The sequence below is a fragment of the Heterocephalus glaber genome, unplaced genomic scaffold (genome assembly GCF_053883595.1).
Source record: "Heterocephalus glaber isolate CG9 unplaced genomic scaffold, H.glaber_assembly_v1.0 deba00000768, whole genome shotgun sequence".
Lineage (NCBI taxonomy): Eukaryota > Metazoa > Chordata > Mammalia > Rodentia > Bathyergidae > Heterocephalus > Heterocephalus glaber.
In genome coordinates this window covers 9,328,418-9,472,596 of record NW_028258162.1, presented here as the reverse complement: position 1 = coordinate 9,472,596, position 144,179 = coordinate 9,328,418, and the positions used below count along the sequence as shown (strand labels likewise).

The 144,179-nt window shown below is 40.8% G+C and overlaps 1 protein-coding gene, 1 long non-coding RNA gene and 1 pseudogene across 3 annotated transcripts; 2 read left to right on the top strand and 1 right to left on the bottom strand.

Annotated features, from left to right (window-relative positions):
* Positions 1 to 33,841: 33,841 nt before the first annotated feature.
* LOC110344928 (uncharacterized) lies at positions 33,842 to 80,366 on the bottom strand. Of its 2 annotated transcripts, XR_002387891.2 has the most exons (4): positions 79,948 to 80,366; positions 75,219 to 75,418; positions 47,434 to 47,537; positions 33,842 to 34,942 (listed from the first exon to the last, which is right to left on the bottom strand). It is a non-coding gene; the product is annotated as an uncharacterized LOC110344928 (long non-coding RNA). The 2 variants fall into 2 exon arrangements; XR_015449678.1 differs by lacking the exons at positions 33,842 to 34,942; positions 47,434 to 47,537 and adding an exon at positions 52,709 to 54,302 and having other exon boundaries at positions 79,948 to 80,360.
* Positions 68,479 to 69,473, top strand: LOC101704047 (immunoglobulin-binding protein 1 pseudogene; annotated as a pseudogene).
* Positions 80,367 to 121,107: 40,741 nt separating the features above from the next.
* On the top strand, positions 121,108 to 129,317 carry LOC147829085 (uncharacterized). Its single transcript, XM_087207243.1, has 2 exons — positions 121,108 to 121,514; positions 127,401 to 129,317. The coding sequence occupies exon 2, from the start codon at positions 127,442 to 127,444 to the stop codon at positions 128,651 to 128,653; it is 1,212 nt and encodes a 403-aa protein (XP_087063369.1). The 5' UTR covers positions 121,108 to 121,514; positions 127,401 to 127,441; the 3' UTR covers positions 128,654 to 129,317.
* Positions 129,318 to 144,179: the final 14,862 nt, after the last annotated feature.

Sequence of the window (144,179 nt, the reverse complement as noted above, 5' to 3'; positions counted from 1 at the left end):
AAAAAGTCAAATAAAAACTCAAAAGCCACAATAACATCCAGAAGACAGAATTTCAAGGCTTATAAAGTTGAAGAATTAGTATACACAGAGACTAATAAAGATAAAAATAAGAAATTATGAACAAAACTTCCTAGAAATCTGGGACATGGCTAAAAGACCAAACTTATGTTTTTGTTTTGGTGTAGAAAAGGTACAGAGTACAAGAGTACAGACCAAGGTATAGAGCAATGGTATAGAAAGTTAATTTAATGAAATAATAAAATTTCCCAAATCATGGAAGAGATGCAGAATAGGAGTAGAGGACATATTTAGAACCCCAAACAGGCCCAACCAGGAAAGAACCTTCTTATGTCACATTTTAGTTAAAATGGCAAGAACATGGAACAAGAAGAGAATATTGAAAACTGTAAGGACAAACACCAAGTCACTTGTAGAGGCAAAACAATTAGAATAACTGCAGAATTTTCTGCAGAAACCATAAAGACCAAGAAAGCATGGAACAATGTGTTACAAGCCCTTGAAAGAATATATGCCAATCTAGATTACTATATTCATCAAAACTATCCTTTAACGCTGAAGGAGAAATAAACACTTTCAATTATAAGAATACACTAAAGGAATTTATGACTACTAAGACAGCATTGCAAAAGATACTTAAATGAATACTGAACACAGAAGAGAAAGCACAGATATGTTATGGAGAATTAGAAAGAGCCAAACATTAGAAAATCAACAAATGACAAGAATTAGTACTTACCATTCTATATTCACTCTGGATATAAATTATGTTAACTTTCCAATTAAAAGACATAGATTACCAGATTGGATTAAAAAACAAGATTCAACTCTTTGCTGCTTGCAAGAAACACATCTCACTAGAAAAGACAAACACACACCAAAAATAAAAGAATGAAAACAATATTCCATGCAAACACAAACCAAAAGAAATTAGGAGTAGCTATATTCATAGGCAGATTTCAGGGAAAATTAGCCAAGTCAAGGAAAGCCAATATATGTTGGAAAAGGGAAAAATCTACCAAGAAAATACAGTATAATAATTATGAATATATATACAATGAACATTTTTGCATCCAACTTCATAGAACAAACACTACTCAACATAAAATGATGCATACACTCCAATACAGTAATAGTGGATGACTTCAATATTCCACTCTCAGCAAGGTTACCCTGACCCCAAAGAGAGCAGGGGAACAGCAGAGCTAAATACATCATGGATCAAATGAACTTAACCCTCTGTAGAGCATCCTATCCAACAACTACAGAATACACCTTCTTCTCAGGAGCTCATGGAAAATTCTCCAAAATAGATCATATAGAAAACCTTAACAAAGACAAAAAATCTGAAATAATTTATTTCATCTTATCAGATCATAATGGAATGAAACTAGAAATCAACAGCAAGAGAAACCAAAGAAACTATACAAACACATAGAGATGGGATTGATCACTTTTGAAAGACCAGTGGGTCATTGGAAAAATCAGGGAGGAAATTTAAAAATTCCTAGAATCAAGTGAAAATGGAAATACAATATACCAGAATCTCTGGGATATAGCAAAGGCAATTGAGGGCAATATATAGCTATGAGTGGCTACATCAAAAATCAGAAAGATCTCAAATACCCTAATGACACATCTCAAGGTCTTAGCAAAACAAAAACAAATGAAAACAAACATAATGAAAGAAATAATAAACATCAGAGCTAAAACTAATGAGTTAGAGTTTCAAATCAGGACATGTCATGTTAGCAATATACTATGGTAAAATATTTTAAAAGGTTTATTTTCTAGCTATTTTTAGTATTTACCTTAATTATTTAAAAGCTTATCTTTAGGCACCAAGTAATGCTTCCTGTAAATTCCCTTTTGATTTTAAAGGTAAATAGACACCAATTCTTCTTGCAAACGATAACAAAATCTTCAAATCAGCTTTCCCCATTGGCTGCCCAATTGATATTTTGAGTTACCAATCCTTCTTGTAAAATCCTCCAAGTAGATTATGCATTTTTTAAAAGAGAATAGATATTAACTAAGACAAAGCTATGGTGAAAAATTTTATCAAGCACTTGACTTTAGTTGAGTAATTTGTCTACTTTTCACATCTAATGTGATAAATGTCAGTTTCTGATAGCTGGTTTCACAACCGAGTGACACTGGGTTGAAGTATGTGACACATCCAGCGGCCCAGGGCCTCCGGCTCAGGTTCAGCTCTATTCCTGTGTCCCTGGATGTCTGAGGTGCTGCAGCAGTGACAGCAGTCCGCCCTTGGAACTGTTCCTACCGCCATGTGAACAAATCTGCACCAGTGGAGACTCTGGAGCCATGGGGCCCCAGTACAAATACTCTTTCTGTCCCCAGTGCCCTGTGACCTCCGTACAGGTCACAGCTCCTGTGAAGATCAACTTCCTACTGGCAAAATGTGATTGCCAATATCGGCCTCTGAAGATTTAAGTAAAATACTGCCTGTGAGCTATCTGGAGAGTATAAAGCATATGATAAACAGAAATTACAGTTCCTACACATTTCCAAATTCTATGGGTGTCACTCTGAATTGTCTTTCAGCAGAGCAGAACTTATTAAAATCTCTTTAGAAACATTCATCCAGTTCGAGGTCAGCCTGGGCAACTGAGGAAGACCCTCTCTCAAAATTATAAAGAACAAAAAGGCTGGGATGTATCTCAGAGGTAGACTGCCCTTGGGTTCAATTCCCAGCACCACAAAAGCAAAAAAAAAAAAAAAAGAGAGAGAGAATACTAATTTTTATATAATTATATTTCCTAATATGTTCTGAACCAGTAAGTAATATTTAGTGAATGTCTACCTTGTACCAGGGACAGGGATAGGCGCTGAAAACAGGGAGGTGAGCAAAACAGATGGAAGCTGTGGTTCCTGGGTTTCAGAAAGAAGTGTAATAAACCCCACGAAAGCTCACAAAACTCCAAAGGCTGTACATCCCAAAACTCACAAAGCATATCAATTCTTTTAGAAAATAAAAGTCTGGATTTACTAAATGCTACCTAGAGTGAGTATTCATATATTAATTAAACTAAACCTCACAACAGCCTTATGATGCCAGTACTCATACTATTGCCATGTCGCAGGTGAGAAAACTGGGGCACCAAGACTTAAGCACTTTGCTCACATTGCAAGATGCAGGAGCAGAGCTCAGCTCCTGGGCCCCCCAGGCTAGGCAGAACCATTGCTCTCAGCCCCCAGTCCACATCGTTCCATATGGGTACAGTAAAGCCCAGGGGCACCATCCCCTTCTTGGCCCCTAGGACATGCTGCTTACAAAGGTATGGCCTGCTCAGTGCTGGGATGCAGTTTGGACAAGTGTCTGCAGGCTCCAGGCAGAAAAGGACTGGGACAAGTTATCGTTATCAATTGATTCTAGATCTAAAATTCTCCTGCAATGTGGGGGAGGTGGGAACAGGGTTATCCTTATGTTTCCGAAGCGAGGTTCAGCAGGCAAAGAGGACTCACTCACTCTGAGATGTTCCAGGTTGTCCCCAAAACTTTCATTAACTTCCTTGCAAGAAGGGCTTTAACTAATAAAGAGTGGGCTACATAAATGACTGCTTATTTACTTGGTACCTTAAAGAAAGCAGTAGCAGGGCCTCCCCACCGTAGGCCCAGTACATAAATTGCTGCTGTGCAGTCTAGGGGCTGAAGGTGGCTGGAATGGAAGACCACACAGGAAAGGAAGAACATACAGTCTTTAACCAACAACCCTAAAAACAGCCTGAAGAATAGCTATGAGGCGAAGGCCACTGCTGTGTCCTGAGCCATCCGAGGGCTCTGACTGTAAGCTCCACAGTAAGGACATTGCCAGCTCCACTGTAAGGACATTGCCAGCTCCACTGTGAGGACATGGATTCTAAGATGTGGTGCTGGTGCCTTGGCCATAGATGCCTGGGACAGGGTCAGACACAAAGCTACACAATGCTTCCCAGTCTGCTCAGCAGTTCCCCTGAGGACCTGGTGAGAAAGCTCTGTCTGGAAGAGGACTCCACGCAGAGCAGTCATTTGTGGGCCCCTACTGGTTCCTCTTCCTTAGGAAGTTGCGACACCTACAAAGGGATTCAGCACCAGAGTAGCCAAAGGGGGAGTAGAGTGACACACAGGGAAACCAAAGCATGGAGAGAAGTTAGCTATGAGCTAAGGAGCAGAAGAGGAGACAGACCGTGGCTGAGACCCCTCACCGTGGAGCACCCAAATCATGACCTCCAAGTGGGATTTGTGAGATGATCCACTGTAACGGAACTATTTACATGCATTTCTCTATCCTGTTGTTGTTCCATTGTTATTGCTTGGTACATTTAAAAATGCATATATGGGGGAGAGCATGTTCAAAGTCTTTCACTATTGGGTCAAAAACAGTTGGGATGATTTCAGAAATGTGCCCAAAGCAGAAGACCTCACATCTGAAGGGACAGCCACGAGAGTAGTGTTATATCTGAAAAACTCCCAAAGGTCAGGACCTGAGCCAATGCCCAGCCTTCGTTCCTCCTGCTTCCTTACATTAAAGCCCCTCCTCAATTATGTCTCCAGAAATAGCAGGAGCAATTTTGGTCTATCTTGGCACAAGCACAATGGCCTTCTGAGTCAGGAGGCTTAGAAGAAGTGAGGTCTTGGATAAACCTCAGAGGAAAACTCCGCAGGCCACAGGCAGACACAGGGTGGGAGCCCTCTGCAGACACTGTCAGGGAAGGGAGGAATTTGGAAACTACCATTCCACTGGACTGCATTAAAGACAAAGACGGGGTCTGCTCTGTGCTTTGGTTCTTGAATGTAAACCTCTGTGGTCATTAACTTGAGAATTTTAAATTGAACTTCTAGGCAGTTACACAACTGGACTCCCTAGGGTTCATTTATCATTAAACATTTAAGAAATTTCAAGAAGAGATTTCTAGAAGTAATCAAACTTTCATAGATATTTCTTAAATTTCCTACCTACTTTAGGGTAGCTGGAAAAATTTTCTGAAAAAGAAAAGGCTGTAATGAAGAAGTAACAAGAAATGCACTAAAAAACAAGAAGAGAGGAAATTTCCAGATGAAAACATTGAAAGGATTTTAATGATTGTATTCAACAGAACTACACAAAAAATGAAATAATTGCAAATATTAAGTAACAAATAGTATTTTATATCTGTTATGTTCTAAATTGCATAATTACTGCTGATGGTAGAATTATGAGCATGGTAGAAAAAAAATCAGTGGGTAATTACCCATCCTTTCTTTATGAAAGTTTTTGTGTGAAAACTTAGCTGTTTCTTCATAAGTGATTTTTTTTGCAAAAGGAGAAAGTATTTTCACAAGTAATTTCAGTGGCATTTTTTGGCGCGTGGATAACACTGCTGTTTGCAAATTCCATTTGTCCCACCCTATAATAACACCTTGTGATGTCAAAGCTATCTGTTAGCATGTTTTTGTTACTTTGGCTCCAAAGACCCCATCCAATCTCAAAAGGTTTGATCAGGTTGCTGCCAAATGCCTCTCAGTCCTGTTTACACGTCCAGTTGCACTAACTAAGGCTCTATGATCTAAGCAGAGTTCTTGGTGTTTGTGATGAACACAGAGTGCAATTAATCATGTTCTCCTGCTGAAGGCACTTGCACTCTAGCGAAGCAGACAGTACAAGCACAAAAGTAATTACAATACAAGACCAGACGTGCTATGGGCTGCCAAGGTGGCATAAACAAAATGCGAAAGGCTGTCAGAAAAGGTGTGCTCACTTCTAGCGAAGGCACCTGGGGATTTACAGAGAAAGACGCATTTGATCCAGGCATTAAAGGCTATGTGTGTCTTAAGGAGCCAAAAGAGAGTGAGGGGGAGAGGAAGCAGAAGCAAGGAGGGGCTTGGGGAGTATCTTTCCTTCCAAGACAGCAATGGGAAGCCTTGGTGTCTGGGTAGGGACAAGTGATTGACAGGCTAGAGTTCGAACACAAGGCCAATGTCAAGTTTTGTTGGCCCTCATCCCGCTCTAATGAACCCATAAGGTGCTGGCTTAGTTTGTCTTTTATCTGACTCACTCCTGGTCAAGATGCTCACCCATACCAAGGCTTATATCCTTTTTCTCTTTGTGGCCACAAAATCCAACACAGAGCTCAGCATGTAATTGTTTGTGGAATGAATGGATGCCAGGCTGTGGGGCCATCTCTGCAGAGTAGATGCCTGGTGTGTCCAGGATTTTACTGTTAGTGACCATATCTAAACACTGACAGAGGAGTAAAATAGCATGTGGCACAGCATGCAGACTCAGGTCACACTGAGCTGGGTCAGCATCTACCCCAACACTTACACAATCAGAGCAAGAGTTTACACAGGCTTACTGCTCACCATGCCTTTCCGTCACTTATGAACTGGTCACATCAATGCTTCCCTCATGAGGCTGCTGTGCGCTACAGCGTGCTGGATCCTGAGCACACTGCCTGGAACACAGTAACACTTCATTTGTATAAGTTCTATTATTATTTACCATTAAATAGAGCTTGTCAGTGACACCTAGAAGGCTGCTCAGGACGTCAACGTGACATTGGCTTTATGTAGAAAGCAGAGTCTGGATAACGATTCCCTGATTTATTTTGGAGCCTACTAAAATCATACCAACATGATCCTCTTTCTGGTGGATGTGTTTTTCATTTTTTAAAAAATTTGGACATAACACATGGGAAAATGCAAAAACATTCAAATATGCAGTGCAACCCATGATTATATAAGCAAATATGCTTGTAACTAATATCCAAGTCATAAAATGGAATATTGGTTGTTCCCTGAAGATTGCACTACTCTTTCTAATGGAAACCCTCTTTCTCGTCATAGAAAGAGAGTGCCCTGATCTTACTGTAGTCCTATTGAAGCTTTTTTAGATTTTCTATACAGTTGCATCACCTGTGAAGTATGGTTTCTCCTGTTTTTCAACATTATTTCAATTAGAAGTAAACTTCATGCATTATTTATACATACCTTATGTCTTGTTTCTTTTAATTCATATTGTGTTCATAAGAGTTTTCAAAAATACCCTAGTTCATCCTTTTTCATTGTAAGAATTTTAACATGCTATATTATATATAATTATATTATTATATAATAATGTTATGGCTTGTATCTAGACGTCCCCCCAAAGCCTCATGTGGTCATAGGTGGGGCTTTTCAGAAGTGGCTGGATCTAGCATGTGTGATCCTGGGATCTAGGATGTGATGCTGGAACTGACTCATGGTATGATGCTAGGATTAAGGGTGTGAGTGCTGGGGGTAGCCTGGAGAAAATATAAGAGACAGAAAGAGGGTCATTGTAGCTTACTGCTTTCTACCTTCCTGCCTTCTGCCTTCTGCCTGCCATGGACTGTTTCTCCTCTGTGATGCCACCCTGCCTTGGAGCCAGCCAAGTATGAACTAAAACCTCTCCAAACTGTGAGCCAAAATAAACCTTTCCTCCTTTAACTTTGGGTGTCAAGTATTTTGTCCCAGCAATGAGAGAAATAAGACAAATAATTACGTTCTATTTTATATTATATAATTACATTATCATTTAATGATATATTAGCATACATTAGGATATACATTATAATTTATTCATTCACTTAATGTTTATGATCATTTCATTGTTGATGAATAGTTCATCCATTTCCAGTTTAAGGCTATCATAAATATTCTGCTTAGAAAGTTCTTAAATATATCTCCTGATTCACAAATGCATCATTTGTCTAGGAATATATATACCCAGGAGGGGGATTCATGATTAGGTATGTGTAGCTTCAATTGTGTTGGATAATGTGAAATGTTTTCTAAAATGAATTACTAATTTCTACGCCCACCAACAGTGTATCAGAGATCTCATTAGTTAGACTTACTATCAGACTTTTTGTTTTGCCAACTTGATATATGCACTAAGATGTCAATATGATTTTAGCTTATTTTTCCTGATAACTACTGGCACTGAGCATCTTTGCTTATTCTTGGGTGTTCTTAGGTATGAAGTTTCTTTCAGCAGTCTTATACCTAGACGCAGAAGCCATACAAGTAGTTTGTTATTCACTTGCTAATTTTAAACTAAGTTCAATGAGCTAATATTGCAGAGTTCCTGCAGGAGTACCTTCCATTGAGATTGTCATCTTAGTGTATCTCCCCTAATGTTCTGGCTGTTTGCACAAGCCAGTTTTGAGGCTGATTTGGGAGGTCTCGTCCATACTGAACACACAGGATATATGAGAATATGCCTCTCACATAGATTTTTACAAATGAAAATGCTTTGATGCAATTCTTAGCTACCATTCTGTATTTTTTTTAATACACAGTAAAGAATCCAACTGACCAAAAACTCTAAGTAGCAGAATGACAGAAGAGATGTTTCAAGATACTTCATGCCTGACTCTAGGCTTCAAAACAATGCTGTTTTAGCATATCGATCTACCTGCCTCTTGAATTACTCAGAAGACACATACTGCATTGTAGCTGATTTTGAAGACAGACATCTGTGCAAGGTGAGCAGACATTAAATGCAGTTTGGGAATAATTGGCCTTCTTCCATTGTTCCATTCATAATAGCTGCAAAAGCACACACTGCTAAAATAGACCCAATTATGTAGAAAAATATTAAAGAAACAGCAAGCACTTCCTCATCTACTTCACCTTGCTTAAAAGTAAGCAAGGGTTCTCTTTTAGTTTATGACCATATAACTAAGGATTTAATAAAATACAGAAACCCTAAAATTAAAAATATAGAAGGAAACCATCATTTAGCACAAATTCACATAATAATGAAAAATACAAAAGTTAAAATACAACAGGATAATGTAAGGACATAAAAAGTAGGAGACACTATATGTAATTCAAAAACCTTGGCACAACGTTTCAGAAATTTTCTAAATTCTGTTTCAGAAAAATGTAGTAGACATTATATACATGTTTAGTACAAATACATAAAATTTAAAATAAAAATAGCAAATAAATAAAATTGGTGTATTTGATGTGTTTTATCATCAGAAGTGTATATTATCTGAGAAAAAAGCCCAGTAAATTCGAGCATTAACATATTTTGTGAGTTAATTGTTTCAAGGTGAAGCAAGTTCCTTTTTCCCTTTTTGATCAATTTCCACATCTCCTTTTTGAGCCCTTTTTCATTTCCCTCATCAATTATTGTATCCTCATTTGGGGAATTTTCTTATATTACTTCCACTATTTTTTTCCATGTCTCTTCAGCAGTAAGCCAGCCCCATCTTTCGATATTTAAAAAAATATATTTGTTAGAAAACTGGGAAGACAGTTTCTTACAGAAATTGTGCTGTCCATGGTCCTTAGGTCCTTAGGTCAGTTCATTCACACACACACACAATTTCTCAAAGATTGTTGCTGGAGTTTCTCTCTAACAGTCCTTGAAGGCCTGGGTACCATTTATCATAATGACATTACGGGGAATAGGGTTCTAGTTGAGATGTCACAAGTACGCATTCTTCCTGCTCTCGCTCCTCTTCGCACATCTGCCTTCTGAGCACCGTAACCAGAACTTCTCCAACACTGGACACTCCTGGTGGCTTCCGTGGGCTGCTGTGGGCTCCAGCAGGAAGGGTGACTGGGAAGAGTGGGAGCATTGAGGCAGTAAATTAAGTTCTGATGAAGTGGGGCAGAGTTTCACTGTCAAACTTCTGGGACAAGGCTTCCTTTGAATGCTACGACGCAGATCATCCTTGCACTTGCTCTGTCAGATGTTTTGCTTCTGATATGGTTCACAAATATTAGCCTATGAGTCTCTCTTCACTTTGCCTCCTCTACCTGTTGCCTGTTCCCGAGATGGCATTCCTCCCTGGCACAACATGAACGAGGCCAGTCTCCGGGTTTCCCCCCATTAGACCTCCAGTGAAGACACAGGATCCTGAGGGTCTCTGAGGGTCTTGACCGCTGGTGTTCATGGTGAAACACAGGGGTGGTACAGTCATTCCCTTCTTTCTAATTGTCCTCTACTTGCCCCACTCCCAGCACATTTGAAGGAAAATGAGATCTATACATATTTAGTAACCAAAGTCTCATACACAAAAGGGTTCTCACATCTCATGGGGTCTGGAGCAAAACCTCTGTGGGGTCTTTTTTCAACAAAGGATTTAATAATTGCTATCTTACAGAACTGTATGGAGGACAAATTAAGCTAATGTGTATTAAATCATTTCTTTCTCCCTTTAGGAGCCTTTCAAAGTTTGGTGAGATTAAAAGAAACAGCGACTTTCACAAAGCCAATAATCACAAGGCAAGTTTTATTTGAAAATTAACATACCAGTAGGTATTCTGCATATCCTGTTAACAAAGGTTGTCAAAAAGTGGGTCCGTGGAAGCAATTACACTTGATATCTTTAACAAGCATGCACAGGTGGCAATTTGTAGTCAATGTTAATCTCAGATCAAACAATGGTAGCATCAAAATTTGACTTATTATGAATTCATTTTCTCGGTTTGGGTTTGAGTCTGTGTAGGAATATTTGCTCATGAGTTATTTGAACACAAATAGATGCTATAAAGAGTCATCTTTGCAGTTAACAATACAACAAAACTAGCCTAATTTTTACCATAAAAGATATTGTCTTAGGGATGTAGTTCATAATATGAGAAAATTTATATTACAAATGATGTTGTCAAGTCATATTGTTCATGTTATTACTCTTTCTTTTATGTAATAACAGAAACAAAATGAAAACTAACAGTTTCAGAGAGATGTTCACATGGGAATTAAGAATTCTGGCTTGTATCACTTCTGAGTATATCAGTTTTTGTTGATTGGAAAAAGGAAAACTACCAGAGTTCTTCAAGGAAGTATTAAAAAAAAAAAAAAAAAAAGGATGGGAAGGGGGCGAGAGAGAACAAACCAAAATGAAACAAAGACATCAATACCAGGCCAACTTGGATTCGATTTCCACCTCACCACCCCCAAGCCATGATGCTGGGAAATCTAAACTCTCGAAACCTTAATTTCTGAATCTGTAAGAGGGGAGTAACACCTGCATGAGAGGGCTATTATGAGCACTAAGTAAAGCAGTTATATTTGCTTTAGTACAGTGCCTGGAACTCAGCAAGTGCTTAACAATGTAAATTCCTTCCTCATGTCTCTCAATCACCTCCTTTTCTCTGTACATAAAGATTGCACTCCATTTCAGTTTACATTTAATAAGAAAATGTTTATATGTTGCTTACTCGTTCTCAGGTACTAACCTACACACTTTATAAACATCACCTCGTTTAATCCTCATACCAACCCGTGAAGAGTGCTGTTAACACCTCTTTTTGCAGGTGAAGGAACCAAGGCACAAACAGTTCACCACTTCCCAGTGGACACAGTGGCAAAATTGTTGGCCAGGTTCAAACTCTGCACAGAAGTCCTATGTCCACTGTGTTTATTTTTTAAAGCTTCAGGAGGATTTTTTGTTCTCCAAATTTCATTACCAAGGAGGACACATAGCAAATATCCAAGGGATATTCATACACAAAAACTATTATTCAAAGTAAAATCATGCTAAATGTACTACTAGAAAATACTTTGCCTTAAGGAACTGATGGGGCAAAGGGAGTGAGGCAGGGCACGAGAGGAGAGGGCGTCACAGTGATGGGGGTGTGGGGTGGACCCCAGGATAAGAGCAGAGGGCTTCATGTTGAGAGAAGCTTGGGGTCATCGGGCAGCAGAGAAAGAATTCCACAGCCAAGTTGAGACATCATTTAACAAACTCCTCGCAATCAACACGGCCTTCCAACTCTGCAGGCAGGTAGAAGCTGTCATATCCACGCTGTCCTCAGCTTGCAGAAAACAGCACAACTGCCACAGGATGTCAGCCATTCCTTCTTCTCCAGAGTCACAAAGATTTCTTCCCAGGTGCAGCATTCTGCCCTGCTAAAGCTGTCTTCATAGGCTGGTTAGTTGGCTTACCCCTGTGTCAGGACCAACTGCAAGGCTTGTGGTGGACTGGTGGACACTCACTGCATGTCCTGATCCTCCTCTTCCTGGACAGGGGAGGAGCTGCTGGGTGTTCTGTTGCCAGAAAGCTCTCAGCTGTCAGAGCCCTTCAAGAGCAATCTCAGGTGAAGAGCCATGTCATCCGAGGTCTCTCCCCTTCCCCAGGACAGGCTGTTCCAGTGATGAGTTGCCACAGAGTTCTAATGACAGTCCGCTTTCTGCAGCTGGGACAGCCTTCTCGCTGCAGGACTATCCCAGCCTCAGAACTTCCAAGGCGTGAGCTGAAGACCATGGTCACTGTACCTCACCCCAATTTCTCTGCCTGCCTAATCAGCTGCTTCTCCTTCCCTTCTATGGTGTTGGTTCCCAAACCATAATAAGTGTCTTGCAAATGCAGGACCATCTCAGAGTCTGCTTTCCAGGAAACCCAGCCAGTAGCAAGTCCTGTCGTATGCTATCATGCATACATACACTGATTTGCTGGGAATTTCAAGTTCCAGTAATCATGACCTTGGGAAATTTCCAGGCTCTTCCATCTATGCAGGCCAAGTGCTCTTGAGGAGAATGACGAGGTTGGCCCTGTAGAAATGGCAGCAGAAGTAGGCTTAGGCTTGGGGACACTCTGCACTCCTCACTTATGAAAGTATGTATTTAATGAGTGTATCACAAGAATTTTCACTCAAGCGCCAGAGTTGTGAGTATCTGTGAGCTTGAGATTGCTTGAAAGCTAAGAAATCCTTAAAAAATACTTTCACTGGAGAGAAAATTAATAGCAAGTACAGGAATGGGCTTACGAAGAAATCTGTATTTTATCTAGTTAACTTGAGGGCTTTATTTGTTCACTTGATTTTTTATAGATGGACAAACATATCTGTTAGAGACCTTACAAATATTTCTGAAAGAAGACTGACCAACCTTCAGGCCTGCACATTTCTGTTGGTTCAGTGATGAAATAGAATACTGCTGTTTTAAAAAGTGATTAAGAGCAGCTATTTTTAGATCCAAAATTTAAAGGAGATTTTTCATTCTTTTGTCAATTGTTCTCTGACAAGCAAATTCATTTCCAAGTACCTTAGGCTGAATAAAATTCCAAGAGGCCCATAGATAACCTTCCAGGCTGCATCTCAACACGGGCAGCACTGCAGTCTTCCAGATTGGAAAGCCCACTGAGAGGTGGCATGGCCTGGCTGGAGGGCACTACTGAAAGCCAGGGCAAGTTCCTGAAAGGAAACTGACAGGATACCACCAACCAAGAATTCAAGCACGTGAAATCCTGATTTGTTTTCTGCCTCTTAGGACAGCTGAAAGACATTCAAATCCCTTAAAATTCAGGATGTCGATATGCTGACAAGTGAAGCCTCCCTAGCCTCTGCCTGCTCCCTTTTTCCATTTTTGCAGCTTGTTATATAAGCAAAAGCTCTAATGAAAACTGACACAGGCATCTTTCTTGTAATAGGTTTAGCCTTGTCCAAGATCCATGGTGTACTTGGAACAGTTCCTAAGAATGATATAACAATAGGATGTGGAAAAGATATAAGGACATGAAATGCAATATTCACATTCAAAAATATTAATGCAAATGGCTGTGACATGCAGAAAGTCCTTTCTTGTTCAATAGACCTAAAGAAATCAGTACATAGAAACTGAACTTAAGACTGACGAGGACATTCAAAGGTAGCATTCTGCCATTTAAAAAGAAAGTATATATGTGACTTATGACAAAATCCTAATGTACTAAATTTCTGATAAAAATAAGTAAGAAGGTGAATATTCAGTTTTTGTAGGGCTTTTGAATCTGGTGGGGGAAAGGATGATTGACTCAAAATCCCCTCTCCAACTGCCAAGAGTTCTTTGGTGGGGTAGGGGGGCTGAGGGGGCTAACCCAATTCACAGTGGCCACCACAGAAGATATATAGCTCTTAACCATGGGGGCTATGGTTCCAAGACCTCCCAGTGCATGCCTGAAATGGCAGACTGAGCCAAATCCTATAACTTTGGGCCTTTTCATCTTAACTCAGTACTTTCATGCACGGCAACTGTAACTTCACAGTTTGAAGTGTGACAGCAAAACTAGCATGGGTTTCTTTTTCCTTTTTCACAGTTTCACAGATAAGATTCATTCTCACCATAGATCTTAGCAACCTCTGTATATGATGTTTTTCCCTTAAGTAAAAATTTTTTCCTTTTCATTTAAAGTAAGGACTTTACAGCATCTCTTTGGCATATCTGAAATGCCCATGTCATTACTCTTACATTTTTGAGACCATTATCAATAAAATAAGGGTGATTTGAATACAAGCCTTAAACCAATAACCAAGACACCTACTAAGTGACTAATGGGCAGGTAGTGTATACAGTGTGGATACCCTGACAGAGGGATGATTCATGTCCCAAGTAGGACAGAACCTGTCAGTACAAGATTTCACCACACCACTCAGATCTGCACACATTTAAATCTTATTGTTTCTTTCTGATATTTTTCACATAACATTTTCAGACTTAAGATAACCAAATTTATGAAAAGTGAAAACGAAGAAAAGGAAGAACTTCTGTGTATGCCAGTCTGCTGGAAGGTCACCATATGAAAATCTGTACAAAGCAGCCTATGCTGAAAAATTAAGTTTTCATTTTATGGGTTTTCTCACCTGAAAAACTCCTGACCACACGGATTGGAGTTTTCAAGATCTCTCTGGCAGAAGACTCCACAATGGGAAAATTTAAGCTTTTCTCTTTTTATTTTAACTGTCCCACATTTCCGAAAGAACTGTCTATGAGGTGTTGCAAGATATTACCTGATACAATTTCCCATGGTCAGGTACACTTGAGAAACAGTGGGCCTAAGGGAAACACAGACTTTTAACAGCAAAGGGCCTCAGACTCGGTAACACAGTTACGTGGGCTGTGACTCTCCAAGTGACAAACACAGCGCATACTTCTACCATACTTCTCCATTGGCACTTTCACTTCTTCTTTTTTTTCCAGAGAAAAACCTGGAGGCTTAATATTCTAAGGAATATGTTTTTGGGAGATTTTATGACCATGTTTAAAAATCTTACTTTAAAAAAGAAATCTCATAATTGCTTTCTAGATTGCTCATGTTGCACCCGCATTTTTAAATTCTTGGTTCATACATTTCCTATATGCATTATTGTGTGTGACAGCGTTGTGGCAAATATTGTAAAAATTCAATTCATACACATTATGAACTAACTCAATATTTAGAAAAGTGGGCCGGGGATTTAGCTCAGTGGTTCCGCCGCCTGCCTCACAAGCTCAAGGACCCGAGTTCAATCCCTGGTACCAAAAACCAAAAAAAATTTAGAAAAGTACAGTTTTGTGTGCCCATGGGCAACACACTTTCAGGGTTTCTAGAAATTTTGACACAAGATTTCCAAGAGATGATAGAAGTCGTCACATAGTTTCAAGGCTCAGAGTCCAACACCCCTTCAAACAGCAGAGCAGCTAATTCTTGCTAACATCCCATCTCACTGTGATGGGAGGAATCCCCCTCACTGGTTCTCTGGGAGCCGGAGCACAGGATCTGATGAAGCATCCTGTGATATGGAGCCTCTGTAATGCCTATCAACCTCCAGTGGCAGCTGATGCCCTGCTGAAGGGAGGCCCAACCAGACTGAACTTGCAAAGGAGCAGAAACAATTACAAAATCGAATGAAATGCTACTGACATGGCAGGAAGACATGAACTATCAGGCATGTACATTAACCACCCCACAAAGCCAGCAGGACTCTCCTGAACTCACCAGATAAAACAGAAATACAATTTTAAACAGCTAGAGGCCAGCAATTACTTAACGAATGTCCAAGCCAGAGCTTTATAGTGCTTAGGATGAGAGTGATAGCTCTCAGCACTGAGCGGCCTTATTAGAAAAATTAAGGATGTTACACGTAAAGCACCTAGAATAGGGCTTGGCAGCGGGTGCTCAAAACACATTTTTATCATTAGGAGAATATTTTAAAAGGTATGTGGCAGATGTGCTGTTGAAATTCTAGTAATTTGCTAGAGTTGTCAATAATCTTAAGACTTCCCCGGGATGTTATTAGCCAGCAAATATTAGGAACCAGTCATCAAAAACCTGGACATCATTCAAAGGAGAAGAACAGAGGAAATAGGTTAAAGATAGAACTTTAATTTCATCTGCAAGAGAGTATTTTTTCTGAGAAGGACGCAAAGGTTTTGCTGTCAATTGAGCTGTTCTCATCAAGGCTGACAACTGCTGCTAAAGTTTCCTAAGAGACTGATTGTACAGTATGGGAATGTTTGTCCTTGGTCTGCAGATTGTAGAATGCAAATTGCTCCTGAAGAAATCAGTGAGACAACCCCAGCCCAGGGCACTGAGCAAACAATTCTGTTTACCTATGGCAAAGGGTGATGGCACAGAGATGAGCTCTGAGGGGTGCTTGCTGGTGACTTTGTCTTTGTTTTCTACGTACTCCTTACCTTAATCTACCATCTCCAGAAATAAGGCACCCGCTCTGTCTCCCACACAGACCATATTCAGCTATTTAAGGAGAAAACTCTGCCTAGCTCTGGCTGCCATGGAGCTTCTGATGTATTTTTCACCCTTAAGGAAGATGAAAAGATGGAGAAGTAGGGAATAAAGATTATCTGCTCGGCACTAAATTCCAATTCATAGCCCCAGGGTTTCTCTTTCTCCACAGAAGCATACGGGCTTTTCTAGTTTCAGATGAGGACCATTTTGCTTCTGTGAGATGTTTGTATTAATCCGTGGCTGTTCATGCGTCTTGCCATCTATGTGTTGGACAGCACATTCCTGTGCCTGTAGAACGCTCTGTCCCCTAGGGACAGCAGTTGTCTCCAGACTGGAAGTCTGACCTTCATTTCAGCAGGGAACTGGGAGGACTGTCATTTTCTTCGGTTCTGCTAAACAGTGTGACATCGTGTTCTGCCTGGGCCTCTGACTCCTCCAGCCCATCCCACACACCTTTAAATCACTCTCTGGAAGACATGGCCTTAGGGCTTTTCCTCTGCTTCCTAAAATCAGTGGTGGATAATGATGCTGGAATGTCGACACGTTCCTCCTAGAAATAACAGACTGGGTTTTGACCACTGAGAGGGGCTCAGTCCTGACCCAAAGACCCTTTAGGAGAAAGAAATGTCCCTCTGCAAAGCAAGCACCCCCTGCAGAATGACCGCACCTGCCTGGAAAGCAGCCACGTTGGCTCAGTCAGGAGTGAACTTGATAATGGGAGAACATAACTGAAGTTGACACACTCCCATTAGAGTGGCTGATACAAAAGCACATATGGATCTTTCCGAATCATTGCACACAGGCCGCTTGATGAATTATATTCTCATTTTCAGACCCGTAAACGGACTCGTGGGCCACAGGGAAGGAGCAGGAGGAGGTACCTGTTGGCTTCTCACAGCGTGTCTAGCTTAGCTACATGAATCCTGGCCTGGTGCCTCAAGGCACCAGGTGCTACTTCCAGAGCTGCTCTCCCTGAAAGAACAGGAATTCGACCACTGCTCAAAGCACTGGCAAGAGTGAAGTGACACGAATGAATCGAGCCCTCTCTCTGTCTCTCTCTCCCTCCTTCCCTCCCTCCCTCCTCCTCCTCCCCCTGGGGATTGAACCCAGGGCCTTCATGCTGAGCCCCACCCCCTGCTCTCATTCATTCACTCATTCATTCACTCTTCTGACTTGGGGTTTCCCTAAATTGCTAACCTCCCAGGCTGAGTTCAGACCTGAGAACCTCTTACCTCAGCCTCCCAGAGTGCAGAGATTACAGGCATGCGCCACGTGACTCTCTTTCTGATGTTCATGCCTCCTAGACTGCTCTCTGGAGCTGCTGGTGATTATGTCCTTCTCCCCTGGGGTTTGGTTGGACGAGATCTTGAGAGAAGCTGGGGGAACTGGGGCAGCTGGACTCAGACTTTTCTGTACACAAACAGCACAGTGCATGTGCCAGGGGCCCAAGTTCACATCCAGATCCCAGGGCCAAATCTCAGAAAGAGCCCAGGTGGGTCAGGGGTTGGAGTTGCCAGCAACAGAAACCTACTGAGAATGGCTGATGCAGAAAGCAAGCAATAAATACATGAAAAAATGTTCAGTGTCTTTGGCCACAAATCTAAACAACACTAAAATTTCATCTTGCTCCGGAAAAATAGCCATGATCAAAAACTCAAAAACAACAAATGCTGGCAACATTGTGGGAAAAAGGAAACACTTCTACATTGTGGAGGAAATGTAAACTACTACAGCCACTATGGAGATCAGAATGGAGAAAAACTAAAAACAGAAATTCCATTTGACTCAGCTATATCTCCTCTGAGTATCTTCTCAAAAGAGTTGAAGACGTATTTTTTTTAAAGTTACCTTATTATAGGGATACCATGTATATAGCAGCATAATTTATAATAGCTAAATTTTGAAAGCAGCCTGTATACCCACCAACAGATGAACGGGCAAAGGAAATGTGATATACACACACACACACACACACACACACACACACACACACACACACATATATACATACACAATGGAGAGCTACTCTGCCATAAAGAAGGGAAAATTCAAGTCATTTGCATGCATCTTCAGACCATAATGCTCACTGAAATAAATCAGACACAGGAGAAATCCAAAATATAAATAATTTAAAGAGCAAAATAAAAGAGACATGATAGGAAACAAGGAGGTAGACTTCATGGAGATGGGAAGTGAATCTGGGAATGGAAAAAGAAGGAAGAGCTGGAAGGGGAAGAGGAAATAAAAATGATTAAGATGTGATGTGTAACACACCGTTTTCCTGCAATTGATACCACAAACATGTACCAACAAACAAGAGCGGGCTGCAAGCACGCTGGGAGGCTCCCCGGAAACGTGGGGCACAGAACTGACCCACTGGCAGCAGCCCTGGCTGTGTTTCTCCCTTCTCATGCTCAGCCCTTCCCAGGACATGGCCTGGGTGAATCCGGGACATCCTCAAGCCAGGCGGGGGGTGGGACCGGTGCTTGGTGTCTTTCAGCCCTTAGGGGAGAAGCAGGTAAGTTCAGACAAAGAAAGGAAGAAGAGAGGGAGAGAAGATTCTGGCTAAATGTTCACCACAGAATCTCACAACTCGGGCAAAATGCATCAGAAGCCATTTCCACGGAAAAGGGGCCGCAGTCCCTCTGGGTCCCGTTTAGCTCCCTCAAACTCTGCTTTGCCCTTACTGGGCAGAGTTTGGAAAATAAAAGCAGAAACAGAAACATGGTAATTCTAAAACAGCGCAAACCTGCCCTAAAATATTATCCAGGTTTCTCTTCTATCTGGAACTTGTGTGTGGCCCTTTTTTTCTAAACTTGAGGTTATTTTAAATTTTTTTTAAAAGACTGAATTATTCAAAAAGAAGAAGAAAGAAAGGTTAAGGAGCTATCTGTGCCTTCTGAAGAGCAATAGGGAAAGCAACGTCACACTCCCAATTTTTCTCCCACATGAAAAAAAAAATCTCATTTCTCAAAACAGCTTTTAATTTTTGTTCCTCTCATGGGCATACTTTAATGGGAGCCCTACAGAAAAAGACAACAAAGCTAAAAAATCTTTTTAAGGATCATGACACAGAAAATTTTATGGTTTTTAAATAGCAGAATGGATGTCTGAAGCATTACAGTTATAGAATCTGTAGAAAGGGGAATAATTGTAGAAAAACAAGAACAGAAAATATCTCCTTGGTCTAATTTTAAGTATATGCCATTGCCAACCTGTGGGAAGTAGAATTCCTGCTGGTCTTGCTACCAGACAGGCCATAAACTACATGATCCCTGAAATTCCTTTCAAAGAGCCTCAGACAAGAGTCGTTAACTCACACAACACATGGCTAAGCATCCCCAAAGAAGGAAACAGAGACTGGGCAAATTTCAGAGGATTCATCATCGGCATCTTCTCATTCTAAATCCTTTCCCTTTTAATGACCATCAAAAGGAAGAAAACCAAAAGGAAGAGCTTTTGAATTGTTTGCAGCATGTCACCCATGAGGATGTATTGCGTTCTGTTTTTTTGGAGGGAGAATACAATCACGTGACATGGGTGTAATTAGGCACTGGTTTTAAAATGGCAGAAGTTACATAGTTGCATTGTCTTTGCAGTAGTCTCACCAGGGACTTTTATATGAGTTTCACGACTTGCTATGGACATGCTGCTTATTAAGGCTAAGAACACGAAATCTACTACATCTATTGCGAAGGAAGCACTCAGTTCTGGACAGGGTTACCCTTCCTTCGAAGCTGGTTTGTAAGCACTGTCCTCACCTCATCCACCTTTATTATAGCACCCAGGAGGGAATGACTAGTACTGGCCACGTTGACGTGGTTCAGAAGCTGCTCTTCATATTAACTGCAGAGAATCTGAAAATACATACAAACAAACGAATTTGGTTGAGACTAACTGAACGTAATTATTTTGCACAAATACAGACTGAAAATTACAATTCACATACAGTAAGAGTCAGTTTAGGTTTGGGGTTATCCACCCATCTGTTTTCTGTTAACGGAGACCTTAGCCAAGAAGAACAGCATGGACAGAGGGAACTCCTCACTGCACCCGCCTCATTTTCTACTCCTTCTTCTACATCTTCAATTTGCCTTCTTTGACCATGTGTTTCTTGTCAGGGAGTGCTGGCCTGGTGAGTTCCAGGCACCGTCACTAATGCGTCATCATGAAGAGTTCTGGCTCCTTATCTGTGATCGCCCAAAGTTTAACTCTCAAGCTGCAAGTTTTTGGCTTCAGAGTTCTTGCTATTACTAATAGCTATCAGAAGTGTTTTCAATGTAGAAATTGCAAAAGTAGCGACTTTTCTTGGGACTCTCTGGGAAGAGAGAGATACAGTGTCATATTGAAGAGACTTCTGTTTTCAACCAATTTTGACAGTTAGTGCCTGTGATCTTATGCAAGTTATATAATCTCTCAGAGCCTGGAGACTGTGAAGTCTGTTAGTGTGATTGGCACCCAATAAATATTCAAAACTAGTAACTGTTGCTATTACTTCTTCACAATATCCTTGCATCAAGCAGTGGAACAAGGTTGATGGCAATGCATAGGCTTAGGTGGAAAACAAATAACTGCCCAGTTGCGTTTCTGTGTAAAGAATATTGGCTATTACTTCAAATTATTTTTTTCTGAATGGGTTTCTATTTCTAACCTAAATATCTTCCCAGGCAAAGATATCATTTGCTCCCAGAAGTGAGGCTCAGTGGGTTGCCTAAGAATATATATTGTTTACTATTTATTTGTCACATAAACAATAGGAATTTGAAAATTAAAGCGTAATTAATTAGGAATTATGACTTCTATAGCATTTATTACCTGCAAGATTCTAGGTGATTCTTCATTGCCAGGTCACTCATGAATCAGTGCTATTCTTCCAACTAACCTACTTGGATGGCCAGGCTCTCATAGGTGAAAGCCTCCTGGAACCTACAAATGGGTGATGCTACATTTTAATCTTGCAATTTTGCAGGAGATAGCAAATTAGAGTGCTTCCAGACTAGAGCCTACTGAGAGGTCTGTTTCTAAGACATTGAACAAGCTGTTTGCTGAAGCAGGTAAAAGAGAGTGTCTGATAATAAAAAAAAGAGGATTATGTAACAATACTGGGTGAAATGAGGGTAAAGAACATAGTTAAAAGGCTGACATTGGTATCTAATCAGGGATAAGGAGTGGCATAGAGTGAGAGATGCATTTGTACCGAGCTTGGGTCAAGAAGGCTTGAGCTTGTAGTTATGGACAATAAATCTGTGATCAGTAAACATAATTAAAATGTGCTTTGCTGTGAAGAAGCTTTTAAATTTGATTTAATCCCATTTGCTGATTCTTGATATTTCTTGTGCAATTGGGGTTCTGTCCAGAAAGTCCTTGCCTATGCTTATGCCTTCAAGAGGTTTACCTATTTTATCTTCCAGCAAGTTAAGTATTTCTGTTTTAATATTGAGATCTTTGATACATTTTGATTTTAATTTAGTACATGGTGAGTGATATAGATCTAATTTCAATCTTCTGCATGTATACAGCCAGTTTTCCCAGCACCATTTGTTCCAGCATATTCTTCTGGTCCCTTTGTCAAAGGTTAGGTGGCTGAATGTGTCTGAGGTTTTTTTCTACAACCTGTATTCGGTTCCATTGAGATACATGTCTCTTTTTGTGCCAGTATCATGCTGTTTCTATCCCCATAGCTTTGGAATGTAACTTGAAATCCGAGACTGTGATTCCTCCTGCTTTGCTCTTGTTACCCAAGATTGCTTTTGCTCTTCTAGGTCTCTTCTGGTTCCATATGAATTTAGGATTGGTTTTTCTCCTTCTTTGAGGAGTGTTTTTGGTATTTTGATTGGTATTGCATTAAATCTGTATGCCAGTTTTGGGAGTATAGCCATTTTGACAATAGTCATTCTGCCTATCTAGGAACAGGGGATATCTTTCCATTATCTGATATCCTCTTCCATCTCCTTTTTCAGAGTTCTATAGTTTTAATTGTAGAGGTCTTTCACTTCCTTGATTAGGTTAATTCCTAGGTATTCATTTTTCTTAATGCTATTGTGAATGGTATTTTTTCTAATTTTTTTCCCAGTGAGGTCATCATTGATGTACAGGAACACTATTGATTTTTCCATGTTGATTTTGTATCCTGTTACATTGTTGAATTTGGTTATTAATTCTAGAAGTCTTTTGGTGGAACTTTTGGGTCTTCAATGTAGAGGAACATGTCATCTGCAAATAATAATTTGATTTCTTCCTTTCCTATACATACCTCTGATTCTTTCTCTTCCCTGATTGCTCTGGCTAATGATCCAAGTACTATATTGAACAGGAGTGGTGACAGTGGACATCCTTGTCTTGTTATTGATTTTAGAGGGAAAGCTTTCAATTTTTCTCCATTTAATATGATCTTGGCCATTGGTTAGTCAAAAATGGCTTTTATCAGATTGAGGTAAGTAAGGTCCCTCTATACTTGTTTTCTTCAGGGTTTTTATCATGCATGAATGTTGGATTTTGTCAAAAGCTTTTCTGCATCTGTTGATATGATTATGTAACTTTTGTCCTTGCTTCTGTTTATGTGGCATATTACATTTATTGATTTGTATATGTTGAACCATCCTTGCATACCTGGGATGAAACCTACTTGCTCATGCTGTATGATCCATTTGATGATTTGTTGTAATCTATTTACTAGTGTCTTATTGAGGATCTTTGTGTCTATGTTCATTACAGAGATTGGTCTGTAGTTTTCTATTTCAGTTGGGTTCTTGTCTGGCTTTGGAATCAACACTGGCTTCCAGAAATGAGTTTGGCAGTTACTCCTTCCCTTTCAATTTCACTAAAGAGCTTGAGGAGCACTGGTGTAATAACCTCCTTGAAGGTCTTGTAGACTAAAGCAGTGAATACATAAGGTTTCTTTTCTCAGTTGGTAGGATTTTTTATTATTGACTCAATTTCATTGCTTGTTTTTGCATTGTTCAAACTTTTTGTGTCTTGTTGCTTCAGTTTTGGTAATTCATATGTATCTAGGAATCTGCCCATTTCTTCAAGATTCTCCAATTTGTTAGAGTATAATTTTGCATAGAAATTGCTAATGATTTGGATTTTGGCAGATCTGTTGTAATTTTTGCCTTTTTTCATTTCTAATTGCATTGATGTGGAGTCTTTTACCTCCTTTTGGTAAGTTTAGCTAAGGGTTTTTCTATTTTTTTTTCTTTCAAAGACCCAGCTCTTGCATTCGTTATATATATATATTTTAGTTTCAATTTCATTAGTTTCCACTCTGATGTTTATGATTTTTCTCCTTAATATAAATTTGAGTTTGGGCTACTCTTGATTTTTCCAAGTTTCTTGAGGTGCCTCTTTAAGTTATTGACTTGAGCCCATTCTATTTTTCCAGTGTGAGCATTGACTGGCATAAACTTTGCTCATAGGACTGCTTTCATTGTGTCCCATAAGTTCTGGTATGTTGTACTGGCTTTGTGGTTTGATTCGAGGAATTGTTCATTTCTTCCTTGATATTTTCCATGGCCCATTGAGCATTCAGAAGTGTGTTATTTAATGTCCAGTTGCTTAAAACAATTCTGAGGTTTCTTTTGTGATTGATTTCTATCATATAAAGAATTCAAAAAAAATAGACCCCTCAAATAAAGGACCCACTCAAAAAATGGGCAACTGAAATGGACAGACATTTTTCGGAAGAAGAAATACAGATGACCCATAAGTACATGAAAAAATGTTCAGTATCACTGGCCATTAGAGAAATGCAAATTAAAACAACATTAAGATTTCAGCTTATTCCAGCAGAATAGCTATCAACATGAAATCAAAAAATAAAAAATGCCAGTGAGGCTGTGGTGAAAAAGGAACCCTCTTACATTGTTGGTCAGAATGTGAACTCGTACAACCACTATGAAGATCAGTACGGATATTCCTCAAAAAACTAAAAATAAAAATTCCATTCAACCCAGCTATTCTCCTACTAAGTAACTTGCCAAAAGAGTTAAATATATCATATTGCAATGATACATGCATACTCACATTTATAGCCCCACAATACATAAATCTTGGTATCAGCCTATATGCTCATCAATAGAATGAATAAAGAAAATGTGGGCTTTTATATACAATAGAATACTACTCTGGTATAAAGAAGGATAAATTTGAGTCATTTGTAGGAAAATAGGTGCACGTTGAAGCCATACCGTTAAGTGAAAGAAATCAGACACACAAGCTTAAATGCTTGTGTATTAATACTTGTGTATTAGTAGTCATTATATAATGAAAACATATACTAATAAATAATTTTTCAAAAAAGAAAAAATTGTTTAAATGCTCCTCTGGAGGAAGGTTAATGGCAAACTCTATATTGGAGATATTAAACCGATACTATCTGAGTGCACTGCTCAGTCTTAACATTACAAAACACATGGTACAATCAGTTATTAAACACCTGTGATAGAATCTTGACTAAAATAATTTAACTTAAATCTAACCCATTTTCTAGACATAAATTTCAGCCACAGGAAATATGGAGGAGAGGAAAAGAAGCCAGTTGACACCATGAGGAATCCACTGGCCAAGTTCAGAGCATGACACATTCTACAGATAAACCGCCTGGTTTATTTGACAAACTAATGGTGTGAAAAGCAGGGAGTGGGGGTAGGAGCACAGAAAGAACTAACACATTAAATGCAGCATGGGGACGTTATGTGAAGCTGATAAAAATTAACGAAACCAACTCCAAAAAAGACATTTTTGAGACAACCTGGGAGAAGTAAAAGTTGTCTGGGCTTATATTAATTATTGCTAATTTTATTACTTGTGGTAGTGCCATGGTAGTTATGTTTCCTTTTTGTAAAATCAGGAGAGGTCTTATTAATTATGCTGAAGTATTTGGTGAGAAGTAATATAATATCTGGGATTTGCTCTGAAATACTATAGCAAAAAATAAAGAAAATGGGGCCTAATTAGTAAAATATTGATAATTGATGAGGTCAAGTACATATAGATTTATAATACTATATTCTTTGCTTTAGACTACATGAAAATTTTCATAAGAAAAATTGTGAATTATTTCTCCAACTATCCAAATATTACAAAAAATTTTAAAGCTCTTAAAAAATTCTGCTTATTACAACATTTTGGTAACAAAATTTAAGCTAAAAAATACAGAAATTTTCCTCTAATTGTAGGATTCAGTAGCCTAACTTTGGAGATAGGAAAGATACCAAGATCTAGCAGCTCCTTGGGCATAACTGATACCATAGATTCTCAGCATCATGTGGAAAGAATATATACAACCAGCATGCCTTGAAATGTCAAAGTGGACCTTTATAATCTCATGATAAATGCACTTATTGTGTCCTGGAGACTTCATTAGAAGATGAAGAGGCCCTGGAAAAAAATGACTGGTTTTATTAGTAACTTGTTATGATAAATAGGAAGCACTGACTTACTCCGATACCACATGAAGAAAATATATCTTTGTAAAGGAATTCTTCCAAAACTACATGTCCCTGTACTAACCCTGAAGAGCAGTGAAAGATCAGGCTTGGCTACTGCACTGAGTTTAATATGCTAAAAAGCACATGAAACATCATGCAAAAATAATCCCCACTAAAAGATAGTAAAATCTGCACCATCTGTGCAGGGTACATAAAAAGGAGGGGCTACCCATGTCTCTAAATGAATATAATTAGGATGTGGAATTAGTTGAGTCCAGGGTATTGCATGTATTAGTCCATTTCCCATTATCCTAACAAAACACCTCAGGCTGGGTAACTTATAAAGAAAAAGGGTATGTTTAGGTCATGGTTTTAGAGACTCCAAGTCTAAACGGTATGGTGCAAGCTCTGTCACCCCAACTGTCACATCATGGCAGAGAACATCTTGGGGGCAACGTGTATGACCAATAGAGATCACACAGCGAGGCATGAGGCCAGAGAGAAGAGCAGCCGGCATTCTTTACAGCTCTCCAGGGTCCCAGAAGAGCTATGCTGATCCCTTGGCCTGAGAACTTCAGGACCTGCCACAAGGCCTTTGCTTCTAGAGGTGCCTCCACTTCTCAACACTACCATACTGGGGACGACGCTTCCAACACAGGCACCCATGGGAGACAGGCTCAAACCATGCCAGTGCAGGATGTGTTCTAACAGAGAGATGACTCTGTGAGGCCAAGAGGCCATGATGTGATGCCAACAGAGGAAGGGTCCCTCAGGTTTGTATGGGAAATGGATGTTGCATTGGACAGAGGTTAAAATAGTGTGCTGACATTTCCAAACAAAGCCTGTGGACACGGGAACCATGCATAGCCCTAGGCGGCCTCAGTGAGGACTTTAAACACACACTTTGGTCTGGATGTTGGTGATGAGGGACATAAATGGTCCCACGGGGTCTGCTGTTGCCCTACTCAGTCCAATAGTACTGCTTCGGCCAGTACTGCTCTGTTGCTGCAATTCTAGATCATTAAAACCAGTATTAGAACCTCCCAGCAACTGGAAGTCCATAGTTGGCAGACCCTAAATTTCAGTACAGAGAAAGGAAATGCCACTCTCTATAGCCTAAGTCAAGCCAGGAAATCCAAAAGTTATCACAGAGTGACTATGCACCACTTAGAATGTCTTGCCTAATATTTTATACCTACTAGAGACATAATGATTATTTTTAGGAAGAAAGAATAAATTTCCAAGTTTTCAATGAAAGTTTTGGTTGCTCCTGAAGGCATAGTCCAGGCTTGCTCACACTTCTCAGAGCAGTCACCTTAATTTTTGTCATTAGTTAGCCAAACAACTCCATAGAAAGCACTGAATTGTGATGATCATCATTTTCATTATCAAGGCTTCTGACTATCTATTACGTTCAAGCACTCTCTTATGTTCAGGAACATTTGGGTATGAAGAAGGATGAGATATATGTTTTTTATGCAAACTTTACAGTGCCTCTTCCCACAAATCTAAAAAGTATCACATCCTAGCAAATTGTACAAACTGTGATTGAAATATATGTTTAATGTTTACTTTGAATACTACAGTAAAAGACACATTGCTATTAATATGCTCAAAATATGCTGTTGTAGTCTGAGTTTGCAAGGGAAACAAATTTAACACAGGACACATAGTTTATAGGATTATGAACGAGGAGTGTAAGAGATCTAGCTGCACATTAGAGACCCAATGAATCCAGCCAAAGGCCTGGATCCCACAGTGATGTGCCCCACAAGTCCAGCTGAAGGCCTGGAGCCCAAGGCAGTGTCCTCTATGAGTCCAGCCAGTGGCCTAGAGCCCACGGCAGTGTCTCATGTTTGTCTATATGAGGATCTGCACCAGGAAGGCCCAAAGGCCAGTGGTGCAAGCCAGAAAGTCTGTGCCATGGGATGAAGGGTCTGCACCACCAGGCTAAGGGATCTGCACTGGAGCCAAGAGGCAATGTTCACAGTGAAGACCAGCGCTCCCCTGAGGAGAACAGCAGCCGCCCCCAGGGCAGCGAGGACCCAAGCTCCTCCAACCCTGAGAACAGCAGAGTTTGCATCAGGAAAACCACCTGCAGGGAGCTTCTCCAAGAAAATCAAGAGCCCTCAATCTTCCCCTCCAGTTCTCTTTTTATGGCTTTTGGCAACAATCCTCAGGTGGGTCTTCCTTGCCTAGACCACACTGATTCAGTTCAGCTGGGTGTCACAAGTCGACCATTAGTTCGTCCACCACATCTGCCCTCTCGCTTTGAGCACTCCATCCCGTCATTGTTCCTACTCTCTGAAGCCATTCTGGAGGTCCTCTGCATGTCTTTACTGGGTGTAACCAAAACTATGGTGAATGCTGCTGCTGCATGTGACCCAACAGAAAGGCAGGCTTGTGAAAATATCAGTGTCTCCTTACCCACCATACTCACCAGATCTGGTGCTGCGAAACTTCTGGGTCTTCACCAAATCAAAATGACCATGGAAGGTCCACACTTTGAATCAATTCAGAACGTTGAAGCAACTACGACAGCATAACTCAAGATTCTCATGAGAGAAGAGCGCCAGAATGCTTCAGAAAGTGGCCAGAATGATGCGCATGGTTAAAGTGAAGGGGATTAATGGCAATGAGTCTTTTACTGTAATTTTTTTAAATTCACTGTGTTTTTCAATCACACCCAGTAGGAGTTTTGGCCTTCCATTTAAATAGTTACCCTACAGTGATATATTTAGAACCACAACTTCATTAAACTGATGTGGACATTCATGGGTGACATCTGTCACTTGGAATTTTTCCCTTAATAAAATTTATTGTAAACAAGTAACAGAGGGCTATTGCTTCCAGACATCTGGCATATGAAAATATCCCCTTTGCAAAGAACTAATTTCACCCTACATAAGCTACATACAAGTTTTTCTGTAGTGAAAGAATTTTTCCTTCCATCTAAACAAAGTCAGGTTTATAGGGTTCACAGGTCACCAATGTTTCATGGGAGAATGAACAAATTACAGCTCTGAAGAGTTGTTGAATATTTATTTTGACATAGCTTCCATGGGACAACCAACAACCTCATTTGAAGTAGATTCTTTAGTCTGTTCCAATAAGAATAACTGTGTTGGAACATTGCACCTTGCTCTAAGGAGGGCGACTCCCTTTATTGCTGCAGAAGACTCTGGGATAGATCTAACCTATTTGTTTTGTGGGTTTGGCTGCTGCAGAGCAAGCCAATGATACTTCAAGTTGGTGCTGTTTTGGAAACAATTGGGCAGAGCTCTGTGAAATGCTTTTTTTCCTTAACAACTCAATCATGACTGCAAAAAACAGGATCAGTATCAGAGACATGGAGCAGTAACTCATCCTGACAGCACCGAACTAACGAACATCCATCATTAGACTGTTCACACATCTTGACAATTGCATATCTGATTTTAAAGGGAATTGCTATACAGTCCTCAGCATTTCACTAGCAATCATTTGTAGCAATCTGTAGTGTTTATCTGTAGTTTAAATGCAGAAGAAAAGAAAGATCACTCTGATGCTTCGTGCAAGGCTGCTTCTTTAGCAAAATTAATAATGGCTACAATTTCCAGAGTTTTTATCTCCTCCTGTATAGACTAAATCCAACTAATTTAATTTCTTTGTAGTAATGGCTTAAAATATCACAGAGAAAACATTCAAATCACTGTGAACATGGCTTCCTGACCTCCTTTAAAGAATGTCCACCCAGGTTATTTTTGGCTCAGTGTACATTTGCTTCTTCTCTCCATAAATCTAACACTGGTTTCCCACATTCATCCATTTTCATTTTTGGTGAATTCTAATTGGCTACCCTTGAGGCTTGACAGCCACCAAACTGATCATATGCCAGTTTAATTGACTCCGGGGATATTTAACAAATTGTTCACTATTTCACTGTGCACTGAAGGGTAGCTGTAACTATTCTTTTTTCCTGTCATAACTGCTAAGGCCATTATGACAACCCAGAACATGATTTATTTTCTGGCATAATTTTCTGTGCTAGAAAAATAATAATGCGGTGCCAACTCCATCTCCTCTACCACCAAAAATGTGATAAGATCAAAGACAGACTTGAGCTCACACATGAACACGAATGGTTGTTCCACTATCAATTTGCAGAGAAAATTGTGTTTCAGTTTCTTTGTGAACTGGACACTTAAAAAGATGTATCGCAATGAAATCATTGTGTAATAATTCATTCCATCCTCCTGAAATGAGTTTTTAATCAGCTTTAATAAAAGTAATAGACCTATTTATCAGATGTTTAATGGATGAGTTTTAAATAATACAGGATCACAGAAAACATCTTTGAAACATTTGAATACAATCTTTGTTTCTTTAAAAACAAATTCATTAGAGAAAAAATTCCACTTCATCGTATGGTTTATATGACTATAATGATTTAACTTCCTGGTAATAGTTTATAAAGCAATGACATGAAAATATGCAAATTTTCAGGAAGCATTCAATGTAAGAGGCTTTTCTTATTTAGAAATGCTATCTCTTTAATCCCTTTAATTCAATGAGTTGACACAGAACACGAAAGCCATCCTACGTCGCAGAGTAAAGCTGTGAATTATAGCTGTGAATTTGGGCAAATGCACAAACTGTCAGGACAGATGGGGGAGCAGCAGGCAGAGATCAGCAGAGCCCCCTCTTTAAATGAGAAGTAGCCAATGTTAGAGACAGGAGGACGTTTCTTCTGCTGACCATGGGGAACACAGAGTACTGTGACCACGACATTGTGGGTGGGCCCAAAGGCCAAATAGCAGGAGTTGCATAGAGTTGTTATAAATTTTATCACCTAATCTGCTTTCCTCAAATGAGAGTGGAGCATTATAATGTTACCTGGCCACACAGTTAGCACAAGAGGGCTGTTTAGGAGCCTCGTGTAACCATTCATTCATTCCTTTACTTTTGTTATCCTGTCAGCTCCTTCATCAGCTTTCCTACTGCAGCCAACATCCCACTGTCACCATGCTCGTGCTGCTGGAGACCTGGCTGGACCAGTCATCTGATGCGTTGCTGGAACTCATGAAGGTTGGAGCCAGCTGCTCCAACATTTGGTAAGATGGGGCCATCAGAATAGCCCTGGAGTCTCTGCAGTGCTTCTACTCCCCCAGCTGCATCACCATCTATAAAAACAACAGCTCACAGAACACCAACTGTGTGCCTAGCCCTGTTTGAGATACTGAAATGCATTAGGGAGCTACCAGAACTAAGTCTTGAGGAGTCTTGACTCTGAAACCAAATGTGATCTTTTAGGTCTCACCATGGCCAACTAGAAAGCCTTTGACTAGAGAGCCTCATAGGAGGGGTGCAGAGTAAGTGTTCCACACCAGTGAGACAGTTTCCCTCTCTGTTCCATCACCTAGTGCCTTTCCTGGAGAAGCTGGAACAGTGGGGAAGCCAACCCCTTCTTTCTCTCACTGGCCTCTCTCCTACACTAATACAATGCATGCATACAGACCAGACTGCTTGGCTCATTGCCCCAGCTGGCCAACTTGACACCTGGCAGTTTTCTAACAGGTCCCTGTCCTTTAAAAGCTTATATTCTGGATCACTCTTTGATTTGGGTTAAAAAAATCAAAGTTTAGCCAAAAGTAAATATAAAATATAAGTAGTACATTCATTCATTATCAATAACTTTTTAAATCTCAGGACTGGTAGTTAGGGAAGGTAAGAAATACAACTTGCTGCCAATGTTACAGGTTCATGTAACCATTTCCTAAAGGGCTTAACAGATGAGATGATGTGAGATGGTATCACACGTGCCAGGTTCCTTGTGCAGTGAGTTACCTTGAAAAGGGAGATAGATGGGTATCTGTTTTACTTTGGTTGATGTTTTATTTTTTGTCTATCCAGTATTTTTTTTCTTTCAGATTCTGCTTTTCTCTGTTGATAGGTATTGGGATTAAGCAAACTCAAGGTCAGAAACACAGTCCTCCAAACTGCCAATCTACCCAAAACTTCTGACACCAATTATAATGAGCTATCAAACTGCCCCATGAGCCTGGCCTCAACCCAGACATCAGCTGCAAGTCTGGGTGTCCACTGGACCGCTTTATTTCAACCCAGCCAGCTACAAATTCAGAGGTTTCTAGGATCATCTCTGTTATGGTTTGGGTCTAGATGTACCCGCAAAGGCTCATGCATAATAGGTGGCTGAATCTAGAGGGTGTGATGCTAAAATTAAAGGGTGTGATTACTAAACAACTACATGTGAAGGATTGGTTTGGCAGCCCCCTAATCCCAGTAGTCTGAATAAGATAAAAGGGGAGAAAGATGCTGTTAAAGTCCCTTGTTGTTTTTGTTACTGTGTGGGCACCATGAAGTGGTTCTCCTTGATGACGCCCCTCTGCCATGTGCCACCCTGCCTTGGAGGCAGCCGATTATGGACTGAAACCTCTACAAACTGTGAGCTAAATAAACCTCTCCTCCCTTAACTTGGGGGTGTTGGGTATTTTGTCTCAGCAATGAGAGAAAAGTAACTAAGACAACTCCAAGTTTGAAAATTAGCTAGAACAACCCAGGCAAACACTATACCTGTTATTATGGTTCTATTACAATAAAAAGGATGGAAGTGAGGACAAGAGATACATAGGTTAGGATCTGGGAGGGCTTCGGATATGAAAAATCCATCATCTTCAGCTCTCCCCACCAGTGTCAAAATACAACAATGTTCAGAGAGTATTGCCAACCAGGAAAGCTTGCTCAAGCTTTGGTGCCTAGAGTTTTTATTGGGGTTTCCTTATATGAGTACTGGCATGATTGACTGAATTACGGCTTACATGGTGGAACTCAATTTCCAGTGTCCTCTCTCCACCACCCTCCTTGGAGTCCTGGCTTATTTCTTGGGTCTTAAAGCCCCAGCTCCCTAATCACTCCAGCTGAGCTGTCAGATTTCCCCTAAGGATCTTCCACCATAACTATCAAGTAAACTTCCTTTTACACATTGGTGTTGGTGCTGTTGTCTGGTAGGAACTGTGTGTGTGCATGTGTGCGTGCGCACATGCACATGTCAGAGAAATCTAATAATATCAGTTGAGCTCTGAATTCAGCCATGTTGGAAGCCTCCTTCTAGACATTTTGTTTTAAGACCTAATAGAGTCTTCTTTGGGACTAATCTAGGCCAAGTCATGTTTCTGTTGTTTGCATCACAAGAGCTTTATCAGTACCTGAAGTATTTGGGGTAGGGTGGGGTCTGCAGAAATCAATATGAAGGATGGACACCAACTGCCTGCATCTCCTTCTTGAGGCTGTCCATAGTATCCCTGCTGTCAGACTCTGAAAGTCTTACATGGCATTTCCACCCCAAGGTAATCAAGGAATTAAAACTGATCTACCTCCCACAAGGAAGCCATGAAAATTGACTAATTGATCATTTGATATTTTTAGGATACTTTTGAGATAGTATGAAGTATTTCAAACCATGAAAGAATATTGATGACCACACTGTAGTCTCAAACTCCCCCTACTCACTATAACCCATCAGATTAATCCCATCACCAAGATTTATCTGGAGAAACATGGGAGAACCTGAACGGAAGGTAACTTTCATTCAAAGCCAGCTTTTAGAATTTGTATTTCTAAACCTTAGCATGGCGCCACCCCATACATGCGTGACAGAGAATGATGTATCTGTATGTTAAAAACTTCAGTGATAAAGTAGTAAAATTTACACATTATTTAATTTTTAAATAAGTGGTTATCACTTCACATTATGCATACTGTAAGTCACACTGGCTCTCATGCACTTTGGAGACATTTCTGAAGTGAGAGAAAGAAAGAAAGAAAGAAAGAAAGAAAGAAAGAAAGAAAGAAAGAAAGAAAGAAAGAAAGAAAGAAAGAGAGAGAGAGAGAGAGAGAGAGAGAGAGAGAGAGAGGGAGGGAGGGAGGGAGGGAGGGAGGGAGGGAGGGAAGGAGGGAGGGAGGAAGGAAGGAAGGAAGGAAGGAAGGAAGGAAGGAAGGAAGGAAGGAAGGAGAGACATGGGAGAGAAGTGGATGGAAATCTGGGCTCTGACAGCTGCACCCAGAGTCACTCGCTGTCTCTGATAGAGGCCCCACAGGTTGGGCAGTGAGCAGTTGAAAGGAGAGGCAGGGATCGGTTAGCAAACTTGATGGCTTAATTTCCCAGCAGTCATGCCGTTGTGTGTCTTAGCATGGGCATCTGGGCACATATGGGCATACACCAAGGTGGCCATGCACCAGCGAAGCAGCCTTGGCTATATAAGTTACTCACACTGGGGTAGCAGGAGAAGCACCTGCCCTGGAGTTGTACTGGAACGGAACCCACTGATCCCCTTCACCCCACAGCCTGAGCCCGAGCACTGCGATCCTGGGCTTTCTGGTTTCCCTACCCCACAGAGGGCCAGAAGGAAAGGTTCGTAAGGCTGGGAAGTGGAAGGGAGAGGCAGCTGTGCTGTAGCTGCTCATCCTGCCCACCACTGATTCACCACATTGGAGGATGCAGCAGCTGGGCCGGCAGCTGCTCTTCCCTTCGGTTTGTCTGACTCCTGGGCCAGACTACACTCTCCACAGGGACCACCCACAATGGGTGCAGCTTCACTTCATCCTCATGGGCTTCCAGACACCTTGGGTTCTTCCTTCGAAACTGACTCGCTGTGCATATCAAGCTCCTGCACTAGATTATGGAGACGGCTCCATGGAGATGGTTCAACCTGGCCCACAACTGCATGAGCCAACTCTGTGATGCTCCAGACCCACTGCACAGTCCCCTACCAGTTAAGAGCCTATCAGTTAAACTATAACTAATACACTGGGGTAGCCTTTGTTAACAGAAAGAGAAGGAGAGGGAGGAAAAAGAATGCTCCACTTTCCCCTTTTCCTGCTCCAGGGCACAGGCTCATTGCAGCCCGATCCAGGGAGGTCCCCAGTTCCACACCTCTGAGGGAATACCTGGGCTCTTCCTGTCCATGCAAAGCTCTGGCGAGATCATGATCAATGTTTCCCAGTGATTGATGTCTGTCTTTTTTCCAACTCTTTCGCCTCCTCATTGCTGCCCTGGGTATGAACATACCACATAAAGCATAAGTCTCCAATTCTTTTTTTATTAATGTTATTTTTATATTTTAGATATACATAATGATCACATTCATCAGAATTTTCACCTGTACTTGATATAACTTAATTATTTTTCCCCAATCCCCTCCCTTCAACCCATCTTCCCCTACTTATTTACAAAAGCTTTGTTTCTATTTGTTTTTCTATTATTTTTCCTTTTGTCCCTTTCACCCTCCTACCTCCCTGTGTCCATTCCCATTGAATATTTTCATCCTATGTCCCAATAACTATTATACATTTTGGTTCTTATTTACCCTTTCAGTTTCTCACACTAGAGAAACAATGCAATATTTAACATGTGCATCTGATTTCTTTAAGAGTATGGTCTCAAGATGCATCCGTTTACCTAGTTTATCCCTCTTTGTGGCAGAGTAGCACTTCATTGTATAAAAAAACCCCACACCTTCTTTATCCATTCTGTTGATGGGCATTTGGGCTATTTCCAACATTTAGCTATTATAAACTGTGTGGCTATAAACATGGGTGTGCATATGTGTCTGTGGTATGATGCCTTTATTTCTTTCTGGAAGATAACAAGAAGGGAAATAGCTCAGTTAAATGGAACCTCTAGTTTTAGTTTTTTGAGGAATTTCCACACTGATTTCCACAGTGGTTGCACCAGTCTGCACTCCCATAAACAGTGGAGAAGGGTTCCTTCTTCCCCATAGCCTCACCACCATTCGTTATTGGTTGGTTTCTTGATAGCAGCCATGCTTTCTGGGGTGAGGTGGAATCTCAGCATTGTTTTCACTTGCATCTCTTGAATAATCAGTGATGTTGAACATTTTTTCATATATTTATTTGCTGTTTCTACCTCTTCATCTGAGAAGTGTCTATTCATTTCAGATACCCCTTTTGGATTGGGTCTTTAAATTTGGGGCCCTGATTTTTTGGACTTCTTTACATATTCTAGATAGTAGTCCTTTGTCTGAGGAACAGATGTCAAAAAATTTTTGCCACTCTGTGTGTTGTCTCTTTGCTCTGTTGATGGTTTTTCTTGCTGTGCAAAAGCTTTTTTTTTTTTGGCAAAAGCTTTTCAATAATATGAGATCCTAGTTGTTGATTCTTTGTGATAGTTCCTGTGTGATCAGGGTTTTGTTTATAAAGTCTTTGCCTACACTTATGTCTTCAAGAGTTCTACTTACACTATCTTTCAGCAGATTTAGTGTTTTAATATTTATATCTTTGATCCATTTCAATTTTAGTTTAGTGCATGGTGAGAGATATGGGTCTAGTTTTATAACATGTGGAAACCCAGTTTTTCCAGAACTGTTAATTAAAGAGGCTTTGCTCCAGTGAAGGTGTTTGTCAAAGATAAGGTAGCTGAGTGTGTCTGGCATTGTTTCAGCATCTTCTGATCTGTTCTGCTGATCATCAGATGTATTTTTTGACAAGTACCATGCTGTTTTTATCATCATAGCTTTGTAGTATAATTTCAAGTCAGGAATTGTGACTCCCTCTGCTTTGCCTTTGTTCCCCAGAATTGTTCTTATTATTCTAGGTCTCTTCTGGTTCCAAATGAATTTTAGGATTGTTGCCTCTAATTCTGAGATATACTATTAGTATTTTGATTGGGATTGCATTAAATCTCTATAACAGTTTTGGAAGTATGGGCATTTTCACTGTATTAGTTGTTCCTACCCAAGAATAAGGGATATCTTTCCATTTCCTGATATTCTCTACCCATCTTCTTTTCCAGAGTACTCCATTTTCAGAGTTTTCAATGTAAAGGTCTTTTGTCTTTTACTTCCTTCATTAGATTGATTCCTAAATCTGTCTTTCTTTTTCTTTCTTTCTTTCTTTCTTTCTTTCTTTCTTTCTTTCTTTCTTTCTTTCTTTCTTTCTTTTTCTTTTTCCTTCCTTCCTTCCTTCCTTCCTTCCTTTGGAAGATACTGTGAAACCTGTGGTTACCCTAGTTTCTCTCTCAGTGAGTTTGTTATTTGTGTACAAGAATGTTATTTGAGTCTTGATTTTGTGTCCAGCTATGGTACTGAATTTGGCTATTAAATCTGGAAGTCTTTTGATGGAGTTTTTGGGGTCTTCTATGTAGAGTATCATACCATCTGCAAATAATAATAATTTAAATTCTTCCTTTCCTATCCTTATTCCATTTATTTCTTTCTCTTGTCTAATTGCTCTGGCTAGTGTTTCCAGAACTATACTGAATAATAGTGATGATAGTGGAAATCCTTGTCTTGTTCCTGATTTTAGAGTGAAAGCTTTTAGTTTTTGACAATTTAATATGATGTTGGCTGTTGGTTTGTCTAGATGGCTTTTATAAGATTGAGATAAAGGCCATCTATTCCAAGTCTCTGTAGGGTTTTTATGATGAATGGGTGTTGGACTTTATCAAATGCTTTTTCTCCATCTATTGAGAAGATCATGTGGTTTTTGTCCTTGGCTCTGTTAATTTGATATATTACATTTATTGATTTGCATATGTTGAACCATCCCTGGGATGAATCCTACTTGGTCATAGTGTATAATGTTCTTGATAATGTGCCGCATTCTGTTTGTCAGTTTCTTATTGAGGATTTTTGTGCCTGTGATCATGAAGGAGATTGGCCTATACTTCTCTTGTTGGTTGGATCCTTCTCTGGTTTTGCTATCAGGATAATGTGGGGGACTGCCCCATTGATTATGCCTAAAGCAGGCTGTAGGCAGTGCAGGCTGTAAAGACTTAACCTTGCAATTGGCTTCTTTTAAGAAATGAGTCTGATCAAACCATATGAAATAACACACAGCCAAGGTCAGAGTGACTCTTACCCAAATTCCATTCCCAGCCTAACACAAGAATGCTTTGTCTCTTATTCTACAAGCCTTGCCTGTGTCAGCAATGTATCATTAGCAACCACACATAGCCTCTCCATATAGCCCTCTTACTCCAACTTAACAATGACTGTGTCATCAATAGATATCAATGGTGCTGGCTATTCAGGGCCTTTGCTTGCTCAAACACTGGTCATCCCAGGTCCCTTTCTCTGCCTATTTAATTATGTCTTTACGTCTTTCTTCTCACCATGCATTGTAGCACCAAACAGGAGATCAGGATCCACTGCAGGGGTTCCAGATAGAGTGATGCTTGCTTCCAGGAATGAATCTGGGAGTGCTCCTTCCCCTTCAATTTCATTAAGGAGTTTGAGGAGCAGCAGCATTAGATCTTCTCTAAATTTCTTCTAGAATTCAGCAGTGAATCTGTCAGGATGTGGAATTTTCTTTGTTGGTAGGATTTTAATTACATCTTCAATTTCATTGACATATTCAGTTATTTAGAATTTTTATATCTTCTTGATTCAGCTGTGGTAATTCATATGTACCTTGGAAACTGCCCATTTCTTCTGTATTTCATCTTGTTAGAATACAAGTTCTTGAAGTAGATATTGATGATCTTCTGGATTTCTGCAGGATCTGTTGTGATTTCATCCTTTTCATTCCTAATTGGATGGACTTGAGTCTTTCCTTTTTTTTGATAAGTTTAGCTAAGAGTTTGTTGATTTTATTTATTTTTCTTTCCTTAAATTCTTTTATTGGTATATTTTAGGTATACAATACATTTACATTTATCATTGGGTACTTGTACTGTACATGATGTATCTTGGTTCTTATTTTTTCCCCATTCCCTGTCCTCTCTTCCCTATTTACAAAGACTTTGTTTCCATTTTTTCCTTTTCTCATAATTTTTCCTTTCCCTTCTTTTCTTTCCCCTTCCCCTCCCACTTCCCCTACCCCTTTGAGTCTTTTCTTCCTATTTCAAATTATCAATTATTCATTTTAATTATTTTAATCTTTATTTACACTTTCAATTTCTCACACCAGAGAAACTATTTGGTATTTACATATATGTATCCTATTTATTTCACTTAAGAGTATGGGCTCAATATGCATCCATTTAGCTACAAATGTCTCTAGTTTCTCATTCTTTATGGATGAGTAGTATTCCATTTTATTTAAAAACCACATCTTCTTTATGCAGTTTCCAGTTGATGGGCCCTTGGGCTGTTTCCAAGCTTTTGCTATTACGAACTGTGCTGATTTATAAACATGGGTGCACATATATCACTGTGGTATAATTCTTTTAATTCTTTTGGGATGATACCCAAGCAGGGGAATAGCTGGGTCAAATGGGACCTCTAGTACTAGTTCTTTGAGGTGTCTCCATACTGATTTCCACAGTGGTTGCACAAGTCTGCACTCCCACCAACAATGGAGAAGGGTTCCTTTCTCCCCATAGGCCTGCCAACATTTGTTATTGGTTGATTTCTTGATAGCAGCCATTCTTTCTGGGATGAGGTGGAATCTCAGTGTTGTTCTCATCTGAATCTCTCAAATGATCAGTGATGTTGAACATTTTTTCATATGTTTATTTGCTGCTTTTACTTCTTTGAGAAATGTCTGTTCATTTCAGATGCCCATTTTGAATTGGGTCTTTCAATTTGGGGAGGTCTGATTTTTTTCAGTTCTTTATATACTCTAGATAGTAGCCCTTTGTCTGAGGTACAGCTGCTGAAAATTTTTTCTCACATTGTAGGTTGTCTCTTAGTTTTGTTGGTGGCTTCTCTTGCAATGCAGAAGCTTTTAAGATGAGATCCCAGTTGTTGATTCTTTGTGCTAGTTACCGTGCTACTGAGGTTTTGCTCATAAAGTCTTTTCCTATGCCAACGTCTTCAAGAGTTCTACCTAACTTATCTCCCAGCAAGTTTAGTGTTTGTCTTAATATTTACATCTTTAATCTACTTCATCTTAGTTTAGTGCATGGTGATAGATACCAGTCTAGTTTTAATCTTTGGCAAGTTGAAACCCAGTTTTTCCAACACCATTTATTAAATAAGCTACCTTTCCTCCAGTGAGGGTGTGTGGCCCCTTTGGCAAAGATGAGCTGGCTGAGTATGTCTGGAGTTGTTTCTGCATCTTCTAATCTATTCCACTGGTCCTTGGGTCTGTTTCTTTGCCAGTACCATGCTGTTTTTATCACAGAGGAATTAACTTTTCAATGTTAAAGTCTGAATGAGAATATCATTCTTAACTTTGAAATACATACTTGGTTCTTTAAGTGTTCAGCCTCAGGCGTCCACTCAGGTGGCTTCTTCCTCAGCACTTGCCCGGTGCTGGAGTCCATGGGTGAGTTCATAGCCGAAGCCCCGCACTCCCCAGCTTGCCCCCTGGCAGCCCAGGAGACAGCCCAGCCCATTCATCTGAGGCTGGGGGTGTGCCCTCCTCACGGGAGGGAACTGTGGACAGGCACAGGGTCAGAGCTCAAACAAACAGCCCTTCCCAACGCCTGCCCAGGGCCTCAGACCATGAGCGACTGGCCAGAGAAAAGCCCGCACGGGGGTGGGGAGGAGATGTCAATTTTATTTAGTTATCAAAGAACCAAGTCTTTGAGTCATTGATTCCTTGTTTTGTTTTCTTAATCTCAATTGCATTAACTTCTGCTCTTATCTTTATAATTTCCTCTCTCATATGAACTTGGGCTTGCTTTGCCCTTCTTTTTCTAGAAGATTTAGATTCAACATTAGGTTGTTTCTTTGAGCTTGCTCTGTTTTTCTGATGTGGGAATTCACTGCTATAAATTTCCACCATAGGACTTCTTTCATTGTGTTCCATAAATTCTGGTATATTGTGGCAGCATTACCTTTCTTTTTTTGTTGTTGTTAAATTCTTTTATTGGTACATTTTAGGTATACAACACAATTACATTTCTCATTGGGAATTGTACCTTTACATAATGCATCTTGGTTCTTATTTTTTCCCCATTCCTAGCCCTCCCTTCACCCCCTCCACCCTTCCCTATTTACAAAGACTTTGGTTTTTTTATAAAATGGAGTACTACTCAGCAATAAAAAATGAGAAATTAGAGACATTTATAGCTAAGTGGATGCACATTGAGGCAATACTCTTAAGTGAAATAAATAGGACACGCATGTATAAATACTGAATAGTTTCTCTGGTGTGAGAAACTGAAAGTGTAAATAAGGACTAAAATGTATAATAAGTAATGTGAAATAGGAAGAAAAGGGGCAAAGGGGAAGGAAGTGGGGGGGGCTAGGGGAAAGGATAGAAGGGAATGGAATTAATATGGGAAAATGGAAAAATAGGAACAAAATCTTTGTAAATAGGAGGAATGGAGGGGTTGAAGGGAGGGCTGGGCAAGGGTGAAAAATAAGAACCAAGAGAGATTATGTAAAGGTGCAAATTTCCAATGATGAATGTCATTATATTGTATACCTAAAAGGTACCAATGATTAGAATGAATAATCGATAATGCAAAATAGGAAGAAAAGGTCCAAAGGGGTAGGGGTAGTGGGAGGGGCAGGGGAAAGGAAAGAAGGGAAAGGAAAAATGCTGAGAAATGGAAAAAATGGCAGCATTATCTTTTAATTGTAGAAACTGTCTAATTTCTTCATCTGAGACTCATTGGTTGTTCAAGAGGGCAGTATTTAATTTCCATGTGTTTAAGCAGTTTGTGTTATTTCTTTTGGCGTTGATTTCCAATTTCATTGTACTATAGTCTGATAATACGCATGGGATAGGGCCAGGGATTTAGCTCAGTGGTTCTGCTGCCTGCCTTGAAAGTGCAAGGGCCCGAGTTCAATTCCTGGTGCCCCCCCCCAAAATTAAAATGTTTTCAGAGAAGCTGAGCCAGTCCCAGCACCTGGAAAGAAGCTCCCTGCCTCCATCCCAGGCTCCTAGGGCAGAGAAGCTCAGCTGGTCCCAGCACCCGGAAGGAAGCTCCCCTGCTGCCATCCCAAGCTCCTAGGGCAGAGAAGGTGAGCCGTGTGGGCGCCAGAAGCACCCCCTCCTGGGGAAATGAGAAGACACATGAACAAGTCTCAAAAACAGACTTCTGGATCACCTACAGCAACCCCAAAGGGAAATGAGATGGAACAATCTGATACTCAACTACCTGGACTCTCTGAACTGGCAACAAAAGAGGATCTAGGAAAAATGAAATCAGAAATAATTACTCAGATAACAGCAAAGATTGTGCTCATGGTGCAAGACATGATTAATTAATCTAGAGAGGACACAGATAAAAAAATAGAGGATCTGAGGAACATGATGGAATCCCAACATAGGAAACAAATGGAATCCATAAAACAGATACAAACAGATTTCCAAGAGATTAAAAACTCCATGGAAAGTCTGCACAGCAGAATGAACCAATGTGAGGATAGAATTTTACATATAGAAGATAAGATTGCAATTAGTGATGAGGAAAAGAAAAATTGCTTTAAAATTGTAAGGGAACACAAGAAATCAATCCAGCAGCTGCTAGACGATGCAAAGAAGAATAAAATAAGACTGATTGGAGTCAATGAAGAAACAGGAGAGAGTGCAGGTGACATAAAAAAAACTGTTCACAGAAGTGATGTCAGAAAACTTCCCAAGGAGGGGAAAAGAACTTGACATACAGATAAGTGAGGCACATAGGACTCCAGCTAGCCTTAATCAAAAAAAATCTACACATAGGCATATAATAGTTAGGATTCCAGAAATCCAACATGTAAGACCATGGGCCTTACCAAACGCTCCGAGGAGCTGACTACAGCAAAGATCACCCGGGAGGGAACACACCAGACAAGTTGGAAAGTAAAACGGACCTTTATTAGTCTGGCCAGACGGCACTCCCAAAGCAAAGTAGCTTAGAGAGGCAACTGGCTCAGAGTCCGAGGCTGTTTTTATAGGGGGTCACAGGGGAAGTTGGCAAGCAGAAATACAAAAGCGGAGGAGAGAGATAAAACAGACCTTTTACAGATTGTCCTTAAGATAACATATTCAGATATGGAGTTGGGCAAGCATGACAGAACACTACGCACACAACAGACCTTCCTGGCACAACAACAAGCACATCCCTGGAACTCGATGTTTACCTGGTGATCCATAACAGAAGCAGACAAGTTGGGGCCCTATTACAAAATGGAGTAACTGTTGTTCAGTCTCACACAACAGAAGAACAAAATTCTACACGCAGTGAGAGAAAAGAAACAAATCACATACAAAGGAAAGCCAATCAGAATCACAGCAGACTTCTCAATGCAAACCCTTAAGGCAAGAAGAGCTTGGAGTAATGTATTTCAAGCCCTAAAGGAAAACAGCCTCCAACCCAGATTGATGTACCCTGCAAAACTATCTTTCAAAATTGATGGAGAAATAAGATACTTTCATGATAAAGAACACCTCAGGAACTTCATGAATACCAAACAGGCACTCCAAAACTTTTAAACAATACTCTTAGAAAAGACAATGAGGATCACAACCCCAGGAAACCCTGCAGAATGAATCCACTGGGCGTGACAAATTAAACACAAAGGGGGAGAATCCAACAAAAAGAAAAAGTCATGACAAGGCTTTTAAAACTTTTAACTTCATCTCCCTAATGAGTGTATAATTCAATCTTATTATTGTACTGATTAGTATTTTTCTGATTCTAGAGTTGCACACCATTCCTTGTGCTATGTTGGATATTTATCATCTTCTTATGTCTACATTTTAATTGGGTTGTCTATTAACGAGCTCTAAGAATTCTTTATATATTCTGCTCATAGGTTATATGCATTGTAAATATGGTCTGTTTAAGGACTACTTTTCATTTTAATAATGTCATTTAAAGTTCTAAATTTTGATGGAATCTCGTTTATCAATTTTTTTCTTTTATACATCATGTTTTTTGTATCCTAGGTAGTTCTTGCCTACCCTGAATTCATAAATATTTTCCCTTATAATTTCTTCTTAAAGTTTTATACTTTTAGGCTTTCTTATTTAGGTTCATAGATCCCTTCAAGTTATTTTTATGTATGGGAAAAAAGGGTTGAGGTTAATTTTTTATATACGGATAACAGGTGTTCTAGTGCATTTGCTAAAAACACTATCTCTTCCTTGGCTCTTGAATTGAGTTTATATTCTATAAAATACTAATGTTAAATAATCTTTCAAAACTCAGTGGACCATATATGTGTGGTTCTATTTCTAGATTCTCTGTTTTATTCCAATTATCTATATGTCTTTCCTTACACCAACACTGCCTTGATTACTGTAGCTTTAGAAGAAGTCTTAAAATTAGGTACTAAACGTCTTCCAACACTGTTTTTGTTTTTGTTTTTAACTTTTCTAGGTCCTTTGTACTCCTACATAACTTTTAAATTTCAATATCCAATTCTTCATTTATAGCAAGTATACACAGACCTGAATTTTTATATATACCTTGTGTTTTCTAATCCTGCTAAATTCAAGTACAAGTTCTAGGGGCTCCTAGAGATTTCTTAGTATTTTCTCTGTAGATGATCATTTCATCTACATATGAAGATTTTGCTTCCACCTTGCCAATCCTATCCTAATTGTGTCATTTTATTGCCAGACTATTTTGGTTGGGCCTAGGTTTCAAAGTTTAATGGACAAGTAAAGAGTAAGCATATCTGCCCTTGTTCCCCACCTTAAGGAGAAAGCATTGTATCTTCTCCATTTATATAAGGCATTCTCGCTGGAAGTATGGAGTACATGTCTTTAATCTGTTGAGAAGTTTCTGTTCTACTTCTAGTCTCCTGATAGCTTTTACCATGAACAGCTGTAGAATTTAGTCCAATACTTTTTCTCCAACTAGTGACAGGATCATATGGCTTTTGCCTTTCCTCTGTTAAAATGATGACTTTTGGGGGTGGATCTCCCAATGCTGAACCAACACTGCCATCCCTATAACAAAACCACTTTCTACATACTGCCAGATCTGACTTCCAATAGTTTGTTTTGTTAAACAAATTTCTATCTATGTTCATACAATTTTCTTCTATTATCTTTATCCAGTTTTAGGATTAGCACAATGTTGAGTTCCTAAAATGAGGGGAGAGGTGTCTCTTCTTTTTTCTGCTTTAATTGTTTGATATAATTCATCAGTTAAAATGTATATGAGCCTGCTGTTGTCATACAAGTAGGTTTTCAAGCTAGGAATATACTTTCTTTAATAGGTGCTATTCAAATTTTATATTTCCTCCAGAGTTAATTTCATTAATTTGTCTTCCAAGGTACTTCTTAGAAGTTGTCAAATTTATTTCAAAAATGATTTTTGTAATATGCTTTCCATATCCTTTTAAATTCTGTAAAATCTGTGGTCATGTCTCCTAGATCTTAATATTGTAATTTTAAAAATGTATAACTGATATTGTGTAACAGGAAGAAAAGTTCTAAAAGAGCAGGAGAATTGGGAGGAGTAGGGGAAGGGAAAAAAGGGAAAGGAAAAAATATGAGAAGAGGAAAAGAAAATGGAAACAAGGTCTTTGCAAATAGGGAAGGGAGGGCAAAGGAAGGGGAAAAAAATAAGAACCAAGAGACTCATGTAAAGGTACAAGATCCCAATGATGAATGTAACTGTATTTTATGCCAAAAATGTACCAATCAACTTAATGGGAAAAAAATACGCATGGGATAATTTCAATTGCTTTCCATTTACTTAAGCATGTTCTATGAGTTAGTATGTGGTCTATTTTGGAGAATGTTCCATGTGCAGATGAGAAGAATGTGTATTCTGATGTTGTGGGGTGGAACACTCTGTAGACCCATTTTATGTATTAGGTCCAATTATCCAAAAGATTGGTTCAGTTCTGATATTTCTTTGTTGATTTTTTTGTCTAATTGAGCTGTCTATTTGTGACAGTGGGTTGAGTTCCCCCATTACAACTGTATTAGTGCTTATTTGATTTTTCATGTCCATTAATATCTGTTTTATATAATTGGGAATACTGGTATTTGGTGCATATATACTTAAAATTGTTCTCTCTTCCTCTTGGATTATTTAATAAGAATGTAGTGATCTTCTTAGCCTTCTCTGATCAGCCTTGACTTGGAATCCACTTTCTCTCCAAACAAAATAGCTACCCCTGCTTTTTTCTAGGTTCCTGCACATGGAATATTTTTTTTCCATCCTTTGACTTTTAGTCTATGAATTTCTTTTTGAGTTAAATGAATTTCTTATGTACAGCGTATTGCTGGAGCTTGTTTCTTGATCGATTCTCCCAGTCTGTTTCCTTTGATAGGTGAATTGAGATCATTTACATTAATGGTTATAACTGATATGTATTGACTTATCCTTGTCATGTTATTTTCCTGTTGTTGGTTCCCTTTCTTTCCCCTCTGTTTAACCGCATTCCTTACCTGATGGATTCATTCCACTGGGGTTCATGGAGTTGTACTTTTTGTTATCTCTTTCTAGAATGTCCTTCAGAACATTTTGGAGTCCTGGTTTGGTGGTAATGAATTTATTCAGATATTGTCATGGAAGTAACTTATTTCTCCATCAATTTGGAAAGACAGTTTTGTGGGGTACATCAATCTGAGTTGGAGGTTGTTTTCCTTTACAGCTTGAAAATACTTCACTCCAAGCTCTTCTTGACTTAAGGGTTTGTGTTGAGGAGTCTGCTCTGATTCTGATGGGCTTTCCTTTATAGGTGATTTATTTCTTTTCTCTGACAGCTTTTAATATTCTCTTCTTGTGCTGAATTTCTGGAATCTTGACTATTATATGCCTTGGTGCAGTTTTTTGTTCAATCATGGCTAATTTGAATTCTATATGCCTCACTTATCTGTATGTCAAATTCTTTTTCCATGCTTGAGGAAGATTTCTGCCATTACTTCTGTGAACAAATTTCTTGTATCATTTGCTCTATCTCTTGTTTTTTCCTTGACTCCAATCAATCTTGTTATTTTTCTTTGCATCATCTAGCAGCTGGTGGATTGATTTTGTGTGGTTTCTTGCTATTTTTAAGAAATCTTTCTTTTCATGTTCGCTAACAACAAACCTGTCTTCTAGATCTCATATTCTGTCCTCACTTTGATTCATTCTGTTGGGTATATTTCAATAGAATTTTTAAACTCTTAGATGTCTTTTTGAATCTGTTTCATGGATTACATTTTTTCCTATGTTGAGCATTCATGGTTTCTATCATTTTCCTAAGCTGCTCTATTTATTTTTATCTGTGTCTACTTTAGGTTCACTAAACATGCCATTTATTATGGTAATCATGTCTTTAGTTACCTAAGAAAATCTTTTTCATTCATTTTTAAAATTTTTTTTTCCAGTAACGGGAATCAAACTCAGGACCTTGCACCTGCCAAGTAGGCACAGTACCACTGAGCTAAATCCCTGGAAATTTTTTCTAGATCCTCAAGCATTGCTTTGTTACTGCTACTGTTACCATTTTAGAGAGTTCATGTTGGGTAGCTTTTGAATTGCTTCACCTTGTTGCCCTCTAGATTTGCCTTGGGCAAGCTAGAAGTCTTGCTTCCTTGTCTTCTTCTTTTCTAATTTTTTAGCTTAATTTCTGCATTGATGCTTGTAAATTGCTTGTGGTAAGTAGCTTTCTTGCTAGTATCAAGAACTCCCTAGGAAGTGACTACTTTTCAGAGATGTCTTCTTGACTTTTGAGTCTGATCCAAGATCCTACCTTCTCAGTTTATCGGGGTTGAGAAGTTGCTGCCTCTTTGGTCTGGCTCCTGGTTCTTCAGTACTGGCCTGTAGTATTGTTTCTGTCCCTCAGGCGATCTCAGTCTTGGCATACAAGGAAGAAGAACTGATTAGAACAAGTACGCCACCTTGGCTAAAGTAGTGCGATCAGTAATAACACCATGAAGCACAGCCTAGAAACTGACAAACTGCACTAACTATTAATTTGCCACCTTTAACTGTATGAACAAGATTTGTAGTTATAGAACAAAATCTAAGACAAACCAGAAAGTTGTATATAGTAAATATTCCCTTAATAGAGCTATTTTACCCTCAGGGGAGAAAATTTAAAAGGGGTTAGGGGAAAAAATAGAGAGATAGTAGAAGAGAAAGAGATTAGAAGAAAGGCTGGAGGACAAAGGAAGATTTCACAAGCTTTGGAAAACTGGTGAAGAAGGCAGGAGCGAAGGAGAGAAGGAAGAAGCAGAAACAAGAACAGAACAAAGCAACAGAAAAACTAGAAACAAAGTTCTCATTCATATAAAAACAAGAACAGACAATCAGGGGAAGAAAGGCAAAGAAAGAAAAAATCACCACTTCAAGGTGTGTCTCTGCTGTCACTGGTAGACAAAGAGGGAGACAGAGCCCAGATCTGCATTGGTTGATCCCAGAACGCCTGCAGGAGAATTTCAGCAGGGCAGTGCATAATCCCACCAAGCCTGTGCTTTCAGCTCCACTGAAGTACAGGCTGGTTTTGGTTTCTGGTTGAGGCTGGGACCCAAGTTGTTCAGCTCACAACACTCTGGGAGCCTCCTGCTGGCTTGAACTCGGCTCCCTGACCCTGGGTGTCTCCCATGGCTGTGCCTCACCCTGATACTGGGAGCCCTGCGATGAAGCTAACTCATTGTTGCTCTGAGTCCTGGCTTCAGCTGTCCCCTTTCCAAAATGGCAACTGGCCATCCCTCTCTCCTGGAGACTTCTGAACTGGAATTACTCAGTCTCCACTCCTCCACTCTACTGCTCCACAGTCACAGTGCCATGGCAGGTTTGAGCCACCTCTCTCCCACCATGAGCTGGGATTTAGGGAGAAAGCACCATTTGCCACCTCCCTCTTCTGTGTTGAGGTCCCTCTCTTTGTCCTCCCCATGGACTCCAATTATTGCTTCAGATCCTTGCTGGGTCCCAGGGAGCTACCCTTGCCCATCTTTTCTTTCCCACGTTGTTCTAGTCTGGCATCTGGACTCCAAATCTGGGAGAGGCTGATTTGCTACTGCTCACCACTCCGCCATCTTCCCGGAAGTCCAAGGACAGGTATTTCAATTCCTATTCATAACACTGTGTAGCGAGTCTCTAACTCTTGCCTCAGAATATTTTACAGAGAAATTTCAGGTGAGACAATTATAACCAGAAAATGGTTCTAGAAAGCAGGGCTGCAGGACGGGATTTCGAGTAGTATCACTCACTCCTCTGAATCACCTCTCTACCTCTTAGGGTGCTGTTTTCCACCAGAGATTTAATACTGGTCTCTTTTAATGTTCTTATTCCTCATATCCAAATTCCTCAAGTCTCATGGCTTCAAAGACTGTCCTTAATGACGAATCCAAAATCTGATCTACAGCCCAGATATCCTGAACTACAGAGCAGTGTATCCAACTACCTTCCAGGGGTGGTGAAGATTTCAAATCAACCTCTCCTGATCCAAATTCATCCTCTCCCCAACAGCCAATCTACCCCATGTATCCCTGTCTTGGCAAAACCTGGAGTCATTCTGGATTCCTCATCACTTCCACCTTTCACACTCATCTGAGTATTAAGCGCCATCTTTTCTTTTTTCCTTTCTTTTCCTTCTTCTCTTTCCCTTTCTTTTCAGAGAAGGTGAGTTTGTGAGCATGCTGGACAAGTGCTTTACCTTTGAGCTCTATCCTTAACCCAAGTCCTATCTATTATTCTGTCTCAAGAATCTGAAAACATCATTTTTCTCCATCTTCACTGCTATAACCTAATTAACTCTGTCATCCCCCCATTCATTCTTGCCTGAAATAATGACATGGTCACTACTTGGCTTCGCATTCTCTAACTATTATCCTCTGACATTGTTTCTCCATGCTACAGCCAGCACGATCTTTCTGAATTGCAAATCTAATCATTGGGGCTGGGGTACAGCTCAGTGGTAGGGCATGTCCTTAGCATGTGTGAGGCCATAGGTCCATGCCCAGCACCACAAAAAAGCAAACAAACATGAAGTTTAAAATCACCAGCGTCTCTTTCACTGCTTGTAGGATAGAATCTAATTTACTGATCAGGTCTAATGAGATCCTTTACAATCTGGACCCCCGTTCCTGCCAAACTCACCTTGTATGACAGCTACCAGTGCCTCAAACACAGCTGCCCTCTCTGCCCATGGACTTCTCCACAGAAAGCTGCCTTTAATAAGAATGCCTTCAGCATCTCTGTCCCTCCCAGCTCCACCCTTCAGGTCTCAGATTTGGCATCATTTTCCCCCAGAAGACCTGTTGAGTCCCCAAGACTTGAGGTGATGGGATCCAGAGCTCCCTGCTCCTTTCTTTCTGCAACACTTACAGCATTACTGTAACTGCTTTTAATTGTTATTTTCCCCATCTGACTGGACAGCTTGTTTGTCTCACTGCTGAGAGCACAAAATAGATAGAGCCTGGCACATGGGCAACACTCTAAATATTTGATGAATGAATGACCATCATTTTAAAGAGAGAGAATGGCTCCCAGGCAAGGAGAATTTCTCCAGGATATGATTAAATGTATCGACATGTCTAAATAAAGATGTATCAATCATTAAAGGGGCCAGTCAGTTTGGAAACACAGAATAAGGTGAACTGTTGAGTAAATGCCATAAAGCCTGTCTGAGTATATCCAGGGATGAAGGCATATTAGCTAATGGACTTCGAATGTTGTGGGCCTATTAGTAAGAAAATCTGTCTCATGAAAGGGATATGTCAAGCTCTTTAGCTGGGTGCCATTAACTCCTCCTTTTCTAACTCCACACTCATGTAGCAATTTTATATTTATTATGTATCTTCTCATACAAATCTGACTACCGGGAGAATGAATGGTGGGCAGATTCTGAGTATTTCAGAATCTGTGATGATGTCTTGTCATGCTGAATTAATGAACTGCCTGCATGTTTCGGTGTGCCCTGGCCATGAGCTGACCTGGGTGGGGCACTGAAAACTGTTTGCTCTTTGGACACTTCAACCAGTCTTTAAACACTTTAACTGACAATAATTATATCTGGTCACGGGATATAGATGGATGCTCTGAATTATGTATAAATAGTAGAAAGATCCGATCAAGCTAATTCACCTATCACCTCATCAATTTATTTTCATGCATGTGGCGAGAACACAAAAAAATCTGGTAATGACTTTTCTATCCTCTTTTACTATGAGATTGACTTTTCTCCGAGTTCACATCTCAATGGGCTTCCATAGTATTTGTCTTTTTGTACTCAGCTTATTTCACTTAGCATGTCCTCCCATCTCATCCATGCTGTTGCAGAAGACAGATGTCCCTTCTTTTTAAAGCCATGTAATATTCCTTTCCATATATGGATCATACTTCCTTGGGGTTTTTTTGTTTTCTTTTGTTTTGGTACCAGGGATCGAACTCAGGACCTTGTACTTGCAAGGCAGGCACAATGCCACTGAGCTAAATCCCCAGCCCTGGGTTATATTTTCTTAATCTGCTTATCCATTCTTACTTTACATCTTCGGCTCAGTGTGCTGGTACATCGATGGAGTCCCTGGAAGCTCACAACAGGCCTGAGCCCACCAGGCCAGAAACCGGGCCCTGTAACTAAATTCCTTCCAGTTGCCAGTGGGTTCCTGGCTAATTCAGGATTCCTGGTAAAGGAACTCTGGCACATAATTAAGACATTTTTGTAACATTTTGCCCTTTAACAAATGGAGAGAGTTATCTTTTAATTTACTCCTTAACTTGGATAGTTTCTAAGTCACAGTGACCAAAAGAACACCAAATGAATGAAAAGTTTATTAAGGTAATTTTAAAAAGTGACTGGGTAAATGTCATTAGAAATACAGGATCTTGGTATGGCTCTACAGAGCAAGGCTCTAGGCTCATTTAAAAACCTAGCAACAGGAACTTGTATCTTAAAAATATATATGACCCTCTGTTGTTAGTGGAGTAAAAAAGAAGTAGAAACCTCAAAGCGGCTCCTTTATCCCCATAATCATGGTGTCTGATACAAGATGGTTTGACAACTAAAAGACAGTGTAATAGTTTTCTACATATCTGGAGAAAAAGCATGATGGTTTATAATTTCAGTTTTTGTAAAATGAATGAAATTGCTTATTATCAATTCTACTTAATGAAAGTATTAATCCAAATAACTCGAGTAAAAGTTGTACAGCTGAGGCTGCCACCTTGTAGAAATATATGTATTATACCTCACGCAGACTCTTCAGCAGCATGTAAAAGTTGCACCAATTAATGCTGTTTCATACAGGAAGGTACGACTCTTCATTTAGATCTTTGTCTTTTAAAACCAAAGTGGACATGGGATAATTGGAATCAGTCTTAGAACCGGGCTACTTATGAATTTTTCTCAGAGTGGATGTTAGTCTACGGCCTCATTTCTGTCCTTATATCAAAGAAGGAGTTCCAGTTTAAATTAATGCAAAGTACAAGCACATTTAGCATTAGATTACACCTTTCATTTCTCTAATGACTCAAGCAAAACATGAATTTTCTTTAATTAAAATATGCATGGGGAATGATAATGAAAATTTCTCTAAGGTTATTACACCTTTTGGAAACTAACCTCATCATACATGGAAGAAGAATGAAGGAAATGTAGAAGAAAAAAAGAAAGGAGAAAAATAAAAAGACCTAAGAAAAAAGAAAAGTTAAATGACTTTCACCACTGATGCAGGAAGATCATAAGTTTGAGCCAAGTATTGAATATTTCGGTCATTTATATTAGGGAGACCCTGTCTCAAATAAATAAATACATAAGTAAGGGCTGGGCACTGTAGCTCAGAGGGAAGGCTCTAGGTTCAATCCCTAGTACTTTAAAAAAAGGAAAAAAAGAAAACTTTCATGAACTTCTCGACATTTGGCACCCTGGAAGTTTAGCTTTGATTTTCATGAGAAGACAGGGGAATGAAGATGCTTCACCTGTTATTAAAAACAAGTAAAGATTACTTTACAAGGGTCCAAGAAAACCACCAAATCAAGTCAGCATTGATCTGTTGTGAGTAGAAAGGTGGAGGGTCCAACACAAGACTGCAACCCTTACTGCTCTTCTACCTTCTGTGTTCTTTTACTTCCCGCTTGTCTGAATTCATTTCTGCTGCTAAAACAAAATTCCTCACAGTGAATAATTTATAAAAAATTCCTTTCACACCATCCTGGACGCTGGAAAGTCTAAGGTCAAGGCACTGGCAGATCCTGCCTGGTCCAGGCTGCTCTGTCTCCCCGTGGCACCTTGAATGCTGTGCCCTTGGTGGGGAAAGGACACTGTTGTCACGTGGCGGAAGGGATGGAAGAGCAAAAGGGACAAGCCATCTCCAGCCCTTTTATAATGCTGCTAATCCATTTATAAGGGCTCCACCTCATGGGCTCCTCAAAGCCCTGCCTCTTAGTATCGTCCCATTGGCAACAAAGTTTCCATGTAGGAATTCTAGAGGTGGCATGTACATATTCGAGCCATAGTACCTATTGACTCTTAATCTGCCCTGATTCTTTTAGGGAAGATTTGAAGCCCCAATTTTTTCTTTAGGATGCTAAACAGTGTTATGAAACCATTCTCTGCCAAACACATCAGCACTTACATGTTAACTCTGCCGATTGAACACAGCATTAGTGCCATCCATGACACACCTGAGACCTTAGAGATGGAAAGGATTATATTTTCCAACTTTCAGTTTGAAGCTAAGACAGCAGGAGGCCAGAGAGAAGACTCGGAGTGCTCACCGTTATGTGACTGCTTTGCAGCCAAGACGGGGTGGACATTCAGGATTCCTAACTCCTGGGTCCAGTGACTTCCTCTAGCATGCGGGCTTCCTCCATCCCAGGTGAGTGTTATGCAAATAACACTGGAGCAGTATCTCAATCTTTGGACTTGATGTTGGCCATTGCTGCTAATCAGATAAGGAATCTGGCACAAATGCAGCTATTAACATAAGAGGGTGAACTTGTTTTCTGATTCACTTGCACTTCTGAACTAATCTAAAATGATGGTTATCCTCCGGCTAAGAACAAGCATCTATTTTCTCCTTTTCTTGGTCTCTCTTTTAATGAAACTAAAATTGGATTTTTATAAAAGCAGCAGCTCTGATTTACACAGTTGCATAATCATTCTGTATTTCCTTATGGCTATTCACCAGTTCTCATGCTTCTTGGGTTGTCCCTGCGATACACAGAGACAGAGTTCATTTTTAGACCATGAATCTGAATCTAAACCTGGGATACTACCTGTACTAGCTGGCTTTCCTGTTGCTAGGACACAATACCTGACATCCACAATTTGAAGAAGAGAAGTATATCAGTCAGTACTCACTAGAGAAACAGACTGAATGTACAAAACATGTATACACACTTCAGGGAAAGAAAAACTTGTACAAATATTTTAATACTAAATTTATTGAGACATCATGAGATTAATACAAGTTACCTCTACAATTACAAGAGGTGCTCAAAGTGGTGGCCATTGGCTTCCAGCCATTTATTAGTATGGCAAATGCTGCTTGGGTAACCTTGGTCATTGAGATTACTGCACATGCATCTTCAATTTCTTCTCTAAAGACCAGCAGTGTAGTGAGCTTTCTGCTTTATACAACAGTCTCTAGGTCCGCCGTATGAGAGTAACACCATCTGTTGAAAAAAAAAATCTTACTATTTTTCTTTTCCTGAAGTGTGTACACATTTTTTGGCAGACTCTGTACATAAGGATTTACAAGGTAGGTTTACAGTGGCCGGCTGCAGAGTCCGGTGTGGAAGAGTACAGAAGGGCTGTCTGCATGCTGAAGAGCTGAAGGATCCAGTCAAAGGCTGAAGGCCTGGAGCTCACTGTGTGAGTCCGTATCAGGAGGCCAAAGGGTCTGCAATGAAAGGCTGAAGGGGGCTGGAAGCCAGGAGATGGTGTCCAAGGTGAAGGTGAAGACTGGAGCTCCTCCCAAGAAACCGAAGTGAGCTTCCTTCTATGTTTCCCTTTTATTCCATTCAGACTACAAGCCTATTTCTTGGTGCCACTCACACCCAAGGTGCGTCTCCTGTCTTTAGGAAATCCTTTCAGCCACATCCAGTACTATCCTGATACAATTTGGTTGGGCATTTCTTACTCTAGTTGACACAATCAGTTAGCTATCACAGAAAAGTTTAATTTTGCTCATGGGTTCAGGGGATTCAGTTCATGGTCTGGTGGCTCCAAGGCAGAAATGTCAGTGCAGAAGGGCATGGCAGAGCAAAGATGCATAGGTCATGGCAGCAAGGAGGCAGAGGAGGGGACAGCACTAAAGAGGAAGAAATGAGGGGTGAGGTAGAATGCCCCAGGTCATGCTTCCACACACCCAGCAGTGGACCCCACCCATCTGCTAGGCATTTCTTAACCCAATCAAGTGGACATATTAATGTCTGCACCGCCTGTCTTAGTGACCATTACTGACACACAACTTAAAGAAGGGGAGATTAATTTTGTCTCACATTTCAGTCCATGGTCAGCTGGCTCCACACCGTGGCAGCCTGGAAGCAGAGTGAGCAGGAAGGAGCAGGTCAGGGAGAGATACCTTTCCGGGTCACGTCTCCAGTGATTGCTTCCCCAGGCCAAGTCCCCCCTGACCAACAGCAAGTCGGCCGTAGCACCCCCGTGGCCCAATCCTTTCCTAAAAGCCCACCCGTGAGTGGTGAGGCTCTTGGGGGTATCTGGATATAAGCCATCACCCTGGCCCTCTCTCAGAAGTCCTCACCCAGAGGCCTCCCAGGGGCCTGGTCCTAGGGTCAGATGAGGGCCTGAGACGGGAGGCAGGCCCGAGCTCACTCTGTGGGAGACCGCAGTGCTAGGAAAGCCTTCTATGTCACTGTTTGCCAGAAATGATTCAGGAGTTGGCTATTAAGGTCACCTTCACCTAGACTGAAATCTCAGCTGTGAATGCTCTGGCCAGTGAGACTGTCAGACTTTCAAACAAGGGTCCAGGTTCTAGTCTTCCTGAAGGAGTTCTTCAAAGGTGAAAGTACTCCGCTGAAGGCACTCGAGAAGAAATGGTATCACTTGATTTCTGTTATAGGCTGCATTCTCTCGCTCAGAAGTTTATACACTGAAGTGCCAACCCCTGGAACTCAGAATGTGACTGTATCCAAGAAAGCGTCCGGTGAGGGATTAAGACAGCATGAGATCTTGAGGGTGGGCCCTAATCCCATGACTAACGTTCTTCTAAGAAGTGAATTTGAACAGTTACAGGAGAACGACCACATGAAGACTGAGGGAGAAGATGGCTGTTTGTGAGGTGAAAGGAGAGACTTCAGACTGACAGCTTGATCTCAGATTTCTAGTCCTCAGAACTGTGAGAAAATAAACTTCTGTTGTGTGAGCACTCGCTGTGGTGCCTCACTACGGCAGCCCTATAGCAAACTAACATGGTTACCTCTTGGTGTTCCTAACTGGCCTTTTATAATAGGAGCAACACATTTCCCAGTGGATGACCAGAAGCTCTGTGGGGGCATTGCTTGTTGTTTTACCCTACTACCACATCCATGGCCTCAGCATAGCGCCTAACATGCAGCAGACAATGGAAAAGTATGTACTGACTACAGAAAAGGACTACATTCAAGTATTAATAAAAACTGCAAATCACAGGTAATCCCATTGATTCTGATGGCTACTATGTTGCATAGAATCATTTTTCTCAGCCACTAAACATTCTTCAAAATCACGCTTTGTAACACCTGAATGAAACTCCACTGAGTGGACAAACCACAACTTTTAACTATTCTCTGATTTATATTTAAATTGTTTCCATTTTTTTGACAATTTAAAAATTTTGTAAACATTATCCTTCTCAATGTATCACTGCATCCTGTTTCCTCTGAACAAATTTCTAGGAGTAGAATGATTAAGTCAAATGTATGCAGATCCGTGTGGCACTGCCAGATGTATCAAATTCTTTTTCGGAAAAGTTTTACCAGTTTTAGACAGCAGTGCAGAGTCCAGCTTCCAAATCTAACATTTGCTATGTGCCGGATGTGTTAAGCACTCTAGAAACATTATTTCACTAAGTCCCCTCAAAAATCCTGTGAAGTGATTACTAATATAATCTATATTTTACAGCTGAGGAAAGTTGTCTTAGAAACATTAAATGGTATGCCCAAGTCCCTCAGTGAGAAAGAACTAAGCCACAAACCAGTCTACCTGACCCTAGCAATTTCCCAGTACCTTCCACCAATGCTAATTTGATAGACAAAACTAGATAGACTTTACTAATTTGCATTTTCTGATTTATTAACTAGTTGAAATGCATTTTCTTGTATCTGTTGGCCATTTTGTTATAGAGGTTGATTATCCTTGTCCAAAATGCTTGGAACCAGAAGTATTTCAGATTCCAAATTATTTTCAGCCGGGGATTTAGCTCAGTGGTTCCTCCACCTACCTTGCAAGAGCAAGGTCCTGAGTTTGATCCCCAGTACCAAAAAAAAAGTAAATCCCAAATTATTTTCAGATTTTGGAATATTTCCATCTACATAGTGAGACATCTTAAGTCCTGGTAACCGGTGAAATTTTACCGGAAACCTCTGCAGTAGGCCCCAGTCTCCTGCTCAGTGTATGACATAAGCCTGAGGAAAACAGTAAAAGAACTAAGAGAGACAGAAAGCAGGGACTCAAGACGACCAGTGCCGGTTCAACCGACAAAAGTGCTGGCCAGTCCAAGCCACTGATTTTTATTAGTAATCAACTGGGGTAAAGGAGAGCTATATGCGAGGGCAGAACTACATCTGAGGATGCGCAGTCATGCGGTTTCCATGGACACTAACAGAGACAAGGCTTGTGGGAGTGAGATTTGGGTGTGAGTTACTCTAACTATGCCACATAGGCTTTGGCCAGACTCCCTTCTCAAAACAAGCCAATTGTGGGGTTAACTTTTTATAGCCTGCTTTGGGCATAATCAGTATTGTGGTCCTCTGCATTAAGGATGAGACCCAAGACTACATATGAAATTTAAATAAGTTTCATACACACCTTGTATACATAGACTTAGTTTTATACAGTATTTTCATTGTATCTGTGTTTTGAGTGCAACCTATCACATAAGGATATATGAAATTTTCCACCTCAGGTGTCAAGTTGGTGCTTAAAGAATTTCAGATTTTAGAGCATTTCAGATTTTTGGATTAAGGATGCTTAACCTTTATTAGGTTTTTTTTGAGTGAACTGTGCCTCTATTTTTTTTCATTCTGATATTGGTGTGGAACAGCACAATAACTAAATATAAAAACTACCATGTATTCATGATGCCTATGAAGGCCCAAAAATGAAGGTTTGCCCAAGTCTCACTAAAATCTGGAATCCACACACTGACTGCTCATTCCAGCCAAATCTTCAAGAATCTCATCATCTCATAAACAATAAGCATTTGATGCTAACTACGATCGTCCACTTGACTCAACCAAAAAACACCTAGGAAATAAGAAACACATACTTCCTAGTATTTCCATGAGGCTATTTCTAGACGTGATTGGCACATTGCACAGCAAACTGAGGGAGGAGATCCACTCTGAACGTGGGCACTACCATCCAATAGGCTGGGGGCCAGATAGAACAGAAGTAGAAGGAGGAAGCCATACAGTATAATCAGTCTCAATTTGTCCTTCCATCTTCCTCCTTCCTCTTTCGCTCCCTTGGTCTCTCTCTCCCTCAGTCTCTCTCTCTCTCTCTCTCTCTCTCTCTCTCTCTCTCTCTCTCTCTCTCCCCTTCCCAAATGCCCTGAGGTGACCAATTTGCTCAGCCATGCCCTTCCACCATGACACTGTGCCTCACCACAGGCCCAGGAACAACATAGCTGAGTAACCATGGACTGAAACCTTTGAAGCCATAAGCCAAAACAAACCTTTCCCACTTTATGTTGTTTTGTTGAGACATTTTTGTCACCGTTATGGCAAGTTAACATAATACTCACTAATCTCATAATTTTATGAAGCATTTTGCTTCAGTAACATTGCAAACTACTTCAATGAGAGGTTTCCTAATTTTTTATTAAGTCTGACTTTTTGGCTCTTAACAAATTCTGATATCGCTGCCTCAAAATGTAGAAAGAAAAAGAAGAAAGAGAAGGTGGCAACTTTTAGATTTATGCAATCACTAAAGTTAAAAATGTTATAGCACCAATCCCAAGAGCAAAGCACTGATCGAGGATTCCCAGTTTGTCTGGTGGAAGTGACTGGAAGATGGACAGAGGGGATTTGTTTCTGTACTGCGAAAGCCATTAGTCACACACAAACATTTCCCTTGGAGAAAAGTTCAGTGTGTGGGAAGGATAATGATAAGATGAAGAGCTTAATTTAGGGTAAGGGAAGCCACACACTCATAGCAGACACACAAATTACCAACAAGACTCTGTGCTGTCCATTCCCAATGCTCCCTGTTTGGCCGACTCCAGGGTCAATGGGTTAAGTGCACATCACATCAGCAAAGACTCATTAAGGAGAAGCTTAAGTGTGGAGAGTAATTGAGGATCTAGAGAAAACCCTTCAGCTTGTCACAGAACCTGCTCTGCTCTGTGTGTGTGTGTGTGTTGGCTGAATGAAAGAGAAAGGGAATACTGTACTTCTTTCTCTCTGAATCCTGGAGTTTAACCTCCAATTCACAGGATGGGGCTGTTGAGACCATGTTGATCCATTAATGACTACCAGCTGCCTCCGGATTGCTGACTTCCAGCCTCAGTCAGCTTATCAGCCGTCACAGACAGCAGTGACTGTGGGAAAAGCAAGCCAAAGGGGGTTAAACTGTTTGGACAGCAGCATTAGTGCTGGTGTTGATGGGTTCTCTGAGTGGCGGCTCCTTCACTTGTTTCTAAGCTGCCTCTCACGAGAGTCAGGTGGCTGATGAAATTCATGCACGGGTGTGACTGTGTACAAGGCTCCCTGGGTTCTGACAGAACTGTGTCATTCCAGGAGCTTTAGTTTAGATCATTCTTCAACTACTACCAAATCACATAAAAAATGGAGTTGAAATTGCTTTCATCAAATTCCAAACAAATTTAAAGGTGGCATTAATATGCAATGTGAGGGGGCCAGTGATTTAGCTCACCAGCACCACACCTACCTTGCAAGAGCAAGGTCCTGAGTTTGATCCCCAGTGCCAGAAAAAAACCCAAAAGATAATATGCAATGTGAGTAAAAGAATACATGGGTTAGGTTCCTTTTAGAGCATATGTATAATATACATACATATTCATCCAGGGCCGGGGATTTAGCTCAGTGGTGCCAGTGCCTGCCTCGAAAGCACAAGGACCCGAGTTCAATCCCCAGTACCAATATATACACACACATACATCCAATTAGGATGACCTTAAAGAAGTTACAGAAAGCACCTTCTACTAATCATTAGTGCCTCCAGAGGAGACATTATTAAAGAACTCTGCTGGCAAAATGCATACAATCAAAAATGCAGAAACTGTTTTCATTCTGTTAGCCACACTGGCCTGGCAGGAGGAAATATCACTTCCCACACAACAGGAGTGTGCCCAAGGACAAAAAAGATGAAGCAGCTAAAGCCCTGCTCAGCCCCAGCTCTGTAGCCGACCTGGATAAATTCAGGTAACCACCTTATTCTCCCTAGGGGAATAAGGAGAGACCTGCTCAGACAGCTGCAGGATGCTGTAGTCCGTAAGAACAGGGTCTTACTGAGGACCATGAACACAACAGGGCAAGGGGACCTATACTCTTTCTTTTCCTGACACCAGATGTGGCATAAATAGGACTCTAAAAAGAGATTAATCTAATATAGAGATTCAAAAGGCCAATGCATTCAAATGTCTCTCCAAAGAAAAGGTTACTATGTTCTGGACTAATATCAATTTTATCCAGCAGATAATCTGTCAAGAAATATGATTTTTAAAACCATAATCAATTAGTAGTTATCTTTTATAAGCAAAACTACTACAGATTTTTTTTTAAATCAAAACAATCTTTTTTCTTTCAAAAGACAGAACTACTATAGGTTTTGATACATCATTCTATAATTGCTTGGGAATTATAAATATATCTGAATTTAATTAGGGAAATCTTTATCCAAAATTCTATCAAGTATGAATACTGTGATTAAATTCTAATTACTGAGAAATGATAATTACATGCAAAACAAACAGAGCTCATCAAAATCATTAGCAAAACTTGTTAATCAATCACTTAAATCCTATTTGTTCATCCAGAAGTCTAAGAGTGTACGGAGTAGAGGCGGTCATTAATTAAAACGATACCTCTGAGACTCCCAGAGGCTGAGGAAGGAGTGTCAGATTCAATGAGTGATATTTACAAAAGGGAAATTAAAGACGATGGTGTCCACTGCGAACATGCTCGTTTCCAAACTATCATGAACAAGGCCGGTCATTTCCTGATGATTCTTCGAGATGCTTCTAGCAAAGTTTATCTGTTTATAGTTTCTGATTACCACCACGCCGAGCAAGTGGCTGAGACAGAAATCTGATCTAAAACAGTTCTGCACTATTTCCTTTCCTCGGAGGAAATCGGTTTCAGTCTCCAAAATCAGCTCTTCAGCTAATCTCTTCCGCTGACCCCTCTCCTGTCAACTTGAGACACCCCCTCCACCCACCAAGGGGGAGAAAATCTAGCTCAAGACGCATGGGCTTGCATGTCCAGCACTGTGACTTAACCCTGTTCTCGACTGCATGTTTTAAAAGTGAAATGCTATAAAGAGAGCATACATTATACCAGCAAGCATTCAAATGCAGGGACAACGAGAAGGACAACACACAGTAGGTAAATTGTGATAAACAGCAGGAAGAATAAATATAAAAAGAAACAGGAATAAAATAGAGAAAATAATTGTTGTATATATGAAAATTCATCATGCATGAAGGAAAGTACCAGGCAGTTTCCAGTTCCCAACCAGGGGAAGAGACTTACTATAAATAAAGAATTAATCAGCAGGGAGATGAGAGAAGTGGGAAACTAAGGAATTCACAAGGAAATTTTCTATCCATTTCCTATAAGGATATAAGGAAGATTTTCTTTAAACAATAAGAATTTGCTGCACTGAAGTGATATCAAAAGAAGCCTAGGGGAGAATCAGAATTTCACCATGGCCCACTGGCAATGATGCCAGGCTCCCTGCATTGCTAGGAGAGACCAAACAGAAGCTAGGGTTCCACCCCTGCTCAACTGCAGCCAGGAGCCACCTCCTTCAGGTGCCAAAAGAAACCAAAGGGGAACTTGGGCAATGACCTCCTCACAGCAATAACAAGCAGATATCCTCTCTTTCTGCTATAGCAGTGTCAAAAATGGTCAGCTAAACAAGAAAATTTAAATAAAATCCAGAGTCCTCTAACACAATGTGAAAATGCCCAGATTTCAATTAAAAATTATTCATCATACCAAGAACCAGGAAGACCTTAAACTGAATGCAAAAACAATCAATAGATGCCAACACCAAGTGACCAGGATGCAGAACCATCTAGCAAATATTTTAAAGCAGCCATGACAAAAGTGCTTCAAAGAATAAGTACAGACACACTGGAAACAAGTAAAAAATACAGAAAGTCTTAGCAACAAAAATATATAGCCTCAGCAAACACATACACACACACACACACACACACACACACACACACACACACCCCTACAACTTGAAGGTACAAAGAGGAGCCAAATGGAAATCTTAGAACTGAAAATACAGTAAGTGAAATGAAAAGCTTGCCGATGGACTCAGCAGCAGAAGTGAGAGGACCTAGGAAATAATTAGTGAATTGAAAGACAGAGAAAAAGAAACTGCTCAGTCTAAACAACAGAGAAAAAGTGAACAGACTCAGGCACCTGAAGGACTATAAGAAAATATCTAATATTGATGACATCAGAATGTCCCAGAAGCACTGAATATCAACCGTTATTTTCCCTCTGTCTGTCTCTTTTTTCTCTCTTCTTTCCCTCCTTCCTTTCTCTCCATCTCTTCTAGTGGTGATGAAAATATCCTACCTTGACTCCATCAGTGTCAGCATTTTGTCACATTGTAACATAGATATGCAAGATATTTTTAGACGAAATTGGGGAAAGGATACATGAGATCTCCCTGTTATTTTTTACGATGGTGGGTGAACCTTCAGTTACCTCAAAATAAAAATAATCTGAATATATGTTCTCTCCTAGGGAAAAAGAAACAGCAGAATCCATTCCAGTGAAAGAAATATTGAGACAAATTTCTCAGTGATTTAAAACCATTCCAATATTCCAGAGCGAATTTTAAAAATCTTTCAGGGTGACAGAATTTTAGGCATCAAAGTACTTTCAGTAGTCCCCTGGAGTATCTATCTTGACTAACACAATATTTATGCTCCTGGCATATAGTTGGTGTGTTCAATAATACATAGACCCTTGACTTGCAAACTCAAGCAGTTCCCAGGTGCTGGTTGTAACTCAAGTTGATCCTAAGTCAATACAGCTGAGATCTGGATGCTTACCTGGGTATATGTCATAGATAACAAGAGCCAGATGAACCTTCCATTAACCTAATTAACCCGAGTTGTTCGTATGTCAGACTGGTTGTAAGTTGAGGGTCCACTGTACATTGAGTACATTAATAAATTGATTCATCTTTTGTATTATAATTCAAGTTTAACACTTCAAAAACACAGGGATCTCTAGTTGCTTCCCACTGTGTGATATTGTAATGAAATGGTGGTCTTTTTCCTGTTCTCTGTGAGCATCATTTGGGTACTAGGAGGTCAGTGGGAAGGAATAAGCGAAGACAGCCGTATATTTCACACAAGAGCCTGGCTGTTCAGATCTACTGGAGGTAATGACCATGAAGATCAAAGGAAGAGAAAGGCAGGTCCATTGTTGGCAGCAAAGAGAATACACTTTGGAGCAACAAATGGAAATAGAATTATGAATTTAGCCCTAGTTGAAAAAAATCAGGACTATCTTCAATGTCTATCCATTCGACGGGCATTTATAAACTACCTTCTAGACACAAGGAAGCTGTTTACTGAATACCTGTGAGATGTAAAGAGGTCCTCTGAGAAAAACTTCGAGGTATGAAAGAGGAGCCCCTTTCCCTCAAGGATTCCATGCCCTTGTAAGAATGACAGGAAGATGAAAACAGTGGATGCCACCAGCACGAGGCATAGTGAACTCCACACGGCCGGGGGACATAAGTAGTTCAGGTCATAATCACCCATTCCCTGGAGCTGCTCGCCCTGTGTACAACCTGCTTCTTCTGAGGGATCCCAGCCTGCGTGTCAACCCTGACTCACTCTACCAGATAAACTGATGCCAACTAAGTGTGAATGCCTGATTCTGGCTTAATCTGTGGTTTGGGCAGATAATTTAATTCATAGAAAGAGACAGATGAAAGCTTCAGTCACCTCAATAGCTACATCAGTGGAGGGAGGTAAGAATGGGGGGGGGTGTCTCTCCTAAGCCTGGAAGTTACACTTCAGAGGGGGCTGCTACAAGGCAGGAAGTCAGATCATGACTTAGGAAGGATGACTTTACCTAAGAGAGGAAAGTTCTGGTTAAAGTCCAATTTGCTACAAGAGAATTTGAATTTAATGCTGTTATTGCATAAATATTATTAAATCAGCTCTAGCTAAAAACCAGAACATTTTCATTTGTCATTAGCTTGAGCCATTTGTATAATGTGACTCATTAATCTTTTTCACTGAAGTAATCTTTGGTTGCAAAATAATTCCATCTCCTGGATCTCAGTCCAGTCTTCGGGCTGGGACTGGGTTTCTGCAGACTTCCTTGATGGGAATGAACTCTCTCCTCGCCAACACCATCTGCTACATAAGCAGCAATCAATGTGGAATGCTGACTTGGATTTAGGGCATGTCTGAAAATAACACAGCAGTTATCAAACATATAAAATACGCCAGCCAGCCATGTTGGTGTCTACCATTTCATTTAATTCTTATAATGCTGCTGAGATGGGCTTTCTCCCTCCACTTCGGAGTCAAAGAAGGAGGGATTCAGAGAGGTTGTGAAGGTCACACAGCCAGTAAGTAGTGAAGTCAGGATTTGAATTCTGGTCTTTCTGATATCAGAGCTTATGTACTTACCTTCAAATTCCATTCCATACGCAATCTGAAGCCAGAAGAAAAAATTAAGAATATGTCATTTTCACTGAAGATGAAATATGAGTAAGTAATTTTGGCTGTGAAAGCTGGAAAATTTTCCCTAAAGATAAATCCTGAGGCATGGGGCTTTAGGACCACCGGATGTCTTTGCGATATATTATAATAGGGTAGCTGGGCGTGGTGGTGCATGCCAGTGATCCCAGCACTTGGGAAGCTGAGGCAGGAGAATTGGCATGAGTTTGAGGCCAGACTGGGCTATATAGTGAGTTCAAGGTCAGCCTGGACTACATAGCGAGACCTTGTCTCAAAAAAGAAAAAAAAAAGGAAAGAAGAGCAAGTTGGACAGCTTGAAGGAAATCCTGCCTAAAATCAAAGGTTGGATTAGAGCAGCACGCTCCTAAAAATTCATGTCTGATACTCACCATTGACTCTTGAAAATTATATGGTAGTACTCTATAAAATCTGCTTCTACATCTTCCTAATGACTCAAATCGGGCAAAACCCCCAAAATTATAATGAGTGTTGAACAATTTGAGGTAAAAAAGACAAATCCCAGGGAACTGTTAAAGCACTTTTTTCTGGATGGAAAGAGAATGGCCAGACAGGCATCCTACCTGACCACTTCCTGCCACCCCAATCCAAAAACAAATGCAAGAAAGAGTCTGATTTTAGTGCACACAGGGTCCCAGTTGTCTGCATACCCCACCCACTTCTAATTTCATATTATTCCACTACCTCAGGCATCCAATGATAAATATAAATGAGATAGTATTTTGCTGTATGTTCAGTTACATCCTATCATAACTCCTTAGTTTTAAACAATACCATCTCACCATTAAGAGAAGACAATAAGGCTTAATAGCAAAAGACATATGCCTGAAACCCCAATTTGCCTCTTCCTTTACCAAGTATGAGCAGATGGCCCCAGACCCACTAGGATGATTCAGAGTGAATGCATGAGTCTGAGTCATTTCCTCAGATGAGCAGAAGGGGTTCCAGCTTGAACTTAAACTACACAGTAGTCAGCTGAGGAGTCTGACATTCTGGGTCTATCTGGAAGCCCTAGAGATGAGACTCCAGAGGTCTATTTATGCACAGGATCGTGAGACTGGCAATCCGTACACACACTTAATTCAAGGCGCCACACACTGCTGGACAACTGGAGAGGAAGGGAGAAACTGAGCACATCACTCCACACTTCCAGCCTCCTGATCCCACACAGACAGGTGTTTGCTGAGATCCCAGGGTCCCACCACCCTGGACAGGTAAGAATCACACATGATGTTTGAAGACAGGGGCTGATGCTTCCCACTTTGGTAGGGCAGGCAGCTGGGCTTTTGTGCATCTGCTGCAGCATGTTGGACACGGCGTATAGACAGTCATTGGGATTTGACTGAAGAATCATGGGTGGCATGAGTCAGTGCTGGAAATAAAGGGGGACATGTCTACAAGTCACCTCCATGGTGCCTCGATCAGCTTTGGAAAACTGCAGCAGGTCAGCATGTAAGAGGTTCAGCAGGAGAAGAAGAGAGCAGGTGCTGAAGGAACCCAAGAGGTCTGTGTTCAAAACATGACTCCCCTGAGGGTTTCCTGAGATCTCTGAAAAGGATGTCAAACAGGGAAACTGAGGTTCCTACAAGTGTCTGTATGTGCAGAGGAGAGAAATATCACTGGCTAGCGGCATCATCGCTTTGATTTTACTCACATAGGTTGCCTAGGAAACCTGGGCTACAACAGGCTGAGCTGAACCCTGAGACAATGGGAAGACATCACTGTGAGCAGGCCTTGGAGAAAGGGAGCCCACAGGGTGCACGGCGGGTATGAGTTCTAGGATTGCTCACCCCGGAGCCTTTCCACATGAAGCCATACGCTTAGACCATGCCCTGTGGGCATTTTCCCCTTCACAGACGAAAATTGTTTTTAAAATATCATTTCAAGTTCAAAGGTCTGCTGGTTTCAAGTTCAGTAGTTAATAGGTGCTTACATTTTTGGCCCAGATACCATATTGGCCCACAGAAGACTTCTTGGACCATCTTCTTTTCTGTAGCCCCTCCAAAAAGCCACCAGAATGAGTCCGATATTGGTGTATGTGTCTCCTTCTTTGTTCCTCGTGAGCACCCCAGGCAGAATGTATCTGACCAAGTAGATCTTATCCGGTTTTTAACAAACTCTACTCCTCCCTGCAAAGCTTCCCCTTCATAAATGATCTTTCTGTACATCAATTGCAATTAAAAAGTTAATTCCAGTGGATATATCTAGCCTCCCTCTAATGAATAAAATATATAGCTATACAGTCAATAAAAATATGGGGAAACTCAATGTTATACAGGTAATATTTCTCTTTTTCTGAGAAAAAGGGAACTTAGTTTATTCCATGGAAGACTGTTCTGTGATTCATTTAAATTGGGTTTTTTTCATTAAGTTTATTGGTACATTTTAGAGGTACATAATGATCACATTCATCATTGCAAATTTGTACCTATACATGATATACCTTGGTTCTTCTTTTTCCCCATTCCCCTACCCTCCCTTCCACCCCTCCACCCTCCCTGTTTACAAAAAAAACCCCACTCTGTTTTGATTTTGTACTTGTTTTCTCATATTCCCCACACATACTTCCCCTTCCTCTTCAGACCTTTTCTTCCTATTTCACATTATCTATTATACATTTTGCTCCTCATTTACACTTTCAGTTTCTCACACCAGAGAAACTATTCAGTATTCACATGTGTGTCTTATTTATTTTACTTAAGAGTATGGCCTCAATGTGCATCAATTCAGCTATAAATGTCTCTAGTTTATCATTCTTTATGGCTGAGTAGTATTCCATTTTATAAAAAAAAAACCCACATCTTTCCTGGGTAGGCAGAACCAATATAGTGAAAATGGCCATACTTCCGAAACTGCTATATAGATTCAATGCAATCCCAATTGAAATTCCAACAGCATACTTCACAGAACTAGAGAAAAAAATCCAAAAATTCATTTGGAACCAGAAGAGACCTAGAATAGCAAAAGCAATACTAGGCAACAAAGATGAGGTAGGGGGCATCACAATCCCCAACTTGAAACTATATTACAAAGCTACTGTGATAAAAACAGTATGGTCATGGAAAAGAAACAGACCTGAGAATCAGGGAAACAGATTAGAAGATGCAGAAAACTTCAGACATACTCAGCCACCTCATTTTCAACAAAGGAGCCAAACACCTTCACTGGAGGAAAGATAGTCTCTTTAATAAATGGTGCTGGAAAAACTGGGTTTCAACTTGCCAAAGATTAAAACTAGACCTATATCTCTCACCAAGCACTAAACTAAAATCAAAATGGATTAAAGATCTAAATATTAAAACAGAAACACTAAACCTGTCAGAAGATAAGTTAGGTAGAACAGGTGGAGACATTGGCATAGGAAAAGACTTTATGAACAAATCCTCAGTCACATGAGATCTAGCACAAAGAATCAACAACTGGAATCTCATCTTATTAAAAAGCTTCTGCACTGCAAAAGAAATAATCAGCACAGTGAAGAGACAACCCACAATGTGAGAAAAAATTTTCACCAACTGTCCTTCAGACAAAGGTCTACTATCTAGAATCTATAAAGAACTTAAAAAAAAATCAGACCTCCCAAATTTAAAGACCCAATCCAAAAATGGGCATCTGAAATGAACAGACATTTCTCAGACAAAGAAGTAGAAACAGCAAATAAACATGAAAAATGTTCAACATCACTGGTCATTCGAGAGATGCAGATGAAAACAACACTGAGATTCCACCTCCCCCCACAAAGAATGGCTGCTGTCAAGAAATCAACCAGAAAACAGCTTCTGGAGGAAGTAGAAGTAGTGAATGAACCTACCGGCTCCAGGATAATCCAGGATAAAGTGTTCAAGGGACTGGACCTACTTGAGAAGGCTGCTGAAATGTTATCGCAGCTCAATTCGTTCAGCCGAAATGAAGATTTAGAAGAAATTGCGTCCATCGACCTGAAGTACCTGATGGTGCCAGCGTTTCAAGGAGCCCTGACCATGAAACAAGTCAACCCCAGCAAGTATCAAGATCATTTGCAGCAGGCTCGAGGACATTTTATAAACTACTTAACTCAGTGCCATTATTATCATGTGGCAGAGTTTCAGCTGCCCAAAATTAAGAACAGCTCAGCTGAAAATAACACTGCTAGTTCCTTGGTGGCCTATGCTAACCTCACTGCAATGGCATCTCAAAGACATGTTAAAATAAGAGAGATACAGGCAGAAGAGAGAAGTGGAGCATAGGTTGTCTGCCCTGAAATCTGCAGTGGAAAGTAATCAAGCAGATGATGAGCAAGTTCGTGAATTTTACCTCCTTCACCTTTGGAGGTGGATTGGAATCAGTTTAGAAGAGACTGAGAGCATTGACCAGGAAATAAAGATCCTGAGAGAAAGAGGCTCTTTAAGAGAGGCATCAACTTCTCACCCATCTCTTCAGGACAGACCTCCAGTGAAGCCCTTCATACTGGGGACAAGGCCCAGACAGAGTGTTTGGAGCTGGTTATCCAAGTCTGGCAACCATGACAGTGAGTGAGTGGCATGAGCAACACCGGAAACATGGAGCATTGCCAGACCAGGGAAGAGCCAAGACAACAGCAGGGCAGAGGTGGTCTGGGCAAAGAGTCTGAGTAACAGAAAGCCTCCAGGCAAAGAAAGAAAGAAAGAAAGGAAGAGAGAGAGAGAGAGAGAGAGAGAGAGAGAGAGAGAGAGAGAGAGAGAGAGAGAGAGAGAGGAAAAGATTCACCAGTTGATTTTAAAAGAGTGGCTCAACAACAGGAAGATGAAGAAAAGGAGAAAGAAGAAGATGAGAAGACACTCCACAGAGCACAGGAGTGGGGTGAGTGGAAGGACACTCGTCTGAGGGGCTATGGCAACCAACAGAACATGGGATAATCTTCCCACAACATGACAGGACTCTGGGGCATGAACCTTTCCTGCCAAGGAAACTGCCACATTGCCCTCCCTGGCTCCTGCTTCAGCTGTGTACAACGAAGACAAAGATGCTGACTCTTGCTTTGTGTTCAATAAAGTGTGAAACAATTAAGTGTGTATTTGTACCCTACATAATAACCAGTGATCTTGTTTTGGCATTACTAATTCTCATCATGGTGTATTCTGATTTCTTAAGTGGACAGAAAAGTACACTGAGAAATGGCTCTGTATAATCAATGGTGTATGAATTCTCTTTAAAATGAAATAATAAAACCTCTTCTATTCCATGAAAAAAAAAGAAAATGAAAAGTAGTCCTTAAACAGACTGTATTTATAATGCATATAACCTATGACCAGAATATATAAAGAATTCTTAGAGCTCATTAATAGACAACCCAATTAAAATGTAGACATAAGAAGATGATAAATAGCCAGTACAGCACAAGGAAAGGTGTGGAACACTAGAATCAGAAAAATACTAATCAGTACAATAACAAGATTGAATTATACACTCATTAGGGAGATGAAGTTAAAAGTTTTGAAAGAACAAATGTCAGGTTAGCCATGAACCAGTTAGAACTTTCTAATACTGCTAATGTGAATGTAAAATGATAAAACCATTTTGGAAAACAATATAGAAATTTCTTATATTACTGTTAAGAGCCAACAGTTCTGTTCTTAAGTTTTTACTTAAGAGGAATGAAAACACATGTTCACAATAGATTTGTGCATACAAGTTGACTATCCCTTATCTGAAATTCTTGGGACCAGAGTGTTTCAGATTTTCATTTGAAATCCACTTGATCTGCGAGGAGGATGGCTACTCCTGCTTCTTTTATTTTTGGGGGGGCAGGGGGGAAGAAAAGAAATCAACCTATAACAAATGCTGGTCAGGGTGTGGGGAGAAAGGAACCCTCCTCCATTGTTGGTGGGAGTGCAGACTGGTGCAACCACTGTGGAAGTCAGTATGGAGACACCTCAAAGAACTAGGACTAGAGGTCCCATTTGACCCAGCTATCCCCCTGCTGGGTATCTTCCCAAAAGAATTAAAAGAATCCTATCACAGTGATATATGTGAACCCATGTTCATAGCAGCACAGTTTGTAATAGCTAAAGCTTTGAAACAGCCCAAATGCCTATCAACTGGAGACTGGATAAAGCAGATAATATTTTCTTTAAAATTTAATTTCTAATATCAATGACATTCCAGTCAAAATGTTAAATAACATTTTGATGAGACCTGACAAGCCAATTTTAAAATTAAAATGGAAGAAAAAATATGGAAGAGTAACCAAGAAATATTTAGGGAAAGGAAACCCTGAGGGCTGGGGCTGTAGGTGACTGGTAGAGCACTTGCTTAGCATATGCACAGCCCTGGGTTTGAGCCCCAGCACCTGGGGGAGGGAAGGGAGGCAGGGAGGTAGGAAGAACAGACTTGCCCTACTAAATAGTGAACTATATGATAAAGCTAGCATCCTCAGAGCATGTGATAAAGGTAAAAGAATAAAGAAATAGTGGGCTGGGGATTTAGCTCAGTGGTGCCACCATCTGCCTCGCAAGCGCAAGGTCCCAAGTTTGATCCCCAGTACCAAAAAACAAAAAGAAGAAAGAGAGTCCAGAAGCAGATCCATACATACGGATGATGGAGGCCTTTAGGTTAGTGGGAAAACGATGAACTAAATCATCAGCAAACAGTCTTGGTACAACTGGCTGTGCTATTTTATAAGAAAAATTTATACATAATTATTTACCCAATTGATATAAATAATAAATTCCAGATGGACCAACAAACTAATTATAAAAATGTAATACAATCACAACTGAATGAAATGAACACGTCATGCTAAATGACAAAGTCCAAACACAAGGATCACACAGGACTCCACTTCTCTGATTTTCCAGGACTGACAAAAATATAAAAATCAAAATAGATCAGCGATTGCCTAGGATGGATGTGAGGAGGAAGTGTTGTGGGAAGCAGCAAGTCTGTACACAGGCACTGACTTTCCTTTTGGGGTTGATGAAAAGTCTTCAAATTGATTATGGGGATGGCTGCCCCTCTCTGAAACCATTCAATAGCACGCTTTAAATGAGCAAATGTTATTGTATGTGATTTAAGCTCAATAAAGCTGTTACAATATATAAAGCCTTAAAATTCGAGGAAGGTATAGGAGCACAGGAGAATGTGTTTATTGTACTAGAAAATACAAGCTTAAAATACACATAAAATTTAATAAATTTTTATACATGAAACTTTGAAAATGTATATGAAGAAAAGATCTCATAAACAAAGGCTAAAAATCAATCAGTAGAGTAGAGAAATATTTGTAACGTATATAAAAAAAGAATTGATCTATAGACACACACATTTATGCACTTGTAAAACTACAAATCAATAAGAAACAGATAACCTACAGAACTGGTAATAGCCACGGATAGTTCATCTTTTAAAAATCATTGAAAAAAATAAAGTATAAGAAATAAATACCATTCAATCTCTTCAACAATTTAAAATGCAATTTAAACTAACATTTTCTTTATTCAGCAAATAGGTAAACATTATTTCCGACTGATATTCTATTGACAGGAGCGTGGGTAAATAAATATTGTCACATACTGTTGAAGGAGTATCAGTTTATAAAACTTGCTGAAGAATAATCATCCAGTATCTATTAAAGCTATTATATAGGTCAGATTTCCATCATGAGAGAGACCAAAAACCTGATAGTTACAGTTTGAAGGAGGAGAGGTTTGTTTTTGGCTTGTGGTGTCAGAGGTTTCAGTTCATGGTTGACTGGGTTCCAGCCAGAAGCATCATGGGAGAAGGGTAGGCATAGAAAAACCGCTTCACCTTCCTGGCAACCAGGAAGCAGAGAGCAGGGAAAGAGACAGAGAGGAAGGGACCAGGGAACAGATCTAATCACTAAAGTCGTTTCCCTGTGACCTACTTCCCCCCAGTAGGCCCCACTTCCTGTTAACTCCTTCCGCCAGGAACTCATCCATGGGGTGAGGGTCCTCATAACTGAACCACCTCTCTGACGTCTCTTCATGAAGTCAAGTAGACACCACCGAGATTAACTGGCACAGCTCTCTCTGTATAACATGTGGGCCTGTAATTCCATCCTATCTGTTCTAGAGATACATTCAGACATGGACGTAAGGCACAAGCATACAGATTTCAACTAGGGCATTAGTTTCAAAAGTGAACGTTGAGAAACATGTTAAGTACTCATAATTTGGAAAATGATTAAATCATATTATGTTTATTCCTAGCAGCTGCAAAGGAAGGGGTAAGTCTGTACTTACTGACAGACTAATAAGTCTGTTTGCTCTTGAGGGGACTGGTGTTGTTCAGAATTTTTGCTAAATTCCTTTAGATTTCATACCAAAAATTATATGCAAAATGTATAGCATGCACTATATAAAATTGTTTATAAATTTACGTACATAAATTGTATCTAACATATAATTAAAACAGGAATGTGAGTAACATTTTGAGAAAAACAACCAAACAGTGCTTTTCATTGGTCTCAAGCACAGATGAACAACTATTTTAAGAAAGGACTGATTTAGTTAAAATAAGAATTAAAATAAATTAAGATCCTCAGATTTCACTTACCTCGTAGCAAAAAAATACACTACCAAAAATAAAAACAAATGTCATAAGGCTATCCATTCCAGAAAATTTTAATTTGTAAAAAATGGCCACAAATTTAGACTATCCATAGAGATGATTATAAAAATTATGATGGACACATTAAATAAAATTCTTGATAGACATGTAGAAAGACGATGTTGTTTTTTTATTTTGGACTTGGAAAGTGCCTTATGATGTAGTTAAATGAATAAATCAATAGGATAACATATAGAGTATAATCCCATTTACTTTAAAAATGGCTTTCATTTGTTCAAGAATACAAGCAGGTATCTCCAAGAGATTTTTGATAAAATGTTGATATGGTCAAAATGATGAAATCATTTATTTATTTATTTATTTGGTACCTGGCATCGAACTTGGGTCCTTGCGTTTGTGCAGCAGGCGGTGAAACCACTGAGCTAAATCCCCGGTCCCAAAATAATTTATTTAAATAGCTACTAAAACCACCTATTGAGATATTGTTAATCAATATATAATTATTTAATTTGATCTTCATTATCTTTTTAAAAAATTCTTTTATTTGTACATTTTAGGTATACAATATATTTACATTTCTCATTGTGATCATTATCTTAAATCAAATGTTATTATTCACTCCACTATTTTTTTCTAAGAAACTAAGGATAGAAAGTCTACTCAGAGCCTCTAGCCAGTAAGTGATGGGGTTGAAATCTGTTTTTCTCACACTATAGCCTGTGCTGTAAGCTCCTGGCCGCTGTGCCTCTGGACTCCACACATTTCCCCGTATTTGTATAAATACTTTTCACTGACTGATGTGATGGTGCTGATTCAAAGCCTAATGTTAGCTGAGTCCTCGGACACAGAGCAATGCACAAAGGACGGGCAGGTACACCGACTTCCTAAAGCATGAGGTCTCCTAAGATGAATGTAAACACTGTGTACAGCAAATGTGCACTGATGAAAACAGGAATCAACATTGAAAAGAAAGCAGCGACTGAAGATGGAGAACTTGTCCTCCCTTCCTGGAGGCCTGCCCCACCCAGGGTGCTTTAAAGATAAAAACTGCCTGTAGAGGCTCGGAAGATCTGCATATAAAAGCGGTACAATGGGTCTGACACACAACTCACACACACACTTCAATACATACAAAAACACACACACACACACACAAGGCTATATTTTATGGCCTTTGATGATCTTCCTCTTCCTAATCTTTGAAAAATCCATGAAGTTCACATAATTACCATTCTGTTTTTCATTTTCTCTGTGTGTACCATGAGAACATTTAATATCCACTCCCAGAGCACTACACTCTGTGGACTTCTCATACCATGGTGTCATCTCCCAGGCTGATCTGTGCATAGACACCCTTCATGTGTGATTTGTGCGCACACAGCATGGACCACAGTAAAATTAGCCATTCGTTGGAGTTCATCTGACAGAATGCATGCTTGAAAAGAGGGGACAGAATAAACATGGCAGTGTATGAGCATCAACCCCTTCAAACAACAATAGGAACCTAATGCAACTATTATTTCCTATTCCTGGTTTTCTTTTCTGCAATAATATTTTTAGGAATAATAAAAACATCTGCATAGGAACTACTGTGGGGTAATGGTCGAGACACTGTGTGCCAGTCCACATGGGAGGGCACGGTGCACACCTGCACCCTCCCGCAGAGGACACATGTTCTGGGTTCTCAAACCTCCCTGACAAGCTCAGGTGCTGCTGCTGCCCGAAAGCACTGATGGGCAGCCTCCAGCCTAATAATTTCCCTTAACACTCACAACCTCTCTGCGAATTAGCGTTATCCTCCTCATAGAGACGAGGAAAGGGAGCCCCAGAAAGGCAAGACAGGCCAGGTTCCAATATCAGAAAGCGTTTCATTTAACAGACGGGCACCTACCTCAGTTTGTTACACCCCAGACACCTGCTGCTCACGTGCCGATGGGTGTGCCACTAGCAGTCTGGCAGTTGGCGGATAATCATTGATGGGCTTTGCCTCAGATAGAGAGTTGTCTCCGCTGGCTTGATGGGAAAGCAGCTGGCAGGGAGAATGGATGGGGATGGACTGAGTGGAGTCTGTCATTTTCCAAATGGCTGCTGCTGAGGAAAGAAAAGCAGCTGATGAAAATCATGTGTTTCAAAGTAAGGTGACTGGGAAATACTTCTTTTGTTTTAAAGACATGGTTGTTTGTCTTATTTGCAATGAAAAACATCTCCTTTTCAAGAAAATATAATACTAACAGGCACTATGTAATGAATCACATTTTATAGTGAAGTAGCTTACAAAGTCAGAAAAAGACTAAAGAAAGAAGATCCACAAATGCCTTACTCAACAACAAAAGTTGCCCAAAGGCATGTTGGGATAAATACTGGACTTCATGCTGCTGTGTAGATCCTTATATTTAAGCAAAAAGAAAAAAGCAATGCATTAAGGATAGTAAAATAGTAAGAGAGAAAAGAGAATGACATCAAGATACTGACACCGAGCATTCCTGAAAGAAATGACCCAAGTTTTGATGATCTTGTGGTAAACCTAAAAGTCACCAAGAACAATCATACTGACAGAAACTAACCACGGTTCTAGTTCTCTCATCTTGATCTGGAACAACCAAGGGCTGCTGTATGGGAAACTCCTCTGTATTAAAGACAAAGATCTGAAGAAACAGCCAAAAAAAAGCAACTTGCTGGAAACTGTAACAATGCAAGAAGAACAAAGGTAAAAACTGCAACTCCTGGAAGTACCCCCAGAGACACAAGAAAAGATAATCCATTCATGAAACAAGAACAGGATCCTCCAAAAAGGAGCAATCAGAGAACAAAATGTTAACCAAGGATGGTGGTGAATGCCTGTAATGCCAGCACTGTGGGAAACTGAGGCAGGAGGACTGCAAGTTCCAACCCAGCCTAGGCTACTCACTGTTGTAGCAAAACACTATCTCAATTTTTAAAAAATCTTTTTCATGTTGGGGATGTAGATCAGTGTGAAGGCCCTCATTTCAATCCCTAGTAACTGAGGAAGGAGGAGAAGGAAAAGGAGAAGGAGGAAAAAGAGGAGGGGGAGGAGGAGGGGAAGGGGGGAGGAGAAGAAGACGATGATGACAACAGTGAGGAGGAAGAGAAGAGGAACTCTCGCTAATGAAAAACATGATGACAAAAATAAAAAATCGGTGCGTTTGAAAACTCTAAAATTAAGGAAAAAACTAAAAAGAAGGGGCAACTAGAGAAACAGGGAAATTATAATACAAGGCCAGAAGTTCAACATTGGAGCAATTGGATTATTGGAGAAAAAGTGAGAAAATAGAAGAGGAAATCATAAGCAAAATTTCTGAGAATCAAAAGACATCAGTTTCCACATTGAAAGTCTAATTCGTACAGTGGAAGAAAATATTGGCATCGAAAGGTATATGAGTTCAGAATACTGCAGAGAGAGAGAGAGAGAGAGAGAGAGAGGGAGAGAATTGAAAGCAGCAGGATTCAGAATGGCCTTGTACTTCTCAACACCAGCCCCAGAAGACTATGATAAAATACTATTCCTATTTAGCCATAAGTTGCAAGTAAGTTAAAATGAAAACACTTTTAGAAATGTAAATTCTCAAAATTTTACTTCTTGTGCACATTTTCTTGGGAAACTCTCAGATATACAGGAGATTCAAAACATGAGGGAAAAAAAGGAGATTTTTGAAAAGAGGGCTCCGAGAGATTCCTAATGATAAGTGAGTACCAAGTAAAGAATGAATGAATGAAGTAGTGTGACTCGGGAAGTTGACATTGCAGTAGCTGTTGTCCTGATTCCTTCTGCTACCATAGCATATTACAACTCAGGTGAAACTACTAGAGGATGTTCTCTAACAAAAAAGGGAAAATATGAGTTCAGAAAGCCCAGTTAGGCCTGCAATGGAAGCAGATGTAACCCAAAATATGATAGCTTGATATACAACTAATAAATTGGATTTGGTGATTGAGTTTGTGGAAAGTCTTACTAAAAGGCCATCAGGAAAGATGAAAATAATTTAAAAAGAGTTTCAAGAAAAACTAAGCAAATGAAAAAGACACTGTTAAGTTTAAGAAAAAATATAAAATAAGGAAAGAAAATAGTACGCTACAAGGTTTATGAAGAATGGTCATTAGAATGACCACCACACTGATTTAACCGAAATAGTGAAGGAACTGTATTGTACTTCTATTAGAAAGATGAGAAAGGAAAGCCCGATGAATCCAGGGTAGAAAGCTATCTGTGTCTTCCATAATAATCAGATAGACAATGTCTAGAATGGGTACAGCACGAGAGAGCAGTACACGCATAGTTTTTAGAATGCTGGAGAAATGTAAATATCAAAGGACACTTAAAAGAGTCCAAAGACTTTGGGGAGATGGGGACAGAGAGGTGACGAGGGGACTGCTAAATCCATCAGAGACCTTTTACGTTGACTTTGTACACTACATCCATGCAAAATTTTTATTTTAAAGTTAATAGAAAAAAAGAAAATGGCGGACTTCCGGTATAAACAGGAAGGCCCTCGGGTGATTAATCTGAATATTAATCAAATTAATTTAGTTGAAGCTCCGAGCTGGGGTGAGCTGTGACACAGATCACACCTGGAGGAGCTCAGGGTCTCTGTCACTTCTTCACAGCTGGGACAAAATAACCAAGGCCCACAGCCTAGAGGTGGAGGGGTTTGTTTGGGCCGCAGTTCTAGTTCGTGGTCGGCTCCAGTCAGCAACAGAACTATGCAAGGGCCTGGCGGAAGGCAGAGCCCATCTCACGGTGGCCCGGAAGCAGGAGGGAGGAGCCAGCTGCAGGCCCAGGGAGCCGCCTTCGACACCAGCGCCTCCTCTCGGTAAGTCAGCCGCAGCGCCTGTGACCCAACCACTTTCCAAAGGCCCCGCCCGAACACGGAATAGTTACACGAACTTCTGGAATACCCACATCCTTTTTAATTGCTTGCAGAGTCAGTGAGTTAATCTCCTCTAAATTCTAAATCTCACCCACAGGTTTAGGATTGTTACTCCTTCACACCCTTTCTCTGAGCCTCAATGGGGAATCAGAAGATTGTATGTACATGCATCCTGCGCGGACATGGATCATCACAGGAGCTTGCATTTGCACACAGTTTTCAGTGTGCTTTCTTGTGGCTTTGCTCTCAGGGCCCTAAAAAGTAGGCCAGCCAGAAGCTCAGAAGTTTAGGGGCTCCCTTAAGGTCACTCAGCTGCAGCAGCAGCAGCAGAAGCCAGAACCTCGCTGAGGACTCCCTCTGCACCTGCCAGGCTGGCGTAGGCCTGTTTCCACATTTTATGTAGTCTCCATTTGTTTAGCAGCTCCAGTTGCTGGCAGGCGAGCAGCCAGATGATGGGAAAAAGAAAGAGGGTGTGAGAACGGACTTCTCTCGACCGCGGCCCTGTGACCAGAGCCAGCCGTGGAGCAAGGTGCTCTCTGCCCAGCCCCAGACCTGTTAGAAAACAGTCCACATTTAGGATCTTGGGACTTTCTCACATTTAAACGTCTCTTTTAAAATTGGAAATACTTAGGAGAAATACCGAATCTTAACACTTATCAATGAATGCCTTGAGCAGGTTTCGTTGACAGCTAAAAATAAACCTGAAATAGTGGAAGATGTTTCGGGAAGGAAGAAACAGGCACCAATTTATCTTAATTCAAATTGTTCCCAGGATCAACTCTGGCCATTCGAGCTAGAATCCTTTTAAAAGATTCCTTTAGCAGGAAATGCCGAAAGGTGCCAAGCTCATTTTGTCCAGTAGCAAATACCTACTGATTGGGAAAATGACCACCACCAAAACAACAATCCCTCAGTAAGTCCAGGTCACTGAGAAATATGTAGGATAAACGAGCATTGTAAGTTTAAGAGTTACGTATGCATCTATCTGAAAGCAGTTGGATGTTCCATCTTGTTCATCAGGAACGAGATTGTCTCCCTATTTTTAGCAGAAATTGCAAGCCGGGCCTGTGTAGCCTTTGCTAAGCAGAACAGGAACTGGATTTCTTTCGGTTTCTAGTCTATGTGTGGGAGCGTGACATACAGCTCAGAAAAGGGCAGGATCCAAAACAAGCTGTAATGATCACTTCAAGACAACCAAACATGTGTCCAACTCTACTATGGCTTCCTAACTAATGCATTACTGGTACTCTGCTTTTTTACTGTTAATGAGTAAAAAAAATGCATTTGCACATACATTTACATGCATGCCTATCAGAATTCACTTGTGCTAGCTCTATATGTAATGAGTGGGACACTCTCTGTAGACTTAAATATAGAGTGTAGGACAATTGTAAGAGATCCCAATCAGGGTTTCTGCTATTCTTCACATATTTAAAGGCACAACACACAAAGGTTACGTAACTGCCTTTACGCAAAGCCCTGCACTCAGAGCTGTTTTCCAAGCCTGTTTGCAGCTGAGCGTTTACTAAATCAAGCACTAAAAACTAGATTTACACTGGTTGTTCAGAGCTGAAAGGCAGCTGCATCTGCCATTAGAGCAATTCAGTTTCTTTTTTATAAAGCACAAGTAAGGCTCAATTTACTAAAGTTTTATTTCCTTTTTATGTATCCCATATGCTTGGGGAAAAAATTAAGTTTATGAGATTAAAAATGAGTTTTATGCTAAATACTTACAAAGTTTCAGCTGGCTGCATTTGCAGGCCTTCAAAGCCACCTATTCGGCTTTCGGCTTTTTTCTTTCCCATTCCAATGAAAGGCCTTTGTATTTCCAAAGGAAGCTGCCCAGCCCCTTCCCTGCCACCATCCGGATCTGGCTTCCTCTTCTACATCACATAATTTTACAGCAGTTGAGCCAGACAGATGAGTAAGTTCCTTCTTGCTGTCAAAATCTTCAGGGAAGGTTTGCACATGGACTCGACTGGTTTTTCCCTTGGTTCTTTTTTTTCTTCCATTCCCTGTGTTTTGATTTAGCTGGTGTGGTGATGTTTTTTCATTTCTGTGATCATCTCTAAAATGGCAATATAATTTTACTAGATAGAAAGAAACATCTAGGTAACTAGCTGTGCCCAATTAGGGACTCATCACCACCCAGAAGTCAGAGTAGATTTTAAAAGGATGAAACTTGTATTTCCTTGCTCCAAAATTAATGAGCATCGAGAATTATCTTCTTAACTGTACACATGTAATTCCAAAGACCATAAGGTATCTGTTGCTAGTAGATTTCACATTACAAATTCTTCCTACCTCTGAAACATTTTGGCCTTTCTTAGGATTCATTTTTTAAAATTCCTCCAGTTTCAACTAAGCTATTAGAAAACTTATCATTCTAAAGTGTGGTTAGTGAAAAGAGACAAGCTATAAATGATTGTAGTTTTTCATTCTTTATGGCTGAGTAGTACTCCATTTTATTAAAAACCACACTTTCTTTATCCAGTTTCCAGTCGATGGGCACTCAGGCTGCTTCCAAGCTTTAGCTATTACAAACTGTGTTGCTCTGAACATGGGTGCACATATATCACTGTGGTAGGATGCTTTTAATTCTTTGGGGAAGATACCCAGCAGGGGAATAGCTGGGTCAAATGGGACCTCTAGTCCTAGTTCTTTGAGGTATCTCCATACTGACTTCCATATCGAGGCCATACTCTTAAGTGAAATAAATAGGACACACAAGTGTAAATACCGAATAGTTTCACTAGTGTGAGAAACTGATAGTGTAAACAAAGGTTAAAATGATTAAAATGAATAATTGATACTTTGAAATAGGAAAAAAGGTACAAAGACAAAGGAGTGAAGGGAAGGGAAGGGGAAAGGAAAAGAGGGAAAGGAAAAACTATGAGAAAAAAAATTGTAAATGAAATCTATGTAAATAGGGAAGGGTGGAGGGGGTAAAGGGTGCACAGGTAATGGGGAAAAAAAAAGAACTAAGATATATCATGTACAGGTACAAACACCCAATGATAAATGTAAACAAATTGTATACCTAAAATGTGCCAATAAAAGAACTAAAAAAAAAAAAAAAAGAAAAGAGACAAGCTTGAAAAATATAATATGAGAAAGGCTTCTGGACATTAGGCCAGAAAAACCAACTAAATGATCAGTGCAATAAATCCACTTATTTTCACTAATTCATCCTATCTCTCCTTAATGATTTGCGTGAGCTTCAAGCCTCTCCAGCAGCAGTCAAAAAGCTCTGTAGTCATAAAGTATGTGACTGAAAAATGAAAGTCTGTGATTGAGAAACATCAGTATGTAAACATCATGGTAGATGGCAGGTGGCAAGGTCCTGTAAGTACAAATTGTGTGAGTTAGGAGAACTAAGGTATGTCCATGCATGTCAGAGAGCTCCTCGCTGGTTTTCCAGCTGGCCATAGCTCCCAGTCCACTCCAGCACTGACCGTCTTGAGCAAAGAGGAGAAATGCAGATCATCTTCCAGTTACTGCCTGAGATAGAGGAAGCGTCAATGTAGATCAAATTGAGCCAGAGACATTAGCTTAACGCAGTGATGGCAAATCTAGGGCACGCGTGCCATAGTAGGCACACACAGCCCGCTCTATAGGCACTCAAGCCAAGTGGCCCCAGCATCACCCCAGCAGCTGAGCATCGGATAACAGTGCACATCGGGGCAGTGTTGGCACTTTGTGATAAACAACTGGGTCCGAGGTTGCAGTGTGGGCACTTGGTCTCTGAAAGGTTCACCATCACTGGCTTATAGTTAGAGACCAGAATTCTCCAGGATTATGAACCTGTGTTGCATGCCAAGCATTTCCATTCCAAATTGCAACTCTTGGCAGACAGGATGGTTTGCACTACAAAGAATGAGAAAAATGGTAATCATATGGAAATAACAATGCCCAGAAGGGACATGAAACCATGCCTGCAGAGTGCCACTGAATCTCAAAGACATACTGTCATACTGGGAAGGGCTGCAACATACAGTAGCAATGGCAGAGCACATCAGAGGTGATTTGGGGTTACCTGTCCTGACACGCTGCTAGCAGCAAAGGAGAATATCAGGACCCTTCCGAGACAGGGAGGGACTTGAAGGCTGGTATTCCCCTCATTTCAGAATAAGGAGCTTAGCGTTACTTTGCGTTACCAAATTGTCACCTACACTGCTGTGATTGTACCTCTTCAAACTGCCATAGTTTAGAAAATGAAAGTTACATCATTAAACCCTCAGCTACACCCTTGACCTGAGATCCTCATCCTTCAGTTAAAGGAGACAAACAAACACACTCATGAAACAGAAACACAATCAAGACCTAATTGGTAAGTTGTTACCTACAATTTAGGAGAAACTGGGAGAGGGAACCCCTATGTATAGGAGTGGCCAGAAAAGTTTTTATAGAAAAGAGGGGCCTTGAATTTGTAAAGAAAACCAAAAGTATTTCAGATGTGGAAAGAGAGATGAGCAATAGCACTTGACACAGGCATGAAAGTGGAATATTTATACAAAGGGAATGGCAATGCATGAGGCGAAATAGAGCCAAGGTCTGGGGGAGCTGTAGAATATAACTTGTGAAAGATACTGGACGTGTGATCTGCAGGAATCCCAATAATAAACTGAGGAGGAGTAACAAGACAGAGTGGGGGAATGAAGTAAGACCACTGGAGACATAATGAGATTCCAAGCATGAGGTGATGAAGTAAGAGCAAGAAACTGGAATCCATGAGGAGAAAGAGATGGAGTCTTTCTGTTCCCCACTCATGTCCTCATCCTGTCCTGTGTCTCATTGGGGTTCAGCAGTGGCTGTGATGCTCCAGGAACTGGTGGGTGGTCCCAACCCCAGGGAACCCTGAGTGACTTTTTTTTTTACCCTTTCTGTTCTTTCAAGGCTGGAGTTGGTGACAGCACCCCAGTGTGGTTAATCCCTGAAAGCTCCCTTATCTCCTCCTGGTTTCCTTAAAGCTGTGGTATCTGTCCCTTTGCAGACTCTCACTGATACAGACACCAAAAACATCTTGAAAGAAGAGTAGATATGGTATGAATTAGGATGGAACAAAAAGAAAGTGGAGGTGTTGAGTGTGAGGTTTTGAGTGTGAGGTACTGGAAAACAGCACATGAAAATGCAGAGTTCTAGAAGAACATCTACTGGAATCAATTGTATCTCTTCCACTCTGTAGCCATGTGACATTAGTCACAGGCATATAGCAACATTTATAAGCCAGAGTTCCTTCATTTATGGAATAAGAACAACAATTATCTTAAGGGTTATATGAGTTAATCTATATAAAGTATTTAGGATAGTGTTAAGCTGCATAGCATTTTCTATCATCATCATCTTCATCATCATTAATAACCATGTAGGAAATATTATAAACAAAAGTTGTGCACTTTGAGCCTAATGATGGCAGTAAAATACCTAAACAGAGATTTTAAGGAAGCACTTGGGAATATACTGGAATTTGTGTAAGAGGCAATTACTAAGGTGTGAATAGATATAAAGTAACCTGTATGAAAGGGATAGGTGAAACTTTGAAAATAGATGACCTTTTCAAAGGGAAGATGGCATCCAAAGGAGGACAGAGTTCTGAGAAATAAGCACTGAAGAAATCCACAGTGAGTAGGTAGGAGGAAGATGAGAGGTTAGAAAAGACAGAAGAAGCCAAAGACTTAGATTTTGTGGTATTGCAGAAGATAAAGAAGCAAGAAGCAATGAAAATAGCAAATGCCTTTGAACTTCACAAAGAGCTTGCTTGGGCCTTCAAGAAAAGAATCTTGAAGAGGTAGTGGGAATGGAAAAGAAAATCCGGATTTTTTTTTTAAATAGAGGAAGCGGGTATACCCAAGAATAGGTCACTGTATGGTTTTTTTCCCTCAAGATGGAGTAGACATGGGCAAAAAGAAATGTAAAGAGAGAAAAATGCTGAGAATTCTTGAGAAAGAAAAGACAATTAACATTCAAAAGATGCCTCTGGGAAAAGAGAAGCAACAAGGATTAGAAATCAAATCAGGATTTTTTTTTGTAAATAAGAAATCAAAATTCCAAATGTTTGCAGGGTTTTCCGACACTAATTGTATCCTTTTCATTTATAACAAAGCTAGCTATTAAGATTTTAATTATTATGGTCCAGCTGTGAATGTGAGCCAATTTAAAGCAAAATCTAAAATAAAATGGCAACCTATACTCATTCACTTCAAAATAACATTTTATTAAAGTAACATTTTGTTAAAGTCATCGACTCCAGAGTAAGACTGGCCGAGTTCATGCCCCTAACTTTGCCACTTAGCAGCTACAGGCCCTTGGGCAGATTACTTTATCTTTCTATACCTAGAGTTCCACATCTCTAAAATGGAGATGTTAATTGTGCAGACCTCATTGGGCCACTGTGAAAAATAAATGTGATAACACAAATAAATTGCTTAGAATAATGCTAGGCATATAGTAAGGATTCAATAAACCTTACTTATTATAATTCACACATATCTACTTCACACAACAATTATATCTTAATTCTTTCTCCTCTGGGCAGTACTCTAATTTCTCTCAACTCAAAGAAAATGTTATTGCAGGAAAATCCCTAGATAACCACATCCCATGATAATGTAAATTCAGCTTTAATGCATTTGAAAATTGGTGCTGTTTTCTGTGTCCAACATCATGTTTCAAGGGCAGGGCAGGGCAGATAACATTCTCATTTCCTACAGGGGAGACATGTGGGATGAGGGGGTAACACCAGATGGAGAAACTTCCGACAAGCCCGATTTAGGAAGTGAGGAAGCAAAGGCAGGGTCTTGGTTACTTTTCTCATTGCTGAGACAAAATACCCAATACCCACAAGTTAAAGAAGGAAAGGTTTATTTCAGCTCATGGTTCCTAGAGGTTTCGGTCCATAGTCTGCTGGCTCCAAGGCAGGGTGTCATGACAAGGGGCCACTGCAGAAGAGAAACAGTTCACGGGGTGGCAGGGCAGGCAGAAGGCAGCAAGTAGCAGCAGCAGCAACCTGCCTTCTTCCCGTCCATTTACAGTTCATCCAGGCTACCTCCCTTTTGGGTGGTGCCACTCAGAACTATGCTGATTCCAATCCATGGACTAATCCACAAACCCCTAATCTCAGCATCACACCCTTAATCCACGTTCACCCACCTGAATCTAGCCACCTCCAAAAGGCCCACCTCTGATCATATGAGGCTTTGGGGTTACATCTAGGTACAAGCCGTAACAGGCAGCATGCCGAATCCCAGAGATCTCTCAGCCTGATTTCTCTGCAATATATTGAAAACATGGACACAAAGTGATTCAGAGATACCTGGAATTTCTGTTTCTGTCCTGCACGTTCATCCAGGCCCAAGATCTATAATCAACCTCATTGGTATTTAACCAGAGATACAATAGCCACCAACAAGTATAATATTTTTCAGCTTTCCATCACTATAATGAAATAACTGAGGTAACTAACTTATGAAGTTAGTTATTTGGGCTTAGTTTTGGAGGTCCCAGTCTATGGTCACTTGGCCCATTACTTTTGGGCCCATAGCAGAACAAAACCCCTCACTTCAACTATTGCCCTTAAGGTTACGCCATCAATAACCTAAAGACCCACCAGCAGGCACCATCTCTGAGAGATCCTAACACCTTCCAATCGCACCACCTGGGGACCAAGCCTTTAACACATGGACCTTGTCTTAGTTACTTTTCTTGTTGTTGAGACAAATACCCGACACCCAAAGCTAAAGGAGGAAAGGTTCATTGTAGCTCACAGTTTATAGAGTTCTCAATTCACAGTTGGCTGGCTCCAAGGCAGGATGGCACTGTAGAGGGGCATCCCTGAGAAGAAACAGTTCATGGTGGGTAGAAGGCAACAAAGCTGTGAAGTAGCAAAGCAGCAGCCATAGTAGCTTCCCTGTCCCTTTCATCCCTTCCAAGCTACCTGCCCTTTGGGTGGTGCCACTCACACCCAGGGTTTACATTCTGGATGGCATCAATTTTAAAACAAAAAGAATGAAGAAAATGGTATCATATTATTATTGATGAAAGATGCTGCATAGGAGGAACCTCTTGCCTTTCTCAGTCCTCCTCTAGCAGAGCAATTGGTGGGTGAGGGAAATGAAATAAGATAACCTAAGCTGGCATCACCTAGGGTGGGAGGAAGGCAATGGTTTTTTTCAGAGAGATGAAGACCTGGGTAGAGACTGTGCCCAGTGGTTAGCTTTTAAGCAGCTATAACAAACATCGGCAGGTGTCTGAATGAACATTATCCACACCCATTATCCACACCCAGAACTATGCCAAAACAATCAGTGGACTAATTTAATAATCACACTTAATTGCAGCATCACACACTCTAGATCCAGCCACCTCTAAAAAGTCCCACCAATGATCACATGAGGCATTGAGGGCACATGTAGGCACAGGCCATAACAGGCTTTCAGGGAGATTCAAATTCCATACCATAGCAAGTTCCAGATTGCTTCTGGGACCAGAAAGGACTGAAATGTTATGGTCAGATCCAAAATCCCAGTCAATCAGATGCATAGGCTGTCCTCACTATTTTATTTCTCTTGCAATAATATTGAGTATTTACACTATTGAAAATTTTTAGACTCTTATTAATCAAGTGACAATAGGCTTTTCCTGTACATCAGCTGCCTTCAGAAAATTGTTCTAGATTGATTAATAGCCTCTTACACTTATTTTTTCTCATCCACCCACTGCCCCAGGTTATACTCGAATTTCCGTGAGGATAGAGCTCATCCTTATCATATTGCTTCTTAGAAAATCTTCCACAAGGAGGACCCCACCCCCAGGCACACCCACCAGCCTCCAGCTTAGCCGCCTGGATGCCTGCCACAATAGTCCCCCCCCCCCAGCCTGTTAGCTGTACAGCTACTTGGATCCACACTACAGAGGCACAGGGGAGCATAAAGGCCATTGTCCTGAGCTGCAGAAGTGAACAACAGAGAGAGAGCCTCTCTCAGGCTCCCTGATGAAAACTGAAGCCCACTAGAAAAGTGAAGAGAATCTCTGCAACATAGGTGCACCAGACCACCGTGCTTGATAACTTGGAGGGATCATCACCTCCCTTCAGAACCTGGACTATCTTTAGGGGAAAGGCAGTGGGAACCTCCAGTAAAACCTGGCAGAGTTCAACCCTGCAGGAGGACAGAGAGCTCAACTTGGGATTGCAGCCAGAAATCTGCCTGAATCTCACGAGTCTGTGACTGGCTTACTGACTCATTGACTTATATCTGCACACTGCTGCCCACATTGTCTATTGTGACAGCAGAGACATACCCTGAAGGAGGCCCTTCATTTTTATCTTTTATTTGTTATTTTCAAAATTACCACTATTTTTTTGCTCTTATTTTTAATTTCTTATTTGCTACTCTTTCAAAATTTTTATTTTTATTTTTATTTCTTTTCTCTTTTCTTTCTCTCTCTCTGCCTCACTCCCTTGCTGTCCCACATTGTTCTTTATCTCCTTTTGTGTTCCTGTTTTGCCCCTAATTCACATTTCTTCTTTATTTTTCTTTTCTTCTCTTTCCTTCTCTTGCCAGTGCCTTCTGGCCTCACTGCTAACCTTCCCCTATCCTTCTACTTACCTATTCCTCCCTCCCCAACACCTTCTAACTCCCCATCCTGAAGGGTAAAGTTGCTATATTAAAGAGTTTATTCACTATAAACATATGTTGAGTTGGTCCTTGATTTTGATTTAATTCACAGAGTTAAAGGTAATAGATTAATAACTACCACAAATTGTCATTTTCTAAGAGGTACTTGATGCTATTGTGTTGCTGATTGTATCACTTGGGCTAAGGTGTTGGGATTGATCTATTCAGTTGTCCTTCTTGGTATAATGAAAATGAGACAGCCTCAGAGCCATTAGAGACTCAAAACCTAAAGACCAACTATATCTGGAAGACACCTCTGAGAACCAACCATTCCATAAGTGTTTTAAATACATCAACAAAGATACTTACAATAAACAACTTCAAAGCATCAACCCAGGAACTAAGCCAAGGTCAGTACCAAAAACAAAAATGAGAAGACATTTAAGTAAGGCACAAACTCAAACTTCAACCCCACAAAAGGCAAATTCTGGGGTAAATGAGGTGGAAAAGTCTGATAATCAACCACCTGGACACCCTAAACTGATAGCACAGGAAGTAACAAAACATACGAATGAGGCTCTAGAAAAATTCAAAACAGAAATAATTTCCTAGATAACTTCAGAGATGGTGAGCAGAGTGAAAGACATGATTAGAGACTCTAGAACAGAAACAGATAAAAAGAAATAGATGAGCTCAGAAATATGCAGGAAGCCATGAATGCTCCACATGAGAAAGAAATGGAAACCATGATCACCCCAACATAAGAAAGAAATGGAATCCATGAAACAGATTCAAACAGATATTCAAGAGATTAAAAACTCCATTGAAAGCATGCAGAGCAGATTAAGGGAATCTGAAGACAGAATATCAGATATAGAAGATGGGATTGCAGTTAAGGACTATGAAAACAGAGATCTCTTCAAAATAGTAAGGCACCACGAGAAATCAATCCAGCAGCTGTTAGATGATGCACGGAAGAATAACATAAGACTGATAGGAGTCCATGAAAAACAGGAGAAAGGACAATTGACATAAAAAAACCTGTTCACTGAAGTAATAGTAGAAAACTTCCCAGACAGAGGTGGAGAATTGGACATACAGATAAGTGAGGCATATAGAACTCCAACTAGCCACAATCAAAAAAAAATCTACACCTAGACATATAATAGTCAAGATCCCAGGAATCCAACAGAAGAAGAAAATCCTACACACAGAGAAAAGAACTAAATCATCTACAAAGGAAAGCCCATCATAATCACAGCAGACTTCTCAACAAACCCTCAAATCAAGGACAGCCTGAAGTGAAGTATTTCAAGCCCTAAAAGAAAATAACTTCCAACTTAGACTGTTGTATCCTGAAAAATTATCTTTCAAAATAGATGGGGAAATTAGATTCTTCCACAACAAAGAACACCTGAGAAATTTCATGAACACCAAACCAGCACTTCAAACAATTCTAAGCAATATCCTAGAAAAAGACAATGAAGGTCACAACTCCGTGAAGCCCAACAGAGGGAAGCCACCAAGCAAGGTAAGAAACTAAAGGGAAAGGGGGAAAATATATGAAATAAAAGAGCCAACAACAGCAAAACATCATGACATGGATGAGTTAATATCTATCAATCATAACTATCAATGTTAATGTCCTCAATTCATCAATCAAAGGAAATAGACTGACAGAATGGAGCAAAAAGCAAAATCCAGCAATATGCTGTATAAAAGAAACACACCTAACTCAAAAAGAAATTCATAGACTGAAAGTAAAAGGATGGAAAATAGTTCTCCATGCCACAGGAACCCAGAAAAAAGCAGGGGTAGCAGTCTTATTTGCAGACAAAGTAGATTTCAAACCAAAACTAATTAAGAGAGACAAAGATGGTCACTACATCCTTGTGAAGGGAACAATCCAAGAGGAAGAGATGACAATTCTAAATATATATGCGCCAAATACGAATGCCCCCAACTATACAAAACAAATATTAATGGACATGAAAAACCAAATAAGCACTAATAAAATTGCAGTGGGGGACTTCAATACCCCACTATCACAAATAGACAGATAATCCAGACAAAAAATTAACAACAAAATTCTAGTACTGAACCAAGCTATTGAACAAATGGACTTAATAGATGTTTACAGAGTATTCCACCCCACAAAATGAGAATACACATTCTTTTCGGCTGCACACATGTCATTCTCCAAAACAGACCACATGCTAGCTCATAGGACATGTCTAAGTAAATGTAAAGGAACTGAAGTTACCCCCTGTATATTATCAGACCACACTGCAATAAAATTGGAGGTCAATAACATAAGAAACCACAAAACTCCCACAAACACATGGAAATTAAATAACACCCTCTTGAACAACCAATGGGTCACAGAGGAAATTAAAGAAATTAGACAGTTTCTACAAGTAAATGACAATGCCAGTAAACATACAGGAATCTATGGGACACAATGAAAGCCGTTCTACATGGGAAATTCATAGCAATGAATGCCCATATTAGGAAAACAGAAAGAATGCAGATAAATAACCTAATGCAGAACCTCAAGCTCCTAGAAAAAGAAGAGAATAACAGACCCAAAGCTCATACAAGAGAGGAAATTATAAAGACCAGAGCAGAAATCAATGCAATGGAGACTAAGAGGATGATACAAAAAATTAATGAATCAAAGAGCTGGTTTTTCAAAAGAATAAATAAAATTGATAAACCTTTAGCCAAACTTATCAAAAAAAAGGAAGGAAAAGTCTCAGATCCATGCAATTGAGAACAAAAAAGGTGAAGTCACAACAGACCCAGCAGAAATCCAGAGGATCATCAATACCTACTTCAAGAACTTGTACTCTAATAAAATGGAAAACACAGAAGAAATGGACAGATTCCTAGATACATAAGAATTGCCAAAGTTAAATGAAGAAGATATAGAAATTCTAAACATCCCAAATACAATGAGTGAAATTTAAAATGTAATAAAAATTTTACCAACAAAGAAAAGCCCAGGTCCTGATGGCTTCACTGCTGAATTCTACAAGACATTTAAAGAAGAACTATCACCATTACTCTTTAAACTCATCAAGAAGATTGAAAGGGAAGCAAGGCTTCCAAATTCATTCCTGGAAGCAAGTGTTACTTTGATTCCAAAACCAGGGAAAGACCCACCCCAGAAAGAGAACTACAGGCCAATCTCCCTAATGAACATAGATGCAAAAATCCTTAACAAGATACTAGTGAACAGAATACAGAGGGTCATCAAGAAGATCATACACCCTGACCAAGTCGGATTTATCCCAGGGATGCAAGGATGGCTCAACATTCATAAATCAATAAATGTAAGACACTATCCTAACAGACTCGACAAAAACCACATGATCATCTCAATAGATGCAGAAAAGGCATTTGACAAAATCCAACACCCATTCATGATAAAAACGCTACAGAACATTGGAATAGAAGGTCTTTACCTCAACTTGATTGAGGCTATGAAAAACCAACAGCCAACATCATACTAAAAGATCAAAAACTGAAAGCTTTGACACTAAAATCAGGAACAAGACAAGGATGCCCACTATCACCACTCCTGTTCAATATAGTTCTGGAAACATTAGCCACAGCAATTAGAAAAGAGAAAGAAATAAAAGGAATAAAGATAGGAAAGGAAGAAGTTAAACTATCATTATTTGCTGATGATATGATACTTTACATAGAAGACCCAAAAACCTCGGTCAAAAGACTTCTAGACCTAATTGACAGATTCAGTGGAGTAGCTGGATATAAGGTCAACACTCAAAAAACAATAGCCTTCTCATACACAAATAGCAGACTCAGTGAGAGAGAAATTCGGGAAATAATTCCTTTTACAATAGCATCCAAAAATTTCCTATCTAATTTCCTCATCTATTTTGAAAGATAATCCAAAAAAATGAAATATCTGGGAATCAACTTCACAAAGGAAGGAAAAGACCTCTACACTGAAAAGTACAGCACTCTGAAAAAGGAGATTGAGGAGGATATAAGAAAATGGAAAGACATCCCTTGTTCCTGGGTAGGAAGAACCAATGTAGTGAAAATGGCCATACTTCCAAAACTATTACATAGTTTTAATGCAATTCCAATTGAAATTCCAACAATCTACTTCACAGAACTAGAGAAAACAATCCAAAACTTCATTTGGAACCAGAAGAGACCTAGAATAGCAAAAGCAATTCTAAGCAACAGAGACATGGCTGGGGGTATCACAATCCCCAACTTCAAACTATACTACAAAGCTACTGTGATAAAAACAGCATGGTGTTGGCAAAGAAACAGATCCAAGCATTAGTGGAATAGATTAGAAGATGCAGAAACAACTTCAGATGTACTCAGCCACCTCATCTTTGACAAAGGAGCCAACCATCCTCATTGGAGGAAAGATAGCCTATTTAATAAATGGTGTTGGAAAAACTGGATTTCAACCTGCCAAATATTAAAACTAGACCCATACCTATCACCATGCACTAAACTAAGATCAAAGTGGATTAAAGATCTACATATCAAGACAGAAACACTAAACTTGCTGGAAGATAAGTTAGGTAGAACTCTTGAAGACATTGACATAGGAAAAGACTTTATGAACAAAATCTCAGTAGCACAGGAACTAGCACAAAGAATAAACAAGTGGGATCTCATCTTATTAAAAAGCTTCTGCACTGCAAGAGAAACTACTAACAGAGCTAAGAGACAACCTACAATGTGGGAAAACATTTTCAGCAGCTGTACCTCAGACAGAGGTCTACTATCTAGAATATAAAGAACTGAAAAAAATCAGACCTCCCCAAATTCAAAGACCCAATTCAAAAATGGGCATCTGAAATGAACAGACATTTGTCAGAATAAGAAGTAAAAGTAGCAAATAAATATATGAAAAAAATGTTCAACATAACTGGTCATTCGAGACATGCAAATGAAAACAACACTGAGATTCCACCTCACCCCAGAAAGAATGGCTGCTATCAAGAAATCAACCAATAACAAATACTGGTGGGGTATGGGGAGAAAGGAACCCTTTTCCATTGTTGGCGGGAGTGCAGACTGGTACAACCACTGTGGAAATCAGTATGGAGATACCTCAAAGAACTAGGACTAGCGGTCCCATTTGACCCAGCTGTTCCCCTGCTGGGTATCTTCCCGAAAGAATTAAAAGAATCATACCACAGCAATATATGTGCACCCATGTTTATAAATCGGCACAGTTTATAATAGCTAAAGCTTGGCAACAGCCCAAGTGCCCATCAACTGGAAACTGGATAAAGAAGATGTGGTTTTTTTTAATAAAATGGAGTACTACTCAGCCATAAAGAATGAGAAACTAGAGACATTTATAGCTAAATGGATGTGAATTGAGGCCATACTCTTAAGTGAAATAAATAGGACACACATGTGTAAATACCGAATAGTTTCTCTAGTGTGAGAAACTGAAAGTGTAAATAAGGATGAAAATGATTAAAATGAATAATTGATAATTTGAAATATTACAAGGTCCAAAGGTGTAAGGGTGGTGGGAAGGGAAGGGGAAAGGGAAGAAGGGAAAGGAAAAATTATGAGAAAAGAAAAAAATGGAGATGCAATCTATGTAAATAGGGAAGGGTGGAGGGGGTGAAGGGTGCATAGGTAATGGGGAAAAAATAAGAACCAAGATACATCATGTACATGTACAAGCACCCAATGATAAATGTAAACATATTGTATGCCTAAAATGTACCAATAAAAGAATTAAAAAGAAATTCTTCCACAATGCCTAGCACAATGTAGCGAGAAAACAAGTGCAGTAGCAACACAAGGAGGCAGTATGTGGGGCTTGGAAGGGTTTACTTTCACCTCATCTCCATGTCTCCATCAGCCCCTCCCTACTTCCCTTTTCAAACAAATTATGCCTTTAATTCCCCTTTTCAATAAAATTCTGGAGTAACTTCTGAGTTGGTGCTAAAGGTTGCTGAAATTATGTTATTTGACTGGTATGATAGGTATTTTGATTTATGTCCCTACAGTGTATCTCTAGCTCCCCTCTGTGGAGGGGGAACATGGGTAATTCAGACAGCTGGGGAGCCCAAGAGGAAAAGAGCAGATCTTGAAGACTACTTTAGTTGACTTACAAAGATCAAATGCTATTTTCTTAGCTAATTGCTAAATGTTGAGAAAAAACAATCTAGAGACAAAACAACAGGGAACCAACTGAAAACAGCTACTTGGTCAACTCTTCTGAATTGGGAGCATAAAACCCAGTCACCTCCACCCTGGAGGTCACCCCAGACGACTCCTGTTCTGCTCCTTCTGGAAAGGCCTCTTCCAGTCTTTTCTGGATGTTCAAAGGCTTGCGAGCTTGTTCATTCAGACACCTGCCGATGTTTGTTACAGCTGCTTAAAAGCTAACCACTGGGCACAGTCTCTACCCAGGTCTTCATCTCTCTGAAAAAAACCATTGCCTTCCTCCTACCCTAGGGGATATCAGCTTAGGTTATCTTATTTCATCTCTCTCACCCACCAATTGCTCTGCTAGAGGAGGACTGAGAAATACAGGAGGTCCCTCCTTTGCAGCATCTTTCATCAATAATAATATGACACTGTTTTCTGCATTCTTTTTGTTTCAAAATTGATGCTGCCCAGAAAGTAAACCCCAAACTGGGAAATTAGTGAAGAGCTTATGTGTTTATTCATCTCTGATCTTACTGGTTGAGTGACAGATATCATTTGATTATCCCTTGGCTATTAGGGTGGTAGCATTAGCTTTGAGGAGTTTACAACATATTTGGGGGAAACCGGAAGTAAAGATATGACAGCAAGACCCTGTAGAAGTATCCACAAGAGTAAGAAGGCCAAGAAAGGCTTGCTGAAGGGAGGAGCCCCTGAGCTAAACTGTGAAGCTGTCACGTAGGAGGAGGGACAATGTCCACAGGAGGAGGAGTCTGCACCTGGAGGCAGGAGGGAGAACAGCTCATCCAGAAACTAGCATGGCTGGAATGGAGAGAGGTAGTATGGAATTAACAAAAGACAGAACATATTTTAAAGACCTCTCATATCCTTTGTAAAAGAATTTATTTTTCAGGACTGAACTACAACCCCAGCCCTTTTGTATTTTTAAGACAGGCTCTTGCTAAGTTGGCCTGGCTGGGCTCAACTTCGCAATCCTCCTGCCTCAGCCCCAGAGCACTGGGAATGCAGGTGTGTGCTGCCATGCCCAGATCTTATGAAATAATTTTTAAAGGACACAATTTTTAAAATGAACTCCAGATAGGAGAATGATATTTAGAAGTGATTTCATTTCCATTTTTTTTCTTTTCTCCTAGTTTTTCCTTGCCTTCTTTTTCTTTCCCCTTCCCCTCCCTTCACTCCTTCGTCTTTGGACCATTTTTCCTATTTCAAATAATCAGTTATTCATTTTAATCATTTTAACCCTTGTTTACACTGTCAGTTTCTCACACTAGTGAAACTATTTGGTATTTACACATGTGTGTCCTATTTATTTCACTTAAGAGTATGGCCTCGATATGCATCCATTTAGCTATAAATGTCTCTAGTTTTTTGTTCTTTATGGCTGAGTAGTACTCCATTTTATAAAAAAAACCACACTTTCTTTATCCAGTTTCCAGTTGATGGGCACTTAAAAATGGAAATGAAATCTATGTAAATAGGGAAGGGCGGAGGGGGTGAAGGGTACGCAGGTAATGCGGAAAAAAAATAAGAACCAAGATACATCATGTACAGGTAAAAACACCCAATGATAAATGTAAACGAATTGTATACCTAAAATGTACCAATAAAAGAACTAAAAAAAAAAAGAGAGAGAGAGGTGAACAACTCAGAGCACGTAGAAAGTTTAAGAGGCTGTTAGAATAAGCCCCACAGGAACAATGAAGATCTTGACTAAGGATTTATTGCTGGGGATAAAAAAGAGGCACACTTGAGAAAGGGAAAGATCATAGCAGTAAGATAGGGTAAAAACTGGAAGCACCAATCATTTAGTTTTCTGGCTTAATCAACCAACAGGAAATATGAAGAATTCAGGAAAGGTTTAGTTGTTAGCTGCACTGGCCTTGAGGTTTCCAGAGGACTTTCAAAAAAAATACCAATACACAAGTATACACACAGTCTTAAGTCCAAGAGCACTAGAGATGTAAACGTGCACACTGATAGAAGCCAAAGCCGTGGGAGCGGATAATTTCGTGTGAAGTGCCTGTGAATAATGAAGGTGTGGAGGAGATCAAAACCAAAGTGAACACAAGCAAATCTCAGTGTTAGCTGATATCTACCACTCTACATTAAAAATGTGCCAGAAGACAGTTCAACTCTCTCACATCCTCTGAATCATGTACTACTCTGCAATCTTTCATGAGCTTCCGAGTTCACTGTGGAATCTGTGTGATCTCATGCCTGTATTTCTCCCTTTGAATTCTGAGTTGGTGTAAGGAACCATCACTAGGATCAGGGTGAGGTTGAGGATGGGAGCAGGCAGGTCACCTGGCCCCAAGCATGGTTGTGTGGGGTTGGAGGTTTGGGAAAAGAGTGTCTCAGGCAGTTTTCCTCAAATGAGGCCCTGAGCATGACAGGTACCAACGCTGACACAGCTAGCATCAGCCCCAATCCAGAATCTATTTCTAGGCATCTTGGTACTTCCCACCTGTAAAAGCTAGACATCACAAAACATTAGTGGAAACTTTAATGGTGAGAAAGGGAAGTAAGGCAACATGTATGGCCTGAAATGGGCATTTTGGGATAAATAAAAAGACCACATCCACCTGCAATTCTTCAAGTACCATAAGGCCACACCTTTTCTCAATATCTTATGAGTATCGCATGAGGACAGTCATCCTGTTTTAACCAGTAGTGCTCGCTTCACTTCCACAGCACATACACTGTTTGTTTTATTTTGTTTTTGCTACGGGGGATGGAACTCAAGACTTTGCGCTTGCAAGGCAGGCGGCAGAACCACTGAGCTAAATTCCCAGCACACACACACACACACACACACACACACACACACACACACACTGTTTTAACCAGTGTCGGGTCTTGCTGTGTGCTCCTGATCACTATCTTCCTGATTCTTAGTACTCTGGACTCATCCCCTTTCCCTCACATTCCAAAATATTCTATTTATTGATAGATTTGAACAAGTCATTTGGCCGTGTGCAGGGAGTATCTACTTTCTATTAATCAGGTCTCTTTGGGATGCAAGTGACTGAAGTCCAACTCAAACTAGCTGAGGCCAAAGAGGAAATATATTATGTTCTGAAATCCTGATTCAGACACTGTTCCTGTTCTGCTCTCAGCTTCCAGATGTTAGGCTGACTTTCTCCACAAAGCAGGGAGTGGCACAATTCATGCCTATCAGTTGAATCCAAAGATCTTAGACTCATTTACCCTGCTCCAAATTCAAAATACCTAAGGAAATCCTCTGACTGGAATAACCTTAAAAAACCCATCTATCCACATCCAAACATTCTGTCTAAAAAAGATGGTATTCATAGAAAAAAATGGGACCAAGGGGCAAAATGACAGACTCTCAACGTGTGTACAGAGTAGTTTTCCCTCCATCACTCAGTTCTGTCCAGTGTCTTAGCAAGGAGAGAAACCTCTCTTGGAGTCTACTGCATTTTTATTCTGCTCGATCACCCTGAAGGTTTTGTCTGATCTCAGGCTGGCACATTACTTCTCTCAGCTACTTTAGACGCTGTTGCTTTCAGGAGCCACGTGTGAAGGCTGCCTGTCTTCTACGCACCCAAATGCCACAGGAGAGAGTCAGCCAGACAAACAGAATTGACAAAGAGGCCATTTTCACTGCTAGCTTGCAAGCCTACCATGCAGGAAGGTTGGAAATCTATTATTTCTTTGGGCTAATTTTGATTTAAAAAAATAAAAAACTATTTAGAGACATATGGCAACTTAAGAAAGCAGGAAACCAAAGAACCTGACATTTTTGGAACCACAAGTAAAAGCTCTTTTAAAAAGTTAACAATGCAAAGATGAATGTGGATTCTAACACATCAACACAGCAGTGTTTCATGATTTGGCTCTACTGGAAGTCATGATACTAGATCAAAGCCAAAATGGAAACTTGGTTTGATCTTCAGCTCCCACTTAAAGAGATCTAAAAGGAGCCACCATGTCATCTAGTTATGGAGTATTTCTAGTGGACGGCTGAGCAGACTGGGGGCTCATTTTCATTCACTGAACATAAGACATGAGACTGACAACTGGCTGGAAGACAGATTTGGAAAGAATGACCATACCCAAGACCACTTGTCAAAGGCTACATTTGAAGATAATTAAGTTGTAAAATGTAGTAATCACTTCAGTCCATTAAATGTTTGACAGCTGTTTATTTATTATACATAAAGAAATTATCCTTTTAAATTATAATTTTTTATAATTTTATTTTTCTTGGCTATGTTGCTCTTCTAGATGTAAAAATAGAACTGTTTTTATAATTTATATTCTATATAAAACCTTGTACCAATAAACAAATACTCAAAAGTTGAATATATATAATGGTTTGTGGTTATCAGTCACTTATCATTCTTTTTATATTGGAGACTTGTTATGCTTTTACATTATTTTCCAATATAAAAAAATCATGTTTCTTGTACATTACCACTAGGTGGCTCAAATGGCTAAAATACTAGTTCAACATATAAGCAGGGAAAAAACCTTAAATCATTGAAAGATTTGAGTCTCTTTCTGTAGTTACGTATTTTATACCTTAATTTTCTGCACACTGTCCTGTTAGTTATGGGTTATCACTATAATGTTGCACAAGGTAGACGATTACTTTAATGCAGACCATCATGTGCACCGTTTTTAGGAAGGAGAAAGGATGAATGGGGCTCATGTTCACTGGGGTCTAAAGTATCAGAGTCTTGAGGTGTATTTCATTTTCATGTATCCAGGCATTTCCAGAGATCACCTGCTTTATTTTCTAGCTGTTATTTATGTCTCTTAGAGGCAAGTGACTCATGGCCAGAGCTTGAACTCTCCGTAGCTGAGGCATCTTGAGAATCAAAGCGCTCTTAAAAAAAAAAGACTTGGACCTCTTTTCTCTGACCAAGAGAAACAAAGCAAAAGTAGAAATAGTCCTGACTTCAGCAAGGGTCTTCTAATTCTATTTGACTGTTCAGGATAAAGTGTTAAGTGGTGAAAGCAGCAGAGGAACATGTTCAACCTTCAGATCCTATCCAAAAAACACAAAAACCGAATGTCAGCCTTGGAATAAGAGGGTGCTGCCTGTTCCTAACCAGAACAATCAGTATGGCCTCCATTATTCTGAAGATATTCTGTTCCCTTAGCATCAACAGAAGCTCTGCTCTTCTCCTTTAAAGTTTAGAACGACTGAAATCTTAGAGAAAACCTCTTTCAAGGTAATGGTTTTATCCTTCATTATTTATCTTCATAATCACTGACAATAGAATTTTCCATCCTAAAAGGTACTTAATTGGCTATAACCTGGGGAAAATACAAGAATTTAAAGGGTTATTTTTCCAATCCTTGTAACAAATACTTACAGCACATTAATAGCATCTTCCCCTCGAGTTTTAATCCTCTGCAGAGATTTTTAAAAATATTTTCCTTGGCCATTTACTGTTTATCATTTGGAAGTCCATTTAGGAATCTAAGTTTGGCTTAAGAGAAACTATTGATTCTCCCTAAGGGAGCCATGATTCAGTTTTAGCTGCAGTAACAGCGGGTCCCAATATTTTTACATTCCTATCCAAGCACCTGACATTGAGGTTTTATTTGAATGTAGAGTTGCAAATATAACATGAACCAGTTATCACATAGCTCTTAAATACTGAGACCTAATTAGTTCTCACCAAACATAACAACTATACCAAGTCAAAATTCTAACCAATTAACTTTTGAGAAAAAATATACAGTCTGACCTTTTCAAACTCTGGCCATGAATAGTTTTCCACTGAATAACCAAAATTAAATAAATAAAAGTCTTAAAGTGATTTTTAAACAATAAAAGAGCTCACACACCTAAATGCTAGAGGTAGGGTTGGTTTCAGGGCTGGTTTGATGTCATTGCTCATTACAGGATTAGATTTACTTCTGCATGTGCCTGTCCTTGGCAGTGGCAACAGCACATGGCAATCCCACTGATCTCACTGTGGCTGTCCCCAACTGCCTGGGCTCTGGTTCCACTCATATCTGAGTATACAGAATGTAGCTAGTTTCCCATTATGTTTCCACGAGAGAGAGAACATCTCTCCCCAAACCACTCAGCAAACATGATCTGCAGGCTCACTGCTCATTCCTGAAGCAAAAACTGGCCAGGGGATAGAAGGGAGCCCGTCACTTACACAGGCCCAAGGCTCTGCAGGCCCCATCTTAGTAGCCTAGGGTGAGCTGCATTCAGGGGTGGGAATAGCTGTGTGAACATCCGGGCTACTCCTAAAGGGAAAGGGAGAAGATACCAAGTGGAGTGTGGGGGTCACTACTAAGCCATACGCTAGACTAAAGTGGGGAACCTTGGGGCTAAACTGGATGGTTCGGAAACCAGGTTTACCCTTATTGGCTGTACGGCCATAAGCATGGCAGCTGACCTCTTTCATCAATTAACAAGTGGGTCAATGGTTTGCTTATGTCATGGGATTCTTTTCTAAAATCCACAGCATTAAGTCAAGCATTTATCGTACTCTTCCTTTGCAATGAGCATGTGGGAAAATTGGAGAGAACACAAAAGTGAGCAAAATGATGTTCCACTTTGTAAGAGCAGGCAATTCGGGAGAGGAAGTTAGAGCTTAGAGATGGTGGTGAAAAAAACCAGATGTAATAAGTTACATAAAAAGATATGTGTCCCAAGATGATATTTCTCCTAATTAAATATTCTTTAGTAGCAAGCACATTTTGTAGTGTTTTTTCACATCCAAATTAAGTTGATATAATTTTTCTGGATATTCATTAGTGATAATTGACAATAATTAGTAATCATCAGGCTAAATCCATCCCAAAGAACAACGGAGTAAGCAACCACATTTTAACTACAATGTGTAAAATACGTTATTCTGCTATGCCTCTGTTGGAATAGAAATAGAAATAGAAAACTCAGAATAGTGAAAACACCAAATCGAGAAAGGATGTGGATCAACAGGAACTTTCATTCATTGCAGGTGAAATGCAACATGGCAGACCCTTCGGAAGACAGTTGGGTGATTTCTTAGAAAACTAAACATACTCTTACCATGTAATCCAGCAAATAAGCATGCCCTTGGAATTCACCTGAAGGAGTACAAAACACAAGTGCACACAAAAACCACACATATCTTTGTAGCAGTTTTATTCAAAGTTATTAAAACTTGGAAGTAACCAAGATACCTTTCAATAGGTAAATGGACAAACTGTCAATCAGGGAATGAAATATTATTCAATGCTTAAATAATGAGGTAGCAGGCCATGAAAAAATATGGAAGAAACATAAACATATTTTACTAAGTGAAAGAAACCAGTCAGAAAAGAACTCTGACATTCTAGAAAAAAATAAATAAAAACTATGGACAATAAAAAAAAGATCTGTGGTTGCCAGAGATTAGAGGAAAGGAGGGAGAAATAGCCAGAACAGAGAATTTTTAGGGCAGAAAATTATTTTGTATGCTGCTTTAATGGGGGATACACGTTAAACATTTGTTCAAGTCCACAGAATGTACTACACAAAAAAGAACCTTAACGTCAACTATGGACTTTGGGTGATACTATGGCAATGTAGGCTCACTAATTGTGAGAATGTACCACTCTGTGCAGGATATTGATAGTAGGAGACCTATGCATATGAGAGGGTGGAAGCAATGCATGGAATATCTCAGTATCTGCCCTCAATTTTGCTGTGAATTTAAAACCACTGGGGGGGAAAACAGTCTTTCAAATATGTATGTACGTTAATTAGTTTTAATTCTAATGCTATCAACCGTAATATTTCAGGTGATGGAGAGGAGCAGAAATAAAGACTATCATCCTCCCCACAAAAAAAAAAAAATAATTGAAATTTTCCTTGGAAGGCTCACAGTGAAGTCTGTGAGAACTTGATACCCTGTGGCTGTTATCAGGTCACAAAACCAACCTAACTGGAAACTTCGGAGGCTGCCATCTTCCTGTCCACACCCTGAGGTTCAGCTCTTTCCTGGGATGGGGACAGAAACCTTGTTCAAAATTAAATTTATGCTCTTGTAACAAAAGCATAGCTAGGGCCAGGGATTTAGCTGAGTGGTTCCGGCGCCTGCCTCACAAGTGCAAGGTCCTGAGTTTGATCCCTGATTTAAAAAAAAAAAAAAGCATACCTAAAATTTTGCTTTTTGAAGACTTCTGAGAGGTAAACGGTCCATCGGCCAAAGAATTCAACAGCTGCCACCCTTAGAGGGAGCCCTGGTGCCTTCTACATCACCCAGGCCAGTCTCCCTATCACAACCTGCTGGACCTGCTTGCTCTTCACTTCTGAGTCTCTGGAATTTTAAATACCTGATGTTTACTTAGTTTTCCTCATTGTTAAAAGAACATTATCACAGCAAGATAGCAACTGTTGGCAAAACCGAAACAATCCAACTAAAGTAATACAAGATAGAAAGTACATTTTGTCTTTCCTCCAAAGAAACGGAGAAAAATGGTCAGCATTGTATTTAAGCTACTGACAACATCCTCATGTCCCCTCTGAAATGCACTGATGACTCTTAGGACATGCCACTCCCAAACACGGCACCTTGGTACAGGGAATACTTGAAGCTGAACGAACTTGAGAGACTGCATAGGAGGCGTGATCCAAATACATGGAGAAAGACACACTGCCATTAACCCCTCCAGGTCTTCCCCCCTCACAGCACAGGCAGCTATCTCATCGCTCTTGCTACTTTAGGAAGCACTTCCGAAAGTCCTCTTCCATGTGTTTAGGAAGCGTGACCTGGGGCGGGGCGGGCGGGGGGAGGGGTATGAGACCAGAGGGCAAGGAGAAAAGGAAGGAAAAACTGCTAAGATGTGACGTGTGTATGTACCAATTCCCAAGATGAATATAATCATTATGTATCACAAACATACATTAATTTTTTTAAAAGTAACTAAAGCCAAAAAAGAAAAACACTATGAACGCTGCTGCCGAGAGCCATCCAAAGGAAAAGCAGGCTCATGAAAACAGTACAGCGTGTCCTCATCCACCTTATTCACCAGATCGGGCACTGTAGAACTTCTGGCTCTCCCCAAAGTCAGAACGACACGAAAGGTAAACATTTCCAATTGATTTAGGATATCAAGGCAGCCGCGACAACACAACTAGAGATACAAAAGAGGACGTCCAGAATTGCTTCAAAAAGTGGCAAGAATGGTGGGATAAGTGTGTTTAAAGCTGGAGAGGGGGTACTTTGAAGACTTAACGCAATGTGTCTTTTACTGTAATGAATTATTAAAATTGTATTTTTCTATCATACTGCATATACAGGAAAGTCTCTCTGACCTTCTCCTGGCCCTCTCCCTTGAAGCAGGTCGAGAGTCCCTCCCTAAATAAAGAGGAAAGGAACATCCTTCCCTCTGAAAACACAGGGAAGAATCTAACAAACGGGCCTTGCTAAGTCTGCCCTAATTTATTACCATCAGCTCACATCTCCTTCCCCTTTTGCCTGCTGAATTTCTCCATGACTATCCAGTCTTCATCAAATCTACTATACAAAACACTCAGGTTTGATTATTTTTTTGGGGTCTTCATTTTCCTAAGAAGACTCTCATGTCACATAAAATTTATACTTAATACACTTGTATGCTTTTTCTCTGTTACTCTGTCTTTTGTTAGCTGGACATGGTAGTCCATGCCTGTAATCCCAGCTACTCAGGAGCGGGGAAGTAGGAGGATCACAAATTCAAGTCCAACCTGGACAACTTGCTGAGATCCTATCTCAAAATAAATGTATAGCTCAATGACCGAGTGCTTGCCTAGCATGCATAAGACCCTGGGTTCAATTCTAAGTACTAACAAAAAACTCTGCTAACCTATCGTCTGTCTTTTATCATAGAAACCTTAGCCAGAAACCTAGGATGGATATAGAAAACCTATTTTTCCTCTCCTATAGCATTAAATAAATTTCTCAGGGTGGGAGAGAGGGATGAGCACCTATATAGTCTTTAAAATGGAATTGTAATCATGGAGCTAACTGACATTGCTTCCGGGCTTTGGGATTCTTGGTGACAAAACCCTGCCCCTTTCTACCCCAGTTCCCAGTGTCTACATTAGATTAATATCTAAATAAATGTGTTCTGAGTTGACTTCAATTTTTTCAGGCTTATAACCAAACTAGATTAGACAGAAAAAGAAAACAATGATGTGAAAGATTAAAAACTGTAGGACAGAGGTGGAGACTGAGAAAGATTACAACTAAAATATTATTTCAAGAAAAGGGAGTGACTGGGCAGGGCTCACTTGGAGCTTGGAAAACAACCTGCACTGGAACTCACTTTCTGCCCTGAAAGAAGAAGCCCACAGCATTTCAGGAACGACAGAACTGGAACAGACCATACAGATCCTCCTTATAACAGATGTGTAGAAGGGTCCAACACAGGAAATAACTTGCCTGCAAAGGCAAAAATGAGGCAATGAGTGATTTGAGCTTTTAGATGGGCCTCAACTTCTCACATGGTAGTGATAACTTCACCTATACTGGTCAGGTTCCCATTTTTGAAACAAAAGACCTGACCCCTGCAACTTAAAGGAAGAGAGGTTTATTTTGGCTCATGGCTTCAGCGGTTTCAGTCCATGGTCAGCTGGATCCAAGGCAGGAACGTCATGGAGGAAGGGTATGGCAGAGGAAAGCTGCTTTCCTCATAGAATCTGGGAGACAAAGAACAGGGGAAGAACAGAGGGGACGGAACCAGGGACTCTGTATGGCCCCCAAGGCCACACCTCCATAGCCTCCCAGACACTCCCAGGAGTGAGCTTTACTAATCTCCCAGCTGTATCTTAAACCAGTCCAGGTGACAATGAGATTAACCATCGGATCACCCATGCAGATGACCAGAATAGACCTGGATGGATCATTAGGAGAGAGGGTGTCTTGCACAATCAAGCACCACCTCAGGGTTTATGTCAAAACTTCACTGGATTCTTTCCAGTGCTGAGCCAGCTGGTTCACTGTGCATCACACTTAGAAATAAGGAACTGGCAAAGCTCTGCCACTCTCACTGTCCTGACACACTGCTGTCTGCCGTGGGAGATCTATGGCACAGTTCAGAGACCCCAAAATCATGGTCCATGATGGAACCACTTCCTCAAATTCCTCCTGTGGTTCTTTTGGGGATTCTTGGCCCCAAAGTTTCCAAAAGACCTAGAAGACTGGAAAAAACTTTATAATGTGATGCGAGTCCATGTCAGAAAAAGTGTGTGTGAGGGGAGATTCTGCCATGCAATTATGTAAGACAGGGTGGAACTACAGAGTAAGGAAGGGATGGTGTTCCTTGAAAATCAATAACCTGATCATACTGCCTAGTCATGAGGCTTTCTCACATCCTAGTTCAAAAGTGTGCATCAAATACCTAAGTGTGTAGCAACTACCACCTATGAGATGGTCCTTGTTTAACAGACGTTAAAGCAGAAGTGAAGACGGCATCCATGTACCCACCACTCACTCCTCCATTCATGAGCTATTTACTGAGTGACTCGTATTTCAAGTGATGGCTTGAAGACAGGTACGAAGATGAATAAGAAACAATTCTTCTAGGGGCCGGGGATTTAGCTCAGTGGTTTCACCGCCTGCTGCACAAGCCCAAGGACTTGAGTTTGATCCCTGCTACCCCCCTAAAAAAAGAAACAATCCTTCCCTCACAGAGCTGCAATTCCAGGCAGGGTGATGATGAAGAAAACAATTACTATGATGCAGTGAGGAAATTTTTCTAGTCGAAGAATGACTGCAAAGCCAAGGGAGACTAGAGGGTGGGGAATCTCTGAATTGTAGAGGTGTTCATTCGGTCTGAATTCTGGGGCCGAGATGCCCAGTGGCTCATTTCATAAACTAACACTCATACAACTTCCTCGCTTTACCTCTACATTTCCTTGGCTGATATTTAACACACTTACAAAACTGAATCTTCCCTCTCCCTCCCACAACTCCCCACCCTTTTAACCCCCCAAGGCCCCTAGTTTATCTTGTTATTTGTAAGAAAATGCCCTTGAAAATTAGCGAGTTTATGCATTACATTCTGAAACAGATTTTCTCCTATGATCAGGAAACTTGATATACATAGAATTCAACTGTTTTCCAGTTAACAAAGGTGCTTTCAAAGATGACAACATATCTTTCTTCCAAGTTTGTTAATTTTACAACTTGGGTATGACTTAAACCAGCTTCCCTATTTTTAGACAAGACACTGAGCCCTATATTGAGCCAATAAAATAGCCAACCCCATACAATTAGTATTAGAAGACACGTGCTACTTCATATTGTTGTAGTCAGTAATGAAACTCAGTTTCTCATTCCCTGAAGATTTTAGATCGAACTCTCCTCTACTACTCCTGTCACGATTCTTGGAGATTTTTATACCCCCACATTAGGGATACATCAACTCATTAGCCCGCCAGTCTTTGACTCTTTACCAAGAATCTTGTCCTGCATCTCCCCTCTGCCTTCTACTTTATGGCCACACCCTTATCTCCTCCATCATTACAACACATGCATCTCATCCAGGTCCCTAGTTACAAGCATCCCACTCTTCCACTACCAGCTCCTGCCCTCTGGTGCCCTAAATCCAGCAATGTTGGATCTCCAGGATCTTCACTGTCATCGTTCAACCCCCTCCCCACATCCTCAGTTCCCTTTACACTCAGCTCCAGTCCCAGGGTCAACATGATAATCAGTCCGCTGCAGACACTCTCTTCTGTTGTGAACCAAATCATTCCCGAAAACTGGTGATTTGCACAATGTGCTATTAGCCTCTATTACCAGAAGTAGAAAGGCTCGGTTGGAAGGTCTTGGCCAAGAGCCCTTTATGCAGTTGCAGTCAAACACAGGCTAAAGCTGGAATCCTCTGAAGACTTACTATTCAGATGTCTCGAGTCTGTCTGTCCTGACACAAAATGCAGTGCAGTCTGGTAGAAATCAGACTTCCAGCTGGTTGTCTGCTTCCTACAGAGCAAGTGTTCCATTCCCAGAAGCAGAAAGGGAAAGCTCCCATACATAAAGTCTGGGTCAAGAAACTAATATTGTCTCATTTCTTTCATAATCTATCTAATAGTCCTACAGCACCCCTCCCCGAACCAAAACAAATGAGAGAAAGGAACACAGACCCCATTTGTTGATCAAAGGAGTGCCAGTGAATTTCTGCCATGTGGTTGCTGCCTCCAAAATGGCTTGCAACGGTCCCCACCTCCTGGTATTGACATCCTTGTGCAGTCTCCCCCAGCTTGGAACCTCGCTGACTTGTGTAACCAATGGGATATTGCAACATGATTATGTGTGGTTCCCCAGAATTGGCCATGCAAGACATGTGCTCTCTTGGGTCACCTTATCTGAGAGAAGGAAGTTGCCATGCTATGAGGACACTCAAGAAACAATGTGGAGATGTCTGTCATACATGAGGCACTAGGATGTCCTGCCAACAGCCAGCTCCAACCTGCCAGCCTACTGAAGGTTTCAATGGTCCCCATCTATTTAAGCTTTGGGGTGACTGGAGCCTCAGCCTGAATGCACACTGGGAAGAGGCCCTGAGCCAGAACCACCTGCTAAGGTGCTGAACAGTCCTGATCCATGGAAACAGTGTGGGCTCATGTTTATTGTTGTTTCAAGTTTAGGAGGTATTATTTTACATAGCAATAATTTATTAATGTAACATGCTACCTAAAGTAGCCCCACTATATGCAGCCCCCACATAGCAGTCTCAATTCCCTGTTTTATTTTCTCCATTGCATTTATCACCATCTGACACAGTCTATATTTCATTAATTTGTTTCATTCCTCCACTAAGAATGCAAATTTTAAGGGAAAAGATTCTACCTGTTTATTTCATTGCTATGGTCTCAATGCTTGTAACTGCACCCAGCATAGAGTAGACATTACGTTAATATTTATTGAATAAACAAACTGCACTATTTATTCTCTTTATCACAGACATATACTTATTACTTCTTACCAATTAAGCCAGTTACATTACCCTAGTAATGTACTCTGATGTTTATTCAACAAACATTTATTGAGTACCTATTCGATACAATTATGATAATAGCAATTTCCTGAATGCTTACCATGGCAGGATGTGTAAGATGCAATACACGCATTTGTTCCACTTGTGCCTCACAGTTATCATGTGACAGCTGTTGTTGGGAGCCCAGTGCTGGATACATCCAGTTTGAGCTGCCCGTGAGACATCCAGGTGGAAATATAAAGTGGTCGACTGGATATATGAGTCTGGAGATCAGGGCAAAGGTGCAGGGAGGGAAAATAAGTTTGGGATCTGCGAGAACATAGATGGCAATTAAAGCCATCTGGATGAGCTCCCCAGGAGGGAGTGGAGTGTTCAATGGAGACCCACTAGCCACTGCCACATTTAGTGACTGCAAGGAGGAGCAAGGACAAGCAAAGGAGACCCAAGGTAGAAGAAAACAGGGAGCCTCTGGGGTCCTGGAAATGGAGATGAATGTGTTTCAAGGAGACTGAGGAACTATGTGCAACATGAGAGAGGAAGGGGAAGGAGAGCTGATGGTTAGACTAGGCATGGGAAAACCTTCTTCATGAGTCTGTAGCAGGAAGGGGTGGCAGCACATTTGGAAGAAATGGCAGCATTTTTTTTGCTGATATTACTAATATAGTAGAGAAGGATAATCTGATTACATGTGAGAGGTGACAGACAAACACTTGAATGATGTCCTTCAGTGAAGGAGGAAAAGGAGAGAATAGAGAAGGAAGACTGCACAGGCAGATGGGAGTAGCTGGGACCACGTTGGAAGTGTCTTCTGATTGCTTTTGACCCCTCAGTAAAACAAAAGCAAAGTCACACTAAGAATGAGGAGCTAAGAATGAGAAGATATTGGGAGTTTGAAGAGAAAGGAGGAAGTATGGAGAATTTTCCGTGAGCATTTAGAAGGAAACAGATCTTAGTTATGATCTTAGCCCTAAGAACACACTTAAGCTCAAGGAATCCCAAAAAAAAGTATGGTTTTCTCCAGCTGTGTCCAGCTGCAAATAGATGGAGGGTTGAACTTTTCCCTGAGTTTGACTGAGAGGGAAGAACAAGGCAAGGGCAATGCATGCATAATGGGCCATAGCATCCCAGCTGCATGGAGAGGGGAAACAGAAGGTGGCATTTGAGATCTCAATAGGATCAAAGACTTGTCAGAGTTAGGAGCCCAGAGGAAATGAATTAGAAAGGTGGAAGCTGATGCCCAGTCCCTCTCCAGGGACTGCTGGCAGCCAAAGAGAGTGCCTTGCCCAATGACACACCCTCCCTGCCTCCACCGCAAGAATGCTGTGTCCCTTGGCCCACCTCACTTCATAGGCAGTCACTGAATGACCTTGTGTACTGCAAGTTCTCCTAAGGCCCCTGCTGTAACTGCACCCCTCAGCCCGTTCCCCCCTGCCCCCCCCACAGTGAACCACCTGCTCTCAAAGCCCCTCAGGGAGCCCAATCTGTAGGACGAGATTCATCCTGGGATTCTCAAAGCAGAGTGAGCAGGAGCCCCTGGGGCTGAGGATAGGGAAGGAGGAGAATCCCCGGGCTCTGGGGTTCCCTCTCACCCCCAGAATGCACAGAATCCCGAAGCCATGAACATTGCAGAACTCACACTGTTTAATATTATCCAAGAGAAAAGACAAAAAATTTGTCTTTGAGCCCCAAGACATTGTAGAAGTTTTCACTTTTATAGTGAACCCTTAGTAAAACCTTAACATGCACTGTAATACATCACATTACTGTTAAATGTTTTTCTGGGTCTTCCTACAGAGTCCCTGTGGCAGAAATAGCTGCTTGCCTGGGTTTGATCTTGTGACTTGTTTGACTAAAAAAAAAAGAGAGTGGAAAATCACGTGAGGATTTTGTATTGTGGTTTCATCTTTTCTCTTTTTATTCTTTTCAGAATCAACAATATTCCCAACAGGGACCATTCTGTAGCCTGCTCATGCAGGGAACTGTCAAAACTAACTTGAAAAGATCGTGTCATGTGAATAAAAAATAACCCTTGATTGTGACCCACTAAGGTTTGGCAATTATTTGCCACTGCAGAATAATTTAGCCTCAGCACAATAACACAGCCACCTAGAGCAAGGGTCAGCAAATTCTGTAAAGGACTATAGAGTAAATATTTTAGACTTTGAAAGCTATATGGTCTCTGTTACAACTACTGAACCATACCTTTAAAGTACAGAAGCATTCACAGACAACATGTAAATGAATGAGCATGACTATGTTTCAATAAAACTTTATTTACAAAAACAAGCAGCAGCCATATATGACCAGCTCTTGTGAAGATTCTTAAGTAGTTTAGCCACTTGCTAAAAATTCTATAGGTGATTCATATCTCTGCTAATTTTACTCACCCAGTTTTATTTCTGTAAGTTTTTTATTAAAGATGACAGAGAATGAACTTTGTATTACTCTGAATTACTTTTTTTTTTTTTGGTACCGGGGATCGAACTCAGGTTCTTGCACTTGCAGGACAGGCAGCGGAACCACTGAGCTAAATCCCCGGCCCTGAATTACTTCTTAAAGTCTATAGGAAAGGGTAAGTAAGGCTTAAAAGGATGAAAGGCACAGGACGAGAGATTTATTATTTCTTGATGGGTAGAAGGAGGGAAAAACAACTAGAGATATTATCTCTGCTGACACAGTGACTTCAAAGGCAATTGGGAAGGCATGGAGAGAGAGAACCAGAGAGAGATAAAAGGCTAAACTAGGGATAAGATGAAGAGACATGGAAATGTGAAGAGAAATAATGCATATGTGAGACAAACTGAGCAAAGCTAGAATTCATGTGTTCAGCTCTTGTCAGCAGAGACCAGAAAGCAAGCTCGTTCCTCTGCTGCCACCTTCAGTCTTTCAGGATCCTGATCCAATATTTTGCAATTTGTACCAATGAATTTAAACAGCCTGGGTTTGGGCTCCTGTGAATACTGTTTCCACCTTTTATTTTAGCTACATCTTGCTGGAATCCACCAAAACTCAAGAATGGCAGGATGTGAGTACAGTAGACCCTTGACTTAGGAACTCAATTCCTTCCCAAGGGCTGGTTGTAACTCAAGTTGGTCAACTGAATGCTCAGGCTCCTCTGCACAGCCCTCAAAGTCTCTCTCCTGTACACAGGCAGATCTCAGCGTCCCCAGAGAAACATTGGCCCAGGATTTCTCAATTAACTCCACATAGGAAAGGGTGTTGTCATGTTCCTGGAAGTACCTCTGTAAGGGTTAAATTTGTATCTGAGACCACCTGGAAGCACAAGTGGCCACCATTAGGGTCATAACTCAAGATTTTGTTTGTAAAACTAAAATTTTGGACATAACCTGTAGGGAACAGGGGAAGGGGACGTTACCAGAACCTCTGCAGTGACAAATGAGACTGAGAAGAAGCTGAGCTTTGGGTCTGATCAGTGCTGCTCTGGGCAGCAAAGACAAGAAGCCCTAGCTTGTAGCACCTTTTATTTAGTACATCCAAAGAAACAAATGTAACAAATGAATAATGTTGATTTCAGTATCATATTGGGATGAACAAGGTGTAACAAAAGACTGGGTGGGGGCGGCGGAAATCTAAGAACAATGAGGAACTATGCAGACGAAGATTTAGTTCCTCCCAGGAACTACACAGATGAAGATTTGGTTCCTCCCAGGGCGTCTCCCACAGGTGTGGTCTTGTCCTGGAGGATTACAGCATCATGGGATCATTGAGATCTCCCTTGTGACCCGAGGCCAAAATGGAAGTATGTCTTGGAGTGTTATTGCTGGCCTGTAGGCAGGAGAACTAGGCCTACTCAAATGATTTTTCCCTAGAATTATGTAGCATTGCTCCCAACAATAACCCAAGTCGTTCATGTGTCAGGCCGGTTGTAAGTTGAGAGTCCACTGTAAATCATCTTAATGGGACAATGACAAGGTCAAAGACTGAGGATACATTGCGGGAAGGTGATTGTTGGGAGCAGGAAGACAGCAGGCAGAGGAGGGGGTTCTCAGAACGCAGGTAGTTTGGAGGCCGAGCCTAATCCTGTCAGTTACAGAGCTAAGTTTGCAGGCAGCTGGGCCATTCATCAAAAGTGTAAAGTCAGTCAACAGTAGTTATTAAGTATGACTTGGATCTGGAGGTATGGAATGCAGGCAAAATTATGTAATGACAAGTAGCTCTGTATAGATCTGAAGTACCAATGTGTAGATCATTGTAGATCTGAAGTAGAGAAGCAGGGTCTGACTGTGTCCCCTACATTTTATCACATCTGGTCAGGGGTAATAAGATCACAGAGACACAATCTTTTCACATGTTAGCTAGATTCACTCTGTATTTGACACTGGGACAAAATACCTGACGACTACAACTTAAAGGAGAAGAGTTTTATTATGGCTCAGAGTTTTGGGAGCATTCAGATCACAATTAGCTGGCTCCAAGACAGAAACATCCTGCTGGAAGTGTGTGGTTGAAAGCTGCTCACCTCATGGTGGCCAGGAAGCAGAGAGAATGGAGGATCCTGGGACAAGAACACACCCTTCAGGTCACACCACAGGCACCTGCCTCTAACCAGGCCCTTCCACCTAACAACACAGGCAGCAGTGGGCCTATCAATGGATTAATCCAGCGCTGAGTACAGCGTCTCTCATGATCCAGTCACCTCCCAAGAGCCCCATCTCTGAACATCAGACTTTCAGGGACATTTTATATCCAATCCACAACACACTCTACTATTGCACTATAATTACTTAAGTGTTCAACTTCGTTGAGAGCTAGCTGGGCCAGAAAGAAGAAATTTGGGCTTTCTAAACCCAGCTCTCATTAAGTAGCTCTCTAAGAGTTAGCTACTCAATGAATTTGTGTTTGTTTCCTCTTGATGAAAAGCAGAATTTTCAAAATGTGATAAGTTTCAATCCATTGGAATGGAGACGGAGAATCCTCTGTCCCTAGAAACTCGACGTGTGCCATCTGCTTTCCATCCTTTCACCCTCAAGTTACCCTTCTGCATTTCGGTCCCTTGTTTGAATTTCTGCACTCATGACTAAAGTCCAAAGAAGTGATCATAGCTTTGCTCTAATCTCTACAGTTATAAGGTGCATTTTGTTTCACACTGAGCCCAGGCTGGGGCTCAGACTGCTTCCATTGTACATCTGCCTGGAAGGAGATGGACTGAACAGGAAATGTCCACTGTCATCTCTCATGGCACCTACTCCCAGAAGAGCTGTGGTCCAGCGGTGGGTGATGGACCACTCTCTATGGTCAGTTACAATGTGTAGATCGAAGCCATTCAGAAGATGAGATGCTTTGGCTTCTGAAAATAAGACTGCCATAATAAGTACAGAGCTACCAGCAACCTAAGTTACTAGTACAGTGTAGCCAAGTACAGCTAAGGGGCCAAGGTAATAAAAGCCAGGTAAGAAAAACCAGGAGAATCCAGTGGAACAGTATACATCAAGAAATAGTCACGCAAAGGGATTTAGCTCAGTGGTTCCGCTGCCTGCCTCACAAGCGCAAGGTCCCGAATTTGACCCCTGGTACCAAAAAAAGAGAAAAAGAAAGAGCCATGCCTGCTCAGTTCATAATCAACAGTTTCATGAGTTTTGCTTTTCTCTTATGGTTGAAATGACTTCACTCAGCAAACACACACACAAACCTCTTCTTAATCAAACCCCTCTGCCTCCTGCACTAATCTGCAAGTTCCATTAGGGCAGAGGCAGTTTCTTAATTGTCTCTGTCACTTCAATTTAAGCATCAGGTAGATGCTCGCTGACTGTTTTTAAATGAATCATTCATTCACTGATGGTTTATGGAGTCAAAAATTGGTAATTCAACTGTAGGAAACATGGAGATGTCTCAGCCCTAGTAGTCAACTCAGCCATGGGAAAAGCAATATAGTCCTACAGGCTGTTCCATTGCATCCCAAAGACATCTCAGACACCATGAGAGAAATGTCAGAATGCCACATGAATGCAGGAGTAAACACCTGTCATTCAGTCTCTATCTTAGGCTTCTTCTATTGCTATGACAGAATATCCTGGACTGGGTAATTTATAGAGACAAGAAGTTTTCTCCTTGGAGTTGGAGAGGCTGTAAGTTCAAGAGAATGGCACCAGCATCTGGTGAGGGCCTCTGCAGCACAGTAGCCCATGGTACAAGAGTGAGTGCATGAAAAAAGGAAAGCTCAAGGGCTGGGATCACTTTATAACATTCTCATTATAGAGCACTCAGTCCTACCTAATATTAATCCACACTCATGATCTAAACACCTCCTATGTTAGTCTAAATTTTGTTACTATAAAAAAGAATATCTGCGACAGTTATTTACAAAGAAAAGAGGTTCATTTGGGCTGCCAGTTCTAGAGACTTGAAGGCACCATCAACGTCACTTCTGTTAAGGTGCCGTACAACTTTAATTTAGGCCAGAAAGCAAAAGGGCAAGTGGAGGTGTGCAGAAGAGGGAAAGCATGAAGGTAAACTTCTTTTTAACAACATACAGTCATGGTTATGAATCTAATTCCATGAGAGCAAGAACTCATTCAAGAAAGGCGGTACAGTTGAAAAAACTGCCAGCTATTCCAAGGACAGAGTACTGTATTAATACCCAGAAGATATAAAGAACCCCTCAAAATAAAACACCCAATCAAAAAAGGGCAACTAAAACAAATAGACACTTCTGAGAAGAGGAAGTAAAAATGGCCAGTAAGTGAAGGAAAAACATTCACAATCTCTGGCCATTACAGAAATGCAAATTAAAACAACATTGAGATTCCATTTTACTTCAGAAAGAATGGCCATCAGGCCAGGGATTTAGCTCAGTGGCACCGCACCACAAGCGCAAGGACCTGAGTTTGATCCCTGGTACAAAAAAAGAAAGAAAGAAAGAACGGCCACCATCAAGAAATCAAATAATAACAGATACTGGAGAGACTGAGGGGAAAAAGAACCCTTCTACACTGTTGGTGTAAATGTAAACTAGTATAACCATTATGGAAATCAATATGGAGATTCCAAAACACTAAAACTAGAATTTCCATTCGACCCAGCTATTCCCCTTTTAGGTATCTTCCCAAAAGAGTTAAGAACATCATGTTACAGTGATCCATACATACTCATGTGTATAGCAGCACAACTCCTACGAGATAAATATTGGAAATAGCCTACATGCCCATCAACAGATGAATGGATAAAAAGGTGTGGTATGTACACATAATGAAGTACTAGTTTGCTTTAATGAAAAATAAATTTGAGTCATTTGTAGAAAACGGACCTACCTTGAAACCACAACATAAAGTGAAATAAATCAGACACAAGCTTAAATATCTCATGGCTCCTCTTAAAAGAGAAATCCAAAATATCAAGAGAAAAAAAAATATATATATATATATATAATAGGAAATAGGGAGCTAGATCTTTTACTGGCAGGCATGATGGTGCACACATGTAATTCTAGCTCTTGGGAGGCTGAGGCAAGAGAACCACCACAAGTCTGAGGCCAGCGTGGGCTACATAGCAAGTTCAAGGGCAGCCTGTACTACATAGCGAGACTCTGTCTCTAAAACAAAAATAGGGGACCAAGATAGTAGGAGTGGAAAGGAAGGGATGAAAAAAGAATATGTCGTATACCTGTACCAACTTCCCATAAGGAATGTAATCATTGTGTACTGCAAACATGTGCTAATAAAAAAATACAAATTGAAAAACAAGAAAGGTATTAATCTTTTCCTGAGAGCTTCACTCCCAGGACCCACACGCCTCTTCCTCGCCCGACATCCCAGCACTGCTACACTGAGGAATTAAATCCCAACCTGAGTTTGGTGAGGACAAACCACATTCAACCAGACAGCCGCCCATGAAGCCACACTTCCCAACTGGCGCTGGGCATCAAGATTCGATGTGAGTTCTGGCAGAGACGTGCACTCCATGTCAGACTTTATATCCTGGGGTGTCCCTGAGGCTCCCGAGCCACCTCACAATAGCAGGGGACCCCCTGGGAAGGCGATGTGGAAGCACTTGTGCTCTGGCTTCTTCCAGATCACAGGACCCTGCAACAGAGTAGGATCACTAGTGACTCATGAATACTCTTTGCTGTTGTTTCCCTACACCTGGCGGACCCATAGCCATTTAAAAGCAAAGAGTTTCTGCTATAGCCATAGGTTTGAATTGTCCTGTCAATTCAGATCACTTCTTTCTCAAGAAAATACTAGGCTTCAAGAACCATTTGGAGCCAGGTGTGGTGGTGCATGCCTCCAATCTCAGTACTCTGGGAGACTGAGGCGAGAAGATGCTCCGTACAAGCTCAGTCGGGACAACTTAGTAAGACTGTGTCTCAGAATAAAAACATACAAAGGACCTGGGGTACAGCTAGTGCAAAGGCCCATCCAATCCCCACTACTTAAAAAAAAAAAAGCAGCAAATGTTCAAAAGAAGTGTACTTCAGCGAAGGGCACTGCTCACAATAATATCATTTTATCTCTCTGCCAAATAAATACATGGAAACTGCTGTCCCTGTGAATTCTCTTGGGAAGTGAACCAAGCTTGCAGAACTGGAAAAGTTAATTTTCTAGATTGGTACAAATAACAGAATACAGTTTCTACAGAGCCAAATGGACATACACTAGGTGCACAGATGAGTATGGATTTATCTATTGAGTCTTCCCTTGGGTCATAATTGCCAATAAAATCGGATCCAGGCTGTGAGCTCTTTGAGCCCAATTAAGCTTCATTTCCATTTAATAAAGAACAAGTGGGCTAATTACTTTCAACGCGAAGAAGCGCACGACAACATTGGTAAAACTTGAACGCCAGTGAAAGGGTCACCCGGGTGTTGATGTGAGACCAAGGTATCGCCTGTCTCCAGAGTCAAAGAACTTGGAGATGAAGGGAAGGACACTTTAGTTCATGGGACAGCAGGAAAAAACCATGGTGATGAGAAAAAATGACCGCGCTGGGGATCAAAGCTTATGCCCCATGATCCCCACATCGTGACCCTGTCCTGCTCCCCCTTTTCCCCGCGGGACCCTGTCAGCTGTTCCTTGAAGCTGATCAGGGCACTGCAAAGCTTACGGACGTCATCCTCCCACCCGTGTACACGCGGCTGCTCTTTGAGGACTGAGTATCTGCAGGGCTGGGTCAGGCCCGGGCCCCCTCTCCTCAGGGAGGTGAGCTTGGTGCCTCCTCCCCCAGGCTTGATGACAACATGCACGATCTTGCTCAGCCAGCACAGTTCGCCTCTCAGGATGGAGCTGCCACTCTGCTCTTTGGTGAAGCCATGGGAGATCTCAGCCAGGTCACCAGCAGCTCACGATCCAAAGGTGAGTCCGGCAGTATGCACCAGGTTGCAGACATTTGGGGGCTCCCACAGTCCTACACATAATCCTCTTTTTGGCTAAAATTGTGCACCTATCCAACCTTAAGAGGTCTCAAGGGAAGCCATCACTGCTATGTAAAGACGGAAACTACAAAATGAAATTTTATAATGATTTATGCAAAATCAAATGAAAATTTTGGAATATTTGATGTTATTCTGATCTACAGAAGAAATAATAAATGGGTTTAAGTTTAATTAAAAATGTAATGAGATTCAACAAATTGGTTATTTAAATATATTATAAAGCCTTGATAATTAAAATATGGTACATGGTACCACTAAGAGAAGAAAATATATAGATATAGGAACCAGAATATATAGTCCAGGAATTGACTTTGTTCCATATAAGAGTTTTCTGGACACTCTTGGGTATATATCCAAAGGAAACAAAATCAGCATACAAAAGAGATACATGCATATTGGTATATATTGTGGCACTATTCAAAATAGCAAAGAAACAGAATCAGCCTAAGTACCTATCAACAGATGAATGGATACAGAAATTGTGGTATATATGCACAGTGGAGTATTATTCAGCCATAAAAAATGAAATCCTGTCATTTGCAGCAAAATGGAAGGAACTAGATACAAGAAAAGCCAGTCTCAGAAAGTTAAATACTGTATACTTTATTAATCAAGCTAAAAATAAATAAATGAAAAAGCAAAGGAAAAGGGACAGAGAACTAGAAAGTCATCTTCTAGTGACAGAGAAGTGGATTAGAATGGGGGAAAGAAGGGAGGTGGAGGGAACGGGAGGGAAAAATTCTCAAAATATGTTATGCACATGTATAACATAGCATCATGAATCTCATTATGATATACTACATATGCAAATAAAACATTTTACTTATTTTTAAGTAGTAAAATTTATTTCTTAATAGGTAATATTTGTACACAGTATGAGGTACAGTATGATATTTTAATTCATGTATATATTAGGTAATTATCAACTTAGGATAACTAGCATATTCATTACTTAAAGTTTTATCACTTCCTATGGTCAATACATTCAAAACTATCTAAGTATTCTGAGATATACACTGTAGTATTTTAACTATATTCACTCTACTCTGCCATTAAAGACCATCACTTATTCTTGCCTTATTATAAGTTGGATCTTTTGATGAACCTCTTCTCATTCCTTCTTGCTCTCCCCAGCACTTAGTAACCGTTATTCTACTGTCAACTTCTACAAAATGAACTTTGCTACCCCTGAGATCAGATAGTGTTTGTCTCTGTGCACCTGGTTTATTTCACTTAACATGCTGCCCTTCAGGACCAATTCTTATGGTTAGCTAGATTGTGGAAGCAAGGGATCAGACGCCAAAACATGCAGTGGAAAAAGCAGGTACCCTGAGGCAGGGGCTACAGAGAAAGCCAGATATGAGAGGGTAAACAGAAGAAGAGAGCTGAACCAAAACCCAGTGTCAAGGGAGCTTGGAAGGGGAAGACAGACCATCCTGCACTGCCACACCCTCACACCCAGGTCCAGCATACATGCTATCCTGGGAGAGGAGAGAGACAGCACTGCAGGAGTCACCTGGCTAATGGAATAGGTTCACAGTCACTCTAATCTCCCCATTTGGAAGAGGATCACTGTGAGTGAGATAGCCACAAGACAGCTTCAGAGAAACTGAAAGCCAGAAATCAGCATATGAGATGACACTGGGAGGCACTCCGGAATCTGAAAACAAAGGTGCCATTCTGATGATGGACCTGAATCTGAATGCTGATAGGACTGTGCCTCTGGATGTCCAAAAAAGAGTAAGAATTAACCAGTGTTTTAACCTAAATAGGACAGTTAAGAGCAAATCAGATCAAGGATTACCAAAATTGTATATAAATGATCCAAACAAACTTTTTTAAGCTCGGGCAATCTCAGTCTCCTTCAGTTCCTAATTGCAGTTCTCTACTGATTCAGCCCTCCTCCCCTCGCAGAGGTCTCCTCTCAACACCGGCAGCACTAGCTCTTTATTGCAGCTATAACAATAGTTCCAACAGAGTCTTACCTCCTGTTTTCCTCCTATGGATGTTTCTCTTCTCTCCCTATCTTCTTATTGACTTACTGGATTCTTTTTTTCTTTTCCTTCTGCCTTCCCTCCACATCCCAGTCTATTGATAGAGTATATTTCAGTATGTGAGGTGTAAGACTGAACAACAGTTACTCCATCTTTGTAATAGGGCCCCAACTTGTCTGCTTCTGTTACGGATCACCAGGTAGACATCGAGTTCCAGAGATGTGCTTGTTGTGGTGCCAGGAAGGTCTGTTGTGTGCGTAGTGTTCTGTCATGCTTGCCCAACTCCATATCTGAATATGTTATCTTAAGGACAATCTGTAAAAGGTCTGTTTTATCTCTCTCCTCCGCTTTTGTATTTCTGCTTGCCAACTTCCCCTGAGACCCCCTATAAAAACAGCCTCGGACTCTGAGCCAGTTGCCTCTCTAAGCTACTTTGCTTTGGGAGTGCCGTCTGGCCAGACTAATAAAGGTCTGTTTTACTTTCCAATTTGTCCGGTGTGTTCCTTCCCGGGTGTTCTTTGCTGCAGTCAGCTCCTCGGAGCCTTTGGTAAGGCCCTCGGTCTTACAGAGGAATAATGATTAAAGAGTGAAATTGTTAAAGCAAGCTTTAAGTACATGATTGATGTAAAGTTGGATCTGTTGGTGTTGCTAAAAGTTATAGGAATTCTCACCTTACAACACAGTGACTGAGTCAAATTCTCTTCAAATGAGTACTTCAAAATCAGGTAGATAATCCCAAGAAGCAAAGAAAGCCAAGACTACATCACTGGAAAATAGACACCAACAAAAGAGATCTCCATGCTAGTCACAGAGTCTTTCCATTCTGTTGATCATCAACCCTCAGGCCCCAAAAAAGTAAGATTTAGAAAATGAAACATGGAAAGAGAAAACAAGGGAACAAAATTCCCAACTGCCCCAGAGTAGATCCAAGCAAAATCAATGGTGAGGTGGGGCTGGGGATTTAGCTCAGTGGTTCCAGCGCCTGCCTTGCAAGCACAACATCTCAAGTTCAATCCCCGGTACCAAAAAAAAAAAATCAATGCTGAGGAAATCAAACACCAAATGGTGAAATTGCACAAAATGATCAAAGAAGAAACAAAGTTGGTGAAATCAAAGATGATATAACCAAACCGATACTGAAATTAATATACAAATTAATCAGTAAGATTAAAGAAGATTCAAAGAAAAAATTAGAAGAGCTAACCAAAAGGATTCAAAACATGAATGAGCAATTCAGCATAGAATTATAGTCCATGATAGGTGCCAAAGAGAAATTCAGGAGATGATAATTGTATTGAGGAGAATTAGGTAACAGAAGTGAACAAAGTAAGTAGAGAGTGCTAGACTTAGAAGACAGGCCTGATCCATGTGGGTATTTACTTAGCGATAGCTTTAAAACAACAGAGCAAGGAAAGCCGATACAACAGTTAGTTACCAGATGACACTAAGTAACCTGAGATTAGTTGAAGTTACAGGAAAGACAGAAGACAGCATACATGGAATAAAACGATCTGTTTACAGAAATCATAACAGAAAAACTTCCAAGTATGGGGAAAGAATTCAATATACAGGTAAGTGAAGAATCCAGAACCCCTAAAAAGCGACGATTAGAAAAGAACTTCTCCACAACACACCACTGTCAAAATCTTATACATCCAACATGAGGATAGAATCTTAAAACCTGTTAGATAAAACCAATAAATCACTGGCAAAGGTCAAGCCATTAGAATTGTAACAGGCATCTCAACTGTAGGGGGCCCTGCCCCCCCCCGCTGGAAATCTTGAGTGCCTTTTACGGACATATCCGGGCCTGCTACAAATCTACCCGGCAACAAGGAAGTAGCCCCAGTACCCTCCTCTTGCTCCTCCCCTCTAGCCCTACGGTATATATGTTGTAACAGCTTCTGCAATAAACGAGACTTGATCAGAAACCTGTCTTGTCTCCATCTCTCGTGTCCCCTGTCCCCTCTCATCCTCGCTCCCCCTCTAGGGTCTCCGTTGACTTACCCGCGGGCCGGGACAAGTGGCGCCCAACGTGGGGCCAGAGAACGGGGGATCCAGTGAAGGACGCTGCTCAGGGGCCCTAAGATTAAGATTGAGGAACAAAGAGCATACTCGACATAGAAGAGGCTTGCGATTGACGTGGACCTGCCGTCTTTTTGCACCTCGGTAAGTTGAGCAGCGATTATGGGACAGGGCATTAGTCAGCACGAACTGTTTGTGCAAGGTCTCAAGAAGACATTACAGGCACGAGGGGTAAAGGTTACAGTCAAACAATTGCTGAAATTTTTTGATTTTATTAAACATCTCTGTCCCTGGTTCCCTGCTGAGGGAACCATTGACGAAGAGAGATGGAAAAAGGTGGGGGAGGCTCTCCAGGATTATTATGCCACTTGCGGACCCGGGAAGGTCCCGATTGCGGCGTTCTCATATTGGAATTTGATTAATGATATTATTTCCCAAAAAGCAAGGGATCCACTGGTAGCTCAGGCTATACAGGTTGGGGAGGTAGCCCTCCGTAGTGGTGAGGAGCTGACACCCGCTGGTGACACTGACGCAGTTCCCCGGGACGCCAATATGGCGCCGGGACCCAGGCCAGTTAAGGCCACGCCTTCCTCGCCAGACGAGGAAGAGGACTTGATGTCCTTTGACAGTGATGATGATCCCGCCCCCGACGGACATAACGTTCCCTCGGACCAATCCCAAACGGCCGCGATCCCTGCCAAGCCCTATAAGGCAAAGCCTTGCCGGACCCCCGCTTCCTCTTCCTCCATCACTGCCTCTAAGGCAACCCCACCCTCGCGGGAGGTTCCGCCCCTATATCCCTCCCTTCAAGCCTATCGCTGCTTGCCTCCGCCCCCAGATCCACCCCAAAAGGACTCCGGAACTGACGAGTCTGCGGGGGAAGCATTGCGGGGCGGCTCTGGGTGCCCCCCTCCTTATATCCGTCCAGGCCCCAGCACTCCCGCTTTGGCCTATCCTGTTGTTGATCCCCAAAAGGAACTCCGGGACAAAATAGACTTTCTAAAAGAACAGATAAGGTTAGAAAAGGAACATCAAGAACTTATTACCCAGCTTGAGGGCTTAAGAACAGGCAAGGCTCATGGAAATGTCCCTAGAGAGGACACCCATAAGCCACGACCCCCCATTAGAGGGGCGACCCCCAGGGTGCCGTCCGGGTCAAGGGTACCCCTAGAACTTGAGCCCGTGGAAGCCTTCCCTGTCACTGAGACTGTTGACGCACAGGGTCAGGCATGGAGACACCATGGCGGCTTTGATTTTAAGGTTATTAAAGAGCTTAAAACGGCTGCGGCTCAGTACGGGGCCACTGCACCTTACACCATGGCTATTCTAGAATCGGTGGCAGAAAATTGGCTCACCCCAATTGATTGGCAGACTCTGGCCCGTGCCACCCTTGCAGGAGGTGACTACTTATTATGGAAATCTGAGTATGTTGAGAATTGTCGAGAGACCGCTAGACGCAATGCTCAGGCGGGGAATGGTTGGGTGCTTGACATGCTTCTTGGGGAGGGGGCCTACGCCGCTAACGACCAGCAAATGCAATTTGACGTGGGGTTGTATGCCGAGATTCAGACCGCAGCCACTAGGGCCTGGAGGAAACTCCCTTCCAAAGGAGACGTGAGTGCCTCCCTCACTAATATCCGGCAGGGGCCGGACGAGCCGTTTGCGGACTTTGTCCACCGCCTTCTCACGGCGGCAGGCCGGATTTTTGGGAGCGCGGAGACAGGGACAGATTTTGTTAAACAGCTTGCTTTTGAGAACGCCAATGCCGCCTGTCAGGCCGCTATCCGCCCCTATAAAAAGAAAACTGACCTTTCCGGCTACATTCGCCTTTGTTCTGAGATTGGGGCCGCCTACCAACAGGGCCTTGCCATGGCGGCCGCCATGCAAGGCTTCACAGTCAAACAATTCTTACAACGCCACGTCGGCAATAAATGCTTCCGGTGTGGGGCCATCGGCCATTTTGCTAGAGAATGCCCGACCGCTAAAATGCAGGGCCCCGACGCTCCGCCCCCAGGGCCCTGCCCCCGATGCAATCGGGGGAGGCATTGGGCGAGTGAGTGCCGATCCAAGACTGATGCCCAGGGTCGACCCCTCCCCCCTCTCCAGGGTTTGAATTCGGGAAACGGGAAAGGGGGCCAGCCCCGGGCCCCCAATTCCAAACAAATTTACGGGGCGCTCAATTTTGCTCCAATAAACAGCAATCCATTTCGGACCTCGTCAGAGCCACAAAAGGAAGTGCCGGATTGGACCTCAGTGCCACCACCCACACAGTATTAACCCCAGAAATGGGAGTTCAGGCCCTTGCTACGGGAGTCTTTGGACCCTTACCTAAGGAGACCTTTGGCCTCGTAATAGGCCGAAGCAGCAGTACCATGAATGGACTGCTGGTTTACCCAGGAGTGATTGATAGTGACTACTCTGGGGAAATTAAAGTTATGGTTTCTTCCCCCAAAGTTATTAATACCATTCAATCAGACCAAAGGTTTGCCCAATTGTTACTCCTTCCCCTTCTCTCCACCTCTAATAAGGCTCTTAAAAACGCCCGAGGCAGCCAGGGTTTCGGCTCATCTGATGTCTACTGGTCGGAGGTACTTTCAGCACAAAAGCCTCTCATGACCTTGTGGTTAGATGGGAGACAGTTTTCTGGGTTGGTCGACACTGGTGCCGATGTAACTATCATAAAGGGAGAGGATTGGCCTCAGGCGTGGCCATTGAAGGACACCCTCACCCATCTCAAGGGTATAGGGCAGAGTCAAAATCCTAAACAAAGTGCCAAAGATCTGACCTGGAGGGACCAAGATGGTAATCAGGGCACCATTCAACCTTATATCATCTCAGGGTTACCCATTAATTTATGGGGGAGAGACCTATTATCACAAATGGGGATAATTATTTCCAGCCCCAATGAAATTGTCACTATGCAGATGTTTAAAAATGGGTACATTCCAGGAACAGGGCTGGGAAAACACCCTACTAGCCTTACTCACCCTATTGAGCCTGTCCCTCGGCCCCCTCGAGCAGGGTTGGGCCATTTTCCATAGGGGTCGCTGACACTCCTGCGGTCCATGCTGAAAAGATCACCTGGCTCTCGGATGATCCAGTGTGGGTCGATCAGTGGCCCCTCTCCAAGGAGAAGTTGTTAGCAGCTCAACAGCTGGTGCAGGAGCAGCTTCATGCTGGCCATATCATTCCTAGCCACTCCCCTTGGAATACTCCCATTTTTGTCATTAAAAAACGGTCGGGAAAATGGAGGCTCTTGCAAGATCTCAGAGCAGTTAATAAAACTATGGTACTCATGGGAGCTTTACAACCCGGTCTTCCCTCACCGGTAGCCATCCCCCTTGGATATTATAAGGTTATTATTGATTTAAAGGATTGTTTTTTCACCATTCCCTTACATCCTGCAGATCAAAAACGCTTCGCTTTTAGCCTCCCGGCGACCAATTTCTGCGCCCCAATGCAGCGCTTTCAATGGCTAGTGCTACCCCAAGGCATGGCCAATAGTCCCACCCTGTGCCAGTCATTTGTAGCCACAGCACTTCAATCCACCCGAGACAATTGGCCTCAAATGTATATTATCCATTACATGGATGATATTCTCGTGGCGGGACAATTGGGAAGTGAGGTTTTGGCTTGTTATGCTGACCTTCGGCGGGCCCTTGAATCTTGTGGCCTCCAGATTGCCCCTGATAAGGTTCAACTAAAAGACCCTTACAGTTACCTCGGATTTCAGATGAAGGGACGTCATATTCCCTCCCAGAAGCTCACCTTGCGGCTGGACGGTCTTAAAACTCTGAATGACTTCCAAAAACTGCTCGGAGATATTAATTGGCTTATGCCCTATTTAAAGCTCACTAAACATGACCTGAAGCCTCTCTATGATACCCTGCAAGGTGATAGCCACCCCACTTCGCCTCGGGAGCTCACTGCTGAGGGGCGCAAAGCCATTAGCACGGTAGAACAAGCCATTCAAAATCAGACAATTACCTTTGTAGATTATAACTCTCCTTTACAATATATCGTTTGCAGAACCTCTCTCTCCCCCACCGCTGTCTTTTGGCAAACCGCTCCCCTTTTATGGGTTCATCTCCCAGTTTCCCCTAAGCGGGCCTTTTACCCTTATTATGTTGCAGTTGCAGACCTGATTGTTCTAGGTAGAGACCATGGAAAGATGTACTTTGGAAAGGAACCTGATGTCATTATCCAACCCTACCTTAAAGATCAAATCGATTGGCTTATGCAGACTACCGATTCCTGGCCAATTGCTCTCGCTTCTTATTCAGGATCATTGGACAATCACTATCCTCCCAACAAACTCATTGACTTTGCTAACAGACATGACTTCATTTTCCCAAAGGTCACTTCTTGTTCTCCTCTGCCAGAAGCCCTATCCGTTTTTACAGATGGTTCTTCCACTGGGATGGCTGCCTATGTGTGGGACGATAACATTGCCCAGTTCCAAACCGCCCACTCTTCGGCCCAATTAACCGAGCTGCAAGCGGTTATAGCGGTCTTTTCTACATTCCCTGCCCGAGCTTTTAATCTTTTTACTGACAGTGCTTATATTGCTCAATCTGTCCCCTTATTGGAAACATGTGGATTGATCAAACTTGCTTCTCAGACTGGTGGTCTCTTCCTCCAATTACAAGATTTAATCAGAAAGAGATCCGAATCCTTTTTCATTGGACACCTTCGTGCCCACTCTAACTTACCTGGCCCACTCACACAGGGCAACCGCTTAGCAGACCTAGCTACAAGACCTCAAGTTTTGGCCTGTTCAATAAATACTGATGCCCCCATTCCAATTGACCAGGCACAAAAGGCACACCAACTGCATCATCTTAATGCTCACACGCTTCGCCTTATGTATAAGCTTACTAGAGAACAAGCTAGACAAATTGTTAAGGCCTGCCCTACGTGCACTCTACACCTTCCTACACCTCATCTGGGAGTTAATCCTCGTGGCTTGATTCCAAATGCCCTCTGGCAAATGGACATCACGCATTACCCTGAATTTGGAAATCTTAAATATATACATGTCAACATTGATACCTATAGTGGATTCATATTTGCCACCCTGCAGTCCGGGGAAGCTACTAAACATGTCATCGCTCATCTCCTCATTGCCTTCTCAGTACTTGGATGTCCACAACAAATTAAAACAGACAATGGTCCCGGCTATACCAGCTCTGGCTTCTCCAACTTTTGCAAACAATTTGAAATAACACATATAACGGGAATCCCATATAATCCTCAAGGACAAGGCATTATAGAAAGGGCTAATCTCACACTCAAAATTACTTTAGACAAAATAAAAAAGGGGGAATGGTACCCTACCAAGGGGTCTCCTAGAAACCTGATATCACATGCACTATTTATTCTTAACTTCTTAAATTTGGATGCCAAAGGTTCATCTGCAGCCAATCGTTTCTGGCAACCAGAGACGCAACGACAATTTGCCTCGGTGATGTGGAAAGACCCCCTGGACCACTCATGGCACGGGCCCGATCCTGTACTTATCTGGGGCCGAGGATCGGTGTGTATTTACTCCAAGGAAATGAAGTCAGCCAGATGGCTCCCAGAACGCCTAGTAAAACAAGTTGATGGGCGTGCTGATGATGCCGATGACCTGACGCTGTCCAATCCTGATCAGTTAACAATGGCGCCCACAATTTCAATTTAAAATGAGCAAGGATATAATTCAGCTTATCTAGTAATGTTTGGGTGCACCCTGATGTTCTACACCGTCTTACATGTTTGTCTAGTGTTTGTTGTTTGTGGTCATGTAATTGAGCTCAAAATGTTCTTTTCTCTTTAAGGGATATTCACCCATTGTTACATTGATGATGTTATTTTGTTAAAGATATGCTTTTCTCTTGGATCAAGGTATCACTGGAATTTATTAGATTAAAGTGATTTTTAGATGGGAACTCCCTTTGATGAATATAGAAGTGGCCACCCAGAAAATATTGTTCTGGTCTTAATTCCTCAAAGGGACTCCTTAGTGAAATTTATATCATGTGATCTTAGGGAACATCGTCATCATTTAAAGTTTGGACCTCCGGCGCACAATGAAGAGGGAACTCATGAAGGACATCTGGCTGAATGAACGATCCGAAAACAAGAATAGGATGAGCTGGAAATGCCTAGTTCCCCTGATGTTGCTGACCAGGGTATGGGTGGTGTCGCCTTCAGAAGGGTTAGACCACATGAAAAATATATGGATTCAGTTGGCAGGCTCGCTCAACTTGTCTGAGTTTTGTCTAAGTGCTGATGTAAACTTTCATTATATGTTGGGAAGTTGCCTCGTTCCTGTATGTACCCCATTGGAATCATTGCGGCCTTATACTCTGTTTAAAGATATCCCAGGAAAAAATCTCACATATGCAGATAGTTACAATTGGGGATCTGCTACTTGTCACAGGCCCAAGAATGCTGTCAAATTATATTCACCTAAGGTAATTATGTCTAATAAGACCGAATGTGCTGTATACAGAAATTGTACAACTAAATGTCTGCAAGTTAAACGTTTGGAAAACATGTCCTGCCGTGTTGAACAAGAAATTATGTATAGTAATTGCCATGTCTCTTTGCCAATGGGTTGGTTTTACACTTGTGAAAGGGAAACTTTTAATTACATTCCGGCCAACTTGAGTGACACTCGTTGTTGCTTGAGTCGGTTGGCTGTGATATTACCAGACAGAACTGATTTGATTGTACCTAATCGAATTAGACGGTGGTCACCGTATACCGCCCCGGGATGTAATGATGATGTGGGTCTATTGACTGATGCAGAAGTGTTAGTCATGATAGGGTCTTTTGTTGCGCTGCCGTCCATCGGGGTGCACGCGGAAGCGGCAGTACGAAGATTAGCCTGTAAAGTGGTAAAAGGATTGAATGCCACCTCCACCGCCCTGGCGTTGATTAATCAAGAATTACAGGAACAAAGACAAGCTATTTTGGATAATCGAGCAGCAATAGATTATTTGTTGCTTTTTCATCACCAGGGCTGTGAAAAAATAAAAAATATGTGTTGTTTTAATTTGACTGACAATGGAGAAAAAATCGATGATACAATAAAACAATTGAAAGACCTGGCTAATAAGGTGCACAATGAGGATGGCGGAGACCTATTTAAATGGTTGACCTCATGGCTACCCAACCTACAATGGGTAAAACAATTGTTTCTTGCCATTGCAATTGTATGTGTTTGTCTGTTATTGTCATGCTGCTGCATACAATGGATACCAATGCTTATACGTAGAAATCGCTTTGATTTTTAGATAAAAGGTTCAGGCTGATATGATTTAAAAGCCTTGTATTCCCCTTTGTATTTTAACCTATGTTAATCTTAGTAACTAAAATGTCCTCGGATAGTTCTGATTTTGTAAGGTTGTGATTTCCCCTGGAGCTATAGTGGAGACAAAGATGTACGTCAAAATCAGCGGTAAATTACTGTCAGGATGTTGGCTGGACATACGCTACATGGGCCGATTCCATCTCTGCCACGGCGTAAAATTCTCGCCCCACCTGGTGAGCGGGCTGGCAAGCCAATGACGGGCAACTGAGCAAGCGTGCCATGCAATGAGAGAGCCCTCGTGTGCCGCCTAAGACAGGTGCCAGAGCCTTGATTCTCTGGTTAACCGATGACGGGTAAGGTGCACGGTGCAGACACGTATGTTGCTCTGACCCAAGACAGGCTCAGCCCCCGCAGGCTTGATTCTCCTGACGCTTTTCTAAAAAATAATTTTAAAAGGGAGGACCTGTAGGGGGCCCTGCCCCCCCCCGCTGGAAATCTTGAGTGCCTTTTACGGACATATCCGGGCCTGCTACAAATCTACCCGGCAACAAGGAAGTAGCCCCAGTACCCTCCTCTTGCTCCTCCCCTCTAGCCCTACGGTATATATGTTGTAACAGCTTCTGCAATAAACGAGACTTGATCAGAAACCTGTCTTGTCTCCATCTCTCGTGTCCCCTGTCCCCTCTCATCCTCGCTCCCCCTCTAGGGTCTCCGTTGACTTACCCGCGGGCCGGGACACTCAACAAAACCATAAGAGCTAGGAGAGCTTGAAGCAAAGTATTTCAAGCCCTAAAAGAAAGAAATTTAACCTATTTTAACTGAAAAAAATATATCCTGCAAAAACATCTTACAAAATTGGTGGAGAGATCAGGGCATTCCACAATACAGAACAATTTAAGAAATTCATTACCACCCAACCAGCATGCCAAAAAAATTCTTAAGGATATCCTAGAGAGAAAACAAAGCCAACGATACCAACAAGTTTGATGGAATGAATACATCAAGCAGGGTGAGCAATTAAACAAAAGGGAAAAATAATGGAATCAACAACAGAAAAAGGAAGCAATGACAAATAAGTCAATGCCTTTCAGTAATAACTCTCAAAGTAAATGGCCTCAACTTTCCAATCAAAAGTCACAGATTCGCAGACTGGATAAAAAAGCAAAACCCAACAGTGCTACATACAAGAGACACATTTAACCTGAAAAGAAATTCATAAGTTAAAAAAACAAAGAATGTAAAGCAATATTCTATGCAATAGGAGTTCAGATGCAAGCAACAGTAGGTATTCTATTTTCAGACAAAGTGGACTTCAAGTCAAAACTGTCTAAAGAGGCAAGGAAGGTCACTACATGTTGGCTAAAGGAACCACTCAACAGGAAAAGACAATTATAAATATATACACGTGAAACACCAGGTACCCAACTTTATAAAACAGACATTGCTTGGTACACAAGATCAAATAAACATCAACACAATCATAGTGGGAGACCTATATACCTTTCTTTTTTTTTTCAATTCATTGTTTATTGGTACATTTAGGTACACAATATGATGAGAGTCATCACTGGGAATTTGTACCTTTACATGTTATATCTTGGTTCTTTTTTTTTTCTTTCATTAAGTTTATTGGTACATTTTAGGTATACAAATACTCACATTCATCATTGGGAACTTGTACCCTTACATGATGTATCTTGATGTATCTTATTTTTTTCCCATTCCCCTGCCCTCCATTCAACCCCTCCATCCCTCCCTATTTACAAAGACCTTGTTTCCATTTTTTCCTTTTCTCATATTTACTCCTTTCCCTTCTTTCCTTTCCCCTACCCCTTCCACTTTCCCTTCCCCTTTGGACTTCTTCCTATTTCACATTATCTATTATACATTTTGATCCTTATTCACACTTTCACTTTCTCACACTAGAGAAACTATTTGGTATTTACACGTGTGTCCTATTTATTTCACTTAAGAGTATGGCCTCAATATGCATCCACTTAGCTATAAATGTCTCCAGTTTCTCACTCTTTATGGCTGAGTAGTACTCCATCTTATTAAAAAAATTTTTTTTTCTTTATCCAGTCTCCACTTGATGGGCAATGAGGCTATTTCCAAGTTTTAGCTATCACAGACTGTGCCACTATGGACATGGGTGCACATATATCACTGTGGTATGATTCTTTACATTCTTTGGGGAAGATACCCAGCAGAGGAATAGCTGGGTCAAATGGGACCTCTACCCTAGATCTTTGAGGTATCTCCATACTGATTTCCAAAGTGGTTGGACAAGTCTGCACTCCCACAAACAATGCAGAAGGGTTCCTTTCTCCCCACACCCCTGCCAGCATTTGTTATTGGTTGATTTCTTGATAGCAGCCATTCTTTCTGGGATGAGGTGGAATCTCAGTGTTGTTTTTATCTGCATCTCTTGAATGACCAGTGATGTTGAACATTTTTTCATATATTTATTTGCTGCTTTTACTTATTCTGAGAAATGCCTGTTCATTTCAGATGCCCATTTTTGGACTGGGTCTTTAAATTTGGGAGTCTGATTTTTTTAAGTTCTTTACATAGTCTAGGTAGTAGACATTTGTCTGAAGAACAGTTGGTAAAAATTTTTCCCATGTTGTGGGTTTCTCTTCATTCTGTTGGTGGTTTCTCTTGCTGTGCAGAAGCTTTTTTAATAAGAAGAGATTCCCACTGTTGATTCTTTGTGCTAGTTAACAGGCAACTGAGGTTTTGTTCATAAAATCTTTTCCTACACCAATGTCTTCAAGAGTTCTACCTATGTTCCAGCCAGTTCAGCATTTGTTTTAATATTTAGATCTTTGACCCATTTCTTTTTTAGTTTTGGGCATGGTTAGAGATATAGGTTTAGTTTTAATCTTTGGCAACTTAAAACCCAATTTTTCCAGCACCATTTATTAAAGAGGCTATCTTTCCTCCAGTGAGGGTGTTTGGCTCCTTTGTCGAAGATGAGGTGGCTGAGTGTGTCTGGAGTTATTTCTACATCTTCTCATCTGTTCCACTGATCCTCAGGTCTTTAATTGCCAGTAGCATGCTGCTTTTAATAACAGTAGCTTTATAGTATAGTTTCAAGTTGGGGATTGTGATAGCCCCTCCCTTGTCTTTGTTGCCTAGAATTGCTTTTGCTTTTCTAGGTCTCTTCTTCCAAATGAATTTTTGGATTGTTTTCTCAAGGTCTGTGAAGTATGCTGCTTGAATTTCAGTTGGGATTGCATTGAATCTATGTATCAGTTTTGGAAGTATGGCGATTTTCACTATATTTGTTCTTCCTACCCAGGAGCAAGGGATATCTTTCCATTTTCTGATATCATTTTCAGTCTCTTTTTTCAGAGTGCTATAGTTTTCCTCAGCTCCTCTATTTTTTTCATCTGTCCCCTCTCTAGATTTATTAACCATGTCTTGCACTATAGGCACAATCTTTGCTGTTATCTGAGAAATTATTTCTGATTTCATTTTTTCCGGATCCTCTTTTGTTGCCAGTTTGGGGAGTCCAGGTGGTTGAGTATCAGATTGTTTCATCTTGTTCCTCCTTGTAGTTGTGTTAGGTGATCTCGAAGTCTGGTTTTGAGGTTGGTTTACATGTCTTGTCATTTCCACAGATGCAGCCTGCTGTGCCTTTGTTGAGGCAATGTTTCGCTTGCACAGCAGACTTCAATTCAAAGCAAGCCTCAGGGAGGCCATCTCTGTGCTGCTCACCAGTGCACCAATTCCTGGGATCAGAGTGGTTGCCTTCTGGATCCCTACATTGCCCTTTTTCTAGGCAGGGTTCTGGCTGGGGCCTGCACACTTGGGATGGTATCTGGGTGGCCTCTGACTGCAGCCTGTGCACCTGCACAGCTCTTTTCCAGGGGGCCCTTTGGCTGGGGCCTCTGGGCCCAAGCTGCTGGGGTCTGGGTGAGGCCCTGGCTGGGACCTGCACACCTGCACCACTCTGGTACATGTGGGCATCTTCCTGGGATCTGCGCACACATACTGTTGGTGTCTCCATATGTTGGTTCTTACACAGCATGGTACTGGGAAAGAAACAGACCTGAGGACCAGTGGGCAGATTAGAAGATGCAGAAACAATTGCTTCTCGGCCTTTTGGCTAAGATCAAGTGTAGAAGATGCAGAAACAACTCCAGACATACTCAGCCACCTCATCTTTAACAAAGGAGCCAAACATCCTCACTAGAGGAAAGATAGCCTCTTTAATAAATGGTGCTGGAAAAATTGGGTTTCAACTTGTCAAAGATTAAAACTAGACCTGTATCTCTCACCATGCATTAAACTAAAATTGAAATGGATGAAAGACCTAAATATTAAAACAGAAACGCTGAACCGGCTGGAACAGACGTTACATAGAACTCTTGAAGACATTGGTGTAGGAAAAGATTTTATGAACAAAACCTCAGTTGTCTGAACTAGCACAAACAATCAACAAGTGGGATCTCTTCTTATTAAAAATCTTCTGCACAGCAAGAGAAACCACCAACAGTGTGAAGAGACAACCCACAATGTGGGAAAAATTTTCACCTGCTGTTCCTCAGACAAAGGTCTACTATCTAGAATATGTAAAGAGCTTAAAAAAATCAGACTCCCAAATTTAAAGACCCAATCCAAAATGGGCATCTGAAATGCACAGACATTTCTCATACAAAGAAGTAGAAATAGCAGATAAACATATGAAAAAATGTTCAACATCACTGGTCATTCAAGAGGTGCAGATGAAAACAACACTTAGATTCCACTTTACTCCAGAAAGTATACCTCACTTTCAGAAATAGATCAACTAGATAAAAAAATTAACAAAGAAATATAGAATTAAACATCTTTTAACAAATGGTCTTAACAGATATCTACAGTGTTCCTCCTTACTACAACAGAACACATCTTCTCAAAAGCATAAGTCATTTTCTCCAAAATAAAGAGCATTATTAGCCCATAACACATGTTTAAATATAAAGGAATCAAAATTAACCTATGCATATTATCAGATTACAGTGCAATGAAACTAAAAATGAAAGAAAAAACAAATTTTGCAAACACAAGGAGATTAAATAACACACTCTTGGATAATCATTGGTTCACAAAAAGAAAAAAATCAAGGAAGAAATTAAACAGTTTCCTGAGTCAAATGATCATACCAGTACAACATACTAGATTCTATCAAATACAATGAAAGCAGTCCTGAGAAGAAAGTTTGTTGCTCTGAATGCCCATATTAGAAAAACAGAGCAAGCCTAAATAAAATAATGAAGCTCAGGGTACTATACAAACAAGAACAATCCAAGCCCAAAGTTAGTACAGGGAAGAAAATTATAAAGTCAAAGTGGAAATTAATGAAATTGAGGCCATAAAAATATGAATGAATCAAAGCTCTTATTCTTTAAAGAATAAAATAGGCAAACCCTTACATAAATTTACTAAAAGAAAATACTTTCATTAGTGCAATGAGAAACTAAAAAGGCAAAATTCCATCAGACACAGCCAAAATCCAAGACTATTAGTAACTACTTTGAAAACCTGAACTTCAATGAATTGGGGACTCTAGAATATACAGATTCCTAGACACATATGAATGACCAAAAATGAACCAAGAAGATATAAAAAACCCGAACAGTGCAATAAATGGCAATGAAATTGAGATGGTAATTTTTAAAAAATCAAGGAAAGCCAAGGATGTAGCTCAGTGGCACCATGCCTGCCTGGCAAGCTCAAGGTCCTGAGTTTGATTCCCGGTAGTGAAAAAAATAATCAAGAAAAACCCAGGACCTGGTGAATTCATCACTGAATTCTACATGTTTTTGTCTATGCCCAACAACAGATGATTGGAAAAATTGGGTATGTACATACAACGGAGGACTACTTTGCCATGAGAGTACCCTGGATTCCTCTGCCATAGTCCAAATTTCAATCATTTGGACTATGGCTATAACTAGAAACCATAATGTTAGCTGAAATAAATCAGACAAACAAGTTTAAAGATTGCATGGTTTTTCTTCTATGAGAAATCCAAAGTATAAATAATTTAAAGAGGAAAAACAAAATCCTGAGAAGATGGTGGAGTGGTGAGTAGCAATGAAGGAATCTCTCCAAGATATCGAATACAGATGCTGGAATATAACAACACGGGGAAGAGAAGGAGGGAAGAGCATCCCTGGGACTCAGCAAGGATCTGAAGTGAGAATTCAGCCCACAGGGAGAGCAAAGAGAGGGACTCCACACAGAAGAGGGAAGTGGCAAGCTACGCTTTCTCCCTGAGTCCTGACTCACGGCATGGGAGGGGCGGCTCAAACCTGCAGAGGCACAGTAACTACTGCTGACTCCAGAGGTCTCCATGGAGAAATGCATCAGTGGAATGGAGCAGTGAGCATTGGGGATTTCAGTGGCTGGTGAGTGATTCCAGGTCATTTTGGGCATCCCAAGAAGGGAACACTTGGCAGGTCGCCATTTTGGAAAGGTATTAACTGAACTCAGAGCAGCAGTGGGTTGGCTCCATTGCAGGGCTCCCAGTGTCAGGGTAAGGTGTAGCCAGGGGAGACATCCGGGGTCAGGGAGCCAAGTTCAAGCCAGCAAGAGGCACCTGGAGTGTTGTGGACTGAAAAACATGGGTCCAAGCCTCACAGCTAGAAATGAAAGCAGCCTGAACTTCGGTGGAGTTGAAAGCACAGGCTTGCTGGGATTATCCACTGCCTTGCTGTAATTGTACTGCAGACTTGCTGGGACCAGCAAACATGGGTCTGAGCTCTGTCTCTCCCTTTGTCTACCAGTGACAGCAGAGACACACCCTGAGGCAGACTTTTTTTCTTCCTTTCCTTGCTATTTCCTTTTTCTCATTTTCTGGATTGTTTGTTCTTGTTTTTAATATGAGTGTGAACATTGTTTTGAGTTTTTGTTCTTGTTCTTATTCTTTTGTTGTCTTCCTGTTTTTGTTACTTCCTTATTTCCTTTGCTCTTATCTTCTTCACCAGTTTCCCAAAGCTTGCATAATCTTCCTTTGTCCTCCAGCCTTTCTTCTAATCTTTCTCTTCTTCTATTTCTCTATTTTCTTGGGTTTTAATTAAAAAATACCTTGTTAGCACATGTTTGTAGTACATAATGATTACATTCACTGTGGGGAGGTGTATATAGAACACATTTTTAATGTCCTCTTCCCCTCCATCTCTCTTTATTTCTTTTTTATTGGGGGGGGGTTCCGGGGATCGAACTAGGGACCTTGCGCTTGCGAGGCGGGTGGCAGAAACATTGAGCTAAATCCCCGGCCCTCCCCTCCATTTCTTGATCCCCTTCCCATTGTGAAAGATCTGTTTCCTATTAACTATTTTTTGTTTTGCTGTTATTTATTTATTTGAGAAACCATGTGACATTTAAGCTTGTGTGTCTGATTTATTTCACTTAACATTATTATCTCCAAGAGCATCCATTTTCTTGCAAATGACTTAAATTTGTTTTTTTGTAGCAGACTCGTACTCCACTGTGCATAAATGCCACACTTTTTATCCATTCATCTGGTGATGGATATACAGTATAGTCCACCTCCATGGTTTAGCTATGATGAGTTGCACTGCTATAAGCATGAATTTGCATGTGTCATTGTAATTTGATGTTTTTAGCTTTTTTGGGAAGATACCTAGAAGAGGAATGACTAGGCCAAAATAATTCACATTCTTTGTAGCTTCACACAACAGAAGCTTATTCTTTGCTTATATGAAGCCTTTCCTAGTGTGTGTTGTCATTTACATATCTAGGTTCTTGCCATCTCGTGGCTCTTTGCTGCATAATCTGGGTACAGTAGTTTCCAATGTGTACAATTAACAACAAGCGTACATATAGATATTTATTAGATTGAGCTATAAACAGCTGACATTTGAACCCCCAAACTGGCTACAAACTGACAGTTTTACATTATACAGCCTAATTTTACATGCATGATTTTGAGCAAGGGACTCCCCAGATACATTTTCTCAGATATAAGTGGGGCCCTAATACTCCTTGCTCTAAGGAGACTGCAGAGATCAAGTAAGAAGATGTATTCAGAGGATTTAGCACAAGATGGGGCTATTTTTTAAAACCTGGAGCCAAACACAGAATCCGGCACATACTAAGTACTCTTTCTCTTAAAAATAGAAGTACAGTAGAATTCACATATCACAAAATTCACCCTCTTCATGTGGCCAGTTTGGTGGGTTTTAGCAGACTCGCAAAATTGTATGGCCATCAACATTGATTAAAGAATCTTTTCATCCCCATGAAAGGAAACATCTTACTCATTAGCAGTCGCTTTATAGTTTGAATGAGTATACCTCTCTTGAAGCACTCAGCATTTGTTAATTTTAGCGGCATCTTCTATAGGGTTAAAGAAACATTCTTTATTCAACAACAGCTGCTATATAAACACACACACATATACACAAACCCACACACACGCACACACTCCTCAGACATCCTACATTTAATCTCAGGGGATCAGGTTCTTCCACAGAAGACTAACAAAAAGACAAAAACAATAACATCAATAATATTGCCAGTAATCTTGGTTATGCTGGGACGACACAGGGAAGCTACTGTGATGCTGTAGAGGCTGTGGTCCAGCCCTGGGGAGAATTCCCAAGGGAGATCAGGAAGCGTGGCCCCAGCATCCACATTTGCACCCATACCCACCTTCCTCCACTCTCTGTGTTGCAGTTAGAGCTGCTTATGGAGCTGCAGAAGAAACAGCCAGTGTTCAGGAGGGCGCCTCAAAAGCACCTCAACTGCGTTAATCTTTTGACTTCAGAACTTTTTATAAATAGTGTTATTTTCCATACACATAGAAGGGTGAGTCAAAGTGAAAATAGCCTAGTTCTTCTTACCTAAGAAAGCCTGCTTTCTATACCTGGGCGGGGCGGGGAGCCAGGCAGGATGCATCACTAGGGGCCGGTGCTTGATTCTGCTCCGCTCAGCTGTAGAAGCAGATGCTCTTTCGCCTACTTTACATTCTTCAAGAAAGGTCATCACGTCTGGAGGTTGGAGGCCCAAGGTCACGGTGTCTGTAGATCTGGTAAGGCTGGGAAGGCCCATTTCCTGGCTTGCAGATGGACATCTTGTATCGCCAGTTCGGAGAGGTTTCAGTCCATAGTCAGCTGGCTCCAAGACAGGGCCAACAAACAGGCCTCGAAGAGGAGAGACAACATGGTGCACACAAGGTAGCAAATGTAACAAGGGGTTCTATTTCTCTACCCCAACACCTTTCACATTTTCCCCCTAAGGGTAAAATCATTATATTGAGGGGATATTTACGGCATACAATTTTCTGGTTTGTTTTAGATTTTATTATATAACTACAAATCTTGTTCCTATGCTTAAAGGTGGCAAATTAATAGTTACCACAGCCTGTCACTTTCTAGGCTGTGCTTCATGCTACTGTTATTACTGATGGCACTACTTCAGCCAAGGTAACATAGCTGTTCTGATCAGTTGTTCTTCCTGGTGTGCCAAGACTCAGGTTGCCTAAGAGTCGTAAACAATGCTATAGTCCAGTACCAAAAAACCAGGGGCCAGGCCAAAGAGGCAGCAACTTCTCATCCTCAATAAATTGAAGAGGCAGGAGACTGCAACAAACCCAAAAGTCAAACGCCAGGTACACCTAGAAGACATCTCTGAAAAGTAGTCATTTCCTGGGAATTCTCCATATTAATAACAAAGCTACCCACAATAAGCAATTTGCAAACATCAAGGCAAGAAATTAAACTGAAAAAAATAGAAAATGAGAAGACATGGAAGCAAGATGCAACCCCAGATTTCTAGCTTGCCGAAGGCAAATCCAGGGGGCAATGACATAGAACAATTCGAAAGCCACACACCTGAACTCTCCGAAATAATAATAGTAGAAGTAACAAAGCAATGAATGAGGTTGTAGAAAAAAATTAAATCAGAAATAATTTCTCAGATAACAAAAGAGATGATGACCATAATGAAGGACATGTTTAGTGAATGTAGATACAGATTTTTTAAAACAGTAGAGGAGGTTAGGAAAATGATGGAAACCATGAGTGCCCTACATAGGAAAGAAATAGAATCCATGAAACAGACTCAAACAGATATCCAAGACATTAAAAATTCTACTGAAAGTGTACAAGCAGAATGAACCATTATGACAAAATATCAGATCTAGAAGAAAAGTTTGTGGTTAGTGATCATGAAAAGATTTCTTAAAAATAGCAAGGGATCAATAAAAATCAATCCACTAGTTGCTAGATGATACAAAGAAGAATAACACAAGATTGATTGGAATCAATGAAAAAGAAAGAGATAGTGCAAATGACATTAAAATAAAACAAAGTGTGTTTGGGGCCAGGGATGTAGCTCAGTGGTTCCACCGCCCGCCTCACAAGCACAAGGTCCCGAGTTCGATCCCTGGTACCAAAAACAACAACAACAACAACAAAACTCTCTTTGCAGAAGTAATGGCAAAACACTTCTCATGCATGGAAAAAGAATTTGATATACAGATAAACGAGGCATAGAACTCCAATTAGCCATGATTAAAAAAATCTACACCAAGGCATATAATAATCAAGATTCTAGAAATTCAACACAAGAAGAGAATATTAAAAGCTGTCAGAGAAAGCAATAAAAGGGATCTAAAAGGGAAAGGAAAAAGTCAAATTATACTTCTTTACAGATGATATGATCTTATATTTAGAAAATTCTAAAGACTTCAGCAAAATACTTTTAGAGCTTATAAATTCAGAAAAGTATGACACAAAATTAACATTAAAATATCAATAGCCTTATTAAACACCAATAATGGATTAGTTAAAAAATAAATCAGGAGAAAATTCCAGTCACAATAGTTCCACATAAAATTAAATACCTAAGGATCAATCTAACCAAGGAGGAGAAAGAATTCCACAGTGAAAATTTCAGAACACTGAAGAAAGAAACTGTAGAAGACAGAAAGATTTCCCATGTTCACGGATTGGCAGAATTAATATTGTGAAAATGACTATATTACCAAAAGAATCAATGCAATCCTCATCAAAATATCAATGCCATTCTTCACAGAAATAGAAGAAACAATCCTAAAATTTATATGGAAACACAAAAGACCCAGAGGTAGAGCAATACTCTCTCCACAGTTTGCTAGGCAATGTGCTAATAAACTGTATGCAACAATGTTGCCAGATGCCTAGAAAATGTTACAATGGTCACATCTGGAAAATGTCCCTATTCAAAGTATTACTGAACAATTATTACATCAGCAGTCGCCAATGACAAAAGAGTGCTGGCTGATACTTATTTAGTACAGTATCTCTTTGATTGGTCTGATCCTGCATAGGCTTGTATTAAAACCCTTCACTTCCATGAAGTTTTATAAGCCTAGAAATTGCTCTATGGTTTGAACTTTGGGAGCCTCCAGGAAGTGAATAAGAACAAAGCCTTTTTCAAGTCAAGAGGGAGGGCAGGGGTTACACTACAGGGAATGGAAGCCAGGGGGAGGTCAACTGTAATTGTGGCTTCAGGGTCACAGGATCAAACCTATTTGAAATGATTTTTAGAATAATTGATTTTTGCTGGGTATGTGAGAAATGCATTAGCAGGCCTGCAGTCACTGAACTTCATGGCTGGGGTCACATCAACCAAACGTGACATCAGAGCCCAAAGTAGCTCCAGAGGGTCACTCGGCATGCTGGTTTTACAAAGGAGAGAATGAAATCCCAGGAGACCCAGTAACTTTTGCAATTACTGTAAAATCATGAAGCAATCAGTAAGGATGCTAGGAGCAGTAACAGGCTCTTCCAGCCTCCTCACTTCCCTCCCACAATATCAGCACAAACATGGTGCAATGCAGCTACTGGATTAGTCTCATCACATATTGCCAGGCTGTAGTGGCCAAATGACAGACACTCAAGCTGGAAGCAGTGGCCATGACAACGTTTCTAAATATACATCTGGAGGAGGCATTGTGATTCTTTGATTAGAGAAGTTGGTTTAGAAAAAAAAAGACACCATCCCCACATGTTTAAAGATGTAAATAATATGCTTTTTATCCCATATGGAGATGAGAATTGAGAGCATGGAAAAGCACCGGTGTTCCCTTTTCCTCTAGGTGGACCTGAGTCTCGGGTAGAAGAAGTACCATCCTTCAAAGCTGTCCAAGCTGGGGCTTGTGCTCAAAGATCACAAAAGTCTAAAGGCAAATGTGTAGCTCACGTGAAAGGAGTTTATAGGGCTGGCCCATCTCAGCACGGCCACACACTGGGATACACTGTGGCCACCAGCAGTACTCTCCTGAGCAAACCCCACTGGGTGCAGTATGGTGTGCCCCTCCTAGGAAGCTCCCTGGGTCGCAATACTATCTAGTCACTGCACGATCAAATTTACTCCATTCCAGTTCCCTCCAGATTTCCCTCACCCTGCAGGCAGCTTCATAGAAAATGGCTTATTCCATTTTTCCTCCTATGTAATAAATATATTACTTTAATTCTGGGCTTACTTTATGGCAGACACTGTTCTAAGGGCTATAAATGCATTAATTGTTCCACATGACGCCTCTATATGGTTGTACTGTGTCTATACTGTATTTGTAGTAAGTTCTGGTGGTCCATAAGGTCCATAAATAAATAAGGTCCATAAGGTATGTAACTCAAAGCAATGTTCTAATACATATTGGTGATTTATTTTAGATGACTTAGAAAAAAAGGACAGTTCTAGTTCTGGCCCATAACTGACCCCTCAAAAAAGGAAAGAAAAAGAATCTGGTAGGGATAGCTTTTAAATCTCACCTACATGCGGGACAGATTCTTGGGGAAAGGGAACCTGAGTGTTTTCTGTTCCTAAATCTTCCCGTTGGTGAAGAAGAAGAAGAGCACACCTTCCTGTTACTCTCTGGACCAGTCCTCACAAAGAACTGAGCTTTAAACTTAGCTAGAAAAGGAAAAACAAATCCATAAATCCCTTCTAAGATCTATTTCAATTCATAGAAATCGTGTGCTATCAACCTCACTTCTCTTAGATTCTGACCAGTATCTTTGTAACATTCTACACAGCCGGGTCTCTGCATCTGTTGGTTCTACATTAGTAGATTCAACCAACTACACATCAAAAATTTTTGAAAAAAATTAATCTGTACTGAACACGTATTGATTTTTCTTGTCATTATTCCCTAAACAATAAAGTATAACAAGTACTTATGTAGCATTTACATCCTATTAGCTATTATAAATAATCTATGGATAATTTAAAGGACACAGGAGGTGAATAAGTTATACAAAACACTGCCCCATTTTATGCAAGGGACCAGAGCATCAGCTGATTTCGGCACCCATCAGAGTTTGTGAAACCAAGCCCTGGAAGATACCGGGAGAGGCCTAAATTAGTGTCATTATAACCTAACTGTTCTAAAAAGAATTTGAGTCACACTAGGTTCATTTTTAATATGTTATTCACTCTCTTGGCTCTATCTTTTAAATATCTGGGAGTTGAGTAACAAATCATCTAAGACGCTCTGTAGTCATGCTGCAGAAAAAGAAATCTATGCTCATTTATAAGTTATCCCCACTGTAACTGCAAAATTAAAAAGGTAAAATAATAATGAGTTCATAGCAGAAATGAAGTGATATTTTTCACGACACTCTATATGAATGGACTGACCCAGATAAATCAATAACTTTGATATTTCACTGATTTTGGATAACTCTAAATACTTCAATCCTTATATGTTATGGAAGTGATTTTCTTGGTGTTAAGTGTGTTAAGAATAAACCCCACTTCATCAGCTCTAAAGCCCAAGCTAAAACAGCCACCCATACAGGTAGCACAGGAGCACAAGAGACGTAGCTCAATCCTGTCTGATAAATGATGGCAGAACCAGTTCTTATGTAAGAGGCAATGCACACCTCACCCGGTTACATAATTAAGCACATTTGGCAGCAGAGGCCTCACAAGACTGGAACACCCTGCTTTGTTGTAATTGTTCCCACGTAGGTAAGGTGGGAAAAGAGATCAGGACACATCAATTTGATGCATTGAAAAAACTTGCAGCAACCTTTTAATGGATCGTGTCTAAACAAGCAACCCACCCACCTGCATGAGTCCCTGTGTCAGGAAAGGTGTTCACCCTCACATTGTCAGGCCTTTTCCTTCTAAAGCCCATCTCTTCAAAAGTGAGTTTTAGGGCCAGGGGGTGCAGCTCAGTGGTAGAGCATTTACACAGCACGTGTGAGGTCCTAGGTTCAAACTCCAGCACCACACATGCAAGGCCAGAAGAATCAGCATCACCTGGGACTTCTTCAAAAGATAATTCTTGGCTGTTCCTGAGACCCAGGGAATGAGAAACTCAGGGTGCATTAGCATCTTCCAGGCAATTCGGGTACAGGCTAACATGGGAGCCCCACAGGCGTGAAAACTACATTCATCCTCGGAGAAGACAAATACTAGCACACACAAACATGTGTCATTTAATTTAATTGATACAATTTATAAAACAGAAAGTATCTTGGTGTATTTTATTCTATTATCAAAATTCAGACATAATCTTGGTACTATAAAAACTAAAGCTATTCCCATTTTATATCTAGAAAAGCAAAATATTTAGAAAAGACTAAAGAATAACCTGTCTGAACTATGAAAAGAGTATTTTTTAAAACAAGAGGTAACTTATATAACAGGTTCCTCCTTTATAGAACAAAGAAAAACCCCTAACTTTATGAACCAGATGTCTAAGCCAGGCATGGTGGTGCATGCCTGTAATCCCAGCACTTGGGAGCCTGAGGCAGGAGGATAGCTGTGGGTTCAAGGCCATCCTGGGCTACACAGTGAGTTCAAGACCAGCCTGAACTACAAAGCAAGCCCCTGTCTCAATTTTCAAAGAAAGCAAAAAGAAAATAGGTGATAAACAAGAGCAAAAGAACATCATCTTTGAAGGTGACATGGAAATATTGAGGGTGGGTGGCACTAACCACAAAAACATCCACCACTCTACTAAGCTTATGAATAACAGTGAGCACTGAAGCACTTTCATAGCAGTGACATAAAACAGATACACATGGCCACCTACTGTTTATGAGAGCATCTTTTTCAATGGGGTTATTTAGATAAAAAACAAGCACTTCAAGACAGTTTTGTCTTTTAAAGTTCATTTCACTAACTTGTTGCCACACACAGGATTACAAAATGCACATCAATTGAGTCCTGCAGGTGCTGAAGAAACACCAGTTATTTACTACATTTACTCAATTTGCATTACTGCGTAGTATAAATGACTGACCAGGTACCAAATATATTTGAACTATACTCACTCACTGGGTATCTTGACTTTCTCTTGCCTTTCAAGTTGCATGTCTTGGTCTTTAATTTTGGCTCAAGTCTCAAGTGGACTACATTTCTCACCTTCTCACAGCTCCACAGGAGGTAGATTATAATTTTCATCAAGTTCCATTTGTGGTTTTGGCAATCTTGGACAGCAAGCATCACTTCCAGGAGAACTCAGCATTCCTGCTGCTCGTACCCATCATATC

Excerpts from the sequence above, each read along its gene's own strand:
- LOC147829085 (XM_087207243.1), top strand. The coding sequence starts at position 127,442 with ATGAAGAGGGAACTCATGAAGGACATCTGGCTGAATGAACGATCCGAA.